This window comes from Peromyscus maniculatus, chromosome 5 (genome assembly GCF_049852395.1).
Source record: "Peromyscus maniculatus bairdii isolate BWxNUB_F1_BW_parent chromosome 5, HU_Pman_BW_mat_3.1, whole genome shotgun sequence".
Lineage (NCBI taxonomy): Eukaryota > Metazoa > Chordata > Mammalia > Rodentia > Cricetidae > Peromyscus > Peromyscus maniculatus.
The window spans coordinates 59,335,756-59,467,307 of record NC_134856.1 but is presented as its reverse complement, the minus strand read 5'-3'; the positions used below and the strand labels follow the sequence as shown (position 1 = coordinate 59,467,307).

Below are 131,552 nucleotides of genomic sequence, written 5' to 3'. Positions count from 1 at the left end.
CAGGCTTATAATCCAGCACTTAAGAGGCAGAGGCAGGATGAGGGGTTCAAGGCCAGCCTGAGCTACACAGCAAGATCCAGTCTGCAAAATTCAAAAGCCTAGGGATGCAGCTCAGCAATAGAACACTTGCCTAGCATGGGGGATCCACCCTCTGGTACCCCAAAAACAAAACAGAACAAAACTGTGAAACAGAAAAACCGTTATATACCCAGTCCTGGGACCGAGCAGGCATATCCAGGAGGTGGGGCCTGGGGTTCTTTGGCCTGCCACACCAGCTGGCTAACTCCTTCCTTAAACATTCTGTGTTGTATCCTCATATATTTAAATCGTTGCTCTTTTGGAAAGGATAGGGTTATTTAAATTTGGGAGCATCTTAAGGAACCTGAATCCCTTGTTGTCATAGGATCTGGTGGCTTTGTGCTATATGTTGGCACAGGATGAGGAGGCACCAGGCCAACACAGTTTGAAAGGCTACCTTGTGCCAGACACATGCTAGACATCTCACACATACGAGTATCAGAGGCAGCTGAGCCACAGGACGTGGGAGGAGCAGAGCCAGCAGGGGCAGGGACAATTTCCAATGCATAGAGCTGGTGTGTGTGTGTGTGTGTGTGTGTGTGTGTGTGTGTGTGTGTGTGTGTGTGTGTTTGTGTGTGTGTGTACAGGGCAGGGACAGTTTCCAATGCATAGAGCTGGTGTGTGTGTGTGTGTGTGTGTGTGTGTGTGTGTGTGTGTGTGTGTGTGTTTGTGTGTGTGTGTACAGGGCAGGGACAGTTTCCAATGCATAGAGCTGGTGTGTGTGTGTGTGTGTGTGTCTGTGTGTGTGTGTGTGTGTGTGTGTCTGTGTGTGTGTGTGTACAGGGCAGGGACAGTTTCCAATGCATAGAGTTGATGTGTGTGTGTGTGTGTGTGTGTGTGTGTGAGAGAGAGAGAGAGAGAGAGAGAGAGAGAGAGAGAGAGAGAGAGAGAGAGAGAGAGACCAGGTGACTCTGGATTTCTGCTCCCAACACAACATAGGGATGAGAACTAGAAAAGAGGGTGGAGGTGGTGACGCCGAGTGGTCCCTATTAAAGGGTGAACTTCAGCCTCCTCTGTCTTCACATGCTGTCACTTACCTCTGCCTTGTCGATGTGAGAAGGGGCACCAAGCACCCCCTTCCTGGCCAAGCCATGCCTACCTGGAGAGGTCTCTGGGGACAGGATTATCTGTCCAGTCCCCAGGGGTGATCAGTATATCTTTTAAAAAAATTATTACATTTATGTAGTGTGTGTGTGTGTGTGTGTGTATGTGTGTGCCCCCGCGCGCACACATGCCAATTGAAAATTATTTTTTATAAACTGGTATGTATTTATGACATGTGACACGATATTTTGATATGCATTATCCCTCATTTCAGGGGGTGTGTCCTAGTGGACGCCTAAAACAGCACAGAGGTGAGCCCTGTACATAGTGGGTTTTCCTAGACACAGCAACATTGCCCTGGAGCTGGGTCTGTCCTGAACACAGACAGACTCTTGTTCTAACTGCCGGGAGCCATGGGTCCTTTAGTCCTTGCTGATTCCACCTCATCTACCCCTCCCCTTCTGCATCACCTCTGGCATCACTAGCCTCCTTGCTACTCTAGGGACATTCCAAGCACTTTCTTGTACCTGCCCTGGTACTTGAGGTTCCTCTGCTCAACCGTCCCTGTGTCCATGCAGCCTCTACCACCACACTGCACACATGTCAGCTGGTGGGCAGCAGCCTGCCCTGAGCACGTGTCACTGTTTGCCTGTTTGATGCTGTGACGGTTACTCTGCTCTGTCGTCCTGACTGGATTTTGGGAATGCCTAGGAGACACACCTGGGAACGTCTGAGAGTGTCCAGAGAGCGTTAACTGAGGAGGTAAGACCAACGCCGAAGATGGGAGCACTATCCCAGAGGCTTCTGTTTCAGACTAAAGAAAAAGGAGAAAGCAAGCTGATCGCCAGCATCCATGGGTCTCTGCTGCCTGACTGCGGATGCCACGTGACCTGCTGCCACACCTTCCACACCATGGGACCTGACTCTGGAATCCCCCTCCCTTCCTCCCGATGCTCTCATCAGGTATTTTATCCCAGGACCTAGAAAAGCAGCAAATGCACATATTTTTCCTTGCGGTCTTTCACAGCCCACTGATAGGGCTTTCTGGTATTCGCTTGTCTGTGGTTTGCTTTCTGACAAGAAAGTGCCTGTTGGAGAGCAGAGACCATGTTGCGTGTTGGGGCACGGTTTCAGGCAGTCTGTGGGCAGGAGCAGGTCCTTGGCACTGAGGTTAAGAAAACATGGGATTCCCGTGGATAAGTCAGGAGGAAGGTGCTGGCCTGGGGCGTTGCTTGGGACTGGCACGCTGGCCCCTGCAGTTGTTCAACACAAGGGATGGGTCAGGTGAGCTTGGAAAGATGCCAAGGCTCGGGATGCCCAAGCTTTCCAGGAACGCAGAACATACCCGTGGGTCAGGAGCCAGGCAAAGGGAGATACTTCAAGCCAACACCCAGAGAGAGATGAGGAGGAGCCCACCACTCAGTTTACCCTGGAATCTGCCTGAATCTGAATGCCAGAACATTCTACTCACCCTTTTCTTTGGTCTTCAGTAGTGACAAACCAATAAGGGTCTGCATTCTGTGTTCCTGTTCAAGGTTGTTTAAGCAAAGTCAGAACCGGCCACGCTTCAGCACCGACATGAACCTATGCTTACAGCGTGGGTGAGGGCTTCCAGCCTTGTGGGTGGGGGACACGGAGCAAACCTCAGCCCCTGGAGCTCTGGGTGAGTGTCTAAGAAGTGTGGTTCACAGCTGCTGACTACAGCTCTTTCGGAGCTGTTCCCTCCGTGTCTCAGCAGAGGACCAAGCCAAGATTCTGCTCAAAGAAAATATCCACTTTCATGCAAAAACAAAAACAACAAAAAAAGACTCCACAAAAAACTCTTTTAAAATCAATGAACAAATTAAACAAAAAATTGCAAGGTACAAAACTAACACACAACAGGCAGTTACATTTCTTTTTTTTAAACCTGCTTTTGCGTTTATTTATCTATTGAGAGGAGCAGAGAGACAGAGACAGAGAGAGAACAGTGCCCTTGGAGGCCAGAAGAGGGTGCTGGATCTCCTGGAACTGGCGGTTCTAAGCTGCCCAATATTGGTACTGGGACCCAAACTCCAGTCATCTAAAGAGCAGCAAGTACTCTTAACCACCGAGTCATCTCTCCAGGCTCCCTCTACCCAGTAGTATTTTTACATAAATAGAAATAATCTAAAATTCATATGAAATCTCAAGAAATTCTGAACAGTCAAAACAACCTTGGAAAAGAACAGCGTGATGTCTCACGTTTCCTAATTTCAAACCTTACTACACGGCTACAGAAGTCAAAACAATGTGGTGCTGGCAAAGAGACAGACCAAAGAGATCGGCACTAGGAACTGGACTGGATGGGACCTCCTCAGTACCACGAGGTCACACAGACGAGAGGCTGGAGCAGTGTGTGTGTGTGTGTGTGTGTGTGTGTGTGTGTGTGTGTGTGTGTGTGTGAGAGAGAGAGAGAGAGAGAGAGAGAGAGAGAGAGAGAGAGAGAGAGAGAGAGCGGGCACGAAGCGGGGGTTGTCTCTGCTCGGCTGCTTTTCATGCGCTGTTTGATGCTGCTCCCTCCTCTTGTCACAGTCCTTCCTCCTGCCCCACATGCAGGGAGGAATGTAAGAAGCCCTAGGAAAGCCAGCTGTGAGCCAGGCTCCAGAGGAGGCGTCCAGTAACCCGAGGCATGGCCCCCCATCTGTGGTCTAATGTGACGGAAGCCTCCAGGGTGGCATCACCAGAAGTCTGAGAGCAAATCTACAAATGATGACAGAGAGATGAGGCAGACAGGAGAGGAAGTGGGGGTGGGGGGAGACAAAGAGACGGAAGCAGACAGAGACAGAGACCATGAGACAGAAACACAAAAAGAGGGAGAGTGTGAAAAGAAAAAAAAAACACAAAAAGAAAGGAATGGAAACAATGAGACAGACAGATGGAAATGCAGAGAGATAGAAATAGAGACATGCACTGAGAGAGCCAGAGACCAAGATACGCACAGAGAGAGAGAGAGAGAGAGAAAGGGATGGGGCGCAGCTCAACATTACAGTGCTGTCCAGCTTGCACAAGGTCCTGGGCTCCGTTCCCCAATGCCATAAAAACAGAAAGAAACACACAGAGAAAGAGACAAAGATAAAGGCAATGGAGACAAAGATACAGACAGAGATAGAGACAAAGAGAGAAATACACAGACGGGTGGAGATAGACAGAGACAGCAAGCCAAGCCAAGGAAGGTGATGCGGGCAGTTCTGGGAAGTCTGATGTGATTCCGTTCAGTCGCCCCATCATCATAAAAGGACCAAATCTGGATGGAGAACAGCAGAGCCTCCAAGAGTAGAAATGTTGCTGACTGGGGAATGACCTCATTAAGAAGCTGCTGTCTGAGGCTGGGTTCTATTTATAGCTGAGCCTGAACCTTCCTGACAGGGAGACAAATTGCAGCCTCTATGTCACCAGGGAGGCCAAATGTGCTTCCCAAGTCAGGGACTGGATACGCAGCCAGGCTCCATTTGATTGACAGGCCATTCCTTTTTTCTGCCTGAGATGATTCCCAGGGGATGTAGTCCTTACCCAGAGATGAGAAGCTAAAGGACCCTCTGCATGTCATCTTAGCTAAAAAGAATACACGTGAGCTCCATGATGCACCCGAGCCTTGGTGGCCCCGTGTCCTGCTGTGACTACTCCTTTGGGGATCACTTTCACAACCTCATATCATCACTGAAAACATTCTAAACCGTATCCACAGAAAAAGAGACATTCTGAAGGGTCACTTGCAAAGGTCAAAAGAAAAGGCTGAGCCAGGTGTGGTGGAGCACACCTCTAATCCCAGCACTTGGGAGACAGAGGCAAATGGAGCTCTGAGTTTGAGGCCAGCCTGATCTACAAATTGAGTTCTGGGATAGCCAAGGCTGTTATACAGAGAAACCCTATCTGGAAAAAAACAAAAGAAAAAAGAAAGAAAGAAAGAAAGAAAGAAAGAAAGAAAGAAAGAAAGAAAGAAAGGAAGGAAGGAAGGAAGGAAGGAAGGAAGGAAGGAAGGAAGGAAGGAAGGAAGGAAGGAAGGAAGGAAGACACAAGAAAGGAAGACTGGGTCTGGGAGATGGTTCAGCCCGTAAGGGCTCTTGCATGAAGCTTGATGACCTAAGTTTAATCCCTAGGACCAATAAGACTGAAGGAGAGAACTGACTCCTCTAAGTTGTCCTCCCACCTTAGCACCAGCATGTATAACATGGCACATATATGTTTACAGAGCTGTACACACACACACACACACACACACACACACACACACACACACACACACACGAGCACACACTCATACACACACACAAGCATACATGTACACCAATGTAGACACTCATACACCCACATAGCACACACACACACACACACACACACACACACATACACACACATGCAAGCACAACTTCTCATGCAAGAACATAGCTGCACATAAACACACACATGTGCATGCACATGAGCACTTGCACAAACACATGTGCACACACACATACAGATGCTCCTACATACCTACTAGCACATACACCTTCACATATGTTCACATACACACTCACACTCCTCTTTACTCATGTACATTCACAGTCTAGCACACTGAGCCCAGCACAGTGCGCAGCACACACACACCACCAGACTGTCTCTGCTGCCTTTCCAAAGAAATTTGAGTTTTTAAAGGTCATTTTCCCTCTGGGCATCCATCGACATGCTGACAAAGGCTAGACTGCTCTAGCCCAGCATAATGCCTGCCAGCCAGGTCCTGTCCTCCCTGTACCCATCTCCTGGGAATTTCAGTCACAATGGGACCTCAGGACCCAGGCCGCAGCAGGGTCAGCAGTGACATGTAAGGGGCTATTAGCGGGGACTGGCTGAGACTGTTCTGGAAGAGCCCCCGTGAGCAGGCAGCAGCAGGTTCTGGTCAGTGGTGAGGAGCATCCCCCTCCTTTTATTCTTTGTGTCCTTGGAAGATGGCTCTCCAGTATAAAATGCCCACCAGTGTTGCTGTCCTGGCCTGCCATTTCCCCTAGATCTGGGAGTCAGATGACCCAGTTAGGAGGTCTCAGGGGGACAGAAGTAGAGGAAATCGTTTGATGCTTTTAGCAACTTTATTTATGCAATAGCTCACTTCCAGGATGAGGGAGAGGGCCAGTGAGGAATGAGTCCCTTGTTTGGTGACAGCGAAGCAGTGTCCTTACAAAGTGTCTGGGGCTGGGTGGCTCAGTGGGTGAGTGCTTGTCCACATATTTGGGACCTTGGTTTTGGTCTCCAGAACCAAACAAAATAAACCTACAAGGGTGGGAGGTGGCTCCGCTGGCAGAGTGTTTGCTGTGAATGCGCAAGGACCTGGACTTGGTCCCTAGCCTGGTGTAAAAAGCGGGGCATTGTGGTATGCGTGTATAATCCCAGTGCTGTGGAGACGGGAGGATCCCTGGGATTCACCGGCCATCCAGCCCAATGGAATTGGCAAGTCCTAGGTCCCAGTGGAAGACCCTGTCTCAAAAACCAAGGTGAACAGCTTATAAGAGATGACATCTGAGCTTGATCTCTGGCTTCCACATGCATGTGCATGCAGGCCCACACATACACATGCATGCACACACCAAGTAAATAAGATAAATTAATAAGAACATATTTAAAAAATTACTGTCTTGGTTACTTTTCTACTGCTGTGAAGAAACGCCACGACCAAGGCACCTTAGAGAAGAAAATGTTTAATTGGAGCTCACTGTTTCAGAGGGCTAGAGTCCACGACCATCACGGCAGGAAGCATGGCAGCAGGCGGGTGAACATGTCACAGGAGCAGTAACTGAGAGTTCATATCTGATTCACAAGCAAGAGGCAGAGAAAGAGCTCCTTAGGAATGGTGTGGACTTTTGAAACCTCAGAGCCCACCCCCGTGATACACATCCTTCAGCAAAGCTACACCGCCTAACCCTTCCCAAACAGTTCTACTAACCAGGAACCAAATATGTAAACAGATTAGCTTATGGGGGCTATTTTCATTCAAACTACCACAGTGACACTGTCCGGGAGTTGTTCTATAAGAGGGCTCACTTCAGGACCTCTGTCTGGAAGGTCACAGATGTCTAGGCACTCCTTCCATCTCTTTGGAAACATCCACCTGTTAACCCACGCAATGTGACCTAAATTGCCCTCCCCCTGAGCAAGGAAGCCAGGAATTTTCTGCACACTAAGCAAGTTCTCTACCACCAAGCCTCACTGCAGCCTCTATCCTTTAAGAATCGCATTGTCCCAGCACTCGGGAGGCAGAGGCAGGCGGATCTCTGTGAGTTCGAGGCCAGCCTGGCTACCAAGTGAGTCCCAGGAAAGGTGCAAAGCTACACAGAGAAACCCTGTCTCGAAAAACCAAAAAACTAACAAACAAACAAAAAAAGAATCGCATTGAACGAAAATATGAATTCCCTTTGGGGTCTGGAGGGATGGCTCAGTGGTTGGGTGCTTGCTGCTCATGTAGAGGACCTGGGTTTGGCTCCCAGCACCCATGTTAGGCGGCTCCCAACTGCCTGTAACTTCAGTTCCAGGGGATTGATGGAGATATCCGTCTGTCCTGGTCATTCCTGAATGTCACAGGCGATACTTTTCAGAACTATAAATTAAGCATGCCTGGTACTGTTTTTCATATGGGGAAACAGGGCAACAATGATGAAAGCCAAGCAATAGTGAAATAACTCATGGCTTCACAGAGCTTCAGAGAAGCCAGGATTCAGCTGGTAGTTCTGGCCGGCCTCCACCCTCATGCTCTCTGCCTGCTGCCCTGCTACACCAGCCATGTTTGACTCTGCTCATTCTTGGATTTACGTCAACTCCCTTTGCCATTCTAGTGCAACTCTGTGTGTGTGTGGGGGGGGGGGCGGTTCTCAGTGTAGCCCTGGCCATCCTGGACCAGGCTGTCCTTGAACTCACAGAGCTCCACGCTACCTCTACCTCCCAAGTACTGAGATTAAAGATATGCACCATCACCACCTGTGTGAGCATTGCAGCTCAGATAGAAAAGGATCCCGGCAGTTGGAGCCAAGGAATACCCACACCGTAAGCTAAGCATCTTACAGTCCTGCTCTGGAAAGGTTTCCCAAATGTAGCAACTGTGCTCAGGCAGGAGAGGGTTTCCCCAGCGATGTTGTTACAGTTCTGCTCAGGTCCCCAGAGTGTAACAACTCTGCTCCACTAGGGCAAGGTCTCCCCGGTGAAAGTGTTACAGTTCTGCTCCGGCTCCTGAGAAAGTTCTTACTTATCTGCTCCACTCCATTCTGGCGGAGGGGGTCTCACCCAAATCTCATTCAAGAGATTCATTGGGAGGGAAGAATCCAGGAGGGTGGCAGCCTCTGCCGGGGTGGAAAACGGCAGCTCCCAACTGAACAGGCACAGGGCTTATATAGGGCTTCTTAGGGCGGAGTTTTTCCAGGGTCAAGATTTTCAGGGTGGCAATTGGTCAAGATCAGAGATTGGCTAGATTTCATGCTCAGGGATTGGTTGGTTTCATGCTGAGTTGATCAGGGGCAGAGTATGCTTCTTTGGCTCTGGTTTTAGGGCCAAAGTGGGTTTTTTTCACTGGCTCCGGTTTCAGGGCCAAGGTGTGTTTCTTTGGCTGGCCCTTTTACCCTACAACCCAGCTCCCTTTTTCCATCCTAAATAGCCTGGGGAGACACGGACATCTCAGCACCTCTCTTAAAATGCTAAGAGGAAGGCCTTGACTGAGCATCTCAGGGCCCTGCTGGGCTATGAATCTGTGCTGTGAGCACAGCATCCTCCTCAGACCCCAGCAGGGGGCGCCTACGAGCATTTGCTCGAACGCTCTAAGGCAACGAGCGAGCCAACCTCACTGACCCCAACCAACACAAAGATCAACCAACCTACAGAAGGAAAAGCAAGGGCTTCCTCCATCTGACTAACTGCCAGCCAGCCAGGGTTCCGTGCTGGTCGTTTGTGAAGGTGACTTGGAGCTTGACAAGGACAGTTGTTCAGAATGTGCACTGACCGGCAGGCCTTGCCTTGTCTGCTCCTGGCTGTGTGGGATTTTGCAGCTGCCTCTCCTCTGTAGCACCGATCTCCCAGAACCACCTAGCACTAAACAAAACACCGAGCTGTCTAGCAGGGTGCCTGGACATCAGGGCCAAGTGTTACTTTCAATCCTAGCGGGAAGAAGGAATGGGTAGAAAGCACCTCACTCTCCTGCATCTGTGGGCCATGCACAGCTGCTTGAAAGATGTTTATACCCAAGTCTCTCCCCTACCGATGAGGGCAGGTTTGCACTGTCCAGGGTCTTTTCTTGTCCGAGGCTCCTTTCCACCCAGGATGCTGAGGGTCCCTGGACTCCCCACAGGCCTATTCCTCCTCTATAAGGTTGCTCACTGCTGGGAGGCAGAGACAAAGGTTGGTGTATGCATGTATGTATGTATGTATGTATGTATGTATGTATGTATGTATGTATGTATGTATTTGGAATAGGGCATGCCTGCTACTGCAAGTATATGACGTCAGAGGAGGGCTTTCAGGAGTCAGTGTTTTTCCTTCCACCATGTGGAGTCTGGAGGCTGAACTTCCATCGTCTTGCTGGGTGGCCAGTGCCTTCACCCACTGAGCGATCTCCAGGGAGAGGCAGGCTTCCTTATGCCCAACAGCAGAGGAAACGGAGTTGTTGTGTGGGCACAGCTGGGAAGGTGTTTCCAGGGACAATTAATTGAAGTAGGAAGTTCCCAAGACCAGCCGGCTGGCCTTCTGCAGGAACGCAGATAACAGGTCCAGCTGTGGTCTTTGTTCTCAGCACAATAGCTGGCCCAATCCCTTCCCTCCTAGGTTCCTCCTGGAGTCCTGTGGGACTTCATCTTGCGCAGCCATTCCTCCAAGGTGGACCATTCCTGGGAGCTTTTTATCCACAACTGGCCCTTTGCCTGGTTCTAGGAGAGAGTGTCCGGGCCCCTGAGAGTGGTCCAGGAAATACTTGAAAATGAGCCTTTTCAGAAACAGAAGTCCTGCATCGGGAGAGAGCGATTGGGCTAGGGATAGAGCTCAGTTGATAGTGTACGAACTGAAGTTTCCAGAAGAAGAGGGAAGGGAGGGAGGGAGGGAGGGAGGGAGGGAAGGAGGAAGAGCTGCACTCATGTCAAAGATTCTATAAGACCAAATGCCTGGATTTAGAGATTTCTGGAATTAAATGTTTCCAACTAGAGCCAAAGAACTGGATTATTTTTAGTTCCTTTGAAAGCCATCAACTAGGTCTGACCCATCGACCCATCCCTATGTCTGATCTAGTTGAATGAAAAAAAGAAATAAAAAGGAAGAGAAACATGACTGGTCCTGGGTGTCAGCACCAGATGAATGAAAAAAAAAAAGAATAAATAAATAAAAAAGAATGGACATGACTGCTCCTAGGTATGTGTATTATGTGGGAGATATGTGGGCGAGCATAGCCAGAGGCAGGGATATCTGGGAGAGTCCAGAGTGGACATGACCAGGCTGAGCTGGGCCATGTGGGGAGAGAGAGAAGGAGAGGGGAGAGAAGGGAACCAGGTGCAGCCCACTGGAGGCCCAAAGGTACAAAGAGAGCAGGTAACCAAAATGGTTGGAGTATATAAAGATGAGCAGCCCAGTCCCCTGGGCTGGAGAGTTCAGGGTAGGTGTCGGGTATGCCAGCCAGGAGGATCCTGAAGCAGGTTTGAACTGGGGGATACAGGTAGAACCTGGTGGCCAGTGTCCGCTTTGATACGTTAGATAGGCACCTCAGCCATTTGTCCCAGGTTTGAAACCTAATGTTAATATTGTTGTGACTGTTGTGTTCATAGAAGAGCACTAGCTCTCCAATAATCCAAAACCGAGAAGGTCATCACATAGCATCTCAAACCTGTAGTAAGAGTGTCTGAGTGACTTTTCTGCTGCTGTGATAAAACACCACGACCAAGACAACTTACAGAAGAAAGGGTTTATTTGGGGCTCACAGTTCCAGAGGAATAAGAATCTATCACCATCACAGCAGGGAAGTGTGGTGATATATTGTGTACCCTAATAAACCTGCTGAGGATCAGAGGACAGAGCCAGCCACTAGATTAGACATAGAGGTCAGGCTTTGGTGGCACACACCCTTAATCCTATCACTGTGATCCACCTGGATCTCTGTGAGTTCAAGGCCACACTGGAAACAGAGCCAGGCAGTGGTGGCACACACCTTTAATCCCAGGAAGTGATGTCTGGGCTGAGAAAGGTATATAAGGCATGAGGAAACAGGAACTCACTCTCTTTAGACTGAGGATTTTGTAGAGGTAAGAACTACTGGCTGGCTCTGTCCTCTGATCCTCAGGCAAGTAAGTTTATTAGGGTACACAATGATCCCCACAGGGAAGCATGGGAGCAGGCAGGCATGCCCACGGAAGCTGAGAACTGAGGACTTACGTCTTGAATGGCAAGCAGGAAGCCAAGAGTGAAAACTGGGGGTGGTGGGGGGCTTTGAAACTCAAAGCCTGCCTTCAGTAACATACTTTCTCCAACGAGGACACACCCTCTAAGCCTCCTCAAAGAGCATCGCTGAGAATTAAGTAGTCCAATTCCTGAGAACATGAGGGACATCTCTTCAAAACCACCACACGGAGACTTTCCTGCTTTACTGTAACCCACATACCCGTGTCCCCCACCAACCAATGTATTTGGCAAACACTTTGATTTATGACTTTCTATGTTTAATAACTAATAAAATCTTATGTAATGCCTTTCACAGTGAAACATACAATTCTGGGGAAACTTGAATCTGTGTTCCTGGGGCCACGCTCACTCATGTTTGGCTCCAGAATAAACTCTCTGTTGTCTACTTTTGAAGCGAGGACTGTGTTTTTGCATCAAGTGCTTGGCATTCAGGAAGACCTGGGACCCATCCCTAGTATTGCACAAACCAGGTGTGGTGGTACATGTCTGCCATCCCAGCACTTGGGAGGTAGAGGCAGGAGGATGAGAAGTTCAGAGTCATTCTTGGCTACATAGTGAGTTTGAGGCCTGCCTGGGCTACATGAGACCCCTATCAAAGAAAGTGAGGAAGAGAGAGAAGAAAGTGTCCCAGTGTCGAGAACCACAGAAAGGAATACCTGACATGTGACCCTTGGTGGCCAACCCTTCCAGCTCCCTTAGCATCTCAGGGTGCTGTATCAATATTCTGGGATGTCAGATCAGACAAGAGGCAACATGCTGGGGTCCCTCCTGACCATGTCCAAGCTGCTTTAGGGACCCCTCCTCTAGGCAGATAGGAGTTAAAAGGCTGTGCAGCTACCCCTGCCTGATGCAGTTCCGCTCGGACAGGGTCTAGCCAGCCAGGGTCCTCAAGGGCCCCACTGACGGGAAGACAGTCAGGGGCCCACCCAGCACCACAAGGTGCCAGGTATGTGGGCCTTATTATGATAAGGAAATATGTGGTGGAGAAATGGGAGAGAGAGAAGCAGAATGGTTCGTGCACTGTAGAAAGACTCAGAAAGAAAGGAATAAAGACAGTGAGGAGTGGGCAGATGTTGGAGGCCTGCTTGCCTCCTGGGGCCATGGTGAAGGTGGTGAGCAGTAGACTGAGGGGGGAGGTCTGGTTGCCACCCAGGGCCATGGTGATGTTCAGGCCGGGCTGCTGCCAAGGGCCATGTCTGGGTCCCTGGTCCTACAGTAGCCAGAGTCTGTGTTGATGTCCATGGCTCCTGTTGCCCTCGAGTGCTGTGCTGATGCCAGTGATCTGGGCTGCCTCCTGGGGCCATGTTCGGGTCCAGGAGCCACGCTGCCACGGAGGCCTTACCAATCTGAGTGGCCTTTGCCTTCACCTGGGGCCATGGTGACAATCAGGCCTAGACTGCTGCTGAGGACCAAGTCTGGGTCTGTGGTCCTACCGCAGCCAAGTTCTATGTTGATGCCCATGTCCCCTGATGCCACCAAAGACCGTATGAAGCCCAGAGTCTGGGCTGCAACTTGTGGCCTTGTTGATGTCCAGGGACCATGCTGCTCCCAGAGCCATCCTGATCTGAGTGGCGGGGGCTACTACTTGGAGCTAAGATGTCGACCAGGCCAAGTTGTTGCCTGAGCCCATGTCTGGGTCCATGGCCCAGCTGCAGCTGGGGTCTGTGTTGAAGTCTGTGGCCCAGCTTGCCACTGGGGCCACAGAGAGGCCCAGGATCTGGGCTGGACCCTGTGGCTTGGTTGGAGTCCGGGGGGCCACACCACAGCAGGGGCCATACAAATAAGGATGGCCTGTGCTGCCACTCAGGGCCATGTCAGGGTCGGTGGCCCTACTGCAGCCAGGGTCTGTGCTGATGTCCAATGCTCCTGTTACCATGGAAGGCTGTGCTGACACCCAAGACTGAGGGCCTTGTTGGTGTCTCAGAGCCATACTGCTGCTGGGCCAGTGGTGACATCCAGACCCAGCTGCTCCTGAGGACCATGCCAGGGTCCGTGGTCCTACCACAGCTGGGGTCTGTGCTGGTCCTGCATTGCCACCAAAGGTCACATAAAGGCCCAGGGTTGGGGCCACAACCTGAGGCCTTGGGGGCGCCCGATGGCTATATGGCACCAGAACCATTCCCACCTGAGTGGTCATTCCTTCCACCCGGAGCCAGGATGTGGTCCAGGCCCAAGCTGCTGCCAAGGACCATGTCTGGGTCTGTGGTACAGCTGCAGCTGGAGTCTCTGTTGATGTCTGTGGCCTGTGTCACCTCAGGAGGCTATGCTGAGCCGGCCCTGCCCTTCACTGGCCCTGGGAAAGCTGGCCTTGCTTCTCGCTGGACACCACAGCAAGAGAACTGCACTCAGGAGAGTTGGCCCCACCCCTCACCCCAGGGAGGGTAAACTGACCTTGAGGATAAACACGTAGGGGAGTTAACTCCGCCCCTTTGCCTGAGGCTGGTGGCCCCAGTGGCCGGACTGACCAGCTTGGCTACCACCCATGCCTTGGGTTGACCCACCTTAGCATCTACCCCATCTAGGACCTGCTGGAGCTCATGAAGGGACTGGTCCTGTGGAATGATACCCTCAAGATCTCCAAGACTCGGGATGGCCACAGGATATTCAGAGTTCTGGTGAGGATCCAGTGATGATGGTGTACCAGAAACCAGAGGCCTGGAACCAGACCAGTGACTCATTACAATGAGCTTTTGCCAGTAAAGCTGATGGGACAAAGGGGTGTACTGTAGGGCACACGGAAGCCTCCAGTGCCACCAGGACGGATGAAGGGGTGTTGGAGAGGCGGCAAAGAAGGAGAAGCAGAGATTTTTCTGTTGTGGTTTTCATTTTGTTTTGTTTTGGTTCGAGAGGTTTGTTTTTGCTTTTGTTTGCTTGCTTACTTTGTTTTGTTTTCTTTTGTGGAGGGGCACCGCAGGGACGAGGGGGAGGGTATGGGGGGGACCAGGAGGTGAGCAGGATTGGGGTGCATGAGGTGAAACTCCCAAAGAGTCAATAAAGAATTTTAAAAAAAAAGGCAGTACATCAGGAAGTCAGGCAGGGTGATGTTTTGGTTCTCTAGATGGGAATGTTCAAGTTGCCCAGATAGAAATGGAAGGGGATGGGGATGGAAGGAGGAAGAAGATGGGTGGCGGGGAGGAGGAAGAGAAGTAAGTCCAAAATTATGAACTACACAGAGGAGAAAATATGTTACTTCCCAGACGACCACACCTGTGCAAATGTTTCAAAATCCACGTGCCCTGGTTTTCCTGCAGCAAGCACACTCAAAGGCAGCAGCAATCAGTCAGCGCTCCTTCCGGCTTCCCAATGAGCCTTAATCACACCAGCTGGAAGACGCACAGAGTTCCCTTTAGCAAAACTGACGGGAGAAGCTGGATGTTTTGCCCCAGGCCAGGCAGACAAGGAGAACATTTTGGCATTTGCCCCCCCCACCCCCCCACCCCCCGGCACCAGCCTCTGCTCCTCTGAGGACTCAGTCTGAGGTGCCAGGCCCCCAAGCTTCTGCCGAAGAAAATTTAAGAACGGGAGCAGGAGGCGAGGTGTACTGCAAACACAGCTGCCTCTATCCAGGGCCTTCACACGGAGGGCGGTGCCTGCCAGCCAGCCCACCCTTGGAGGCAGCTCTGTCCTTCTCCTGACCAAAGCAGCCACTTCCTGGATCCCACAAGGATGGAAGGCAGCCATCTCTAAGTTGGCTCCAAGTGAATAGATCGCACTGTGAAAACACAGCCGGCCCTACCCCCATTCCAGCCATCGCCTGGGATAGAGTAGTTATTTTTCCTGCTACTCGACCAAACACTCGCCAAGAAGCAACGTGTAAGGGGGAAAAGGCTTGTTTCAGCTCACAGATTCCGGCTCCGTAACCTATGATGGTGGCAGGAACGTGAGGCAGCTGGTCACATCGAGTCTTTAGTCAGGAAGCAGAGAGAGACGGATGCTGGTGCTCAGCCCACTTTCTCCTTGAATTCCCTTGGGGACTCCAGGCCACGGTGTTGCCTACATTCAGGGTGGGTCTTCCTCGGCAAGCTTTTCTGGAGACGCCCTCACAGACATAGCAAGAAGTATGGTGCTTTCCATGGAGATGCTGGCTGGTGGCATCCTCACTGTTTATACAGGGTCTTCTCTCAGCGGTGTCCAAGTTCCCTCTTCAGAGAAGGACACCAGTCTTTCTTCAACTTGATAATGTCTTCCAAGATCCTGTCTCCAAATGCTGCTTCATGCTGAAGAGATTGGTGGCGGCTTCAGTGGGAATTTGATGGGGAGATAGAATTCCAGCCCTGACGTCAGGGAAGTTTGGACTTTCTTTTGACTTTAGCCCTTTCTAACATGAAGAATGCCTTTGAGTGCTAAAACAAAAGCCCATTTGAGCAGCTGAGGGCCAAAAGCTGGGGAGCCTTCCATCTGCTCTGTGGGGGCCAGCAATCATCAGCATCAGGTGAGGTCTGAGGAGACCACTTAGTCGGTAAAGTGCTTACTGTACAAACACGAGAACGTGAGTTCGAACCCCAGACCCCATGTAAGAAGCTGGGCGTGGCAGTGCATGTTTGTACAACCTGCACTGGGGAGACGAGGCAGAAGCCCTGGAGCTTGCTGTCTAGCCATCCTAGATAAAATGGTAAGCTCCAGGTCCAGTGAGGGGACCAGGAAGGTCGACAACGACCATGGACGACACCTAACCATGATCTCTGGCCTATACACACACACACACACACACACACAGAGACACAGGCACACACACACATACACACATACACAGACACACACAGATACAGGCACACACACACACAGATACAGGTGCGTGCGTGCACAGACACACACAGGCACACACACACACACAGAGACACACACACAGACACAGGCACACACACACACACACACACACACACACACACACACACACACACACACAGAAAATGTTGGGAAACTCCATGGTAAGCCAGCAGATGTGTTTCTCATGTGACGCTCCTCTCAAGGCCTCATATGACACTCAAGAATGAACGTATAGAAACAATGAATAAAGAGTAATGGTTTCCCTAAGCGCTTAAGGCCTCTGCAGACAGAAAGCCTGGATGGGCTCCAGGCTCAGAAGTAACAGTTTGCAGGTCTGAGTGGATGTCTGTCTGTGGGTGGCAGGGTCTCCCATTCATAACTCTTCATTGTGTTTTTTGAGACAAGGTTTCTCTGTTAGTCCTGGCTATCTTGGAACTCACTCTGTAGACCAGGCTGGTCTCAAACTCAGAGATCCACCTGCCTCTGGCTCCCGAGTGCTGGGATTAAAGGTGTGCGCTGCCGCCACCCACTACATGGCTCATTTTTCCCCCTTCTTGATGACGCCTCTCTATTCAGGCTCATAAAAGCCCAGGAACAACCTGTGAAGATTACAGATCATAGCGTTAAGAGAATTCATTATGGTGTGAAATTTCCTCCCTTCCTCTCTCCCTTCTCCCTCCCTCTTTTTCATCATTTTCCCTCTTAGTCACTGTTCTATCGCTGTGGAGAGACATCACCACCAAGGCAGCTCTTATAAAAGAAAGAATTTAGTTAGGGGGTTTGCTTACAGCTTCAGAGACTTGGTCCATTATCATGCTGTCAGGAGCATGGCCGCAGGCACGGTGCTGGAGAAGTGCTACAGCCAGCAGGCAGCAGGCAATGAGATAGACACTATCACGGTATGGGCTTTTGGACTTGTTTTTTTTTTTTAAGATTTATTTATTTATTTTGTATACAGCATGTATGACTACAGGTCAGAAGAGGACACCAGATCTCATTACAGATAGTTGTGAGCCACCATGTGGTTGCTGGGAATTGAACTCAAGACCTCTGGAAGAGCAGTTGGTGCTCTTAACCTCTGAGCCATCTCTCCAGCCCCACGGTATGGGCTTTTGAAACCTCAAAGCCCACTCCCAGGGACTCACCTCCTCCAACAAGGCCACACCTCCTAATCCTTCCCAAACAGCTCCACTCTCTGGTGATTAAGCATTCAAATATATAAGCCTATGGCCACCTGGCAGTGGTGGTGCACACCTTTAATCCCAGCACTCAGGAAGCAGAAGCAGGTGGATCTCTGTGAGTTCGAGGCCAGCCTGGTCTACAAAGTAAGTTCCATGATAGCTAGGACTGTTACGCAGAGAAACCTTGTCTGGAAAAACCAAAAAAAAAAAAGTATATTTTTATTTTTATATACATATATAATTTATATATTAGCAATATATAAAAATATAATAAATAAACATATGAATAAAATTATATATGTATGAGTCTGTGGGGCCTATTCTCATTCAAGCCACCACATCTGTCTCTTCCTTCCTTTTCCTTCCCTTCCTCTTTCTTTCTTTTTAAACAGGCTTTCCTGTACACAAGGCTGACCTTGACCCCCTATGTAACAAAGGATGACCTTGAACTTCTGATCCTCCTGCCTGCACTTCCCCAGTGCTGAGATTATAAACCTGTACCGACATACCCAGTTTATGTGATACTAGAACTTGAACCCAGGGCTGTGTGCACGCCAGGAAAGCACCCCATCAGCTGAACTGTATCTGCAGCTTGACAACTAATTCATTCTCTCACCTTTCCTCCTCCTTATTATGCTGGAGATTGAACCTTGGGCTTCTCACACACTCTATGAGTCTTCTACTGAGCCGCATTCCCAGACTTCTTTTCACCACTAAATTTTGAGATGGGGACCCCCTAAGTTGGGTAGTCTGGCCCTGAACTTACAATTCTTCTCTTCTCTCAGCCTCCCAAGTAGCTGGGATGATGAGTCTTCACCACCAGGCCAGCTCTAATTTCTTTTTGTTGAGCTCCGTAAATACTGAATCTATTTTGTTCTCAGAGAATTAAAAACCTTTTTAGGGACTAGAAAGATGGCTCAGAAGTTAAGAGCACCCACTGCTCTTGCAGAGGATTTGGGTTCAGTTCCCAGCACCCACATGGTGGCTCACACCATTTGTATCTCCAGTTCCAGGGGATCCAACACTCTCTTCTGACCTCTGAGGGGACCAGATGTGAATGTGGTACCATATACTTATGTGGAGGCAAAGACTCATATACATAAAATACAAATATCTAAGTCTCAAACAACGACCAACTTTTCGTCATCAGATCAGATTTGCCAATCCTTCAGCTTTGCAGAATCTTCCTCACCACTGACAACTTCATGTTTTTGGCATAACAAAGCTAAGTGATGCTAAATGGCTGGACTATCAGCAGGGCACAGTAGCTTATGCCCATAACCCCAGAACTCAGAGGCTGCTGAATAGAAAGACTTAAGTTAAATGCCAGTCTGGGCTGCATGCTAAGACCCCATCTAAATTAAATACATGAATAAATAAATCTAAGTGAAAGAAGGCAAAAGGCCATATGTTGCCAGATTCTGCTTCTGTGAATGTGTAGGCAGAGGAAGGGGATTTGAAGGCCTGGGGTTCAGGGAGGGTGAAGGTAACCACAGATGGATGAGAGATGTCTTCCTGGAAGGGTGGGGTGCTTTAAAATTGAATCACAGAGGTGCTCACAAAACCAAAAGCATACTAAAAACCACTCAACTGTACACTGGAATAGTGTATAATTTATGCCTTGTGTTGTCAATTCCCAAAGACTGAGTGGCTTATGAACAACAGAAATTTGCTTCTTGTGCCTCTAGAAAAAGAACCCTGAATATAGGGTGCAGCTCCTAAGAGGGCCCATCCTGGGTACAAGCTGTTAACATCTTGCTGTATAGTCACAAGGCGGTGAGAGAATTCATTAGCATTCTGTCCTCTTTTCCTACAGGCTCTAGAGCAGTGGTTCTCACTCTTTCTGATGCTGTGACCCTTTAATACAGTTCCTCATGTACTGGTGACCTCAACCATAAAATTATTCTTGTTACTTCGTAACTGTAATTCTGCTACTGCTATGAATCATAATGTAAATATTTGTGTTTTCCGATGGTCTTAGGCAACCCCCGTGGAAGGGTCATTTCAACCCCCAAGGGGGTCACGACCCACATGTTGAGAACCACTGCTCTAACTCACCCCTTGGTGAATGCACCCTTATACCTAACCACCCTCAATAGTCCTATCCGCTAAGAACATCGCTTTAGGAATTTCAGCGTCTGGAGCTGGAGAGATGGCTCAGTAGTTAAGATTGCTTGCTGTTCTTCCAGAAGACCTGATGTGGCAGTTTGAATGAGAATGGCCCTCATAGGTTCGTATATTTGAATACTTGGTCCCTGGTTGGTGCCACTAATTTTGAAAGGATTAGGTGTGGCCTTGTTGGAGGAGGTGTGTCACTGGGGATGGGCTTTGAGGTTTCAAAAGCCCATGCCAGGCTCAGTCTCTCCTTTTCTGCCTTCCACTTCCAGATCAGATGTAAGCACTCAGCTACTTCTCCAGTACCATGCCTGCTGCCACACTCCCTGCCGGATGGCCATAGACTCACCCTCTGAAACTGCAAACGGGGCCCCAGTTATACGCTGTCTTCTGTACGTTGCTTTAGTTGGGGTGTCTCTTCACAACAACAGAACAGTAACTAAGACATTGGAGTTCAGTTCCCAGCACCCACATCGGACAGCTTCAGTAACTTCTGTAACTCAGAGAACCCGATGCCCTCTTCTGGCCTCTGTGGATACCTGCAACACATGGCATACTCACACAGATAAACACATGAATAAAAATTTAAATAAGACCTTCAAGAAAGATAGCAGTGTATGAATTGGGAATGGAGCAGAAACTTTCAATCTGTGATCCTTTTTTAAAGCTGTTCTCTAAAAAATCTTCATGAGATCTCCCCAATGTTACTATGTTTTTGCTTTGGTATATCTGAGAAGGGTCACATGTCTGAAGCTCCTATCTCCAGGAACTAGAGATATATTGAATTCATGGCTAGATTTTTACCTGTCTCAATAATAATAATAATAATAATAATAATAATAATAATAATAAGCCAGGTGGTGGTGGTGTATGCCTTTAATCTCAGCACTAGGGAGGCAGAGTCAGGTGGATTCCTGTGAGTTCCAGGCCAGCCTGGTCTACAAAGCAAGTTCCAGAACAACCAGTGCTGTTACACAGAGAAATCCTGTTTTGAAAAGCAAACAAACAAACAAAAAAGAAGAAGAAGAAAAGATAAAGTTAATTTTATTTTAAAAGTTATCTTCTGGGGGCTGGAGAGATGGCTTAGAGGTTAAGAGCACTGGCTGCTCTTCCAGAGGACCCGGGTTCAATTCCCAGCACCCACATGGGAGTTCACAGCTGTCTGTAACTCTGTTCTAGGGGATCTGGCTCCCTCACATGGATATACCTGCAGGCAAAGCACCAATGCACGTAAAATAATAAATTATTTTTAAAAAGTTTTCTTCCTTGAAGTCCCACGAGATGCCCTTTAAACATTTGAGCTTAGAATTCAAACATTCTCCACTTTTGCCTGATTCCCTAACCAAGCCCAAATTGAAGGTATCAAGAAAATACAAAGGAAACAAGTGACCCAGGCAGGAGTGAGGCCTGGAACAATTGAGGTCGGCTGCTGCCTCTAATCCAGTGGTTCTAAACCTGTGGGTTGTGCCCCCTCTGGAGTCATATATCTGATATTCACATTACGATTCCTAATAGTAGCAAAATTATAGTTACGAAGTAACAAGGAAATAATTTTTATGGTTGGGGGTCACCACAACATGAGGAACTATATTAAAGGGTCGCAGCATTAGGAGGGTTGAGAAACACTGTATATGTAACTCTCCTGTTAAATCAGAAGCTAAAGAAAGATTAAAACCAGCAGCTGAAAACCAGACAAAGAAAAAAAGTCCTCATCCACTGCTAGAACCAACTTGTAGCAAGAATTCCAAAGGGCCAGTCATGGTGGCTCACATCAGTAATCCCAGTGCTCCTGGGGAGGCAGGGGCAGATGTATTACTTACTGCAAATTCAAATCAGCCTGCTCTACAATAGTGAGCTCAAGGCAGAGGAATAAACCTACTTCCTGTATGTATGTATTGAGAGCATTGTGTACCAAAAAAACAGCTAGGAAACATAAGCTCTCTAGTTTTACTCTACCAACCCGGTTTGAGAATCTGCCTTACATTTGCTGGTCCCAAGTGCTGTGCATTTGTATTACTTGTTGGGAATGCAAGGCAAGCATCAGCCAACACTCTCACCTCCTGTGAAGGCTGTTGGTTCCTGTTCACACTTGCCCTCCACTCTGTGACATTATTTGTTGTTGTTGCTGGGGTTTTTGTTTGTTTGTTTGTCTGTTTGTTTTAAGACAAGGTCTTTCTGTGTATCCCTGGTTGTCCTGGAACTGGCTCTGTACACCAGGCTGGCTTCGAACTCAGAGATCTACCTGCTTCGGCCCCCTGAGTGCTGGGATTAAAGGTGTGTGCCACCACACCTGACATACTCTGTGATATCTTAAGCCCTGCCTGGTGTTTGAAGAAGGAGGGACTCGTACTAGCCAGCCCAAAACCACAGATTGTCTATGCAGTGAATAGATTTCTAGTTGTACACTCCCTCCTGTGGATGGCAGGCCATGTCTTAGGACCAGAACAGAAGTTACCCAATCAGAGATTTACTTTATCTTTAGAACCCAAGTCCAGACACAGCATAGTCTGCCCAGAGGATGAAAGTGGCTATGATTGGCAAACCTTATCTTCAGCTCAGAATGAAGGTTAACATGGTGGAAAGGGCAGAGGACAAGTTCGTTAGTATGTGGTTATGGAAGGTTTTGGAAATGAGGAGAGTTCTTGGCCTACCAGAAGCCCCAGTTAACTAACAATGGCTAGAGCATTTAGGAGAGGGTAGAGGAGTCTGGGAGAACTACAATCCCAGCAAAGGGCATGTGTTGACTCTCTGCCCTAGGCATCTCTGTAGGTGTGAATGTTGGCCCTTCTGTAAAACTCTTGGGCATAGGATTGCTTGTTTATTGTGCTTTGTTTATGTAGCACCCATCCAATGCCCTCTGCTGGCCTCCACGGGCACCTGACCAAACGACATACATACACATATACATACAATAATAAAAATAAATCTTCTGCTGGGCAGTGGTGGCGCACACCTTTAATCCCAGCACTTGGCAGGCAGAGGTAGGCAGATCTCTGAGTTCAAGGCCAGCCTGGTCTACAGAGCGAGTTCCAGGACAGCCGGGGCTACACAGAAAAACCCTGTCTTGAAAAACAACCAACCAACCAAACAAACAAAACCCCCCAAAAAATCCATGCTATTTTTTCTTTTTAAACCACAACCAAGGAAGGAGCTGAGGTGTCCAGAATTCCCCATATTGTACTTAAAGGTCATGAGATCGAAATCCTACTTAAATACTACTAAAAGAATAACTTGAAGAACTTTAAAATGCAGATTTGAAAGTAGAAGTGAGACTGTTTGGGGGACAGAGGGACTAATGGGAGGTGGGGGGAGAAGGGGGAGGGTAATGGAATATGGGGGAGTATGTCCAAATTACATTATGCATTATTAAAAAAAATTAAGACTTTTTTTCAAGCAAATTTGGCAGATTCTCTAGTTTCCAAAATGACCATTTAAGTATCAGGAGCCTTCTACTATCATTTAATTTGTTAGACCACCCAGATTATCTCAGTGTGATCTTGGGTGCTGGGGATCCAGCTCAGGGCCTCCTGAGTGTTTGGTAAGTACTCTTCAGCCGAGCCACACCCCAGGTCATCCTAGTGTACTTCTTAGGATGTGGTGTCCCCTGCTCTCTGCAGGTTGGAAACCACCTTTGTTGTGAGTGACTTTAAGCTTTGTTATCCTCTGGCCCTTCTGGACATCTCCCATATGGAATAGAGTGAAACTCGATCTCAGCTTGACTTGGAGGAAGATCACTGGGTCAGTTACTTTTGTGCCATGGTGACCACATGCCTGACTGAAATAACTTCATGACAGAAAGACTGGTTTGGGCTCACAACTTCAAGAGGGTTCCAGTCTGTTGTGGAGGGGGGCAGCATGGCACATCAGTTCAGTTCACAGTGCGGATTGTGTAGTATAAGTCAGTCACACATGGAACACCAGGAAGCAGAAAACAAAGCAGGAAGTTGGCAAGGATCATACACCCCCTGGAGCCCTCCCCCACTCACCTGCTTCTATCAGGAAAGCCCCAACTTCCCAAAGTTTCCAGAACCTTCCCAAATAGTGAGTAGCACCAGCTAGAGACCAAGAGCTAACACATGAGCCTGCAGGGGACATTGCAGACTCAAACCGCAGCAGTGACTCGGTGACAATGTTGTCTTCTTACTCTCCTCAGAGTTTTCTCTGCATCCTTTCAGGGTTCAACCACTATTTTCAATGCAAGGGTTTCTTAGCCTCTTTGCACCTTGTGGGCAAGGCTAAGTGAAGACAGTCTAGGCTAGTCCCTCTGGGGACTGTGCCTGCCAGAGCCTAGGCGCTTCTGTAGTCGGGGTGTCTGGCTCCGGATCTGGTTTCCCGGCCATTAAAGCCTTGTGTCCTCAGACAGCCACGTCACTTCACTTATGGGATGTGGATAATGGCGTGCACCCCACCTTCTCAGTCATTACTGTGATGACCCAAGGAGATAATGCGTGGGAAGTGCCCCTTAAAAAGGGCCTCAAGAATGAGTGCTTATCTGCACATAGACAGTACAGGCTGGCTTTGCTTTTTTCTTCATGCTGTCTGTGATTGGCACTTTAAAAAAATTATTTTTTTATTAAAATGGCACATATTTTAAACGGAATATATACAATAACAAACACATAGATGTCATTTACTGATCTTCTGAGGTGGGAGATCACTACCATAAAGCTGAGGTCAACATAGCAAGTTCTAGATCAACTAGGGAAACATAGAGAGGCCCTGTCTGTGAATAAATACTAAATAAATACATAAATATATAAATGTTTTATTTTGACGTTAAGTCTTAATCTTCTTAGTTTTTCTAATAAAATACAAAAAGTTGCTAACGTTCTGCCTCCATCTGATGGCAACAGAATGTCTCTCTGAGCACACAGAAAACAGTCAAGCTAGGGGCCGGGGATGCAGCTCATTTGGTGAAGCGCTTGTCTAGATTGCAGGAAGCCTGGGTCCTGCTAGGAAGTGAGTCTAGCTTCTCTCCAGGTACGTGGAGCATTTGCCCATCTCCTCCTCTTATGGTGAGATGGGAATTCTACTTGCTCCAGCCCTGAGAGCTTCAGCAGCCCCTTAGTGGTTCCTTGCCTGGCACCCTAGGTGGTGCAGGTGGGTGTCTGGACTTCCAGGCCCTGGCTGTCAGCCCTGCAGATGACTCTCCCAGCCGGTGCAGCAAAGACCCTTTAAGCTCTGCCGGAACTCTGGGAGGGTCTCAGGTGAAAGGTCAGTACGGATGGTGGGGTGGCCTATCCTGTCAGGTGTTCCTATCCCTTTGGGGATCCCAGCTACTTGTGGCTCTTTATCCATATAAGAGCTTCTGCTTCCTATGTTTTGTCCAGTTTGAGGCACCAGTGGTCCCAACATGAGCAAAGGCAAATGGTCCAAACGTCATTCTCAAGGCTAAAGTCTTCGTATTGGTAGCATCGTAGCACATGAATGTTGGTGAGTCCAGACAAAGACAACAATCTCTCTCCCTCCCTCCGTTCCTCCCTCTGTCCCTCCCTCCCTCTGTCCCTCCCTCTACTCTGGGCATGGAACACTGGGTCTTGTTCTCACACATCCTAGCTACGCACTGCACCACTGAGCTATACCCCCCAGCCCTCACTAAAGGACAGAAAGGAAGGATGCTCTTGCTGTTTGCCTGTTTGCCCTCACTCTCACTGGCCAGTTCTTCTATCCTGTTGCTGAAACAATCCTTTGCTAGTTTTAGAACCAACTTCCGTGGGATTCCAACATAGACTCAAGACCAGCAGCTCTCTGGGAATCCTCTGGGACTCCAGCACCAGATTGGGACTGCTGAGACATCCAGCCTCCTGGATGGAACGATCTCAGATTATTGGCCTTTCTGTCAGGAGGCAGCCATTGTTGGACTCCTCCAACGAGAACTCTGACTAATACACTTTTCTTACATTCTTTCCCTTTGGAGGATCAGCACAGCCGCTTGCTGCCTGAAACAGGCCTAGTCTCACCTTTGACCTCTTCCCACTTCGTATCTCACCAGTCAGTGGCTGTCAGTTCACAATCTTAACCCACGCTCTGAACCCCACTTAGCAGCAAGGTCACAACAGAGATCCCGGTCTGCCCAACACCCTGAGGTGTCTCCTAAGTCTAACAGCACCCCCACATCACACATATATAGGTAGGTGCTGGTCACTGAATGCATGCACGCACAGGTAGATTCTCATGCTGCAACCTTGCCTGGGCCTTATTATCACTCATGGACTGAGCAATAGTTCGGCTGGATTTGATGGCACCAACCCTACCATCCAGTGATGGCAGCCCTTTGTGATGACACCCAGAACTCATTACCTACAACAGTCACAAGGCAGGTTATAAAGACAGGAAAGATCACGAGGCCATGGACGAGAAAGAAGCCCTGGTCCTTGGAATGTGATTGCAGCCTCTCACCAGCTGAGAAGCAAGAATGCTAACCCAATTAACATTTGCTTTGAAGCTTGCTGTCTTAGTTACTGTGAAGTAACTATTGCTGTGAAGAGACACAAAACCAAGGCAACTCTCATACTTCTATTTTATGTCCATTGGTGTTTTACATTGTCTGTGTGAAGGTGCCAGACCCCTTGGAACTGGAGTTACAGACAGCCATGAGCCACCACGTGGGTGCTGGGAATTGAACCTGGGTCCTTTGGAAGAGCACCTAGTGCTCTTAACCACTGAGCTATCCCCCCAGTACCCAAGGCAACTCTTATAAAAAAGAAAGAAAGAAAGCATTTAATTGGGGGTTCCTTACAGCTTCCGAGGGTTAATCCATGGTCATCATGGCAGCATGAAGGCATGACACTGAGAGCTTACATGCTGATCTGCAGGAAGCAGACACAGAGAGAGACAGAAACAGAGACAGACAGACACTGGACCTGGTGTGAGCTTTTGAAAGCTAAATGTCCACCACCTCCTCCATAGTGCCACACCTCTCTATCCTCCCCAAACAGTTCCACTGAGAACCAAATACTCAAACATATGAGCCTATGCTGGTTCAAACCACCACAGTTGCTGACACATTGATGATATTCCTTTCCTATGTGGCTATTTTATAGTAAAGTAGCAATAAGCCAGGCATAAGACCTGAATGTGTAAGGTTTTGGGTAGAGCTTCCTTCCTCTCCTTGACATTTTCAGGAAATCTCAAACCAGACCATTAACTCTGCTTACAGTAAAGATAGATACCCCACTTTCTATCATCTCTCCATCTAGACCTCATCAGTTGGAGTCCTGTTAGGTTCTGATCAGGAACCACCCTGAGGTCTCATTTAGGTTCTTTGCCAACCATTGGAAAACAATAGCTTCAAAACTCACCAAGATTCTCTATAGAACTATTGTAGGGATGATGAAGGGTGACTGACTCTTTGGGAAGTCCACACCCAGTTTCTGGGTGGGTCTTACTTTCTTCTGGAGCACCGTCCTTTCTCTTAACCCTCGGACTGAAGATCTACATCACAATCTCTTTGAACAAATCCTAACCTCTGCTTTGTACTGGCTTGTTTTGTTCACAGTACTGAAGATGGGATCTGGTTTTATCAGAGCTGAGGTCCTGTAAAGACTAAAGGAATGCCTTGGGCTATTGCAGGTGACATTGTGGAGCTGTGTCCCTGACAGTCATGGTCCCTAAAGTTTCTGTGAACACTGAATTCATGAATAGAACCCCATTGCTCCTAGGGAGCAACCCTTAGGTCAGTCAGGCTCCCCCCTGTGAGACTCCAGTAACATCACTTTGTCTGCCCACCTGCCTCTGTGTCACCTGTTCTGTGTATGTGTGTGACACATCTTAGTTAATACTCACTGCTAACTAGTTTTTTTTTTTTTTAGGATTGTGGGTTTTTTTTAAAAGAAGATTTAAAATTTTTAATTTTTATTTTATGAGTTTTGTTTTGCACATGCTTGGGCACCATGTGCATGCTGTGCTCACAGAGGCCAGACGAGGGCAGCCTGGAACTGGAGTTACAGATGGTTGTCAGCTGCCACGTGGGTGCTAGAGGTTGATCTCAGGTCTTCTGGAAGAACAGTGAGTTCTCTTAACACACTGGACCACCTGTCCAGCCCCAGTGTTGTGTTTTGAGACCATTTCATGTAGCCCAAGCTAACTGAACTGTCTATGTAGCCGAGGAAGACCTCGCACTCACGATCTTCCCTCTCCCACCTCCTGAATGTGGAGTTTCAACCACGAACCACTGTGCAGTTTATGCTGTGATGGGAATTGAACTCGGGGCTTTGTGCAAGACAGGCAAGCTCACTATGGGCCTAGCCATATACCCAGCCCCAGAAGGAACATCTCCAACATGCGTTTTCTCTATAAGACTCATTTTAAGTGTTCTGGCCCTCAGGAGCATCAGACACTAAGATGAAGGATTCACTCGGGACCACAATAAACAACAAAATAACCAACAAAAAGGACAAAGGTAGGGAAATCGTGGCACTAGAAAGACTGGAAGGGGCACTTGTTTACAGTCTGTCAGCTCAGCTGGGAACAGAACAGCAGGAAACCCAAAAGGTCCACTCCTCTCTCCATGTCCACAGATGAGAACACTGCATGGGCTACCTTGAGCCTCAAATGTTGGTAAGCAGGTGAATTCACAAGTGCAGAACCTGTAAGTACACTGTAGATAATGTGGTTGTCTCTATCCTGAAGCTCCCCTGCCTGACATTCAGTGTCTTACCTCTGTCCCCACGGGACCAGGTCACATTTTTACCCCATTTCAACCACAAAGGACCAATTATATTCATTCGACTTGCGTGTTTAGATCGTGGTTAGTAGACAGTAAGAAACAAAAGAGGCAAAAAGATTAACTATAGAAAAAAAAAGCCCTCTTTTTTTTTTCAGCCTTGATCATGGCAACCAAAGAAAGAGCTTCTCTATGTGGTCCTCTGTTGGTAGGAATGGATGCCCAGGGATCCCCCGTCCGTGGTCAGCTTCCTGCCGAGGAATATGCTGTTTGTATTCTTTTAGAAGACCAGGCTGGGTTTTGTGAATAAAACTGAATGCATGTTTGTGTCATCAAAAACAAAAACAAACAAACAAACAAAATAAAGAGTGGGCCAGCAAAACAGCTAAGTGAGTAAAAGCGCTTGCCACTGAGCCTGATGACCTTAGTTTGGTCTCTGAGACACACATAGTGAAGGGAGAGAACCATAAGTTGTCCTCTGACTGACACACACGTCCATGGCACAACACACATTAAATACATAAAAATGTAATACATCTTAGAAGCTTAATTTTTAATGGTCTTAGGATCTCTAGGACAGAGACAGGCAAGCCAAAGATTATTTTGCTGTATTGTTTTTGTTTTTTGTTTTGTTTTGTTTTTGAGATAGGGTCTCGCTCTATAGCCCAGGCTAGCCTCAAATTTGTGGTCCTTCTGCCTCGGCCTCTTGTGTGTTGGGATTACAAGTGTGCACCATCACACCTGACTTTAGGTTGTTACTTTAAAATTCTCTTTTAGTTTATAGTAAGTTTCCCCAGAGTGAATTCACACATTACTAAGTTGTCTTAGTTAGGTTTTCTACTAGTGGGATGAAACACCATGACCAAAGTCACTTGGGGAGGAAAGGGTTTATTTTGTTCACAGTTCCATATAGCAGTTCATCATCAAAAACAGTGAGGGCAGGAACTTAGGAAGGGCAGGAACCTGGAGGCAGGAGCTGATGCAGAAGCTGTGGAGGAGTGCTGCTTACTGATTTGCTCCCCATGGCTTTACTCAGCCTGTTTTCTTATAGAACCCCGGTCCACTAGCCTAGAGTTGGCCCCACCCACAGTGGGCTGGGCCCTCCCACATCAACTAATTAAGAAAACTGCACTACAGGCTTGCCTACAGCCAGATCTCACAGAGGCATTTTCTATATTGAGGCTCCCTCCTCTCTGATGACTCTAGCTTGTACCAAGTTGACATAAAACTGCCCAGGATATAGTTAGTCAAACTTTTAAGGCGGAGAATGAAAAAGGTGGAGACCTATTTACTGAGTCACACAGGTCTTTGTGGTCACCAGGGATTGACAGCAGAGTCCAGTCTGGCTAATCCGTGGAACTGCACAGGGCACAGTTTCCTTTGCTTTGTCCTGTGGGATTCTGATGACTGCATCTGAATCAATTCTGTCTAGTCTTCCAGTTCTATTCACAACCCAATTCCCTCGGTGTGCGAATTCCCAGCGCATGGATGCTGGAAGCGTCCACATGCCTCCACTGTGGATGGGTGCTGGGAACTTCATCCTCGCTCTGCTTTCTGCTTGGGGAGGTTTGTCCCCAGAACCTGGTTGGTGTTCACCGAAACTGTGAGTGATGCCTGGTGGGGATCTCCAAGCTTTCAGTTTCTGCAAAGCTGTTATCTGAACAGGGCTTCCCAAGTATCGAAAGCACTTTTGGACACAGTGAGTGAACTGGTGACTAGACTTTTCAAAGGTTGGCCTTGTGTCCGCTGAATAACTTTGATTTTGTATGGGACTCTCCACTCTCATTCATTCAGGATTTTAAAAGGAGAATGTAAATAGGTGGAGTCTGTGGATAATTCTCACATCTCTGAATGCCACCTGCCATATGTGCACGCCAAGCTCTGTAAAGTATCCTTCCTACTCCCATGTACAGCTTTGGCTCCTACAAGGACGCTTCATGAGCCCCACCCCCATTCACAGCTTACTAGTCCTCCTTACCAGGGACTGAGCCCATTCGAAAAAAAAAAAAAAGCAGATGAGATGAAAATATATTTTGAGAATATCCAACGATTTTTTTTTTAACATGCCATCAGTATAAAAAGGTGTTAGCGAGACATCTTACACTCTGTATTTGGTGACCACTATGTATCTTGTACAGCACCTCCCAGCTAGGACCGGCCACATCTCAGGACTCAGCTGTGTCTCCTGGTTAGTCACTAACACTTTGGATGGTTCAAGTGGGGCACCACAGTTGAGTGACAACTAATATACTCAAAAAAAAAATAAGTCAACAGATCGCCGCCACCCTGGAGCACCGGTTCTGGCACATGGTTCTGTCCTTGACCCGGTCCTGTTTATCATTTCCATTGATGACTTTGGAGGTCCCTTGGCTGGGAATACCTGCTCTCTCAGCTTCATTTCATCAAGAACCCATGGAAATCACTGGACAGACCTCAAGGAGGAAAGAGGGAATGTGACACACAGAGGCCTCTGCAAAACACACCACAGAGCACAGCAAGCCTCGGAGCAGCCAATGTGGCCACTGTCACTGTTACCATAAATGATGACTTCATTAATTCAGAGGGCAAGAATTCAAGGGAGGATAGGTGTGAAAGTTGGTGAAGAGTCAAAGTTCAGGGTGTGATAGTGCCATGCCAGTACTATCAAAGGGCTGAGGCGAGAGGATGTGTATGAGTTCAAGACTATCCTGAGCCACAAAGTGAAGTCTAGATGGGCTCAATTACAATGTAAGATTCTGTCTCCGACAAAAACAAGTCAATAAGGGTTCAGATAGCTTTGCCCAGTTAGGACTCAACAAGGCAAATAAAAAATGGCGGTAATCACTATGGAGAATGCCAATGATGTGTATATTCAGCCTTGGTAGGTTTCAACACTGCGGGTGTGGGCTATTGCTCCTTTGTGTGACTTCCCTGCAAAGGGATTAAACTGTAGCTGGGTTAAAGCTCACTGTTGTTTGGAAGTGTGAAGCATCAAACCAGACTTCACGTGGGTTTAAGCTTTGAAAGGAGCCTGCTCACAGCGCGGTGCAGGGTGAAGCCTGGAACTGCTCAGCACTTGTCAAATACAGCTGGACTCTCTCTCACACCAACACCACCCCCCTCCCCGAGCAAGAAACTGTGTGAGCTGGTGGTGTTTAGAGGAGAGTGAGGAGGCAAAGAGGTGGCACACGGTGTCCTGCCAGACAGCTGTAGGGCTCAAGGTTCTGTGACCTGGTGTAAGGACCCTGGGAGGTGTGTGCTCGCTCGGGCTGCTCCAGGAGAGGAGAATGGCCACTCTGATGGCCTCAGGGGCAGAGGGCCCTGGTACTTGAGCAGAATAGACTGGCTGCTGAGAGTGACTAAGTTGTGAGGGTGGAACCTCATGAATGGGATTAGTGTCCTCATGAAAGGCTCCAGGGAGCGCCCCTCCACCCTGTGAGGACAGACAGAAGGCTGTTTGTGTGACAGACACTGTGTGACGCACGGGTTCTCTAGGTGCCTTGATCTTGGACTCCCCAGCCTCAGAACCAGGAGCGGCAAGCTTGGTTGTTAATAAATAACCAAGTCTGAGGTATTTGGTGAGAGAGGCTCCAGCAGACAGAGACAGCGTAGCATCAGAGGAAAGCCAAGACTGCATATTCCAGTATTGTCAGAAGTTGTTTAATATCCCCCTTCTTTCGTAAGCACGGACGTTAAAAAGCAGGTACTAGGAGAAGGCTGGGGAGAAAGCTCGGTCAGGAAAGTGCTTGTCACAGAAGCATGAGGACCTGATTCGGGGTTCCTCAACACCCGTGTAAAGATCGGTGTGGGAAGGCACCCATGAGCCCAGCACTGGGAAGAGAGATGGGAGGACCCCCGGAGCTTGCTGGCCAGTCAGTCTAGCTGATTGGGCAGGCTCCAGGTTCATCGAGAGGCCCTGTCTCAGAAAAGGTGGAGGTAAAAGTGTTTGATGGCCAGCCCGGTGACCTTAGTTTGACCCCTGGCATCCGCACAGTGGCTTTCCTGAAAGTTGTCCTCTGACCTCCACATGTGCACACACACAAAATAAATACAGTGGAAGACACTTGACAATGGATTCCCTGGCTTCTGTTACACACACACACACACACACACACACACACACACACCTGAGGCCTGATGGCACAGTTCAGCAGTGGAGCACCTTTCCAGCAGGCACAAGCAGTATTTAATCCCTGGCACGGCTAAATAAATAAATAAACAAAGCATGCAAGTGCTGGCACTTCCCATGGGTGTCAAAATATTTAGTTGACTGTTGCATAATTGTGTCTGGTTTATTCACGCAGTCCTTATCGGTATTGAATTAGTTCTGTAGTGATGTCTATGCATCTTGGGGTGTTATTTGCTGATGAGGATTTTAATATGTTCACTACTTTGAGTACATACCAGAAGGTAGGGCCTTTTAAACCCTGTGGTTGGCACTGGTCCCTAGGCTGTTTTCTAACCGGCTTCATCCTCTTTCCTTCAGCATCCTCCTTCCGTGGAAGGATGTACTTTAAGATGACTTCAGGGCCTCAGATGCTTTGCAATGCTTCCTCTTGCTCTATCGACTCACTTGACCATTCTGTTAGGTCTTCTAGAGAGGCAGTAAGGTGGCAGGTGAAAAAGAATCCAGGCCGGCCAGGTTGTGAAAGGCAGGTCTACTGTTTTCCACCCCTCCCTCTTCCCTCCCTCCCTCCCTCCCTACATCCCTCCCACACAGACAATCTCAGACTCTCCATTGCTCAACAGGTGGATGATGAAGGACCACCTAGGGTTTGGGAAGGTGAGACGCTGAACGCCTGGGAAATTGTGGGCAGCTGGGTAGGTGGTCTCCAGGGTGCCTGCCCTTAGATCTCATTGCCTAACCTAGGGCTTCTCACTGTCTGGCTGGGTCTAACATCAGCTTCCCAGGTTGATTTTGGGGTGGGCTCCATGTACAGTGGCAGAAAGCCCCCAGAGCTAGAAGGTGCTTTTACAGCAGGCATCTGAAGCGCCTAAAACATTATGCTCCTACTGAATTAACTAGAATCATTCAGTCCCTTTAAAACTAAACTCAGTAGCCACGCACATGAAAGTTCTCAATACTGGCTCCCTAGGTTTCTCTGCTATTGAACAGAGCTCTCACTTTTTCATCTTGAATCTGAGCCGGTGGGTATCTTTTGCTAACGCTAATATTTGAGACTTCTGGGAAGGGCAAAACCTGTTTCTGACTCATTTCTCTCTCTCTCTCTCTCTCTCTCTCTCTCTCTCTCTCTCTCTCTCTCTCTCTCTCTCTCTCTCTCTCTCTCTCTCTCTCTCTCTCCCTCTCTCCCCCACCCCCACTTCCCCGGAGACAGGGTTTCTCTGTGTAGCACAGGGTTTCTCTGTGTAGCTTTGGTGCCTGTACTGGATCTCGCTCTGTAGACCAGGCTGGCCTCAAACTCAGAGAGATCCGCCTGGCTGTACCTCCCAAGTGCTGGGAATAGACGTGTGCCACCACCACCCGGCCATTTCTCTTTTCTTTAAGGCGTACTTTTACTTACTTTTGCTGAAGCTGGCAAAGAGTTCCTGAGATTCAACATCTCTCTCTAACTCCCCGACACTTCACTTTTCATTTTTTCCACTTACTGATTTTAGGGTGTATGCTGTGTACACATGTCACGATGGTGTGTGTAAGTCAGATCACAATTTGGCAGGAGTCGGTTCTCTCTTTCCACCAGGTGGAGCAGGGTCATTATTCCTTGACATTTCTATTTAGAATTACTTTAGTGTTCTTGGCTGGGCTGAAAGACAAGTTGGTCCATTTCTTTAAAGGAGTGAACAAAGCAGTCTTCTTGACTGCCGAAGTTCAGAAAACCTTGACATGCACAGGGGTGGCAAACAAGCCCCTGTGAATGAGCACTGTGTGCTGTTGTGGCTGGGGCCAGCACTCTGGGTCGTCATGCTCACGTTGAGGGGCAGGCATTCCCGGGGTTCGGTGCTGGAACTGGGCCCCCTTGGTTGATAGAAGCTGTTTCAGTGGCTGGTCGTAGTTAAGCCAGCGAGGCTAGACTCATCCAGTCAGGAGCCTGTCTGGAGTGGAGAAGACCACGAGGGTTTGGGGTGCAGAATGGGTGGTGGGAGCAGCGCTGGTCGGGTGGGCCTGGGGCTGGAAGTGGGGTTCAGAGGGGAGGGGAGATGACCAGCTGGAGGTGGGGTGCACAGGGCTGGAGTAGCACTGGAAAGTGGAATATAGGGAGGTGGAAACCCGCTGGAGATGTGACGAAGAAGGGAGGGGAATGACTGCATGAGGGGGTTCACGGAGCTGAGACTTAAGGTGTCCGGGGGTGGTTGGTCCGGAGCGCAGATGGGTGGGGATGGAGCTGGAGGCCAGCGGGCCTACGGGGAGCCACCTCAGAGCAGCAGGGAGCCTAGGAGGAGGGCGGGCCCCGAGGAGGGGCGGAGACCAGGGGGCCAGGCAGCGGGCGGGCCTCGGGCGGGCGGGAAGTGGGTGGGGACCCGCGGGGCTCCGGGGACCTCGGCTGAGCTGCGCGCGCCTGTGTTGGCGCCGAGGCGAGATGAGCGGGGCAGGGTCCGCGGGCACGGCCCGGGGGCTGCGGGTAGAGGGGCTGCCGCCGCTACCCAAAAGCCTGAGCGGGCTGTTGCACTCGGCGGCGGGTGGCGCGGCGGGCGGCTGGCGGCACCTGGAGCGGCTGTACGCGCAGAAGTCGCGCATCCAGGACGAGCTGAGCCGAGGGGGCGCGGGCGGCGGCGGGGCGAGGACTTCGGGGACGCGGACCAAGCCCCCCAACCTGGACGCTGCGCTGGCGCTGTTGCGCAAGGAGATGGTAAGGACTAGGCGCCGTGGGTCCCGTCGAGGGACAGTCCCCTCTGGTCCCTGAAAGCCCGTGCTCCCCTCTCGGATTTCCCGTGGCTGGATATCCACGCTCAGGACTGCCTTAGATTCTGGGGTTCTCCAGGGCCAGGCCAGGGCGCGGCATGGTCTGCCTACCGGGTCCCAGGAGAAACAGGCTTCCTGTGAGCCTGCCGATCGGTGTGGACAGCAGATGGATGGCCGGGCCCCTCCCCGGCTGCCCGCCAGGAATCCGATTACCGGCACGGAAGCCGTGCTCCGGCCGGGTGAAGTCCTTACGTCTGGTCTCAAACAATGGGGTTTAGTTTTTCTCCGTCCTGCGAAGTGCAGTAGGTGTTCCTGGACCAGGACTCGCGATTCAGGGTGACGCCAGGGCAGGGATTTGGGCCACAGGGAGCCCTGTCCCAGCTTGCTTCCTGTGGCAGGCCAGGTAGGGAGGGACAGAGACATCCACCCAAGACTCTGCCCTCTTTCCTTTCCCCTAGTCCAAGATCCACTGGGCCAGGTAAATACTAAAGAAGTCTAATATAAGAAAACTTGTTTGTTTTCCTGAGAATAAATTTGCCAAAGTTAGAGGAGTTGACTCCTTTAATCATCCAGTGCGTTTTACATATGGTTTAGAAAAATGAGATTTCTGCTGCCTTTTTAAGTCTACCCTGCAAACTAAGACCTAATTGAATCCACTATGCAGTCTTTTTTTTCCCCTCCGAGATGGGGTTTCTCTGTGTAGCTTTGGAGCCTGTCCTGGATCTCTCTCTGTAGACCAGGACGGTCTCAAACTCACAGAGATCCTCCTGGTTCTGCCCTCACCCCCACCCTACTACTGGCATTAAAGGCGGGTGCCATGACTGCCAGGCCACTATGCAGTCGTAATGCTTTTTCATCATGGAAGTGATGTCTAATTCCCTCTGAAAGGATTTCCCGAGTTTCTTACAGTTCTTCTAAGTTCCAAACCACCCACCTTTCTTTATTAATAACCACTCCTCGGAGTCTAGCACATCCAGCAAATGGCATTTGATTAAATACATCCATACCTAGTGTGTTTACGGCTTGAACTTGGACATAGCATGAACCTCTGTGTGAAATAAGAAGACTGGCCCCTAGGTGTTGGAGGGTTTGTTTGTTTGTTTCTTGCATAAGATGCAGGATGACTTCTGGCTCTGAAGCTCTACTTTATAAACATGCCAGGGAGGCTGGGGAGCCCTGCTGCATTCCCGAAGGGATTTCCCAGGTCCCTCCTGATGTGACTAAAGTACAGAACCTTATAATTATGCCTTGGGCGGTAGCTCCGAAGCTCACCTGTAGGAAATGAGCGGCTGTCAGTCTGCCTGATAACAGTGTGAAAGGTAGGGTTTGGCGACAGGCCCCGACAGGCCCATTCAGAAAACCATCACAAGGATATTCAGTCTGTCTTGCAGCTCAAGAGACTTTCTGACCTGGGGGAACAGTGAGGTTTCTGCTACAACTCAGGTCTTGCTTAAACAAGAACCGGCTTTCATTTCCAGAGCCTCCTGCAGAATGTCTGTGTTGATCGATTTAATTTGAAGGCCGGAGGTCAAATCTGTGGTGGGGATATAATTCCATGTCGGGACAGGATGTGACAAGTGCCTGAGGGAAACACTGAGCATAGAAAGAGGGAGTGTCCCCCGGATGGAGTGAGGGGTTCTTCTCCATGGGGTTGCAGAGTCTGAGGTGGGAAGGCCTCAGGAGACAGCAGAGAGTGGAGCAGTGAGCCTCCAGCTTGGCTGCCCGGAATTTGAACAAGAGACGCTTAGGAGGGTGGCCGTGTGGCTATGGGAAGCGAGGGCCACAGGTCATCAGCAGGAGTAGAAACTTTGAGGTGTGCAACAGGAACAGCAGGCTCCTGGAAAACGCCCTGGGTGCACCTGGGAGTGATGGGCACAGTGGAAGCCAGCTTATTGGCAACAAACCCCCCAGAGTCACAAGAACTGCTAATGGGTCCTCAAAGCTGATAAGGAAAAAGTGAATCAAAAATGACTCAAGGTTTTTGTTTGTTTACTAAGGGGAAGTGTTTTGAAACAACAATTAAGAACCACAGTCCTAGAACTGGGACTATCGCTCAATGGCAGAGCTCTTGCCCCGCGCACGAGGCCTGCGTTAACTACTTTCGTCATTGCTCTGATAGAAGCGATATAAGGGAGGCTTTATCCCGGCTCCCTGTTGCAGGGTACAGTCTAGAGTGGCCAGGAAAGGATGCAGGCAGGGGCATGAGGCGGCTGGTGGCATTCTGTCTGCAGTCAGGATTCGAAGAGATGAATGCTGGTTCTCGGCTTGGTTTTCTCCTTTTCTTCAGCCTGGGATCCAAGGCCATGGCAAGATACCACCCATGGGTAGGATGGGTCTTCCCAGTTAATTAATTAACCTCAATTAACCCAATCTAGAAACTCCCTCAGAAATTTCCGGATGTTTCTCTCCTAGGTAGTTCAAGATCCTGTTGACAGTCAATATTAATCATTCCTGTGTTCAGGTTCAATATCAAGCAAATCTCCCCATATCACAGTTCAGCACACTGAGAGATGATTACTGCTAATAGTTTGAGATATGCAAATATTTTGGCTATATGTAAATATTCTGGTTGAACGTATACCCTGATGTGGCAGGGTGCACCTGTGACCTCACCAGTAGGGAAGTTGAGGAAGGAAGATTGTATGTTTGAGTGCAACCCTGGTTATACAACAAGCCCCTGTCTTAAAAAAACAAACAAAAGACAAGTGCTTTCTATACATTGTCTAACTCCTTGTGTTTTAGTTTTGTCTCTGTTCCTGGGATAATATACCCTCAAAAAACAACTTAAGGAAGAAATTATTCAGCCTACAATTCCAAGTTACAGTCTATCATTTTGGGATGTCAAAGCCATAAGAACCTGAAGCCATTAGTTAGTTCCAAGTAGAAAGAATGCATGCATGCATGCATGTTAGTGTTCAGGCCCCTACCCCCTCTACTTATATAGTTCAGGATCCTCTGCCTCGGGAATGGTATCCGCCCACAGTGGGCTGGGTTATCATATATTAATTACCACATCAATTAACATTCCAGACTATTCTCCAGATATTCCATCAGGCCAACCTAATCTAGACAATTTTTGAGACTTTCTTTTCAGGGGTTCTAAGTTGTGCTACACTGATAATTAGAATTAACCATCACACCTTGTAAATTCTTCAAGGAAGAGACACTCTACATGTATTTTATATTATTTTTCTTCCTCTTCCTCCTTCTTCCTTTTTGAGACAAGGTCTCACTATATAGCCCTTGGCTAGCCTGGAACTCACAGAAATCCACCTGCCTCTGCCTTCTGAGTGCTGGGATTAAAGATATTCACCACTACTCCCAGCTTATTTTCTTAAAAAATCTTTTAGATGTTACTGTTTTTAATTAAATGCATGAGTGTATGTATGCATGGGAGTATGTGTCCATGAGTGCAAGAACCCTTGGAGGCCAGAAGGAACTGGATTTACAGGTGGGTGTTGGGAACTGAACTTGGGCCCTCTGCCCGAGCAGTGTGAGTTGTTGGTCTCCAAGCCATCTCTCCAGATCCCAATTATATTTTCCAAAGTCAGCTGCTCCCAGCTTAACTCCCCCGAGTTCTCACCCTTCGTTGGGTCTGTGGGGCTCCACAGCCCTGCCTGATCATTGCACCGTCTGGTCTGTACAGGCAGTCACATGAAGCGCGAATACCTGGGTCACAGTGTATTTATGCCGCGGCTCAGTTTTGGAGGGCGCATTCTGCAAACATGTTTCTGTCACTGTGTATTGCTGGGTCTTCAGTGAGTGCAGAGGGTATATAGTGTGGCGGCGCTCTGTCGGTTCGGACCTTGTTAATGGGTCCAAAGGAAGTTTCTTACAGCATTGTGTTAGGGAGAGTGCTGTTGGGGGAGGGGACTCACGACATGCCATCCTTAGAGGAGTGTGCCCAACAGTTCAGATGCAGAGTCGGAGGGTGGAGGAGGAGAGCTGGTTGGAGCGGAGGGTGCAAGTGTCACCTCAAAGGCGGGACACTAATGATAAGAGTTAGGGGAGCTGCTACATGGACTGGAGAGGGCAGGAGCCCCTTGGGGCAGAGGCTCCGTCCGTGACTGGTTAACACTGTACTCTCCTCAGCGTTGTGCCTCCGATCCGTGTTACTTCCTGTTCTAGTAACCCCGTGTCTGTGAGATTCTGTCACTCTGAGTCCCTGTAGCCTCCAGGGAAGAGTCCATTTTGAGAGAGCCAAAGGTCACACCAGTGCTTATTGACTGTAAAAGCAATCACTTTTTAAAAATCCTTTTATTTATTGAGTTTTTATGGTGGTTTTGTTTTTGAGACCGTCTTACCATTAGCCCTGCCTGGCCTAGAACTCTCTTTTAGCGGTATTTATTTATATTATTATTTTTTGAGATGGGATCTCAAATAGCCCAGGTTCACTTTGAACTATGCGGCTAAGGTTGACCTTGACTCTTGTTTGCTTATTTTTTTTTTTAATCTTTAATTTTTTGAGATGGAGTCTTACTATGTAGGCCAGACTCACTGAGAACTTGAGGTCTCTGCCTCCCAAATGTGGGGGTTATAGGCATGCACCACGATGACACTCCGCCTGAAAAGGCCGTTTAAAAGCACTGTTCTAGGGCTGGGAAGATGGCCCACTGGGTATAAAGTGCTCGTGTGCAAGCATGAGGATCCGAGTTTGGATCACAGAAAAGCCAGACATGGCAGCGTGAACCTGTAATTCCAGCTCCAGGAGCAGAGACAAAAGAATCTCTGAAGCTCACTGGCCAGCCTGTCCAAAACAGTCAGCTCCAGGTTCAATGGGAGACTCTGTCTCAGAGATAAGCTAGACATGAAACTGAGGAGACATTGATGTTGCTTGCACAGCAGCGTGCGTGTGTGCGCGCACACACACACACACACACACACACACACACAGACACACACAGAGTTTGTTATGTTCTCAACAGAAAGGCAGAGTCACATTCTGGATGTTCACAGAGTGGGCATTTGTAAGATGCTGCAGAGGGCTAAGGGCAAACAGGAAATCTGGAGATGTGAGTGGATATGGGTGTCTCGACGCGGTCCAGACCGCTAGACTTTGACCTGTTTCCCTCCCTGTGGAGCAGCAGCACCTCAGGCTCCTGTTTACCGACTGAACTCCCGAGTGCTTCATCAGTTGCTCATGCTTCTTCTTCCCCGTCCAGTTAAAGCAGCCATCTGTTGCATGTAAATGTCAGAGGGCCCCAGCTCTTGGCACACTGGGCATCTTTCCATCTGCTGAGGCCTCCGAGGAGCAGGAGCCTAGGCAGTGGCTGCTGCATCTCAAGGATGCTGGTGCTTCCCATGCCTGCCCCTTTGTTCTGGGTCTCCGTCCCTGCCTTACTGAGGCTCTTAATGCTAGGTAGGGGGTGGGAGGCCTTGGAGGGACAACCATGACCCACTGCCGGTCACTCCAGCGAGCAGCAGCTGGGAGCTTTGAGGTTCCGCTCTTGGAGTGCCAGAGGAAGCTCCCTGTGGATTCCAGACTTCCATGATGCTGTGACAGAAACCACACGTGCAGACTGAGCCGGAAACCAGCCAGTCAGATCCATGCCCAATGCCAGTGCCAGCTGAGGCTTCAGACACGGTGCCTCCCTCCCACACTTGTTTCCATAAACGCCACTCATTGCTTCATTCCTTCCTCTGCTGGTCCCTGTCCCTGCAGACACGGGACACTGAGATGGTTGTTCTCAGGATGCAGGAGACAGAAATCCAGGCCTGCCTTCCAGAGCAACAGAAACTCACTAAGGCTTGTTCATTTTACTATTATTTGTTTACGTCTAAGTTTGTGTGTGTGTGTGTGTGCATATGTGTCATGTGCAAATATGTCTTGTTGTGCCTGTGGAGGGCAAAGGACTCTTTGCAGGAGTCAGTTCTCTCTTCCTACCATGTGGGTCCCAGGGATCTAAGTCAGGTCGTCAGCCTCGGCAAGAAGTATCCCTTACTCACTGAGCCATCTTGCCTGCCCAACCCTGTTCATTTTTATTGGCTCTGTTAGCGTCTTTGATTGGCTCTGAGAGCCACAGCTGCCTGGTCTTGCAGGCCTATATATTCTGAGTCTTGTATAAGGGATGAGAAGTGGCGTCCTTGATCAGAGGAGCAGACTTTTCCCTGTGACCATAGTACAGGTTAATCTATGGGAAACCAGGTCTGTTCCAGCCAGGAACAGGTCGACAAGACAGAAGAAGATGACTGAGGTACGTACTGAAGAGCAAGTGTGGAAAGAGGCTGTTGAAGCCAGGCCTGGTGGCTCATCCCTGTAAACTCATCACCCTGACATGGAGGCAGGAGGATCACTGCGAGTTTGAAGCTAGCCTGAGATACACCGTGAGGCCCTGTCTCCAAAAAGCAAATGAAAATCCAACTAGTGGTAGAAGGAAATAAACACCATCGAAGATAAATTACAGTGTTCAGCATCCTTTGTAACGGCTGATGTAAAAATGACTGTGCTGTGCCTAAAAGACCAGCAAAGACTTGACAGGAGGCTGGCGGTGGGGCCTCTCCTGCCTGGCTGGCAGAGGCTGGTGCACTTTGTTTTGGAGGTCAGTTTCACAATACCCATGGAGTTGAATCTGAAGCTGCCCTTCGGCCCCGTAACTTCATTTCCTTAAAAACTCTAAAACAGTGCTTTACAGAATGCAAGGGAAAACTGTGGCGCTGTTTTGTTCATGCGAGTGGGGGTACACTTCACGTGAGTCCACGTGGACGTTAGAGGACAGACCGCCTCGGGTGGTGGTCCTCAAGTGGCATCCACCGGCGTTTGTTCTTGACACAGGCTCTCTCACTGAAGAGGCGAGGGTGGCCGGCCATCCCAGGGGTCCTCCTTTCCAGGATTCTGTGTTTCTGACTCCTGGACCACAGCAGCTTTTTACACATAGGCTCTGGGCAGGTCTTTCTGCTTGCAAAGAGATGACTCTTGAGGAGTCATCCCTCAGCCCTTGCGTACTGGTTCTGAAGCCATGATAGGGACCTAGGACATGGGCAGTGTGACAGCTCTGACCCGTTTTTTACAGCTCCGTAGACCTGGGACTCAACGCTGGCTGGGCCCTCCTAGCTTGATTTGGGGATCCCTTTCCAGGCCCATCGCACCTCTGTTTTAACCTTGCTTCAGATTTGAGGCCTGAGGTTGGGGGTGGGATGGAAAGGACTCGTGAGTCTCCCGCCCCACCCCACCCCACCCCACCTCACCTCACCGACACTTGTGTCTTCTCCCACACTCGTCATTTTCAGAAACGCATCTTACAGATACCGTCACACGAGGGAATAGCAATTCTCCTGCATGGGTGTAATAGAGTTTGGCTGTTTGTCTTCCAGCCCAGTATTTTGTTCTGTTTTCTGGTTTTTCGAGACAGGGTTTCTCTGTGGAAACCTGGAGCAGCCCTGGCTGTCCTGGAACCTGCTTTGTAAACCAGTCTGGCCTCGAACTTACAGATGTGCCTGCCTCTGCCCCCCCCAGCCCCCACCCCCTTCAGGAGTGCTCTACCACTCCTGGCCTTTGGCCTTCAGTTGAGACTTAATATATTACCCAGGCTGACCTGTGAGTCACGATCATCTTGCCTCAGCCTCCTGAGTAGTTAGAATTGCAGGTACATACCACGGCACCCAACTGCAGAGCTGTTTTGTTTTAAACAAGTATTTATTTTAGGCTGGGTGGGGTAGTGCATGTCTTTAATCCCAGCACTTGGAGGCAGAGACAGGTGAGTTTGAGGCCAATCTGACCTACATAGCAAGTTCCAGGACATAGAAAGACCTTGTCCCAAAAAGTAAATAAAGAATGTCTATGTGTGTGTACCTGAGTGTGTGTGTGACATATGCACGCACCACCTGATTTGTGTGTGAGCATGTGTGTGAGCATGTGTGCATGCACTTGTGACTATGTCTATGGCGGCCAGAGGTTGACTTTACATGTCTTCCTGAGTCCCTTCCCACTTTATTTTGTGAGACAGGTTTCTCACTGAAGCTGGGGCTTGCTAATTTTGGCCAGACTAGCTGTTCTAGGCACCCTCCTGTCTCTGCCTACCCTGCTGGGATTACAGGTGTGCACCGCCACACCCAGCTTTTACTTGGGTTTTGGGGCTCGAACTCAGGTCAGCATGCTCTCGAGACAAGCTCTTTATCTACTGAGCCATCTCCTCATCCCTTGCACAATAACTTTTTAACCCTGACAAGGGACAGTGGGCGTCATCTCCTAGAGGTCTTTGTGTGACACTCACAGGCTAATACTCCCCCATCCCCTACCCTCACCTCCTACACCTGGCCAGGAATAAGAACATTTCTCTGTGTGTTTGTTTTGCTTTGAATCTTCACTGTAGTTGGGAAGAAGTTGCTTTCCTGATTAGTTTTGTAAATAGAGTAGTGTATCATTCCTGTTTTTTTTTTTTTTTTTGTTGTTGTTGTTGTCTGATTTTGACCCTTGAATGAGAAATAATTTACACTGTGGAGCTCAGGTAGACTGTGCTTGGCACACCATTGGGTGGAGGTTGGGGGTCCCACTGGTATAACTAGGTAACAAGCTAATTAAAACAAGGGACTTATTCCTAAAAGGTACTTTTTTTTTTTTTTTTTTTTTTTTTTTTGAGACAGGGTCTCATTATGTATCTATTTTGGGTTGGAACTCACTGTGTAGACCAGGCTGGCCTTGGACTCACAGAGATCCTCCTGCCTCTGCCTCTCCAGTGCTAGGATCAAAGGTATGTGTTGTTTTTAACTAAGTCTATCATTCGATTTTACCAATAAAGTCTCTGAAGCCAGATGCTGGGGTGAAAACCCGCTAGCTCAGAGAGGCAGAGAAAGCTGACCTTCCTCCTACACCGTTGTCATCACCGTCGCAGAAAAGGGGGCTTTCCCTACTCTGTCTCAAACAGAAAACTCCTCCAACCATATCTCCTCGCCTTCTGCTTCCTGTGCATCTCTCTCTTCCCAGCCTCCCAACTTCCCCTCACTCTCTATGGTCACTTCCAGTCAACTGGTTGCTTGCTCTGCCTCTTGATCTATGGTTGATTTGAACATAATCTCAGGGTTCACAATGTGATCAAATAAATATCCTGCAACAGGTGTGCACCACCACATATTAATAATGTCTTAATATTTTAATGTTTCGTTTTGAGTCAGCAAAAATTTCCTTTTTTCCTCCTAGTATTTTGTGTATGTGTGTGTGTACATCTTGTTTGTGAGTGTGCATGCTCCTGTGTGGAGGCCAGAGGCTAAAGGATACCATTAGGTGTCTTCCTTTGGTTCTCTCCACCCTGTGTTTTGAGATATGGTCTCTCACTGAACCTGAGATTCACTGATTTGGGTGGAATGACTCCAGTGAGCTCTAGGCATCCCACTCTGTCTTCTCGGCGCTGGGGTTATATTACAGGGGTGATGCTGCTCACAGATAGCCACCTGCCTCAGCCTCCCGAGTGCTGAGACTAAAGCTGTGCACCACCACACCTGGCTATGGCTGGCTTTTAAAAGTGTGGGTTTGGGGGATCATTTTTGCATGGCAAGCACTTTACAGACTGAGCCATCTCCCTAGACCCAAAAGATTCCTCTGGACAGAGGATGGTGGTGAGCACCTGTCACTCAAGCACTTGGGAGGCAGAAACAGGAGGATCAGGGGTTCAAGGTCATCTTTGCTGTAAGTTGAGTTGAGGCCAGCCAGGGCTCCATGAGAACCAGTCTAAAGAAAGAAAAGCTTCTAGGCCTCTTTTTTTTTTTTTGGTTTTTCGAGACAGGGTTTCTCTGCGTAGCTTTGCGCCTTTCCTGGCGCTCACTTGGTAGCCCAGGCTGGCCTTGAACTCACAGAGATCCGCCTGGCTCTGCCTCCCGAGTGCTGGGATTAAAGGCATGCGCCACCACCGCCCAGCAGCTTCTAGGCCTCTTAAGCCCCAGCCACCTAGTGATGACCCCCACCCCAGCCTCAGTGAGTTTCTGGGACTCTAGTGACCCTCAGCCCAGCAGGGAGCCACCATCCTGTCTGAGACGATTCCTGCAACTGAGCCTATTGTTAAATTCCCCTAGAGCAGTGGTTCTGAACCTTCCTAACGCTGCGACCCTTTAATACAGTTCCTCATGTTGTGGTGACTCCCAACCATGAAATTTTATATATATTTAGCCACTTCATAACTGTAATGATCTGATATGCAACCCTAAAGGGGTCAAGACCCACAGGCTGAGCACTGCTGCCCTAGTGAAAGGCTGCAGGTTCTGGCAGCAGGGGGGTGAGGAGAGAGAATGGCAGAGAGGAAGCAGGCAGCCCAGGCAGAGGAGGGGAGGATAAGCAGCTTGTGGGGACTGAGCTGGCCCTCATCATCATGTCCTACTGTGAGTCACAATAAAGGATGGGAAACCACAGGGGCTGAGGTGACTATGATTTGTGGAAATGAGCCTAAAGTTTTCAAAATGCCTCCAGAAGAAAGCTGTCCTTTCAAAATCCTACAGAGTTGTGCTTCAGGGACACGTGGGTGGGTGTTTTGGGCTTGCTAATGGGTAAGGATGGGGATAATTCCTTAGCACTTCTTTCCTGGAAGGGCCAGTTGCTCTTGCCCATGGGGTGACTTCATTATGTCCTGTAGTTCAGTCCTGGGGCATGCTCTCCTCCTTGTCCTCATCCAGACCCCTTAGTAAAGAGCCTTCTGGAGGAGCCCGGGCTGGCCCACTGTGCCCCTCGCTGTAAGCACACAGCATGCCTGTCCAGCCATGGCCTCTGGGTTCCCACTCTAACATGACCCTATACCCGGACAGATCTTTGTATTCATTCAGTCATTGAGAACCAGCTATGCTGAAGACTACCTGTGCTGGCTAGAATGTCACTGTCACTCATCTCTTATACTTAAGGAAAATTCTGCCTAGTGGGGGGAAGTTAGCCTGGTGCCTGCAGCAGTTGTTCTGAGGAGCTGAGGCAGGTGTGATCATGTACTACTGTATTTAGGTAAAATCCTTGCCTGTGCACTGGGCACGTGTTTGGCTGTGTAACAGGTGTGTCAGGACCATGCTGTGTCTCTAGGCGGGTCAGGTGTTTCTAGGCCAGTGTCACACCCAATGACAGGGCAGCTCTGTGAATCATCCCTGTGTGCCAGTGCAGGGAGGTCCTTTCAGATTCTCCACTTACCACCGAGTGCTGGGCACGTCCTCGGGTATCCAGGAAGACTTCACTTGGAAAAACCCGGCACCATGAGTCTTGGGTGACATGGGATCATGACCTTGTCATCCAGCAGTTTCAGAGGCACAGAGCTGAGGCTTTTGTCTCCCCCTGGACTGACCCCTCGGGCCCCCAGAGGGTGAACATTACTGTCTGCTCAGGGCTCCTTCGGCCTTCCTGGGGTCTGTTCTTGACATGAGAAGTAATCTTGGCGTCTTTCACTTGATGGTAAGGCAGTGACTGGGTAGGAGACACATGTCATAGGAGCCTCTTCTTAGATACTTGAAGCAAGCACAGGTATGAGTCTTGGAAGGTGTGGCTTTATCAAAGATAAATTTGAGAGCAGACAGGCGTATTTGACTGACTTAGTCAGAACCTTGAGCCGTGGAGGTTGTGTTCATATCTGCAATAGAATCTTGGAACATAGGAGCCATGCACAGGAAGGATTTGGCCAGAACATCCCAATGAAAACAGCCAACAGGCTGTTTTGTCCTCTGATGCTATCACTGTGTAGCTCAGGCTGGCCTCAAACTCACAATCCTCCTGCCTCAGCTTCCCATGGGATGTCAGCCATGCTCTACCATGCCTGACTTGGCTGTTTGCTCTTTTTAGGCCAGAGGGTGTGGTCTGCCTTCAGATATCTAAAGTGTGGTTAGGAAAGAGTGACATTAGGTCTGTTTGCATGTGGGGTGGTCACACCTAGGGTTGGGCTCTCCAGGCTGGACGCTGGAGAGGCTGTGACTTTGTGTAATAAGGTTACATCTGATTGACATCCTCCTTGAGCCTGACGTTAGCATCCTAGGTCTGGGCCTACTGGAGTCTTTCTCTTTCCTTGGGCCATTATTTTTGTTTGTTTGTTTGTTTGTTTGTTTTTTGAGACAGGGGTTCATAGCATGAATCTTAAAAGTTCTTATTAATAAAATCAAACCTGAGGCCAGTTATTGGGGTGAACGCTAGAAGATCAGAGAAGCAGAACAAGTCACAGCTTCCTCATCTTGCCAGTTCCTCAGCTGATCCTGTTTCCTTAGATTGGAAGCGTCTGAGTCCTCATCCAGAAATGAATCTCAGCTGAACTGCTGCTCCAAAGCCTGAAACCTTAACCAGCTAAAAGCTTCTAGTTTCTGGTCTTCACGCCTTGTATATCTTTCCTTTCTACCATCACTCCCTGAGATTAAAGGCTTGCTTTCTGGGATTAAAAGCATGAGTCACCACGCTTGGCTGTATCCTTGAACAGATGGATTTCTGCCTCTCAAATGCTAGGATTAAAGGTGTGTGTGCCACCATTCTCTAGCCTTTGTATCTAGTAGCTGTTCTGTCTCTGACCCTAGATAAGTTTATTAGGGTGCACAATATTTTGGGGAACACAATACCACCTCTGTGTAGCTTTGCTTCTTTCCTGGATCTCGCTCTGTAGACCAGGCTGGCCTCGAACTCACAGAGATCCGCCTGGCTCTGCCTCCCGAGTGCTGGGATTAAAGGCGTGCGCCACCATCGCCCGGCTTCCCTGGGCCATTCTGGTGGTAACTTTCATCTTGTCTGACCCGGGTGGCTGCTGTGCGGGAAGCAGGAGGTGCTTTTTCAAGCTGCTAACACGGTGCTTGGCCTGTTAAAGGCTGAGGTGTGCAGGCTCCCTGGCAGTTCTGAGCATCATCCCCTCCCTGGGTTTAGGTTTGACGGAACCCAGGCTTTTCCGGACCTGGCTGCTTCTCGCCATAGGGCAGGCGGGAGGGAGAGAGGAAGGTGAGGCTGAACAATTGCTGCCTGCCATTCCCACACATTCCTTGTCCCCTGCCACTTGTTTTTGTGAACTGTCCAGCAGGTTGGTATAAGGCTGCATCTTCAGTTCCTAGTTCATTGTCTTGGCGGACGGATCACATCAGGCCCTGTCTAGAAGAGAGTGTCTGAACTCTGCCCTGCCTGGAAAACCCTGAGGCAGATGGGGTTGCTTACAAGTGTGCCATGCCACACTGACCAGTGAGATCCTGTCCCTGGCTGGGGGAAATCTGCTGCCTGAGAACAACAGATGTGGGAGCTTGCCAGGGTTGCAAGGAAGTCATGTGTGGGTCTTCTCTGAGTGTGGTTGTGGGAAGCCGTAATGTCTCCGGGACCTGGCATCCACAATGAAACCGGCTGAGGTGCCCAGAACATGCCCCGCTGTTGCTTCATTGGGTGTGTCTGGAGCGCCAGGGCAAATTCAGGCTGGGCTCACTGCCCCCAGGTATGGACTCACCCACTCAGGTCTGAGGTATGGCATGACACAGTGGGAGCACGTGTCCACCTGGATTGGAATTCCACAGCGTCCCATTGATGCTGCCTGCCTTAAGCCTTCCTGAGGGAAGGAACGTGCTAGCCCAGGCAGATTTCTAGTGGGGTGTTCAACTAAAATTCGACGTTAGCACTGACTTAGCTTGTCCCCTCCCTCAAGGTCGGCCTCCGGCAGCTCGACATGTCCTTGCTCTGCCAGCTGTACAGCCTCTACGAGTCCATTCAGGAGTACAAGGGAGCTTGCCAGGCCGCCTCCAGCCTGGACTGCACCTATGCACTGGAGAATGGCTTCTTCGACGACGACGAGGAGGAGGACTTCCAGGAGCAGGGCTCTCTCCAAGAAGACCAGGGCCGAGGCCCTCCCCGGGACTTGTCGCTGCCCGTTACCCATCTCTCCAACAGTGACTGGATTCTGGAGTCCATCTAGCACCTCTGGAGTCTATCAGCACAGACAGACGGGCAGCATCTGTTTCTCTTCTTGCAGGACAGTACGTCAGCCTCTTCCTGGTGGACAGTCCACGGGCGTGTGGGAACATGTGCCGCTAGTTTAACTTGTGGGTGGGTGTGGAGTTTGTTGACAAGCGGGACAGCCTGCTTAGTTGGCCGCAGGGTCTTCCCAGATGACCTAGGGGTACGTTACAATATCCTTGACGCCTTTAGTAACACCTGTCGGAAGCTGTGACGAAAGGGTTCCACGTGGAAAGCCTTCGTGGGCACTTTGGGTGAGGTTGCTCTGAGCCCGCTTCTTTGTAGATGGCAGGTGTGTTATGTCCTCTCCAGTTTAAGAGGGCCACACTGGCATGTGAAATATGAAAGCCACCATTTCCCTGCCCAGAGGCCCCAAGGCAGTCTGCATCGTTTCTTGCTGCCACTGAGCTGTTAGCTTCTTTGCTCAGATTTATTTGGAAGTGGCATCGCTGATTCATGAGAGCTTTCCAGGAGGAGGAAATATTCTGCCACTCTGGTCAATTTGCTTTTCTGCAACTACCAAAATTGATATCAGGCATAGGTAGAGGGAAAAGACATGAATGAATATACATTGAATGGAGAGAGAAAACAAACCTGGGACAATATTTGTATCGCTCACCATAAGTGAGTGACTGTTTATGGCTACAGACCTGATTGTAAACTTCCAAGCAGTAGTTACCTGCAGCCTTAATAATATTTATTAAAACACTTCATAAGAGCATCACACTGTAGGCAAAACATGGATACAATGCTCAACTGTCTCTTGTGTATCATTTTGTTCGGGGGTCTGGGGATGTGGTTCAGTGGATCCAGTGAGTCCCTAGCATGTATGAGGACCTTAGTATCATGTCAACTGGGCATGATGGTGTATGCCTATAATCCCAGGACTGAGGTGGAGGTAGGAGGATCAGAGGTTCAAGGTCACCCTTGGCAACACAGAGAGTTTAGGGCCATTCTGGGCTGTCCTTTCTCAAAACAGAAATTGTATTGAGTTCAGACTTAAAACCTGCATGTGAGTCCAATATAACGCATAATAAAAGAAACTTAGGACTTCTTTGGCCACTAAATGAATTTCAGAAGATACATTTATTTTATTTCTCTGTTAAGTTTGGACAGTCATTTCATTGGTACCAGGCCACATTTACAGCAAGATTTTACCTTGTTTCTCACATCATGCCAAGCTCCTTGGTCCTCTTCTAGTGACAAGTCTGCTCATGAGTGCCCTCTTGAGGCCAACAAGGGGAAGTACAATGTAGCAATTGTGGGACCTTTTCCTGGGGAGTTAAAAGCATCTACTCACCCCAAACAGGACACCAGTGACAAACCAAAGCAAGGCTTACACAAAAGTCTGACCTGGCAAACTGATGAGCTTATTCATGTTACTTACTGGAGTGTGAGTGATCCCCAAACAGCTACATCATCCAAAGTCCCCCTCCAGGACGGTTGATGACCTCCCCATAGCTGTGTAGAGGAAGGTCCTCTATTCCCCCCCCCACCCCGCCCCCGGCAGCTAACCTCTTACACTCTACACACTCTCTCACCTCCAAGACCAGACCAGGAGCCCAGACGCTGCTGGGACAGAATTCCACATTGCTGGGAGAGCTTTATAGAATCTCAGGGGAGGGTCATTAGACGCCCCCTGTGAAGGATCCTGAGGCTCCCTTTTGGGTGTTACAGCTGCTCTGGTCCAGGTAAGAACGGCTGCTGTGTTCGGAGGACAGTGTGCTGGTTAGTTTGTCAACACGAGCTTGAGGCGTCTTGGAAGAGGGAATGTCAGTTGAGGAATTTTCTCCATCAGACTGACCTGCAGGCATATCTGGGGTGCTTCTTGATGGATGACTGATATGGGAGGGCCCAGCCTCCTGCGAGTGGTGCCACCCTGAGCAGGTGGTCCTGAACAGTATAAGAAACGTAGCTGATGGAGTCCGAGGGGTCAAGCCAGTAGGCGGCCTTCTCCCAGGCTCTGTGCGTCCTGACGGTGGATTATAATAAAGTGTAAGAAGTGTGAACCCTTTCCTCTCCCGAGTTGTTCTTGATCGGTGTTTTACCACAGCAACAGAGAGCCAACTAGGACAGGCTGCATCCAGTTACACAACAACCCAAGCATTCCCCCGTCTGCACTGTAAGAAACTAGGTTAAGACGGAGGAAGACAGGTGTCTCGGCTCAGCATCTCTGTTAGCAGCAAAGGGAAGGGGGTCGGTGAGTTGCCAGCAGCCTGTGACAGAATGGTTCAGACAGGACAAGAGATTGGAAGCAGAAAATCTGGTCACCTGCAGGTACCCCGCTTCCGGGCTAAGTCCTGCTTAGCTATGAGATAACCCTAGGTTGGCTGCTCTCAGCCCTGATTGCCTTAAGGTCACTTGGAGAGCTTTGGAAGACCTCCAGCAGCAGTGCCCCACCCCAAGTCTGGATCTTAGATGCTGGAGGGTCTGAGCCCGTTAGCAGATGGGAGGTATAGGTCAGTAAAGGCACTTTCCACTGTGTACCTCTCTATTAAAAACGATCTGGTTTATCTATAACCCCCCCCAATTACCTACAGCTGCCTTATAAAAATTCACACGACACAATAAAATTGCTTTTTGATGCATTTTGTTTGCTTTTTTTGGTTGTTTTTTTTTTTTTTTTTTTTTTTAAGTGAGTTGACAAGTTAGGACAAAGCAGGGCAGATAACATGAAGCCAGACTTTGGAAAATGGCCACACTGCAGGATGCAGGACAAGGCATCCTGTTTGTTTTAGGATGCATAGGGCAGCTCTGACCTTGATTCCAATCCAAGTCCAGAGTGAGTGAGCGAGTGAGTGAGAAAGCACTACAGAGCAGGTGCCTCTTCCTCCCAAGTGTGTCCACCCAAGTGTGTCCGCCCAAGAGTGTCCACACAAGGCGACTTCTGGGAAGAGCAGGAATGGTTGTTTTCTTGGTTGGGATTTTGATCAAGGTCTCACTCTGTTGCTCAGGCTGGCCTTGGACTCATGGCATTCCTCCTGCCTCAGCTGCCCTGGTGGATGGGCACAGCTAGTCACATGGGATTTTGCAGCAGGTGGAAACAGCCTCCCAAAGCTGTCTGAAGGCAGAGCCTCAGGAGTTTGTATCTGAAGCACGTGTGGAGAGGGCCTTGATGGAACTGCTCAATAACTTTGAAATGGGATTACTTGGTATTACCTAGGTGGGGAATGCCACCAGTGGTACTTTATAAGGAGGGTAGAGGGCCACTTGACTGAGACTAGTGATGCTGGCCAGGTACAAGCCAGGGAGTGTGCACAGCAGCTGTCTCTACAGCAGGGTTCCCCTTAGCACCTCCAGGGGACGCACAGCTTGTGTGTGTGTGTGTGTGTGTGTGTGTGTGTGTGTGTGTGTGTGTGTGTAGTGACACACAAGAAACTGCTTAGGCTCCCTGTCTGCCTTCCTTATGCAGGAATGAGCATGTTCTAAAGCCTCCTAGCTGCAGGCACCTGGTATTGACTCCTGGGCACCTCCATGTTCTCTGATAGCTCATCACCAGAGAGCCAACATTATCAGCCCATCACTGGCCCCAACACTCCTCATCTTCCACACCGAAGACACTTCCTGACCTACTGAGAGCCAGCGAAGTCGACGGGTTTCTTCTGGTCATTATGGGGAATTAATAAGCCATTGCTGTACAGCCCTTAAAACTGCCTGCCACAAGCCGGGCAGTGGTGGCGCACGCCTTTAATTCCAGCACTTGGGAGGCAGAGGCAGGCGGATCTCTGTGAGTTTGAGTCCAGCCTGGTCTACAGAGCGAGATCCAGGACAGGTGCAAAGCTCCACAGAGAAACCCTGTCTCGAAAAACAAAAAACAAAACTGCCTGCCACAGCTCAATAGGACATGCAGGCATTTATTACATGGGGGTAGGCAGGTCGGGTCCTATTTCATGTCCCAGATTCTGGCTTTCGTGTTCCTTCTTTGTTGATACTTCAGAAGCCAGTATTTAGCTTGAAACTAGAAACACTTCCCCTTACTGGTTTTTCTCACTGAATGAAGGCTGTCGGTAGGCACAAGCCGGACTGTTAGAACTGTCAGGGTCCCAGCAACACATTCACTTCCTTTCAGTCACTGTTTCCCTCGGAGTCAGACTCACACTGAAACCTGGTTCTGGTCACCTGAGTCCTTTCCATATCAAAACTCCTTCTGGTCTCCCTTCTCTGCACCGCACTGTATTTGAAGAACGGTAAGTTGTTCTTTTCTTTTTTCTTTTTTGGTTTTTCGAGACAGGGTCTCTCTGTAGCCTTGGGCCTTTCCTGGATCTCGCTCTGTAGACCAGGCTGGCCTCAAACTCACAGAGATCCGCCTGCCTCGGTTCTTTTTAAAAAAGAAATACAGACCCCCTGCTGAGACAAGGGGGACTTGATCTTGTCACTTCTCTGGTGTGACTCTATGCACTCCCAGTAGCCATTCTGCGGTTTCAACATTGTCTTTAAGCTTTCTGATTAATGCGGCCTTGCGAGTATCTAAAAACATCCTTTTGTGGGCCCCATGTGTCTCCCCAGTTTGGTTCACAGGGCTCCAGACACTGTAACCAAGAGCGCTTGTCCCACGGGCTGCACTGTCTGCAGCACTCTTGTACGCAGCATGGTCTCTCTTGGCATTGAAAACAAGAGCCAGCAGTGGACTCTGCCAGAGCTTCAGGTTTCTTCCTCTGAGACAAGTCATTCTATGTGGCCCAGGCTGACTTCAAACTCTCCATCCTCCTGCCACAGCCTCCTGAGTGCTGGGATTACAGGGAGTGTAACGCCTGGCTTCAGCCTGTTTATTACTGTGGTCATGCATGAGTTGTGGAGGCCCAGATTACTCAGGGCCAGAGAATCTGAGCTTGCTTTACCCAGCAGGGCTGCATAAGGAGATAATTTGATCACGGGCGTGTTTACCAGGTGTTTGTTAGGGTCTACACTTGACTGTGAGTTGTGCTTTTATCTTGCAAGGGGGAAGTCTTTTGCCTCTCCCCTTGGCATTGTTATAAAAAGGCTTTGAACAAGGCCACTGGGTATTGATCCAGGTCCTCCTGAAACTATCTTGTGTTTCTTTCTTCTGGTCAATGGGTCTTTCTTTCTAATATTTTCTTATCCTCTTTCGTAAGAACCCTTCAAAGGTGGGAGCTGGCCTCCCAAAATGGGGCAGGTTTTCCTGGAGTGCACATGCTCCCCCCTCCCCCCCAGGGCTTCTCTGTGAAACAGTCTTGCCTGTCCTGGAACTAACTCTGTAGACCAGGCTGGCCTTGAACTCACAGAGATCCACCCGCCTCTGCCTCCCGAGTGCTGGGATTAAAGGCCTGCGCCACCACCACCTGGCTACCCCCCCCCAATTTTTTTTTTTCTCAATATTTAGTGTGTTAACAACTTGCAGAAGCTGGTTCTTTCCTTCCAACATGTGGGTCTTGAGGATCAAACTCTGGATGGTCAGGCTCTGCGGCAGGTCCTTTATCCTCTGAGCTATCTCACCAGATGTTTAATAAACCACATGCAAGCCCGTGTGCGCAACCCAGGACGGACTGTATAAACACAAAAATCAGCCAGACGGTGGTGGCGCACGCCTTTAATCCCAGCACTCGAGAGGCAGAGCCAGGCGGACCTCTGTGAGTTCGAGGCCAGCCTGGGCTACCAAGTGAGTAAAGGCGCAAAGCTACACAGAGAAACCCTGTCTCGAAAAACAAAAACCAACAACAACAACAACAAAAAAAACCAACACAAAAATCAGAACCAACGAACAAACCAAAACCAACCACACAAACAAGACCGGAGCAAAACGAAGCAAACAACTGTAGTCTAGGGACAGGCATACATTTTTACTAAGACTTTCCAACATATTTGTCTTTCAAGGCTTTCATTAAAAATGCTGGAAAATGCTGGGGACCGTTAGCTGCCAGCGTGGAGATGACCCCTCTTCCTCACACGCCACCGCATCGGCCGCTAACCGGTCTCACCGTCGTTTTGTTCTCAAGTGATGAGACGGTCCTGAGCAGACTGCTCTGGCCTCCTCTTTGGTGCGCCCACCCACAGGCCCTCACACGTGCTGGGCAGGTGTCGAGCACCAAGCTCTAGCCCGGCCCCTTCTATTTAGAGGCGGGGTCTGGCTGAGCTGCTCCAACAGCTCTTGACCTCACCGTGCTGCCCGGGCTGGCCCGAGTCTCCTGCCTCAGCCTGCAGTAGCTGGGATCCCAGGACCACCACACCTGACTCTGACTTCTTGTCTGAAGTTCTTTGGGTACCACTTTCAGCTACTCAGAACACGGAGGCAGGGGAGGATGCTGAGCCCAGGTATTTGAAGACTGGTATGGATGAGAAATGAAACCTTGTCTAAAACAGGAAGGGAGTTAAAGAGATGGGGTGGGGCTGCTGCTGCATCCATTGTTTTTTGTTTTTTTTTCCCTTTTCATTTTTTCGAGATGGGGTTTCTCGGTGCAGTTTTGGTGCCTATCCTGGATCTCACTCTGTAGACCAGGCTGGCCTCAAACTCACAGAGTTTATGTATGCATGCAGGCCAGAAGAGGGCACCAGATCTCATTACAGATGGTTGTGAGCCACCATGTGGTTGCTGGAAATTGAACTCAGGGCTTCTGGAAGAACAGCCAGTGCTCTTAACTGTTGAGCCATCTCTCCAGCCCCTGCTGGATCCATTTTTAACAACAGCTTTTTTGGGGGTATAATTCACCTCTGGGTTGTGCAATTCAGGGGCTTTTCTGATTTTGGTGGTTGGAATGAGAATGGTCCCCATAATCCCATATATATATTTTGATTTTTTGAGACAGGGTTTCTCTGTGTAGCTTTGGAGCCTGTCCTGGAACTCACTCTGCAGCCCAGGCTGGCTTCGAACTCACAGAGATCCGCCTGGCTCTGTCTCCTGAGTGCTGGGGTTAAAGGCATGCGCCACCTCTTGACTGAAACACTTTCTTTTATAAAGTACCCTAGTCGTGGTGTTTTAAGACACAGCATTAGAGAAATAACTAAGATACTTGGTTATTTCTGGCGCAGGCAATTGAAAAGACGAATCAGAAATGTATAAAAAACTTGATTTATTCTGAAAGACGACTTAAGAGAAAAGTGCTTCTGTCAGAAAAACACGAAGTATGATTTAGATTTAAAGGACATAAACATGCCAAAGGAATGGCGCCGAGCCCTTTCATTCCTGGGGACCATGGTGCCTGCCCGTGTGTCGCTCAGTGCTCTCAGCCTTGTGTCGAGGTGGTCCAGCTCTTCCTGGGGGTGTCTGGGTGTGTTCAGGAATCCCCAGTCCTTCACTCCACTCACAGAAAGTGAGGGCCTTGGTTTCTCTTGCGCCTTCTCTTTTGAGGTAGCTGGTCCTGCCACAGAGTGAAGAATAAAGCTGTGGAAAACAGAAGACGACTCTGAAAGGCTGTTCTGATCACCACAGACTTACTTCCAAGGCTGGCTGGGAGCCACGGAGGACCCAGCGGAGCCTGAGGCAGGGTCTCTCCGGGTGCAATTTCAAGGAGACAGACAGAACAAACTAATGGATAACAAAGCAGGCCTCTGGCTCTGTAGTGGGCTCTAAAGACTCATGAGCCGAGCTTCCTGCCTTACATAAATGACAGCAGACTACCAGATGCACAGCAACACTGAGGAAAACCAGCCCAGGGTGGCCTAGGGTAGAATCTGGAAGGCAGCTGCTGTGAGGTGGCAATGGGGTGGAAGCCCAGGATGGAGTGTGGAGAGGTGTCCTCCCTCAGGAGTGAATGTGACATTCTGTAAAAGAATGTAGAAAACAGTAGCACTTGGAGTGTGGGCATACTGGATGGAAGACCACACTCTTAGATTCACCAAGTGTCAGGCAGGGGACAGGACCCAGCACTGGGCAGAGGAGAGGGATCTGGGAGGAGTAGGCCACCCCTTCACATGAAGGAAGGCAGGAGGTGGAGCTAGAATTCCAGCACCAGCAGGTGTTGTGTATTTTGTTTGTGTTCTGACAAATAAAGCTTTCCTGGAGATCAGAGTGCGGACCTAAGCCACTAGTTAACCATAGAGGCCAGGCAGTGGTGGCACACACCTTTAATCCCAGCACTAGGAAGGAGGAAGCAGGAAGATCAAGAGTTTGAGGCCACCCTGGGCTACATGAGATTGAACCGGTCTAAAAGAAACAGAGCCAGGCGGTGGTGGCACACGCCTTCAGTCCCAGCACAATCGGAAGGTGGAAGAACATAAGGCAGGTGGAGCCAGGCTCTCAGCCCATTTAGTCTGAGGATTCGTGGAGAAAGGATGCCCTTTCCATCCGAGATTTCGTGGAGGTAAGAAGTTTCAGGTGGCTGCTGCTCTGCATCTCTAATCGTTCAGCTTTCACCCTCAGTCTCTGACTCTGGGTTTTTGTTGTTAAGACTAATTAGGATCACTTTTCAAGCAGGGAAGCGGGTCTGAGAAACAGACCATGAGGTACATAGATACAGTAGCTCCTGTGAAGTTCAGGCCTGTGGACCCAGGGCGTGGAGAGAGCTGTTCGCAAAGGGGACAGCAGGAAGAGCAGCAGCACAGACAGATGTTCAGAATACAGGGCTGCACACACATGCACACGGAGGAGACAGGACAGGCCCAGCAGTTAGAGCAGCAGCGCAGACAGATGTTCAGAATACAGAGCTGCACACACATGCACACGGAGGAGACAGGACAGGCCCAGCAGGAAGAGCAGCAGCGCAGACAGATGTTCAGAATACAGGGCTGCACACACATGCACACGGAGGAGAGAGGACAGGTCCAGCAGGAAGAGCAGTGCAGACAGATGTTCAGAATACAGAGCTGGACACACATGCACACGGAGGAGAGAGGACAGGTCCAGCAGCGACACCTCTGAAGACCCAGGAGGAGGAAGAGGAGCTGACCAGAGCACAGCAGGAGGCAGGGCTGCACTGCAGGGCAGGTGAGGGGCTGGGAGCTCCACATGCAAGGTGACACAGACTGGAGGAGGGAGCAGGGGCGTGGCCTCCCTTCCTGCTATGGAGCCTCCTGCATTTCTTCAACCTAGGATTCTGCTTCCTCACGTGGAGGAATGGGGCCCACAGGTCAGAATCCGTCCCAAGGGGGCTGCACACAGCAGAACACAAGACAAGAGAGGGAAGGAATACCACTGATGACAGAGAGGGCTTTCCAACGAAGACCAAACCGAAGGAATCTATAGCCACTACACTGTCAACACAGGGAGGCAGGGTGGCTGAGGAGAAGTGGGGGGCGATTCAGGTCTTAGACAGGAGAGTTCTCAGGGGCCACTGAGTCCTGCTGAGATCACATGACCAGCAGAGGCCACTCACTCAAGAATCGTGAACCTTGTGTAGACATAGGGCTCGGTAGGCAGGGTGGAAGGCAGGAAGTGTAAATATTTTGAGGGCCTGGGAGAACCACTCAGCAGCTTCCTTCAGGGTCCATGTGTGGTTGAAAGATGCAGGACAAGTCAGAAGCAGAGGGATTTGAATGTGGAGGGGAAGAGACCGGGAGAGAGCAGTTAAGGGGGAGGAGGAGAGGAGCGCTAGGGAAGGCAGCAGGCAGCTGTCGATGGATGGACGGGGTCGGAGCCTGGATGGACGGGGTCGGAGCCTGTAGCCCCAGCAAGGGCCAGAGCGGGTGAGACTATGAGAGCGGTGGGGAGGAGCGATGGGGGTCAGAGCAGGACACAGGGAGCCCAGCACCCCAGTCCTCCTGGAGGACAGACAGCCTGAAGCAGAGGATGCCAGGGGAGAGGCCATGTGCACCACCAACTCAGCCACACCACCCTGCCATCTAGCAGAAGAGGACCCATGTCTGACTGAACTTTCGTGGAACTGGAATGCTGACCTCCAGGCACGACACAGCCACTGTCCTCAACTCTCAGCAGCTATTATGAGTCATGTTGAGCTAAGCCTATTAACATTCAGTCATGGGGAGGTTTGCAAGCCCCTATCCCTCCCCAGGGTCCACCAGCAGTTCATAGATTCCGAGGAGACTTCCCTTGGTGGCATGGCTGCCTAGGAAATTGCCATGTTCCCGTCAGTAATCCCAACTCATGGAACTAGACTTGGGTGGAACCATTTCTTTGGATTGTTGTTGGCGCCCCATGTGGAATAAGTAGATGAGATTCTTCATGTCTCCCAGGCAGAGTTAATTCCAGAGAAACTAGCTGTTTCCAGTACCTTCAGAAGTCCTGAGTCTTGTAGACTGCACAGTCACTGCCCACGTCCCACTCCATCCTCTGGAAGAAGTAGACCATGATGCTCTCCAGCAACAAGCCGCTCAGTACGGCCAGGAGGGAGAGCCTACGGCTGGTGTTCAGAGTAACTAGGAAGCAAAGACAGCAAGTTGTCCTAGGGATTCCCAAGACACCACAGCAGGGCCTGTGCGCTGCATGGTGCTGAGAACTGGAAACTGGGGCATGAAGCTGATCCGAGGAAACCCACCCTGCTCTACATGTCCTCAATCTCTCCTTCTAACACAAGCATCAAGCTCTTCTCAAGCAAAGAGGCAGAAGCCCATGAAATAAGAGAATAAACCGGGTGTGGTGGTTCCTGCCTACAATCCCAGCACTTGGAAGGTTCATACAGATAGACTGCAATGAGTTTAAGGACGTCCTGGTCTGTAGGGGGAGACTGTTTCAAAACAATCACCACTATCCAACTGGAAGGTTTAGAGAGACTAACAGAAGGAAGCGGCACTTGTAGCACCATGGTTCAGGAAGAGCAGCACTGTGACAAGAAGTCCAGGTAGCAGCTTCATTCACAAAGTGCTTTCTTTTCACAGTGCCTAAAAAGTGAAGACTCATCTGGCAGGTGGGAACTGTCTTCATATGGGAGGCAGGCACCTGGCATTTTCTTTTGGCCAGACAACTGCTCAGTCTTGTAACTTTGGACAAGCCATTCATAAAGTGGAGGTTAACAAAAGGCTGCTACCTAGCCCACAGGAGAGATGGTGTGGATGAATATGCTCTGAAGAAATGCAGCACCATGTGGCTGAACTGAGTGACCCTAAGTGTCTGCTGTGTGGAGGACTCTAACGACACACTCAGGCCCAACAAGGGGCTGTGGAGAGTTCAGGTTCAGCAAATCTGATGCCCCAGGGCCAAGACTTCAGCCTTCCATAAAGGCTGGAAGCTGACATGTCAAATAAAAAGAGACACACACACTCACCTCTGATTGCCTGGAAATTCGATGTCAGGACAAACACTTTAATGAGCCTGAGGCACAAAGGTGTGTAGTCATGTTCCCAGATGACGGCTGGGATCAGCAGGAGCTTCCCATAGCTGGACAACAGCAGCGCTTTCAGTAGTAAAATGAAGTTGGGCTTTTTTTTTGCTGTCATGGGTTGCTCTACCCACAGAAAAGCAAAAATGCCAGCAAAAAAGGCAGCTTGTTCTATGAAGCAAATGAGAGAAATACAGATATCTCACCCAAATCTAACCCCTGAAAAACAAAGAAATCCTAATTCCAACATAGATGTCATAAGAAACACCTTAATAATACAGTTTTCTTACACATACACACACATGCACACATGCACAGGCTTTGTGTTAAATCCTGCTGGCATGATTTAAGAAATACATTTCAATAGGTTTTAGAGTTTTCTTTTTTCTTTTTGGACTGGGAGTGAGGGCAGGTGCCCTGCTACAATGCCCAGGTTGGTCTCAAACTTCTGGCCTTACTGCATCTCAAAGTTCTGGGATCAGCTGGTTGTTGGTGGTGGTGCACACTAATCCCAGCACTTGGGAAGCAGATGCAGGCATATCTCTGTGAGTTTGAGGCCAGCCTGGTCTACAGATAGAGTTCCAGGACATCAAGTACTATACAGAGAAACCCTCTCGAAAACAACAACAACAACAACAAAAAACAAACAAAACAAAAGTTCTGAGATCCTATCTGGGAGTATAGATGTGAGCCACCAATCCTGAGAAAACGTTACTTTAAAGCCTGAAATTGTTATGTTTAGCTCTTGAGTTGGGTGAAATTCTTCATTATTTTTTTTTTAAGGTTTATTTTACTTTTAATTATCTGTGCCTGTCTGTGTGGGTATATACATATGAGTGCCAGTGTCTGTGGAGGCCAGAAGAGGGCATCTGATCCCCTGAAGCTGGAATTACAAGAAGCTGTGAGACACCCAGTGTGGGTGCTGTGAACCAAACTGTGGTCCTCTGCCAGATCTTTCCATGCTCTTAACCACTAAGCTATCTCTCTAGTTCCCTTGAGTATTTTTCCATTACTGTCTATAAGATGTAAATGGTAATAAATCCTGTGCATTTCAAGTTTTAGTTAGACAGAGAATAAAGAAACATTCTACATTAAGCTTTTTAAAGTATTTATTTTTTCACTGATGCCTCTCCAGTGTCTACCACATGAATACAGAGTAGTTCTTAAGTCAGCCAGAAATGCTGGACAGTGAATGAGTAATCCCAGTTTAACTGATGGGACATGCTCAGGTTGGACTGTATGTCCATCTGTATGCAACCCTTTATTCACTACTCAGACAAATGTCTACTGAGCAGTCGTGATGGGCCAAACACTCACTGGGTTTAATCTAAGTGGGTGAAGGCAAATCAGTAAGAAGTTGATAATAATCACAGCACTTGTATTAGGTGAGATGCTGTGTACCTTGAGAGAGGCATAGCAGAGCAGGGCAGGAATCGGGTGTCAGGGAGAAGGTAAAAGTGTTATAAGGACAAGTGTCACCAAGATGAGATTGAAACCAAGACCCCAGCGGCATGAGGAAGTCAGACATGGGGACATCATAGACAAGCACTGGAGAAAAGGGAAAAGCCAGGTCAAAGGCCATCAGCTGGAGGCTCACTGAATGTGTCTAAAGCAGCTGGGTTAGAGTGGGCTTGAGTGGCAGCAGAAGGTGCAATGAGATCCATGGGGAGCAAGGGGCTTGTCCCACTGCAAAGACGGTCAGTGTACAGAAAACTACAGAAAGCTGAAAAGAGCTACACGCAGATCCATACATGGGCACTGGGCTCATCAGAAAGGGAACATTTTGTATGAAGAAGAGACCTCGGGTACAGCATCAGGTCTGAGCCATGGTATTCTAGCCAGACATGGAGGCAATGGGAAGCAGGGTATAGAACTGTTCTGAAGGTAGAATGAACGAGGCCTCCAGTGACTGAACTGAAGGCTCCAAAGAAAGGTTTCAGGCAGGACCCCAAGGCTTTGATCTTGGCAATCTGCAGTGGGAGGCTGTGGGCAGAGGCAGAGTAAGACCAGGCTTAGAGACGAGAACTCACTAGCTGTCCAGTAGGGCTGGTAAGCAGCAGGTAGACTAGGATCCAGAGGTCAGGACATGGGCACCTGGGAGTTCTGAGCAGATCCATGAGATGCAAGGGAGGGTAGGGATGATGGTAGACAGGACAAAAAAGGGCAAATGGTCCAGAATAAGATGTGGAAGGCATCAAACTCAGAGAATTTCTGAAACAGTGCCTCGTGATTAGCTGAAGGGCTATTTTTAATTTATTTTTGAGATGGAGTCTCATTGTTTTGCCAAGACTGGCCTCAAAGCTTCTGTTCCAGCAACCCTTCTGCCTTAGGCTCCAGAGTAGCTGGGAGTACAAATGTATACCACAGCCTGGCTTAAGTCAAAGGCCTCTGAGGCCAGAGAAGAATGGAAACTAAAAATAAAGTTGTCACAGAAATTAACTCAATGCAATTTGGACCCTAGAGAGAAAGCCGTGGATTTCAATTTCAATGAAAGGCACTTTCCACACAGAGGTAAGTTTGGGGAGTAGTCCAATTCCTTGGATGCAATCCCCCAAACAGTATACTCACTGTTGGACATTTGCACGAAGCAGTTAGCCCAACGGACTGGGAAATATCAGGTCATTATTAATGCGTTTTCAGTGAGAGGACAGATGCACTCTTCAAAGTGGACAATAAGAACTTAAAAACGGTTGAAAGTATTCTACAAAACGTCCTAGTCTGAGAAGTATACTATTATTATTTCTCTACTAAATATTTAAGACAATGCAAGCAGGTGGTTCAGACAAACTCCCCAGGCAGGTTAGTGTCAGGGCTGAAGGTGCAGTCTCCAGCCCTGTGTTGACTGTCTTTGCTTTAACGAGAGCAGTGAGTCCGAATCTGCTTACCGAAAGATGCGATCACAAACATCCTGTAGAAGTCCCACTCCTTGGCATACCGGATCAGGTCATCAGGGGCTGTGCTCTGGCTCGAGTCCTGCAGCTGCCACCACCTCAGGTATGCTTCACAAAGCAAACAAAACATGCAGAGTTTCCCATGGATCTGACAGTCAAAGACAGTGTCCTCGGGTCAGGTCAAACATGCGGCTGACTGCACACCAACAGGCACACCGCGGCTAAGCAGCTGTAGGCTTTATTCTGGTTTTTTGAGATAAGGTCTTGCTATGTAGCCAAAGCTGGTCTAAAACTTCAGATAGCCCTCCTGCCTCAGCCTTCCGAGTATGAAGACTATAAACGTGCAGCACATTCTACTCAATAATTGTACGGAGAATGCCCTAGGTGGATCTGCCAATGTTATTAACTGGTTAATTGAATTAGTTATGTAAGTCAGAAGTTCTTAACTAACAGTGTCTATTGGAACCTCATGGGGAATTCCAAACTTGGACCATCAGAGGGCCCAGTCTGGAGTCAGGTTTTTAGGAGTAAAACCTGGATAGGTGTATTTTGCAGAATTCCTGGAGAGGCCCTAACGTGCATCCCTATAGGAATTGTTGCTTTTAACAGTTCAGCTCTAATTCATACATAGTCAAATACAACATTTATGTGACTGACGTGGGTGGGTGAGTCAGAAGAGAATGAATGTAAAGATTTTTTTGTTTGTTTTCTAAGATAGGTTTCTCTGCATAGTCCTGGCTGTCTTGAAACTCACTCTGTAGACCAGGCTGGCCTCAAATCCACCTGCCTCTGACTTGAGTGTTGGATTTAAAGGTGTACACCACCACCACCATGCCCCGCTAATCTAAAGATTTCAGGACACCACATAAACTATTAGTCTGAACAGAAATAAAAAAAAAAAAAAAAAGCCTCTGGGCTGAATGAGTATTAGGTCAATGAAAGAGAAAAAAAAAATATAGTAGATTACCAAAATAGAAAACACTAAGTGGTAAGAATTGGCCTTTCCCAGATCTATCTTTCCTGCAAACTGAGGTTTCTCCAGTAATTTACAGTGGGCATGAGAAAGCATGTGTGAACCTGACCTGACCCAACCCAGTCTCCAGTTCTGAGACTCCTCAGCTGGCATATAGGTCCTCTGGTTGCACTCTGGAAACATCTGGAGAGGTGTATGCCATCCACAAAGATGCTAACTGAGCTGGCCTGGGGGAGGTCTCCTGCACTCCATCCAGGAAATTTTCAGTGTGTAAGCAAGCTTGAAAATTGACACTCTGGTCACTTAAAAGCCCTTGATTGGGCTAGAGAGATAGCTCCATGGTTAAGAGCACTGGCTGCTCTTCCAGAGGTCCTGTGTTCAATTCCCAGCAACTACATGGTGGTTTACAACTATCTCTAGTGGGGTCTGATGCCCTCTTCTGGCATAAAGGCATACATGCAGATAGAGCACTCATATACATAAACATAAATAAATAAACAAATAAAATTTTTTCTAAAGTCCTTGATTATTTGAGGGTCAGACTACTGTACTGTCTACTTCTGCCCAAACTAAGTTGTGCCAGATTAAGCAATTAAGAACATATACCCAGTTAAATTTGAATTTTGATTCACAAAAAATAATCTGTCTTAAGTATATGCCATGCAATAACTGGGACAGACTGAATGCTATAAAGTTTTCACCATTTATCCAAGTTTCAAATTTAACTGGATGTCTTGCATTTTACCTGTCAGCTCAACCCACACTCAAGCCATTTACAGTTCAATAAGCTAAGTATACATCTTGAAAAATCCAACATTAAATGTCAGCACCTTTCTGACTTGTTATTCATTCCCTGCATTTTTTTGTTTGTTTTTTTGAGATAAGAGTTTCTCTGCGTAGCCCTGGTTATTCTGGAACTTGCTCTGTAAACCAGGCTGGCCTGGAACTCAGAGATCTGCCTGCCTCTACCTCCCTGCTGTGATTAAAGTTATGGGCCACCACCACCTGGCTCCTGCATTCTCTTAACAGCAGAGTGTAAAACACATTAAATGTGCTCCCCCCCACCCCCCGACAGGGTTTCTCTGTGTAGTTTTGGTGCCTGTCCTGGATCTTGCTCTGTAGACCAGGCTGGCCTCGAACTCAGAGAGCTCCGCCTGGCTCTGCCTCCCGAGTGCTGGGATTAAAGATGTGCACCACCACCTGGCTTTGAATTGTGCTTTTTTTTTTTTCAGGGCTGAGGACGGAACCCAGGGCCTTGTGCTTGCTAGGCAAGCGCTCTACCACTGAGCTAAATCCCCAACCCCTAAATTGTGCTTTTAAAAACAGTTTTCTTTTAATGTTTGCTTCCTAAATTTAGGTGTAATTGTCTCCTACTGTGCCCTGGATTTTGGCTGTTAAATTGATTAGATTAAAAAAACACCTAGCATATTAATAAGGTATACTTCCCAGTTTGTCGTAGGGGTGCTTGCAAACAGGACTAACCTAGGAGGAAAGCCTGAGTGTGGGCAACACTGTCACACTGGCTGGGCCCCTGGCCTGGAAAAGGGGAAGACAGCCAGCCAGCTAAGCCCTGGCACGCCCTTTCCATTTCCTGTCTCCTAAGTCCCACCCTTTATGTCACTGACATGCCTTCTCCATCACAGCGGACTCAACCTGTCAGGCCACCTGAAGCTGCTGCTTCTCAACTATCAGGTCACAGTAGTGAGGTGAGGAACTACACACCTACCCAGATATGGTTAGTTTTCTTCTGCTCAAAGCCAACAATTTAAGAGGTAATCCACAAGAGACAACCCAGACTAGTTGCCTGCGTCTTGCTGTGACACATCCTCGAACATAGTAAGTACTGCACAGTCTTTTGAATTTGCATCTATTCCTTCTAGAAAACCTCCAGACATGAGTGGGAAAAAAACCCATTAGAATTATCACATATCCTTTAATTCTGCTTGAGCTGTTATTATTTCTTTTAAGTGCAAAATCATCAAATAACATTAAAAAATTTTAAACCCAAGGTTGGAGAGAGGGCTTGGCAGTTAAGAGGGTGTATTGCTTTTGCACAGGATGGAGTTGTGTTCCCAGCCCCCAAGAAGGAGGCACACAACTACCTGTAACTCCAGCTTCCACAGGAACCTGCAATCAAGTGCATATATCCTTCCTCCTTCAACAGACACACAAAAATTAAAAAAAAAATTTAAACTTCCACAACTTACATTTATTTTAGTGTTGAAAAGAATATGCCTATAGGCCTGAGCTTTGCATAAAATGGCATTAATCAAGATGATAACAGGATCATACTCAATGTATTTGTCTACCGGTTTCTGGCAAGATTTCTGAAAAAAAAAAAAGCAACAAAGTAATATTAGAGCAAACAAATTAATACATTCTGAAATGTTAAAGGACTTAAAAATTGGAGTCTGTTTTAAAGACTTTCCCAGCAACAAGATGTATAAGCAACTATTTAAAATCCTCAAATTAAAAATGTTTACCCATGTAAGAATTGGCTTCATGATGACTAAATATTAGCTTTTAGCTAATATTTAAATTTATATCAAGAACCCAAAAAGAAAGCCAGGTGTGGTAACATGTAACTGTAACCCCAGCATTTAAGACACAGAGGCTGGAGGATCCTGAGTTTGAGGTTAGCCAGCATGCACTGAATGGGGAGATCCTGCCTCAAAAAACAAAACAAAACAGAAAAAAATATCAGAAAATAATTTGATTTAAAGACCCACAACAGGCACAAAATTATTTCAGAAGATCTTACTTTCAATTCCACTTTTGGTTTATACAATTTTTTGGGGGTGGTGGGGTGGGGTTTTGAGACAGAGTTTCTCTGTGTAGTTCTGGTGCCTGTCCTGGATGAGGCTGGCCTCCAACTCACAGAGATCCACCTGCCTCCACCCTCTGAGTGCTGGGTAGGATTAAAGGTGTGAGCCACCACTGCCAGCCTGGTTTGTACGATTTTTTAAAAGCAAATCTCTACTACACTTTGGCTGTGGTAGAGACGGTGGCTCAGGATTTGGAGGAAGGTGTTCAACAAAGTTCCTATCTTCTAGCTTCTGAGAGCTACAGCTAGATAAAGATAGGGGACAATGTCAGCCATCCTAAGCCTGGGCTTGTCTCCAATGAGATCAAGAACCACAGAGACAGTGGAGAGCGCTGAGCTGTGTGCATGAACCTGGGCTGTGCAGCCTGGGTCTATGCCACTCAAATCAAGACTCCCTCAGCTTCCAAGGTGGACCTTCTGAAAGGCTGACAGGATAAAATGGAAACTGAAATAACGGGCACACAAACCCACCAGGACCACCTTTCAGTTACATCAAAACCTACAAGAAAAGCCAAGTGCATTGGAGAATTGTAACCCTGTACTTCCTCATAATAAAACAGATTCACTTTCACCTAGAAGAGACTCTCCGCTTTGTTCACGCCACTGTAAGAAATAACAGGCTTTTCCAGCTACCAGGTCAAACATTAGTTGTACTGTTCCCTCAAATATCAATCTATCTGTCAAAATGGAGGCACAGAGGTTCACAGTTTTACAGGTTACCTGAGCAAAGACTGAGTTAGAGATTAACCACAAGGGGCTGGAGAGATGGCTCAGAGGACTGCTCTTCAAGAGGTCCTGAGTTCAATTCCCAGCACCCACATGGTGGCTCGCAACCATCTGTAATGAGATCTGGCAACCTCTTCTGTGTACATAATAAATAAATAAATCTTAAAAAAAAAAAAAAAAGATTAACCACAAGACCAAGACACAGGCTCTTTCCCAGACTTCCCTTCCTTTGCCACTGATGAAGAGCCTGCCTCCTCCCCTCAGCCACGAGGTTCAAGCCCAGAGATGCAACATTATTGTTAAAAAAAAAACCAAAAAACTGTTAAGTTGGTAAGTCCATTTCTCTGTCTTTCAAAAGTTATCTAAATCTTACTTTCAGAAAGTACCCCAAATTTAAGATTAGGAGTAGACAATTTTTGGAAACAGGAGGGGAAAACCAGCATCAGGAAACAGAGTCCCTATTCCTTCAGTATCATTTGTTAAGTCAGATGCCTGTGCAGTGGATGTTACTAGATCACAAGAGCTCTCCTTCCTCAGGGCTTCATGGGCTCCAAGAAGCTAATTACCTGGAGCCACTATTCTCTAACCTCGGGGTTAGAGAGGTAAGAAAGCATGCCACCATGCCATCTGAAGACTATTACAATGAGATGATGCCAGTGACCTGAACCTGAGGGGCGACTTCTAGTACCAGGCGGCATGCTGTGTGCCAATCCTCCTTCCATAGCACCCAACAGACAGGAGGCTCACTTAAGTCAGCTGACTTTCTCCATCAGTGGGACCTGCCTGTCATTCTATCAGCACCCCACTCTACTCTTTCCTCTTACCTTCACTTTGAACATAAGAAGGAAACAACACACGCACACGCGCAGCAGAACAACTAACTGAAAGTTTACTACTTTTAGTAAAAAAAAAAAAAAATTAAGGCAGGGTCTCTGAGCCAGGCTAGCCTCGAAATCATCGTGTAGGGGACTAGAGAAATGGCCCAGTGGTTAAGAACCACTCTTGCTCTTCTTGCAGGGACCGTGGGTTCAGCTCCCAGCACACACACACATCTGCTCATGGCTTTGAACTTCTGGTCCTCCTGCCTCCACCTCCCAACTGCAGGGATTACAGGTGTGTACCACCATGCCTCTTGGATTTATGTAGTGCTGGAGATGGAATCTAAGGTTTCATGCATGTCAAGCAAGCACTCTACCAACTGAGCAACATCCCTGCCCGTAGTGAATGTTTTCTATTTTGGCTAAATTATTCCATTTCGTGCACTGACTATTTAATTGACAAGTACCCTGAAAAGACACAATTTTCTTCTAAGAGATGTCTACTGCACCTGACCTGAAACATTGCTTCCATCTCCTCAGGCTCAAGATGAGAATGGCACACTTTCTGCTACAATGCCTACTTCCCTAGTGAATCACATCTCTCTCCGTCACTCATTCACTCGTTTGAGACAGGGTCTCTCTAGGTAACCAAGGCTGGCGTCGAATTGGTAATCTACCTCCTGCCTGGAATGCTAGTAGACTGCTGGAGTCACAGTAGTGCGCCAGCGCTCCTGAGTGTCATAAGTCTTAGAAAATCAGTAGCCTAGGGGTTGGGGATTTAGCTCAGTGGTAGAGTGCTTGCCTAGCAAGCGCAAGGCCCTGGGTTCGGTCCTCAGCTCCAGAAAGAAAAAAAAAAAAAAAAAAAAAAAAAAACAAAAAACAGAGGAACTTTGCCGGGCGTTGGTGGCGCACGCCTTTAATCCCAGCACTCGGGAGGCAGAGGCAGGCGGATCTCTGTGAGTTCGAGGCCAGCCTGGGCTACCAAGTGAGCTCCAGGAAAGGCACAAAGCTACACAGAGAAACCCTGTCTCGAAAAACCAAAAAAAAAAAAAAAAAAAAAAAAAAAAAAGAAAATCAGTAGCCTAGCTAAAGTCCTCATGAGCTCCTTGCTTTCTCTTTCCCACCATCCTAAGAACCACTTCTCCCCGACGACCTCAAGGACCCTCGCCTCTCCCCGAACCCCGGGGCGTTCCGTTCGGGTCCGCCTTCCAAACCGCGCCCCGCCCCTGGCACGCTCACGCAGATGGTAATCTTGAGTACGCCGTGGCTGTAGTCCCGGTACAGCTCCCGGGCCTCCCGGTTGCACTCGATACAACGGTACAGGCAAGGGGAGGCAGCCGTCGCCGCGCCATCGGTGCCCTTCCCGGACAGCGACCCCCTGCGCCCGCCCGTCCCCATGGCCACTCTAGGGCCCCTACTTCCGACCTCTAGCGGAAGTCGCCTGCACTAGACCTGGAAAGGTGAGCCAAGGGGCTTACTGGGACTTGTAGTCCGGATGCTGGATGCGAGCTGGAGGCTGAGAGGACGCGGACTACGACTCCCGGTGGGTACTGCGGCCGCGCGCCGCGCCCACCTGCCCGCGGCGGGCAGAGCACAGCCGCGCCTGCGCCGTGCAGGAAGATGGCACCTGCCGGCCGCGGCTGCGGCTGCTGGGGCAGCTCGGGCGCCGGGGTGGTGCTGTCGCTGCTGCTGCTGCTGGGGGCGCTGGCTTGCGCGCGGGCCACCGAGTACTACTCTCCGCTGTCCTTGCTGAAGCAGGAGCTTCAGCACCGGCAGCATCAAGAGGCCCCGGCGGGCGGCGGCTGCCCGCAGTCGGGGGACTGGGCGGACCAGTACCCGGAGTGCGGTGAGTGGGCCGGGCTGCCCTCTCCATGCGGCCGCCCCTGCCCAGCGTGGAGGCACCTGGGTGGTGGAAAGAGCGGGGATGGGCTCAGGCGGGCGGTAGGGACGCGGACTCGCCTGGAGTGTGCCTGCTGGCGTGGGCCAGGAAGTCCGACTTCCTTTCTGCCTTCCCCGGGTGGGTGTCTTGGGCTCATCCTCACGCAGGAATCCAACCCTGAGAGATGCAAGGCAGCTGGATCTGCGGGGTGACATCAGCACTGACCCGTGCCCCTCAGATGTTCTCCCAAGGGTAGAGCCTCGGGCCTGGATCCTGCGTGCTTTCCAGTCGCTCAGGCTCATTCATTGAAAGCAGATGCTGTAGACCTGTAGAATAAGTGATGGAAGACAAGTCTGGGCAAAATACACATACTCTTTTTCCGTCCTCAGTTGTACAGTGGGCATTTTTTACCCATCAGTACCCTCTCCACCATCCCTTCCCCTCTGTGGGTTATGCTACGACTTGCCTTGGCCTGGGTCTTCCAGACTTACTAGCAGCTGGCTTTTAAGACACCCCACTGATCAAAAACACCTTATGCCTGCCTGGACACTACCTAATATCCTAGCTGAGATAAAATCCCAAGATGAGCCCAATCTGATTTTCTCTGAGCACCATCTGGCGTCTTGGATAAAGTCTCAGTTACTGAGGGTGACTTTGTAACTTATTTTGTGGTCAGCTTGGCTGCCGACAGCATGGCTAATGTGGACTTAGTGAGTCGAATGGCCATTGTAAATGTTACCTCCTGAATCCCTGAATCTCAGCAAGGGAGTTACCTCGCTGCGAATTTAAATTGTCTGTAAATAGGAGACTGTTTATTTGAATGTGGGGTTTTATTTTCCTCATTTCGCTTTGTTAGTTTGGCCGATTAATTTACCATGAAAGCAGTAGCCACCCTGTTGCATGGCAGCTCTTTATCTGAGGAAACAGGCACAATCAAAATGCTAGCTCCCGAGGTCTCTGCCGTGGAAGGGCAAAGGATAATGCTGCAGGCAGTAGTTGCTTTGCATTTTTTTGTTTTTGAGAAAGGGTCTCTCTAGCCCAGGCTGGCTTTGAACTTACATTTACCATGATTCTCTGCTTTATCTGCACAAGTGCTGGGATTACAAGTATGAGCTACCATGCTCGATTTTGCAGACAGGTTTTGTCTTAACTGCCAAGTGGTTGTAGGAAATGCCTCTTAATCTGTTTTTCCAAGTCCTGTACAATTATACGGAAATTGGACCCTGTGAAGCCTTCCTCAGGCACCTGTCCTGGACAAATTCAGAACAGGCAACTAAGCATGTCATAGCCTGCTCCAATAATACCACCAGTGCAATGGTCTACTCTTGATGATGCCCAAAACTGATCAGGTCTCCCAAATCATACAGGTCTGACCTCACCACCAGGGCACCTTTGATCTTACCGTAGTCACTTACTTGCCTGCCACATCAAACCAGACTCTAGACTCAGGGCAAAGAGCAACGGGACTCTCAGAGTCGTTCTCAGGTGCAGGTTGCTGAAGAGATGCCTGCTTGGTTTTCAATCTGCAGCCTGTCTCATACTTGTTCCCCTACTGCAGAGCCCCCAGTGGTGGGAGGTGCACATGGCTCCAGAGAGAGCCCATTAGCCTGGAGGTGTCTATCAGCAATGGCTGGCCTGCCTGATTCCAGGGAATCCCTGAAGCCTTAAACCCACATGCACACTATATGTCTCTGCCCTGGGTTTACATGTTTCCCAACCTGTAGTGATATTTTGGCCTCAGGTACATGTTTTATGTTTCTTACTGAAAACAATTCATAATGCTTATGATCCTATTTTCCCATGAAAAAATATTAAAAAAAGATTTACTTCTATTTATGTCTTTGTTGGGGGGTGGTAGGTATGGGTGGGTGTTCACAGAGGCCAGAAGAGGGCAGCAGATCACCTGAAGCTGGAGTTACAGGTGGTTGTGAGTGCTGGGAACCAAACATGGATCTTAACCACTGAGCCATCTTCAGCCCTGAGAAAATAATCTTACTTTTTCAAAAGAGAAGAAACGATCTGGTATATTATTTGTTTTTGCTTTTTTCCCCCCTGCTTTATTTTGTTTGATATTGGCATACACTAATTTAAGCTAGCCTGGCCTGGAACTCAGCTTGTAGCTCAGACTGTCCTTGAGTTTGTGACAGTCCTCCTGCCTCAGCCTCCTGAGTGCTGAGAATAAAAGCATGAGCCATCAAACCTGAAAATTTTATTCTTAAAATAAAAGTTAAAAAAAAATCTTATTCCTGTGGCCCTATTTTTAATTTAAAATTGTGGGAGAAAATACTGAACAAAGCCTTTTCCCAATTCTCTTCCCTATTCTTGACTAGAACCTGGATACATCTCCATCTGACTCCTTTGTTTTATGGATTTAGTAAATTAGAGTCTGTATCAATTAAAACTTGTCCACTGAATAAAGAATACAGCTTTCCTGCTTTTCTACAAACCTACATTGTGTGTCATTCAAATGGAACATTGGTTAGTGCTAATGACCTCTGAGTTCTTTACAGACATTTGAAGCTACATTTTAGTAATCAAACACAAGCATTTCTAGTAATTTCCAAACTGTCTTTTGGTTTCTCTTTCTTTGCAGTTATAGGAGCGATGAGCTAAGAGAGGCTTTTGGCTTTTTCTTTTTCTTTGGAGATAGCATGTCATATGCTATTTCAGTTCTCTGTATAGCAGAGTATGACTTTGAACTCCTCATCCTTCTGCCTTTGCTTCCCAAAATGCTAGGATTACAGGTATGTGCCACCACACCTGGTGTTTTGTTTTGTTTAATGGTGGGGCTTTGTCCTGGCAAGCACTTTACCAACTGAGCCACATCTTAGCCCGTATGTCACGTTTTTAAGTGACAGCCCTATACTTGATGTCTTCACGGTAGATTTCAAAGGGGTGTCTCCATCTGGTTGGTGACTTTGTTGAATACTGTACTCTGAATGATAGCTTATAGCCTTAAGCATGTTAAGTTTGTTGGGATAAATAATTCCAGAATGAGCCAATGAGATAGCCCACTGGGTAAAGGTGCTTGCCACCAAGCAGGACTCGGGTTCAGTCTCAGGAGCCACACAATGGAAGGAGAGAACTAACACCTGTAGTTGACCTCTGACCTCCACATGTACACATAGTGCACACTTACCCACGTATATTGGCATGTATAATGAATGAGTGTTTTGAAAAATTCCAGCCTTAGCTGGGTGGTGGTGGTGCATGCCTTTAATCATAGCACTTGAGAGGCAGAGGCAAGTGGGTCTTTGTGAGTTTGAAGCTAGCTTGGCCTACAGAGTGAGTTCCAGGACAGCCAAGACTACACAGAGAGACCCTGTCTCAAAAAACCAGAAAAAAAAAATAATTTTTTTCCCCATAATTTTTTTGTCCCTCTATCTAAGTTGAGGGGCTGCTTGCCAGGAGAGTAAGAAGTAGCCACGAGCCCAGCTCTGTAGTTCTGACAGACTCAGCAAGGCCTAGCTTGCCAATGTTGTGTGTCTTTCTTGGGTGGGACACTTTACAGGAACTTAATCTTGCTCACTATGCCGAGGTGTGGCGAGAATCAATGGAAGGAAGCATGGGAAGAGAACAGCTTCCTTTTTTTGTTCTTAGAGGAAGTTGAGAACCAAGTTTTGTGCTGTGTGAACAGCTGTGCAAGCCCTTACTGCTGGCGTGCTGGGTGGGGCTGGGGGTGCTTCCTCAGAACTGAATGTTAGTGTATGGTTGCACCTGGTTTTGGGACATGTCATTGTAATAGACCTGTGTGGTGGCCCACAGAGGCTCCCTAGTATGCCTTACTCAAAGTCAGAAAGTCTGAGCTTGCTTTGTCCAGCAGGGCTGCATAATGGAATGATTTGGTGAAGGGCATGGTTGCCAGGTGTTTTGAAGAGTCTACACTTGTTGATACTTTATACCTCAACCTTCAAAGGGGGAGATCTTTTGCTCCTCCCCTTGCTGATATATAAAAAGCCCATCATGATTAAAGTCGAGGTGGCTGGGTATTGACCCAGGGCTCTTCCGAAGCTATCTTGTGTCTTTTTCTCATTGCGTCCGCCTATATTTCTCTCTAAGTCTTCCTTATTCCTCTCTCCCCTCCAAGAACCCTTTGACAGGCCAGAGCTAGTCTCCTACAGACCTGTATCTGTTGGCCAGGTTAAGGTGTTTTCTTACTATGTGTATAGGGACTGGCCATTGTGGTATTGCCCTGGGAACAGCATCCTTCAGAAAGTCCTTTGATTTAACTAGAAATGACATTGATTACTTTGAGATGATTGGACCCTGTGAGAGTACGTATGGTCTTTGCAGACACATTTGTCTTTCAGATGTGTCTTATAATTTTTTTTTTTTTTTGAGAAAGGGTCTCACTATGTAAACCAGGCTGGCCTGGAATACAGAGATCCACCTGCCTCTTCCTCCCAAGTGCTGAGATTATAGGCATGCATCCATGTCCTGCTATAAATTATATTTCCTTTTAGGAAGTCCAGGAACCACCAGACACATGGATGAGGGCTGATTTCACATCTCTGTGGGCAAAGGACACAGTCTGCTAAACCTGCAGGTTTTAAGACAAGTACAGGTACTTTAGAGCTTTCAGGGAAACCCTATGTCAGGTGTTTATGCCAACCTGGGTGAATCTCCCTTGTAATATTCTACTGTGCCAGGCTCACCTTTGAGAGAAGGAAATTTTTACTAAAACTTGACATATGCAAAAAATGCACCTGACACTATGGAAACCTCGTGGTTTTTACCAGTGGACCTCTTTGTGATCAAAAAGGACCCCAGTCAGTAAGCTGTAATAGTTGATGAAGCTTTGATATGTGGCGAGGCATCACATTTCGATGACTGTCTTACGTGGCATCTGAATGAGGACCAGCATGGAGCAGTGGACTTGGATTGGCTGACACATGCTCATGTTCTTTCCTGGACCCTGCACCCTCTGTAGGCCTTTCTGTCTGGGCCCATCTTCTGCTCAGGACTTCCTGCACACATAAAGGCTGCTTGGCCCCTTGCCACTCTTGGTAGGCTCTCCAAGGGGCTCTACTCCCTGGATGAATCCATCTGTCACTGCCTGGAGCTGGTCCACAATTCTAGTCCAATTGATGTCTGACAGTGACTGGAATTATGGGAAAGTTGTTGACTTTTTAAAATGCATGTGGTTGGGCTGGAGAGATGGCTCAGCAGTTAAGAGAACTTGCTGTTAGAAGACTCAACTTCCTTTCCCAGCACCCATGTTGGGTGGCTCACAACTGCCCGAGACTCCAACTCTAGGTGATTTGACACTTTGCTGCCCTTCATAGGCACCTGTACATACGGGCATACTCACATATTTATTTACTTGAGACATAGAGTCTCACTGTGTAGCCTTGGCTGGCCTGGAACTCACTTTGTAGAGCAGGCTGGCCTGGAACATAGATCATTCTGCTTCTGCCTCCTGAGTACCAGGGTTAAAGAAGTACACCCCCATACCTGGCAAAATTAAATCTTTTTTAAAGAAAGTTCACATGGCCAGGTGTGGCAGAACAAGTCTTAATTCTAATACTTGGGAGCCAGAGGCAGGGAAATTCTGAGTTCTAGGCCAGCCAGGGCCACGTAGACACTGTCTCAAAAGAAAAGAAAACAAAAATGCACACTGCTTTGAGCACCTGGTGCGTCCTGGGTCTCCTTTACAGCCAGGCCTGTGTCTGTCTGTCCTCTGCCACCTGTCCTGCTCTTGAATTGTACCCCCTGCCCCCATTTGCTTCTTTGTTCTGAGCAGCTGACTCTTCCCTTCAGGCTTCTACTCCTTTTGCATGTGATGCCCTTTATATGCCATGCAGTTGGTATTGACTTGGTCAGGTGACATTCAAGCTTTCTTAAAAATTCTGTCCCTTCAGAGAGGCTGAGTGGTCCGCATTCTAATATACCCTTATCTAATCATGTCATTGCTTTGTCACTGGCAGTGGAAAGTCTCTACAATGGCTTTGATGTGACTTTGTTTTGTGATCTTAAATACACTCATCTGGGAATAGAGGGTCTTAGAGTTATAATCTCACTTGGGAGGCTGAGGCAGGAAGATTTGCAATTCAAAAACAGCCTTTGCTTTATAGTAAGGTGCAAGCCAGCCTGGGCTATATCAGACTGTCTCAAAGAAAGCAACCCCTCCCCCCCAAAAAAAACCTAAACCAAACCAAACAAATAACAACAACAAAACCAAAAAACCCCAAGCACCACCCCCCCCTACACACACACACACACAGTCGTGAACATTGAAGTCACTTCCCATGCAGGCCCTCATTATGCTGCATGTTTCATGTACCTGAGAGGAATGAGGATGAGAAGAAATTAGATTTGTGAAGCATATGGAAGCCAAAACATACTATTTTGGTCTCAAAGGAAATGAGGAAAATAGATGTTAATGAGGGGTGGGTTTCTATTGATTCCCCAGGGTCCAAGGGGCCTTTCCTATGTCCGGCGTGGGATATTAGGGAAAAAAAAAATCTACGTACACTGTGTTCTTAATGTCTGTTAACTTTATTCCTCTAAGACAAAATTACTCAATTCAGCTATAGCTCCACCAGGCATTCAAGGCAGGAATAACTCTAGACATAACAAGCTCTATATCCGTCTACCTTATTTCTCTGGGATGAAATCCTGTCTCCATAACTGCAGTTCCATCCAGCTCCCCAGCTCATAGTCCAGCTAACGACTAACTCCTGTGCTTTCAGCCTCATCTTCATCCTCTGCATCCTCTTTCTCCATCTCTGCTGCTCTCTACTCTTGGCACTCAGAAAACTCTACTCGAGATCTGCTTACCCTCTATGGAACCTCTGTGGTCCTCATTTCTCTCACCGTGCTGTTCTGTCCCTGTCCACAGAAAATACCTACCTTTTCTTTCCCTGGGCACGAGGTTCCCTGCCTCCTCAGGAACTTTGTTTTATCTCTCACCTTGATATGTAAAAACCTCTTTTGTTTTCAAAGTGCTCCGGAGAACCACTAGGCCTCCCCAAGGCGAGGGGATGGCCTGAGCTTCATTTAGCACAGGAAACAAAGCTGTGTGTCTCCTGCCAGCTGGTCTCCTAAACTCAGCAGGGGAGTTAGTAACTTTGTAGGTTCAGCAGGTCAGGGGAACTGAACTGTTACCAATTGGTCTGGGCACGCACAGATTTCATAGCAGAAGACAGCTGAAATTTATTTTATTTTATTTTACAATACCATTCAGTTCTACATATCAGCCACGGGTTCCCCTATTCTCCCCCCTCCCACCCCCTCCCCTTACCCCCAGCCTACCCCCCATTCCCACCTCCTCCAGGGCAAATCCTCCCCCGAGGACTGCAATCAACCTGGTAGACTCAGTCCAGGCAGGTCCAGTCCCTTCCTCCCAGACTGAGCCAAGTGTCCCTGCATAAGCTCCAGGTTTCAAACAGCCAACTCATGCAATGAGCACAGGACTTGATCCCACTGCCTAGTTGCCTCCCAAACCGATCAAGCCAATCACCTCTTTCACCTATTCAGAGAACCTGATCCAGCTGGGGGCCCCTCAGCCTTTGGTTCATAGTTCATGTGTTTCCATTCATTGGCTATTTTTTTTTCAATAATTGAGTAAAACCGAAATTTATTATAAGCCACAGTCGTCCTAGGGACCTCCATGATTATATATATATATATATCTCCTCTATGGTTCTATGGGTTGTGGTCTGATTGTTCTTTATTTTATATCTAGAATCCACTTATGAGTGAGTACATACCATGACTGTCTTTCTGGGTTTGGGTTACCTCACTCAGGATGATTTTTTCTAGTTCTATCCGTTTGACAGCTGAAATATTAAAGGCTGGGTAACACCAAATAATCATAATAAATGGCTTTGCGTTTTCACAGACCCTTGGCCAGTCAAAGTTCAGCTTTAATACACAGCTGAATCTCTATGATATATTCTTGTGGCCTGCAAGAGGTTTCAACCCATGTGCATAGATCCAGATGCAGAACTTTGAGCCCTTATATGGTGCCATAAGTAGAAAATTCTATATTATAAAGCTTTGTTTCATATTCAGAGTCATTGAAAACACTGCACAAAGTGACCTTTGGGTTACATGTGTATGGTGTGTGTGAAACATGGATTTTTTTTTTTTAAATGTGGGCCCTATCCCCTAGATAGCTCATACTTATTCAAATACAGAATTTTTAAATCCCCAGTCACTGGACAGTGATGGTGCATACCTTTAATCACAGCACTTGAGAGGCAGAGGCCAGGTGGATCTCTGAGTTAAGGCCAGCCTGGTCTACAGAGCAAGTTCCAGGACAGCCAGGGCTGCACAGAGAAACCCTGTCTCAAAAAACAACAAAATCCCCAGTCTGCGGCTGGAACGATGGCTCAGCAGTTAAGAGCACCTATTGCTCTTGATGAGGACCCAGGTTCAATTCTTAGCATCCATATGGCTCACGACCACTTTAGTTCCAAGGGAGTCAATGTCCTCATCTGATTTTTGAGGATAGACACACATGTGGTGCACATACACAAATCCAGGCAAAACATTCATACACATAATTCTTTTTAAATTAAAAAAAAAATCCTCAACCCAAAACACTTCCAGTGCAGTCATTTCAGATAAGAGATGTACCGCTCAGTGAGTAAAGGCAGTTTCCACTAAGTCTGATAACCTGAGTCAGAATCTTGGAACCCACATGTTGGAAAGCATGGATCTTTTTGATGTCCACACGTGGCGTGTTCACCCATATATATGCACACCAATAAATGTAATAATTTTAAAATAGCACTCAACCTGTATTGAGTAAGGACTGCTTTCTGTAAGCTGGACTGCGATCTTAGCAGCTGTTGGTTGTGGCCCTTCCCATCCTAAAGAATGGGGCACAGAAGTAAGGTAACTGAGGGTCATGCCCAGCATCAGACACTGTCAAGGTGCCTGAGCTCTGAGCCAGCATGACATTGCCTCCAAAGCAGTCAGATTAAAGTCAAGAAAAACGTACAATGAAATTTAAGACCTGGTTCTCTGAAAACACTAAGTACAGTAAGATATCCAGCAGCCCACCAAAGGGAAATGTGGAGAAACACTAGTTGTCTTTAGAGGAGTTTGATGCAATCTGCAAATCACTGTAAGAGCTTTGTGTGGCCTTAGGAGTAAGATGTAGACTGTGTTATCTATCGAGGGGGTAGTTGTCTAAGGAGGCAAATTCAGTCTCCCTGTCTTAGAATCTTGTTCTCTGCCTGTGTTGGCTCTTTGTCTTAGTAAGTGAAGCTTCCCATTCCATCATGGTGGTCCTGCCTAATGATCCATCATAAGATCATATCCATACAGCATTCCCTGAGTGTGTACCACACGCAACTGCTTCCACTTGGCCCTTGCCTGTGCATCTGACATAAAGGCAGACTTAACCATTTCCCTCTGTCTGGACTTCTCTTTTCCCTGGTGCCGCTGGTGACTTCTTCCCTATGTCTCAGCCAGATGCTTGTCTTTCATGTCTGTAACAGAAAGGCTTTCCCCTTTTCCCTCTCCAGATTGGGCTCTTCATATCTGGCCACTGCCTGGGCTACAAGATCACCTCAAACAAAACCGCAACCTAGAACCAAATCTTCTTTCTGGGAGCCACATGATAGCAATAGCATTTGCCAGTCTCTCCCTGTGCCAGACACCCCACCTGCTGTACACGGTGGCTTGCTTAATTCACTCAGTCACTCCTAAAAAGCTAGTGAGTAACAGCAGCAAACACAAAATTCACAGTAGTTCTTAGGCTATTCCAAATGCCTTAATGTTTTATACTCCTTTATACTTCCTTCAATTAACAAGAATTAGTATTGTATTTTTAAAAAAGTATCCATTTGGAGCTTAGACTTCATTTGTCTGTGTTATTACAGAAGTTGTCGAGTTTTTTTGTTTTTGTTTTGCTCGTTGAGATACAGTCTTGCCACATAGCCCAGGCTGACTTTGAACTTGTGGTAGTCCTCTTGCCTCAGCTTTCTTTACAGGCATTCGCCACCTCACCTGGCTTTTGTTGAATTGGAGTAATCTTTAAGATTTCCCTGGGGCCAGGATGGGTGCTTAGAAGCAGACTGTAACGGCTAAAGTGCATTATGAAGATGACGGGCCAGTTGGTGATTTAGTCATCGGTGCAGGCCAGCAATTAGGAAAATAGGGGCTAGGAGTTTTTCTGTGTGCTGTATTGGAGTAGATTCAGGTGGCGTGAAGCCGTGTGTGGTGACGAACGCCTGTAACTGGAGCACTCTGCGGGTAAAGCAGGAGGATTGAACGTTCCAGGCCAGCGTGAGCTAGTAACGGCAGTGCTAGGACTCTCCGAACTTCTCTCGGCACAGCTGGACTCTATCCTAGTTGGGTAGGTTTGTAAAGATGAGGGTCGAGGTAGCTTATTAAAACAACATTTGTGCTTAGTGAAGAGGCAGGGATGGGACACGTGAAGTGCTCATGGTGGGAGGCTGCTGCAACTGGAGAATGCGCGTTACTGCAACTGGAGTCTGCAAGGCATCAGGATAGGAGCAGTGAGGTGGCATGGGGTACTTTCCCTAGGCTCAGTCCTTCTTTCCAAGACTCCCTTTCCCTCCCTCCCTCCCTTTCTTCCTTTATTTCTGGCTTTTAAAGACAGGGTCTCATTATGCAGCTCTAGCTGGCCTGGAACTCACAGAGTTCCTGCCTCTGACTCCCAATTGGGGTTGAAGGTGTACTTCGCGCCTGGCCTTCCAATCTCCTATGTTTTAAAAAAGATTTTTCTTACGTTTGTTTGTTTGGTTAGAGCATGGGGTGGGAGGTGCCTATGCCACAACACATTTGTGGAACTTAAAGGAAAATTTTGGGAATCGGTTCTCCTTCTGCCATGTGGCTTCCAGGGATTGAACTCAGGTCACCAGGCCTGGTGGCAAGTGCCCTTGGTCCTAGAGCCCTGGCACCCTGCCTCCTATTGGTCAGCTCCAGCACAGACTGCGGTCCAGTAGGGTCATCTGCTGCTCTCGTTGGCAGTGTCTGGCCTTTGTTCCTTTGGTTGTAGCTCTCGTGGCCCCAAGATACTGCTCAGCAGTCTGTTCTTTGCCTCAGATGGTTCCTGGGGCGAAATTGGATGCTTCTTAATTACCATGGCGTCACAACACACTTTTTAAACAGCTGGCTGGGGTGAGGTTCTCATGACTCGAAACAAACTGTCTTGGAGTAACTGGCAGTTGTACATTTCTCATGCTCTGCAACTACTTCAAACATTTCTGTCCCCACTGGGAGGTTCCTTACCTCATAGGCCAATGATTCTCAACCTTCCTAATGCTACAACCCTTTCATACAGTTCCTCATGTTGTGGTGACCCCCAACCATAAAATTATTTCTGTTGCTACTTCACAACTGTAATTTTGCTACTATTATGAATCATAATGTAATTATCTGTGTTTTCCAATGGTCTTAGGCAACCCCTGTGAAAGGGTCATTCAACTCCCAAAGGGGTTGCAACTCACAGATTGAGAACCACCGTCATAGGCATTTCTGATCTACTTGCTTCTGATCTACTCAGCTCTGAGACACCATCACTTCCCATTCTGTCTCCATAGTTACCCATCTGGACATTTGTGAGTTGTGCACTCTGTGACCTTTTGTGTCTTGCTTCTGTCACTGAGACTCATGTATGAGACATTTTTCCATGTTGTTCTGTGTATCAGTACTTCATTTTCGTGGTGGGATAATCCATCATGTGTATCTGTCACGGTTTATCTGTTCATCTGCTGTGAATACTTGAGCTGTTACCACCGTTTGTGAATCCTGCTTCCACAAATGAGTGTACAGTATTTGTTTGAGTTCCTGTGTTCAGTTCTTGATATAATCAGAGATGGAGTTGCTGGGCCATGTGGAGGTTCTGTGTGCGACTTGAGGAATTACCAACACATTTTCTGCAGTGCTGAATTGCATGGTGCCTCCGTCAGTGCCCAAAGTTTCCACTTTCTCCTAGCCATCTTGTGGGTTGGGAGGAGATCCTTATTGGGGTCCAAATTGCATTTCTCTAATTAATGATGATGGCCCTTTCTTGTGCTCAGTAGCTTTTGTATATCTTTAGAAAGTTGCCCAGTCAAGGCCCTTTGCTTATTTCTGATCTGACTGTCTTTTTCTCATTGAGTTGTAGGACATGTTATTATATTTGGGGCTCTGGACCCTTAGTGCATAACTTCTAGTGTTAGGTCTCCTAGCTAGGCTTTTTTCTTGTGTGCGGGTATGTGCATACACGTGAGCAGGTGTGTCTTAGGCCTGAGGCAGCTGCTGCCACACAGGGAGGTGTTTAATTCAGCTGCTCCCCAGCCACTGGCTGCATCTGGGTTGTAGACAGGTTTTGGCTCTGCCCATTGCTTCGCATAAGTCCTGACTTCCTCCTGACCCTCATCTCGCTTCAGGAAGCTCTGCTGTTGTTTGTGCCGGTGGCAGGGCACTTGTAACCTGCAGGACACCATGCAGCTGGAGTGCAGGGAGCCTCTGAGCTTTCTTAGCTTGCCTCTAGTTTGGTCTGGGGGCATCTTAAGATTTCAGCGTATGCCAGAGCACCCAAGGCCTTTGAGATGAGTGAGTGACACAGAATGTTTGCTTTGCAGAGTCGTCGTTTTTGAACTTCCATGAGTCAGACTGCGAACTGAGAGGCTCAGCACCCTGTGACTCCCTGCTTTCTCTCAACACTGAAAAGATTCTGGTATGTGTCCTGCCACTCTGCATTTGCTGAACACTGGCCAGGTTCCCACCTGTGGACTTTGTACTGCAAGTTCCTTTGTAACCGAGGTTTGACCAAGAGCCAGAATGTGAAGCAGTCCTGTGATTCTGAGATTGCCTCCTAAGGTGGCACCCTCTGTCCTGTGTGTGTTTGGATCTGAGCTAGCTTGCTCTTGACTTTATAGGTAAGCAGAGCACTGCGGTTTATGACAAGAAAGTCTTGTAACCACACTGAGCACACTGGTCAGTTCACTGTGGCTGGCAGTATGGCTCATTGGTCACACTGCATTACGTCAGCTGTTTGGGTGTTTGTGCCAGTGGGCTCCACTGTGTATCAAGGAAAGACAAGCTTAGGTTTGGAGCTGTCACCTGATTCCCGTCCTCTAGATTTGCCCAGGTGTCGGATCTTTAGTCCTTTCTGATTTAGGGTTTCCTGCATATATGCCTAGGAGTTTGAATTGTGCCTGTGGCAACTTTCTGGCCACACATGATCTCTGTGTCTGCCTAGGGCCAGCCTGGTGCCTTACACTAGATGGCTGTGTGCATTACTTAATGGGAAAATATTTAGTCATATGTCTTGTTTCTCGGTCAGATTCTTTTAGGCCTTTATGTCCAACATGTAGCTGTGGATTCTGGAATAGTTGTATGCTTTACCTGGTATTCTGTGTTCAGGCCACCCTGGAGAACTGGTGACTAAAATGTGATCTTCTCAACATAATTAAAAGCACCAAAGAGCATGTGCAGACTTGAAGGGGCCTCAGAGTAGCCAACAGGGCTAACCCCATGAAATAGAGAACATCTTCTTCCTCTTGAAAACGGAAGTGGCTGATGATTAGGGGACCAAAGCATTCACCTACAAACCGTGTTCTCCAAACTCAGCAGACAGTGGCACATATGTTCCTGCTTCCATAGAGCTCAGACAGCTCCAGCATCTTCAAATACAGGCTTTCATGCAGGGCTTCCATCATTTGTCAGAAGCTAAAACCTATCTCTGTTTGTTTTCAGAGCCAGGCCAAGTCTATCGCAGAACAGAAGAGATTCCCGTTTGCTACTGACAGCGACAGCACCAATGAAGAGTTAGGTGAGGATCCCGTCTGGGAGCACTGGCAACATCTGCCCAGAGCTGGGAGCACTGGCAGCATCTGCCCAGAGCTGGGAGCACTGGCAGCATCTGCCCAGAGCTGGGAGCACTGGCAGCATCTGCCCAGAGCTGGGAGCACTGGCAGCATCTGCCCAGAGCTGGGAGCACTGGCAACATCTGCCCAGAGCTGTGGTTGGATGGAGAGCAGGAAGCCATGTGGGAGGAGAGCTGGAAGACTGGCCCTGCCACCCAAGCCAGATAGGGTTGCCCTGGCCTTCCTGAGATTCTGTGTGGTATGCATGACCAAAGGTTTGGGTGGGGCCTGGGGATGTGTTTCAACTGATGGAGTGCTTGCCTAGTGTTCAGGAGGCCCTGGGTTCAGTCCCCGGCACGGCACAAGCTAGGTGTGGTATAATTGCAGCACTTGGGAGGTAGAAGGATGAGGATCGGAAGTTTACAGTATCCTTGACTAATTAGTGAGTTTGGGGTCAACCTGGGATACAGGAGACCCTGGCTCAAACAAAGGAAAGAGAGGTAGACAGGAAGGAAGAGAGGGAGGGAGGGAGGGAGGGAGGGAGGGAGGGAGGGAGGGAGGGAGGGAGGGAGAAAAGGCTTTTGCACAGTGCTTGGTAAGGACCATTCCAGCCCTGGGTTTCTATGGAAGTTAATAGTTAATAAGGTCAGCTGCTCTGATACTGTGCTAGAAGAGTCATGTGCCATCATCATCATGAACAACAAGGGAACAGAAGAGACTCTCAGAGTAGCATCCTAGGTGTGGTGACATAACCAGGCCTGCATTTACCTCCCACAGGAGGCAGGTCACAGTTAGTGGGGCCAATATGGGCGTGGAACAACCACATTCACTCAGGTCTACAAAGGAGCTTCATGGTTTGGCCATTCCTGGCATGCTTTATTTAAAACAGATGGGGTTCACCAGCATCTAATGTGTGTTGGGGTGCTCCCCGTTACCTAGTGGGCACACATGTGAAGAGTGGACCCATAATGAGCATAGAGACAGGCAGAGCAGATGGTCTCCAGTTTCTACAGATGACTAGCTGCAGGAAGTACCCAAGGAATTTTTCTTTTGACCGACAAGTGACCATTTCATCCTAATTTTGGCCATCCATTCTTCATGGTGAAGTCCATTATTCTGCTTTGTCACTGCAGAACACTGCCACCATTTGGAAAGTGCCCCCTCTTGTGCTGTCCTTTGGCGGTGACTCTAAGAACTAATTGTCCTTTAAGGCTTCAGACTGATCTTTGTGAAATGATTGGCACGTGTTTAGTTGAATGTTCATTTAGTAAATGGTACTAAAGCCCTAGTATGGAGGCTGGAGAGATGGCTCAGCTAAGAGCACAGTCTGCTTTTCCGGAAGACCTGGGTTCGATTCCCAGCATCCACACGGCATCCCATAACTGTAACTCCAGCTCCAGGGTACCCGACACCCTCTTCTGGCCTCTGTGAGCACCAGGCATGTGTGTGGTGCACTGACATACATTCAGTCAAGAGAGTCACACACATAAAATAAAAATAAATAGGGGGGAAAAGCCCTGGCCTGAGCCTGCCTTACTTCTTCTTAGGAACCATCCAGGAAGCCCTGGAGCAGCGTGGGGCCTGAGCTGAGTCAGGCTCTTCTGTGTGACGGAGATTTTTCTTAGAAAAGAGCCTGTCAACAAAGGTTGTGTCCAGAGATGCGTTGCTGGCTGTAGAGATCTCTGCTGGAATTGTAGCCATCCCAGTTTTTCTTTTATATCTCTGGTATATCTCCACAGTAAAATTTAGACCCCGACAGCTATCTACATTTAAGTGAGATGTGGATCAGTTGTTTTTTTTTTTTAAGTTGTGGGTAGATATGGCAAGATTAGGGCCCCATTTGTTTTCTTTTGAGGGAAATTTGATAGCCAGGGCCCAGACAGATCTATATTCTTAAACCAAGGGTTTCCCTGAAGTTATATTTCATTTTACTTTTTAAATAATTAAAAAAATATATTTCTTTTGTGAATGAGTGTTTTGCTCACATGTGTGTGTGTATGTACACTGTCTACATGCTCTTGGAGTTCAGAAGAGGGTGTTGAATCTTCTGGAATTAGAGTTACAGACAGTTGTGAGCCACCATGGGAGTGCTGGGAACTGAACGCAGGTCCTCAGGAAGAACAGCCAGTGCTCCTAACCACTGAGGCACCTCTCCAGCCCCTGTTCCTTTTATAGCTCATTTCTTCATTCTGCAGACAGTACCAGCTGTGGGGAAATAGGGAATTCTAAAAATTTACCACTGGCTTATTAGGCAAGAACCAGGGAGTCCGGCGAGGTTTCGGAGGTCCCCATCCCCATGCAGCTGGGCAGGACTGAGCTGCTCTTCAGAGGTCTTCATCCTCTTACTTCAGAAAGCTGGTCTTGGGTCTGGGTGCAGCAGGCTGGGAAGGGCGGCTCTGCAGCCTGGGGCCTGCTTTCATGGGCTCACTCAGTGCCGCTGTTTCCGGGCAGCCCCCAGCCACTTATGCTTCAACACCTTGTGGGCAAGTGCAGAGATAGTCGTGCCAGCCTCTTCGCAGCCAGTCAGAGAGCAAGAGCCTTCCATTCCCAGAGGCCTGGGCCTGCCAGGGCCCGAGAAGAGCTATGAGATAGGCCCTTGTGCTGGCATCCCAGGCTCCATGCTGCCTGCAGGCTGCCCAGCCAGTGCTGGAGGGCGCGGGTGGGAGGGAGGACCCAGGGCATCCTGTCTGCTTGCTTTTAGGTTCTTTAACTGCATCCCCTCCTCAGAGCTGCCTTCTGAGACAAGGCAGAGTGACTGACTGACTATAGCCTGCCTGCCTTTCTTGTTTTCGCTGACACTCTTCTCTTTTGTCTCACAGCTATTGCCTATGTGTTGGTCGGCAGCGGTCTCTATGATGAAGCAATAAGGCATTTTTCAACAATGCTCCAGGTAATGCTCTCCTTGGGTGTGTGACGATGAGTGTTCAATGTGATGCAAGGTGAACCCACACATCTGCAGGGTTGCAGTGAAACGTGATGCACAGTTGCAGGGAGTGGAAGAAGGCAGCGTTGACCATGACTTCTTGGCGCCAGGCCTTGAAGGATCACTTTATTCTACATGAGATAAAGGAGATCAGTGTTGGTTGAGTAGCGCATGCCACTCCTGTAGTAGATACATCTTCCTGCATCTTCCTGTAGTAGAGGTAGCCTTTTGCTGCCAGATTGACCAGAAGTAGCTCCAGGCTGCTTTTCTCTGCCATGGAACCTCTACGAGACATGGACTCCCCGTGAGACAGACCTTCTCTGAGATCTGGACCCACTGTGAGCGGTGGACATTAAAGCTGTGTTTTTCCAGGACAGGAGTTGAGGTTAACTTGTTCCTGCTTATGGCTCTGCCTCTCACTTAAGCAGGGAACGGTGAGGCTGCTTGAGGCGGGCTCGGCCATTGCTTGTTAGCAAATAGTCTGGTGATATGGTGGTGCACACCTGGAATGCTAGCACTTGGGAGGCTGAGAGTGAGTTCCGGGTCAGCCCTGGTTACAGAGCTAAAGCCCCGTGTACACGTGAGCAGAGAGAAGGAGGAAGGGGGAGAATCGTGTGTAAGTGTGCCCGTGCGTGCTGTGGAGGAGACCCCGCAGAAGTGCTAGCCTTCCCTCACATTGCTCCCTGGTGCTGTTTTAGGAGTTTGTCCGCTGTTGATGGGTCTGGCCAGTGCTCTACGGGAGAAGGGCCTACTCCCACGTCCACACCTTCTGCTCTGAGCTTGCATGTATGAATCATAGAAATGCTCTTTTTTGGTTTAGATGAAATATCCTATACCTTGTACTTTATGCCCTAGTATCTGATACCTCAGCAGGCACTCTGAGTTCTCACTACTCAAATGTCATTGTTGCTCAGAGGGGACAACAGATAGCTCAAAGCCCAGCAGAGAGACTTCATTTTAAAGTACTAACTTTGAAACTTTAGCTTTGCCTGAGTTCCTTACAAAAAAAAAAAAAAAAAAAAAAAACAATTGGATTATGTTGATAATTCTGTATTCCCAGAAAATTCATGAGGGTTTTGGTTATTACTTTGAGGTCCTTAAGTCCAAGCTCTGTGTGTGGGTGGTCACATAGGCTTTTGTTTTTCAGTGGAATTTGTTTAAATAGGTTTTCAAATTGCAGTTCTATTTAGTGTTACATTATTACAAAGGGTAAGTAAGACTTCCACAGTGAACACAGGACCCTGTTTAGAGAGGAGATCTGAGGCATTTTCCTCCTATCTGAGTACTAACCAGGCCCAATTCTGATCAGCTTCTGAGATCAGGTGAGGTTGGACTCCCTCAGGGTAGTCTGGTCATAGACTTAAGTGCTACCCCTCCCCTCAGGGTTTCTCTGTGTAACCCTGGCCATCCTGGAACTCACTGTGTAGACCAGGCTACCCTAGAACTCAGAGATCTGCCTGCCTCTGCCTCCTGAGTGCTGAAATTAAAGGCATGCACCACCACACCCAGCAACTTGAGGCATTTTTATGAACAGAAACCATTTCTTTTATGGTACCAGCACCTGAAAATATATAATCATTTAGTTCAGCTTTTTAAAAAAAGAATTATTTTTGTGATTGATGATAGTACTAAAACATTAAAATAAAAAATGTCCTCATTCTACCATTCTGAGGTCATTTAAATTCTAAGTCTATTACTATTTGTGTTTTATGATCTGAATACATGTACTACAGATTTTGTATTAGTGTTTAAATTTGTGCTGTAACCAGTCTGTGGGTGCCACCTGGAGCTGTAGAACATGCTGGTATTCCATTGGTCAGACGTTCTCTCTGTGCAGAGATACTATAGTAGCGATACAGTGTTTCCATCAGGCTGAGACATAGCCAGTGTGTGCTGTAGGTCAGGTCAAGTGTGGAAGGGAGGACCAAGGGTCCTTTGTAGTGCATTTGTCTCAGGGCAGGAGAGCCCAGCTGCCCCTTGCAGTCTCCTGCTGGCTTTCCTGGTGCTTTCAGCCTTCTCTGCACAGTGAGAAGTGTGGAATCCGTGTTTGTGCACACATGGGCGAGGACAGTGGAGTGTCCAGGTTAGGCTTGTGACTCTTTGTCACGTTTCTTTGTAACATGTTATTATGCTAAGTAGAAAACTCCAAGATTCAATAACAAATGCTACCATTTCACCAGAGGTTTTCATGGAAATTCTCAGTCCTCTTTTCTGCCCGAGCTTTCCTATATTAGGTCCGTGTTTAAGAGTTCCTTCCCTGTTGATTCCTTCGAATGCCCTGTCACCGGTGGGTGCATTGTGACTCCGGACAAGTAGGCAGCAGCAGATGTAGAGTAGCTGCCGCCAACTCCACTTAACCAGAACTTTCTTACATGGGTGGATTTTGCATAAACCAGTCTCTTTAGGTTGAATGTTGACAGCATATTTGCCCTTTAAATTAAACTGCTCTTGCCTTCTTTATATTGGTAAATGGAACGGTCAGATTTCTTGGTGTAGTTAGTAGAACTGATTTTTATCCCAGGATCCCTTTTCCTATCCAGAACTTCAGAACCTTAACTTCTCAAACACACCCGCTGGCGCTCAGGTTCTTTGTCCTCTCTAAACTGTAACTGACTAAGCATCTCTGTTTATGCTGTGCTGGTGCTGACCAGTTCTACCTGTTGCTTGTAGGACCCACCAGATGAGCAGCAGTTGTTTTAAAGCCAGTGACCATCCTAAATAAACCACACTGTGATAGCTATCCTCACACAGACTTGGGGTTTTCTTGAGTTCATTAATACTCAGCAGACTTTTTAGACAGCTGTGGACTACATCGCAAAGCAGCAACTTCTGACCCCACTTCCAACAAGTGACAAGGGTGACCGCAGGGCCTTGGAGGTTGTAAAGCTGCTGTATGTATGAGATCACTTTCCTGTCTTCCCATCATCTGCTCTGTGCCATCAGGGTACGAATCTGAGGTATTCCCAAGATCCTCATCGGTGCGTTTATTCCAGTGCTTGTCATGGAAAAGTGTCCTCTTTGTGTCTTGTGGCTCAAATGGAGCAATTGCCTGTCCTTCCTTCCTTCCTTCCTTCCTTCCTTCCTTCCTTCCTTCCTTCCTTCCTTCCTTCCTTCCTTCCTTCCTTCCTTCCTTCCTTCCTTCCATCTTCTTCCTCTTCCTAAAGGTCTCACTGTGTGGCCCAGAGGAGCCTCAGACTCTCAATCCTGCCACAGTTTCCTGAGTCAGGGATTACAGGTGTGGGCCACCAGATCCAACCAAGCTCAGTAAGCGCTTTGTAAATGTCCATCTGCACTGTCAGTTGCTGATTTATCTATCCATTCATTCATCTTGAGACAGTGTCTCACTTTGTAACCTGCACTGGCCTTGAACTTAGAGCAGTTTTTCTGCCTCTGCTTCCACAGTACTGGAATTAATGTGTGGACTACCCCCAAAGACTGAAATGCTGATTTTCATTTGAGTTAGGTTGATTTCACATCAGAGTCCTGCATTACTTCCACGTGCATCTGTGCACGGCAGTGGTGACATTGAATGCCGAGCCTTAGCCCAGTTACCTGCCTCTCTGGCCCTGGTAGGGCAGGTACCTGGCTCGTTTAATGTAGCAGTTGGACCTCTGTGTGGATCTGATCTGATTGTGGTGGTCTTGAATTCCTAACACAACTCTGCTTCTCACCTTCCATCTACAGAAGAACTGCAGACACCCTGTGGTTTTTGCAACATTTTATAAACACCCTCTAAGTAAATGAGCACCACTGAGGCAGAATTTAGCCCCTATTGCACCCCTAATGTACTGATTTTTCTGACTTGACTTTGAACATAATGATTTTCTAGTTTGGATTCAGAAGCCAGCCTTATGGTAGAAGAAGAATCACCTCTACTTTCAAGATTATCTTATTTTATTTTATGGTATATGTGAGTACTTGCTTGTATGTACCCTCACTAGTGTGTGCCTGGTGCCCCAGGAGACCAGAAGAGGGTATTAGATAGTTGTGAGTCACCTCATGAAGGTGTCAGGAACCAAAACTAGGTCCTCTCAGGAACAGCCAGAGCCAGGGCCCCTGACCTCAGAGCTTAACGAGGACTATGGGGGTCCAGCCCCTCGATAGTCCCCTCCCAGGGTCCGCGGAAGGCTCTATCAACCAGCAGAGAATCTTTAGGGTCGGTAAATCAGTCTACGCACTCAGAGTTCTTTGATCCATTCGCTTTAATTCTTCTGGCATAACATCCTTTATACACAGCTTCAGTTCTGTTCTCATGTCTAGCTCCTTTCTTGCCTGATTCCTCTCTATATTTATCTACTGTCCCCTCTATGTTCTATCTTAATTCCTTCATCTAGTTCTGCCCCTTCTAAGTTCTCATCTATCTAGTTCTTTCCCCTATCAGCTCCTCTCCTGTCTCCTTCTCTCTCATCTGGCTCTTCCTCATCTTGTTCTTCCCCATCTGGCTCTTCCTCATCTTCCATCTTGTTCCTCTAGTCCTCTCTTTTAGCTCTTCAATCTAGTTCTTCCCCATCTCAGCTTGTTCCTCTCAAGTTCTTACCCATCTCGTTCTTCCATTCTCTTCTCTCTTCCTCCCTAGTGCCCTGGAAGTCCCGGTATATAAAAGGGAGGGTCCGAGCTAAATTGTGTAAGGCTATTACTTAACGTCCACCTCTCCTAGGCGGTGTCTCCTTGTGGAATTTACCGTAAGTCAGGAGACTTGCATGTGGGCTGTTTTCCTTGTTAGTCCACCTGGGACTAACAATGGGCGCCCACCTGGGTGGTGTTTCCTGTAGTCCTTGAAAGTGGCTAAGGGAGATAATCTGATTCCAGAGAAAGCCTTTCCCTGAGGCTGTTCTCCAAATTACCTGGAATGTGTATGTCCAGAGAGTGCTCAGTCTACACTGTTAGTCCTTCTTGGGGAAAAGTCAATTGGGAAAACTATGAAGGCACACATGATTTTCATAACAGAATACAGCTGGTATATAACAAGCCAAGTAACACCAAAAACTCCTTGGGATTTGGCTTCCTCTGGAGGAATTCCATGATCCCTCCAGGTAGTGACTTTGCCATAACCAGCTGAGTTCTTATGATATATTCCTGCGGCCCTCAACAGCTCCCCTTTTTTCATTTAGTTAAAAAAAATTTTGTAGGACATTGAATATGTAGATAAACTTAAGTTTGGAGATTTCTGAAAAATGATAAATAATGATTAATTAACATTGATATTTAATCAATATTGTACCTATAATATATATTTATAATCAATACTCTATATAGATGGCAGGCTGAGGATTAGTTTAACCATCTAATGGGTATATCTGTATATAGTTAGAATATCTCTGTCTCCAAAAGGGAGCAGATGATTAATCATAAAAATCTATCCTTAGCTAGTATGGCATAATATGGTCAAAAGTGTCTGAATACTATGATTGTGACTTATCAAAAAGAAATGGTTAGTTTGGAACATTAACTCTATCTATTAATCTTTGGTTAGTGGTATTAATTTGGTTAACCTGTAATTTAATGAGGCATAGTTAAAGAGTTACCTGAGCTAGTCCTGAACACCTGTGGGACCAAGGCTGCAGCTGAGGCTTACCTAATTTAAATTTGTAATCAATGCAATATTAAACTATTAGCTATGAGAGAACAGTAATAACCTGTGTCAGGGTATACATAGCAAGACTTACATACATACAATTCAGGATCATGGGCAAAACTTATACAATTAACAATAGAGCATTTTTAAGGGCAGTCCAGCCCCTGGGCTGGAAAGTTCAGTTCACAAAGAGGGGTACGTGACAAAGGGGGCTGTAGAAATCTCTCATGGTTACTTCCTGCGGATATGGGGGCGAAGCTGGGGGTCTTGAGGCCTGGGATGCAGTGGAGACCCAGGAAGCGCAGGCTGTTTCAGGCTCTGTGAGACAGGCAGTGTAGCAGAATTTTCTGTCTCGTGGGCTGGAGGGCGTGATGCAGGGCTGGCCTGGACAGCACATCGGTGTGGGCTGGAGGGTGGGGTGCAGACCTGCAGCTAGACAGCATGTCCATGGTCCAGAGAATGACAACCTGTAACTCTTTAAATGGTTAGAATTTCTGCTGGGAACAAATATGTGTATTAATGGTAGGACATGCAGCCGAGGAGTTTTAAAGATGAGGAGTTTTAAAGAGGAAACTCTTTCTCTTAGGCGTACCTATGGGATATTGAATGCATGGTTAGTAGATAAGAGAAGGGGATACCAGGCCAGGGAGAGGGAAGGCTCCTCCCCCACCCAGAGGAGAAAAAGAAATTTTGTAATTGGGAGATAAGAACTGTAGATAGGTTGTATTCCTCCCAGTCCTTCTTAGTTTGTGAGCGTTGGCAAATTTTGATCTCCTGAAGCTTGTAAGAACCTTCTTAATGGACAAAAGCTTAGATATGTTAGCAATGTAACAGAGGTAAATTTTGTCAGACAAAAATATGAATCCTTGGAGTCTCAACAGAATCAGGATAGCCAGAGAATGAAATCTGAAATGTGTCATTTATATATCTCTCAAGTCTCATTATCTTTTGACAAAAGTTAATAAAATACATTTAGAAGAGAATTATTATTTCTAATCATATTTCTATGAGTTTTATATCATTGATGAACAGTTCATCAAAAGGATCTGGAATTGTATCAATTTATTTATATTTAACACTCAATATTTAAGAATCTAGAGGTAAATAACAGTCTGTATTCAGTCTGGCAGTTTTAGAGCGCCTCTGTCCTGCAGTGGCCTAGTATATGGCGTGACCAGGCGATCCAGGATTCATAAAGGCAGGTCAATGTCCTGTGAAGACATGTAGGCATATCCTCTTCCTGACAGTATGAAAACATCAGGACTTTTTCAAATACCCGTGAGAAGATCACAGAGGCTTAGGTGTAACTTTGTGGCTTGGCCTGGGAGTAATAAGGAATGCCTGTAGTGGGACATATGAAAAATCTAAGCGCCAATTCTTAAGAGTTCTTGAAGTATAAGTAAGGCTATTGTCTATATATGAGTTCTAGGCATTCCTAAAATTGAAAAGCAGTAAAAATAAATGGTGTATTACTTCTTATTTCATAACCAAAAATCATAAGTAAGCCTCATGGTGAGCTTCCATAGGGAAAGAATTTGTAATTGTTGGACAGAAATAAGAAAAGGTGCCAGTATATCCTGTAGAGTTATTTGCCATTCTATAGACTCATAAGTTTTATAGTTTGATATCATCTGTGCAATAAAATTATTGTAAGATACACACACACATACACATACACACACACATACACACATATAATTATTAGGTTGGGGGACTGTGAGGAAGCTATAACTGACAGTTCTGAAAGTTAATCTGTATTGATAAAATGAGGAATTCTGTCCAAAGAATGAGTCCTGGATAAACAGAACTCGCATTTCCTGTTCTATATGTCGGCTTTGGCTTCCATCATGGCAGGGTGAGTAGGCAAACAAAGTATTTGAAATGCTGACAATCTTTAGGGTGAGGAGGCATGGTAAAGAAGCAATCTTGTACATTTCTTGTAACAGTCTATAATCCTGATATTCCTAAATAAAAAGATATTGGGGTGATTTAAAGGCTGGTGGGGGGCTTTATATGCCCAATATTTAAGTTTTTCCTCCACCAGACAGGTAGCAATTACAATTCTCTCAGCATTTAAAGGTCACTGCTTAACCCAGATAGGAGCATCAGATTTACAAGTAACAGAGTCAACAGTGGACAGTGGCCCCTAGGATAAATTTTGATACCTTAGGCCATGTCTGTCATGTATGATTTCTGGAATAAAGGGCCCAATTATGCCTTGAGCTTGTTTACTCACGTTTCTTTAAGTTTAAAACCCATATAAGAGACAAAGGAGTAATAGTCATCTTAAGTACTTGGTAAATCTTTTCCTGAAATATAAGAAACAACCGTGCTTATGTCTAGCAAGCCGATATTTTTCCCCTGTATTTTAAGTATTTAGTTGGTTTGGAATCCTGAATCCAGAAGGCCATATCATTGGAATTCACACCAGTAGCTCCCTTAGGCTCTGCCCTGCATGAATCTGAATTGTTTTTGTAGAGGGTTGTACAATAATCTTAATTTCTTTAGTAAAGTCAGGATCAACCTTTACTGGGACAATTTTTATACCTTGTACAGCAGAGGAGTTACAGCCTATATTTAGCCCCAGTGTCCCTTTTGGGGAGGTCCAGACTCTTATATTAAGACATAAAAGTCCATTCATAAAGCTTATATATCTCAGACCTCAATAAAAACTTCATCCACAGATCTAACTTAAGTATACCTCTTCAGTATCTCTAGGTTATTACTGAGATTCATATATCATTAATAGCATATCTAGATGTTTATGTGTTACAATGATCTATCCTAATAACTGGCAATTCATATATCATGTTATTTTTTTTAACTTTCCTAAACATTCTCTATATCTAAACCTTTATATCCCTATAAAAACTTTATATCCAAAAGCATCTATGTATTAAACTTGTCAGGAGAAATAAGTGATTGATTATTAGAAATAGCCAATGTAAAGTGAATTTCTTTTAATAAAGGAATGGTAAAGGGTCATTTTGAAATCTGTTAGGTGAGCTATCTTTTACTTGAAATTGGATAGTAAGGCAAATTGTCTTTAAATCTGGTAAATGGAAATATAATCTAAATTATCTCAAAGCATAGTTTGGACAAAACCCTGGCAATGAGGGGTATGGCAGTTTTGTCCAAAGCGTAAACATTTTAAATGCTAGGGGGCTAAGTAATGAATTGATTATATGAAATTTAGCATACATAGTATGTATATAAGTATAATTTTGTATACATTAGAGGATTTGATCATTTATGATGATCAAGTTTTAATTTGTATCCTGAAAATTATCTCTAATAGCTTATAGCATCACCACTGAGCTACAACCATAGACCTGCCAAACTCTTCTTCCTGGTTTCTTCCCCTTTCCCTTTTATTCTTTATCTTTAGGGTTTTTTTTGTTGTTGTTTTGTTTTGTTGGTTTTTTGTTTGTTTGTTGGTTGGTGTTTTTTTTTTTTTTTTTATCCCCCTATGAAGAAGTCTCCAGCTCACAGAAATCCTCCTGTTTCAGCCTCCCAGGTGCTGGGGACAGATCGAAGCTGCTATGCTGGGTTCTGGCTCTACCTGGATTTACTTATTTACTTACTTATCTACGTGGTTAGTTAGTTTGGTGTTTTGTAACAGGGTCTCAGGTATTCCAGGCTGTCCTTGAACTTGTTATGTAGCTGAGATTAGCTTTGAACTCTTGATCTACCTCCCAAGTGCCTGGCTGTGCTTTACCTACATTTGGGCTTCCAAAAGGCTATCTTATTCGGAATTCCACATCTTTTTTCTGCCCCTTCACTTGAGTCCCATTCGATCACCCAGCTCTGCATGCCCTTCCAGTTTAACTCAGGAGTTCACACTCCACACGCCTGCTCTGCACTCACACTGTCACCCCGCTCTGCTGCAGCTGAGGTCCAGACCCCTCTGCTTGTATGTTCTCACCAGGGACCCATGGGCTGTTTTCTGCCAGCCTGGCCACTATTCCAGTTACACCCCGAGCAATACGATCCCTTATCCATCCCTCCCTACATCTGCAGCCAAGCCTTGGACTGAAGCTATGGTCTTGCCTCCCAGGCTACCTTCTGTCTGGGTGGTAATCTGGACTCTTCCCCAAACCCTACCCCAGAGGCTTCCTGGGGACAGGGCTAAGGTGTGTCCCAGCTGGACTGGGGACAGATGCTGTCATCCTCAGCCAGGCTAGTTGATGAGAAATGACGGGGAAGTAGTTCTGGTTTTCCAAGCGTGAAGTGGGCGTATGGAAGGGAACAGAGCAGGATGACCAGTGAGGTCCGAGACCAGCATCAGTTCCTGCAGGACCCTGCAGTGTGCCTCACTGCTCCCGCTCTCAGTGAGTGATCGTTTGTAGACAGCAAGGATGCGTCTGATGCAATGATTCTTCGCTGATCCCCATGTGCAGTGTGCACATACATGTCTGTGTGTGCATGTGTGTGTTACATACAGTGGTGGGCCCATGTGCACCCTGGGTGGCAGTATGAAATACAATGTTGTTGGGGTTGGGTGATGGCACAGGAGAGTGGCACACCCCAGACATCTGAATCCAGAAGATGGTGTGTGTGTGTGTGTGTGTGTGTGTGTGTGTGTGTGTGTGTGTGTTTGTGTGGTTTTAGGGGGATGAGGTGGCACTCTGAGAGCCAGCCCCAGCTCCAGGTGAGGCCAGTCGCATCCATAGGGTAACTTTATTTGTACCTCTTTCTGATTCACATTGTGGTTCCTAGAGTAAACTATTCATTGCAGAACCGCCTGTTTGGTACATTTGAGTCACACCAAATCTGAGCCTGGGCCTGTTGTCCACAGAAATGTTGTCTCGGGTTTGAGTCCAAGATACAAGGAGTCCAGGGCTCCTGTGAGAGCCCTGTGGACTGTGTCCAGACCCTCTCTAGGCCCGAGTCCTGTTTTGTCTGCTCATTTCTGCCTGAGTGGAAACCTCCGCCAAAGCAGGCAGGCTAGCTTTGGTAGCTTTCTTCTATCTTTTATCATGCCTTTCCACACCTGTGTGTTCCTACTCAGCAGCCACCTGCCTCTGCCTCCTGTGTGCTGGGATTAAAGGTGTGCACCACCACCGCCCGGCTCTTTACAGTCTTTCTTAAGCCCCAAAAGGCTTAGTTCTTCTTGGTTTTCTATAGTATGTTTTACTTCAAATGTGTTTTCTGTCTGTGGATGAATAGACGCAGGTTTGTTTTCACTAACTGGCAGGAAGACATGCTCTCAGGATGGGGTCATGGGTAGCGTCGTCTCCACCAGAAGAGGGGCTGCCGTTTTGTTGTCTTTCCTGTGCACACAGTGCCGGAGTCACCTACGAGGGCCAGCGATTGCTCTAAGGTGTCATTACAACCTGCACTCCTCTGTGACCATGTGACCCTCTGGGACTTCTGGGACACTCCTCCTTGGCAGATGCACAGACAACCTTCATGTGGTTGCATAGGCTGTACAGATGACAGACTAAGAATCGCATGGGAACCGGGAAGGAACCCAAGAGAGTTTCTACCGCGGGAGATGATTGAAGCGTGCTTGTTCTTGTTGGCTCTTTATAGTTTTCATTTGCTGTTGTTTTGAGATAGGATCTTACTATAAAGCCAAGGTTTGCCTCAAACTCCGATTCTCCTGCCTTGTCGTCCCCAGTGCTGGTATTACAGCCTGACTTTTTTGTTGTCTCCCCAGAGGTTCTGGGAGAAGCTAGCAGGACAGTTGTTGGGTTGAATTTCTGTGACCTTTTGCCTATGGTGTGCCAGATTGCTGTCTGGGCCCCTGGACCACAGGGTCCTTAATCTGTGTAAGCAGCCTAAGAATTGAATGCAGGGTCCTCCCCTTCATTTGTCTGCATTCACCAGCATGGATGCGGAGGAGGTGCTCTTTGTCGTAGTATGGGCAGACTTCCGAGTCTTAGCTTGGAAGCTGAGCAGTATATTCCCCTCTGATGGGTTCAGCCGGGGCAGTTCTGAACAGCTCTTCAAGTTGCACCAGGACCTTGTAGCAAAGAATTAAAAAATGAGGTGAAAGAGGCCCAGCATAGACAGGTATTCCTGCCACCCAGATAGAAGAGAGGTCACACCTCTACCCTGGGCAGGGCCTCTGGAGGGACTGCAGAAGGGTTGTTCTTACCTCTGGAGGTGGGAAAAGGATCCCTTTGGCTTGTGAGGAGTGGAAGAATGGGAGAGTAAGCTAGAGTCAGATACTTCATTCCCGTGGCTCCTTGGCACATTCTGGAATGCATTGCTGCCCTTCCTTTGTTTGAGAGGACTCCTGCCTCCTCCGGTTAAGTCATGGGTGCATGCAAGGCAACATGGTAGGGCATTAGAAAACTACCTGCTCACATCCCCCCTTTTCTGAACTCCCAGGCTCTCTCTCTGTGAGATGCGGTTGCTGGCGTGCCAATCATGGAGCAGCTGAGAAGGTGGCATTTGCACTAAGACAGCTCCATGAGGGAAACTGTAGTGCTGGGCAGTGCTGGGCCCCTTCCATCCAGTGCAGTTTAGTCATGTTTCAATGCATAGCAGTCCTCAGCATGTCTCCTTCAGCAAGCTTTCTGGTTGCAGGTTGCAGATCTGGACTGCAGAGTCACACCAGTGTAAACTATAGAGCTGTCTTTTGAGGTATTACTTAGCTTTAAGCAGAAACTGACTCTTGTTTTGTTTTGTTTGTTTCTAGTTTTTGACGTGTTTCTGTTTTGGTCTGACTAGGAGGAGCCTGATCTGGTTAGTGCAATTTATGGCCGAGGGATAGCCTATGGAAAGAAGGGATTACATGTGAGTATGTATAGTTACGCTTGCCGCCATGCCCACGTGGCTTGATGCACCCAAGCCTTTGTCCAAACTGCTTCTTGTTCACTCAGCTCTGCCAGGACACAGACGAGAAAGAAGGGTGGATGATCACCCCAGGTGCCATGGCTAGAAGGTGGGCAGCCAGGCTCCCGTGGGTCTCCCAAGTCAGTGATGAGCTGGCCACAGGAAAAGCCAGAGATCTAACCGTATTCCCAGACCATTCCCCGAGAATGCAGAGACAAGGCTAGATTGTCACAGTGGGACGTACAGCCTGAGATCCAGTCACAGTCGTGACAAGTTGGGTGAAAGAACACAGGTTTTTTGTTGTTGTTTGTTTGTTTTTTAGCATGTGGCATTTATTTTTATTTGCTACATTTTTATGCTTTTTGCAGATAGGAAAAGGTCTTTGCAGCAATAATCAAGTCATCCCCTTTATTTCCCTGAGGAAGGCGGTGGAGGTGACAGTGAACCCTGTTCATTAAAAAGCCACCATGCTGTAAAAGTGCTTTCCCAAGATTATGTAGTAAATCACAGAGTGCCCTTATGGTCAGCATGCTTGGAGTGTTGTACACAAACCCTTTGTATGATTCTCAACTAAAGACATTCATGTGAAATAGTGCTTGGTGGGAAAATTATCATTTTTATAACTTTTACATTAAAAAGTCACAGTCTTTAACATTTTATTAAATATTTTAATTAGAATTTATTGAAGTTTAAAACATTCTACCTGCTGATACTGGCTTGGAGAAAATTGATGCGACAGTTATAATTGTACCCTTCTGAAACAGAGGACTGGGACAAACTCAGCCCTGGGAACCATGGAACTGAGGGTACAAAACCATTTCAGTCATATGTCAGCAGGGACTAGGTTCAAGCTGTCACATAGCCTTCAGATAAGTGCTGCTTCCTGTCCCCATCTGTCTAAATTTTGCAGCTCAACATGTAACTTGTTTTTGTCTTTAGTGGAAACTTAAATGTGCATTTTTAAGCATAAACTCAGCCTGTACATGCTCAAGAGAATTTAGCTAGACTAGTCATGAAGTAGGTTCTGAGTTCATGGTTTTGATCGACACTTGGCATTTTCCTGTTCCTCACTCACTGGTGGGTGTCATTCCCCAGGCTGGCATCCATGTGTTCATCCTGGGGGATTAGATAGGTTACGTTTAGATGATATCTGCCATCTGTGAACTTGTGGTAAGCATTCAGGATTAGTGTGCCACTTCCTCAAGGGCGGGAGACTTGGGTGAGTTGAGCAGCTGACCTGACACCTCTCCCTGACCGAACCTGGCAGAGCCTTGGTGGAGAACTGAAGTTGGTGTTCATCTCTAAGGAGCGGTTTCTCTGGGGACTGCATTGTTAGTGTCTCAGAAGATCTTGCCACTGTCCCAAGCAGCAGTGTGTCTCATACTAAGCTAATACCTTTTCAAGGACATTAAGAACGCTGAGCTTGCTCTGTTTGAACTGAGCCGAGTAATTGCCTTGGAACCTGACCGTCCAGAGGTATTTGAGCAGCGGGCTGAAGTGAGTGCGGTTTTCTTTTTCCCTCTGTTCCTGAATTAGCTGAAATTCAGAGCCTTTTCCCATGATTATCATTATAACTGTTAATGCTCCTTTATGCCGAATTGTGTTCCTACCTAGTTCCTAAGGCCTGAAAGTACGGTGGCAATTACTGGACAACCATGGAATGAGTGATGCATTTAAAGTACCATGCGAGTGCTATTTAGAGTGAAAACATGTGGTTATATTGTCTGCTTCTGCAGCAGACACTCATTAAAGAGATATCATTCACCATATTGCAGATGTAAATGACACAATTTAACAAAACTGACTCTAACAGCATTTGGACAACCTGAAATATGTAGCCCTTGGAAGCAGTTATTCCACTGGTATGGAAGGAGGAGGGAGAACGAGTGAATGAATGAACAATGAATGAATGAATTGCTTGAGTGTATGTACCCATGTGCTCATGTACAGTTCTTGTGAGATGGACCTGCCTCCATAGATGCCCAGAGCAGGTAGGTTTGCTGTAGAGCTCCAGGCAGAGACAGAGGCACGGGAGGGGGTGTCTGTAGCATCTGTGGAGTGGACATCCGTAGGTGGCCTGCACAGAAGCTGGCGGGGGGTGCTAGGCGCTTGGCAGGTGAGGCCTGAGAAGGGCAGGAGGAGGGTGCTTTGCAGAGAGAGGAGAGTGCCAAGACTCCGTTTGTGGCTTTAAATCCCCGCGCTCTTGCAGTAGTGCTGGCTGTTGGGGTCATGTATGCTACTGTGTGCATACAGTTAGCTCTTGGATAGGAACACCAAGTGCTCAGTCACTCCAGGACTGCATCTGGAGGTCCTGTCCTCAAGTTGTAGTGTCGTATAGTTCACTTTCTTTTAGTGTTTTTGTGTTGTATTGGGGACTTGGTTTTCATCTAATTTTTCTCAGTGATGTAGTTCCTTACCTGTTCATTTTGGGTCTCACTGTTGGGCTTGGTGGCTGGAGTCCCTGTCCCCAGAGCAGAGGCTCTTGTGTAGTGGTTGGGCTGCCTACTCTGTGTCCCACCAACTCTGGGTGGGCTGGTATTTCCCTCAGGACTCTGGGGCTGCATGAAATGATTCTAATAAACTAGGAATTCAGTTAAAACTTGCAGGTTTTTAAATTTTGCACATCTGAGAAAAAACTAATTGCTTATCTAAAATGATATTGGTGATTAGAACAATAATTTTTCCATTATCTAAAATATACCTAGCAATATTTATGACACTGCCAGCAGTCACTACATCATGATTTTCACAGCCAAATTGCAGCCTGCCTTTGTCTGCCTTAGAACTAATTTGTGAAATGCTTTGCTTTTATGTTTACTGAAATAATCTGTATTTGATGAAAATATTTTAACCCATTATTGTGGATATTAGCAGTTGTACCAAGATGTGATAGTTTTTACCTAGGTGTTAATAAAGCAGAGAAGGGCATTTTTCCTTCCAAATGGTAGCCCCACCCCACCCTGTGATGAGTTCCAGGCCATGTCCATCTTTTTCCATTTTGGAAGCCATTGCTAATGTTTGGGATGGGCCCACACAAGTGCTCTCCCAGGCTATGCTGACCTCCTGCAGAGCAAGTGACCAGTTGTAACACAGGGTGAACATGACCTTTCTTAGAACACCCTGGTTAGAAATTGCTGGAATGGTGATTGCTTGTGACCAAGTGCATGGGGTGGATTGCATGAACACAGGGACCCATGGGGCTTTCTTATGTCGTGTTGACTTCCTTTTGGGTGCTGGGCTGTCATCTGTGCTGTCATGCTGCCTGGACCGCAGTGACTGCTGGCTCTTTCACTGGGGCTTTTCAAGTAGACAGACAGTTTCCCCTGTGATGCTGACTGTGGTTGATGAGCTAGGGCCTGACAGGGTACCTGGGATCCTAGAAATCCTCCTTCATCTTTTGCTCCCACAGGGAGTAGAGCTAGAGACCAGGAAGGACTTAACTGCCAGGACTTGTCTGTCTCTCCCAGTGGTTGAATGTGCATGTGCCAATTTTTTACTTAAAAAGTGAACATAGCATAAGAAAAAAGGGGTCTTATTTCAAGAAGAGCCACATCTGGTATGCCCAGAGTGGAATCAGTAGCAAGGCAGCTGCTTGAGTCGTATCCGGTTCCTCTCACTAAACTGAGACTAGTGGCCCTTCTGTGCATCCACCTGCACGTGCATGAGGCCGTGGGTCGCAGCCTGCCACAGGGAGCTTTGTGAGTGGTGTGTGGTTCAGTGGAATTGAACAATTAAAACACTGACAGTATAGGAGGGCTGGTTGTAGGAACTTTTCCTGATTGCATGTTTTGGATTTCTAGATTCTGTCCCCTCTGGGACGAATTACTGAAGCCGTAAATGATCTCACTAAAGCTATTCAGCTTCAGCCCTCTGCACGGCTGTACCGACACCGGGGGACCTTGTACTTCATATCTGAGGTGATTGCCCCGTAAAGATTGGTCCACACCTCACTTCTCCCACCATTTCAGAAGCCACTCTTTGCTAGATTGGGTTCAGTTTAATGTCAGTGCTACAGGGCAGCTGTGAGAGCATTGTCTTTGGCAGAAATTAAATGCAATAAAGAATAATAAGGGCCAGTCGTGTCTCCATGTTTGGGCCTGCTTCAGCAGTATCAAATTCTAGGCTGGTATGAAAAGGTTGCAATTTGGTTCATAGCTTCTGCTTCGAGGTACAACTTGAATTTGTCTGCTTCTCAGTCTGAGAGCTGTACTCTGAACCTGTAAGACTTCCAGACCATTCTGTTTAGGGGGACTAAATCTAGCAAGAGTCTGTTTCTGTCACAGTGGCCCCTGGACCACAGGTGTCTGTGGGCTTGCAGTACTTTAAACAGTGCATGTACAGACCAGAGCTTCAGCTAACACACAGTGAGGACGCACCGCAGCCTGGGCATTTCACAAGCGTCCAGTGTGAGGAAAGATGGTCTCGCTGGCATTGGAAATGATGCTTTTCCTGTGGTCGAGACAAAGGGCCTGCAATCAAGCCCCTGTGGACACCAGTTAGCCGTTAGCGGGCGAGGACTGCTAGTTCGTCGGCACTGCTTCGCCGTGGCCTTTCCTCCAAGGCCAAGAAGGGCCCGGGACCCGATGGGGTTTTCCCTCTGCCCTGTCTAATTTCTAACAAACCCAATCTTATCTTTCCTCCTCCTTTCCATAGGACTACGCGACAGCCCACGAGGACTTTCAGCAGTCCTTGGAGCTGAACAGAAACCAGCCCACAGCCATGCTGTACAAAGGCCTAACTTTCTTTCACAGAGGACTTCTGAAGGTGAAGCTGCGCTGCCCGCGCCTGCGCTGCTGTGCCTGCTTCGCTGGAGGGGTGGGGGGGTGGGGGGGGACTTAGTGGGACTGACCTGATGCACCTCGGAACGTCACAGGTGTCTTAGCTCTGTGTGCGCGCACGTGTATGCGTGCGTGCGTGAGTGCATGCACACTTCACTTGCTGGCTGCTAGAAGCAGGTCTTCCTCTGGAGCAGTGCTGAGCACTTTGGCTTCAGCTCATGGGCCTAGGGGAGCTGTGTGTTGTGGCTTTGGGGAAAATCATAGTGGGTCCCAAGTCTGTGATGTAGAGGTTGGTTCTGACGGTCTGACCCAGGTGAGAAGGACCGGAGACTGATAGACATTTGTAGGTCCCGTTGGGGCTGAGGAGACTTGGCCCAGCTGCTGGGTCCACAGGAGGGGGAGGAGGGGGAGGCTAGGGATCTGGCCAGTGTGACTAGTATGACCATGGACACGGATCCCGAGGCAGTAGGAGGAGTAAGCCACTGTCAACAATCAGACCACTTGACCTGAGGGGAAGTATTTGTGTGGGTTGCTTCCTGCCGAGCGCTCCATTGCATGTCCTTGCATCTCTGTGGGGATCCTGCTGTGCAGCAGGCTGTACCAGTAACCAGGGATCACAAATTTGCCGCCTCCCGTACCTGGGTTATAATGCCACACAAGGCCTCAAAGTATTGGTGGTCCCCTATGACAGGATAATCCAAGCCACTAGATGAGAGATGGGCTGGCCTGAGAGCTACGCACAGCCAGTCGCCTTGTTGGAGAGTGCACTGTGGGATGCAACAGTCCTGTGTAGAGATGGCGGTCTTGAGTCCAGTGTTGAAGCCTGTGAAAAGCTTTGGCAGCACAGGATGGGGAGTGTCTTCAGCAAGCGAACATGCATCTCACCTCACCACATAGTTCTGCCGTGGGGCAGGCAGCCCTGTGCGTCCATTAGCTGCTTGTCCTTAGATCTGCCATCCACGGCCCTGAAATACTCAGGGGGAAAGAGTACAGATTTTGTCCTTGTCGCTCTTGTCTGAATAGCATGACGTAGTGACAATACCTATAGCAGCCACCTTATATTAGCTGTCACAGGCCATTCAGGGGACCCCGAAAGAGCTCAGAGGATGGATGTAAACCCCATGCAGACACTGCACTGTCTTGTCTGAGAACCAGAAACCGTGTGCATTTTAGTGTCTGCAGAGATCCCAGAGCCATCCCTGTCATTCCCAGGAGGGCTGCAGATGTGGTTGGGGATGGCAGATTTGTCTGGGCAGAGGCCTCAAATAACGTTCTCAGTGTTGCGGATGGCACCTGTGTTCAGAAGTAACAGGGACAGCGGATGTCAAGGGCAGAGCACATGGCCTTGGAGGTCAGACTGTGCTCTTGCTTTGAGCCCTGCTAACCACCTGCTGGACATGCAGCTGAGCTCTTTCAGCTCCTTGTACATCCATAAAGTAGGCACAACCTTCTGTCTCCTTTCAAAGCACCCAACAGAGATCGGTGGCATCCCATATGAGAAAAGTCTAACTACAGTTTATTTATCAGGAAAAGTTTAATCTGTTGTATAGATGCTTTTTAAAAACTCCCACCCCACTAAAAACCAAAAGACGAAACAGATTTGCTAGTTCTTTGTATGTTCCTCACATCCCATGTGTAAGTGCCCAGAGTGTTCAAAAGAAAGACTTCTCCTTAGGTGTGGAACTGCCCACAAGGATATAGGCCATAGTGGGCTGTGTCCACCCACTCTCCGAGTCCCTTTCCTTCTTCATCTTTTCTCACAGCCTCTGTATGTGAAAAGGTTCAGGCCACCATGCTGCACTCAGAGGCAATCTCGGGGAGGAGAAAGAGACACATGGAAAATACCATCTAGTACATATTATGAATATTTTGTAAAGGAACGCGTGTAGCCGCCAATGCACGCTGTTTGTTAGACAGAGCTGGCCATCGGTGCAGGGACAGTCTCCTGAGACAGGCTGGAAGAGGAGACTTGATTGGTTCTCTAGATCCCCAAGAACCTGGACAGTGCTCTCATTCTCTGAGCATTCGAAGTCCCTCAGTGTGCGGGTCTTCCCAAGTCACTGGGTCCTCCCTCTCCCCCTGTGCCGAGTCGAGTGCATGGACATTAGGAGGAGACGTGGAGGGCCTCTTTGTGGTGGTTTATCTGTGCTGTCTAAGCAGGTCAGAGGGTTGCACTTAGTCCCTCAAGTCCCACCAGCATCCTCGTGAGGAGCAGACAGCTGTCTGTGTGATTATGGAGCTAAAGAATGACCCCGACCCTCCACAGACACGAAGCAGTGGCCTTGAACTGACAGACCTCAGAGTGGGTCTGTTCAGGCCGGTGGCATTTAGAAAGTAAGGAGGCGACTTGACTTTGTAAGGACCTTTCATGGAAGGACACCAAACATTCTGAAATGTTTTCCTTGTGTCATTTCTTACCGAAAGGGCTTGACTGTGTAGCTCAAGCCCGTCTTTACCTCGTAACCCCGCTGTCTCAGCTTCCGGTAGGCTGATTTCATGTGACCCCCACCATACCTGGCCAGGCACATACACAGCTGTCCAGCGTGGTGGAGAGGGCCCTTGCAACCCGACAGCAAGAGCTTGCCCTCCACTTAGTCCACGTCACAAGGACATGTTAAGCTCTTCACCCTGAGCTGCCTGATGGGAGCAGCCAAGTGGTGACCGCCCAGTGACCAGGGCGGATGGTGGTGATGGAGTGAAGATGGCCGCATCTGCCGAGCCCACGGCTCTGAAGCCGTCCACACGTAGAGGTTGCCTCGTGCGAGCTAGTCTCTTGTTCCCGATGCTGTAAAATCTTGATTCTGCTGTGTCCCTCTTTGGCAGCTGAGGTAGAGAGCTGAGCAGTGTGCTTAGACAGGAACCCTGAAACCAAAGACTCTTAAAAGCTGAAGAGAATCAGACTTTGAAGAACTGTGGCGTCCACGCATGCTGTAAGTGGAGCGGGCAGCAGCTGCCCGCTGGGCATCTCCCCTGGATGTCCACCGACGCTGCAGACTTAACTCGCCCCAGCCCCTCCCTCTCCCTGCCGTCCTCCTGCCTCCTTGTGGTGGCCACTGTACTTGCCCTCCCCCAGACTCTCCAGCCTAGAACGCCCTGCCTCATCTCCCTCACCTCAGCCACCGGATTCCGTCTCTGTTTGCCTTCAGAAATGTCCCTGGATCCGACCCTTCTTTCTTTCCTTGGGGACACTCACCTTGAGCTTTCATTATCTCTTGCCCAGAGGCCCACTGACCCAGCCCGGGGCCTGCTCCTCTGCTCTCCCCCGCACTGCTGCTCTGCACGGTCAGTCCTTCCCCGAGGCCTGGGTGCCCGGGCAGGTACTGGCCAGGTCAGGTACCGGCCAGGTCCCGTCCCTGTCTCTGCACTCACACCTGCGGGTGGGCGCTGTTGTGGTTTCCTCCCTCTCCTGGCTCAGTTATAGCACTGCTCTCTCCTCCCACCACTGTTCAGTCCCGAGAGCGCTGGGCTGTCACTGCCTTCTCTGCGTTCCCAGAGCCTCACTCCTGTCTCTGTTGTAGCTTGTAACGTTTGTGCTAATAACTCCCGTTACACAACTGGCTTTCTATTCTAACTAGACTGAGTGTTCTTAGAGGACGGAGATAATGACTTGCTCGTCTTGTACCCACCCCTCAATTCCTCACACTGGCTCTGGTACATAATAGGCACTCAATATGTGTTTGTTAAATCAAAGTATCGTAAAAGCCCTAAAAGGTTAAGACTGGGCCACTTCGGGAGCCACATTCAGAGTTGAAGGAGCCCTTCACCAGCAGTTCCTCTTCCCTGCCGCGGCTCCTCGACCCAGGCTGCCCCGCCCCCGTCGACACAGAATCTGGATGCAGAGGCCGATGGCTTTCTGAAGTCTTGCAGTTGTACGGTTTGCAAAGCGGCCTTACGCCTGCAAGTTGCTGACTATTGAGTGCCTACCATGTGCAAGGCATGTGACACCAGTAGCTCTCGCCTACCAACATCTAACTGAACAGGTGTGATGGTGTCTAAAGTCGAGTCTTCTTCTTCAAGTTGCAGTGGTTACTTTAGTGCCATTCTGTCCTGTCCTTGGGAACGTGAGAAGTGACTGTATTCTTTTTTTCAATTACAGCAACCGTAATAGCATGTCAAAGTGCAAGGGTAGTGGGTACACATGTGTAGGTTGTCTAGCCTTGACCAGAATGGTGCCCTCTAGTGGCAGTTCTCACATTAGGATTTGGGTGTGAGCAAGTGTGCTCTGGATTCCTCCTGGTGGCCACAGCACTCCGACCTCAGCCCCATGCCAGCTGCTGGGCTGCACAGCCGTGCCCACTGCCCCAGTCCTCAGCCAGCTGCTGGGCTGCACAGCTGTGCCCAGTGCCCAGTCCTCAGCCAGCTGCTGGGCTGCACAGCCGTGCCCACTGCCCAGTCCTCAGCCAGCTGCTGGGCTGCACAGCTGTGCCCAGTGCCCCAGTCTTCAGCCAGCTGCTGGGCTGCACAGCCTTGCCCAGTGCCCCAGTCTTCAGCCAGCTGCTGGGCTGCACAGCCATGCCCAGTTCCCCAGTCCTCAGCCAGCTGCTGGGCTGCACAGCCATGCCCAGTGCCCTAGCCTTGTTCTGTTTTCTTTCACTGTTTCCCTGTAGAATCAAGGAATCCCAACTGCCAACACAAGAGTCTTTTTGGCTTTTTTTATGTGCAATTTATACCTATCTATCTTGTTGATTGAGTTGAAATGCAGCAAGCTGTCATTTTGAATATTCTCACACAGCTGTTGAGTTTCCTTGGTCCATTGGGCTGTTATGGATTGAAGAAATGATGTTCTTATGAAGGTGAAATCATTAGCACTCCAGCGCTACTGAGTTAGACAAGACAACAGCTCTGTCACAGTGGGAAGCCTGAGGCTGTTTTTATAGAAATGCATTTTTTTAAATTTTATTTATTTATTTATTTATTTTTATTTATTTAGTTTTTACTGTTAGAATCACAGCCTCCCAACAGTTTATTGCAAAAACCAGCTTGCCTCATTTTTTGGTCCTATTTAAGATAATTCTGCCAGAGACAGGTGTGGCCTATGTGTAAACCTTTAGTGATGCACGTGGAATTAATGCAAGCGGGCTCATTTTCTGCATACCTTCCACAGGAAGCCATCGAGGCCTTCAAAGAAGCTCTGAAACAGAAAGTTGACTTTATCGATGCATATAAAAGTCTAGGACAGGCCTACAGGTGAGTGACAATGGGCTGAAAGGAGACTAAACCAGGAAAGACACATGCATCTCTCAGAAAAGATGTCCGCTTTGAAGGCATTGCTTTACCTGCTGGCATCTCCTCTGGGATGTGAGGGAGCCCTGTGTCGGGACTTCTGTATGTTACCATATAGAAGTCATGTCAGCTTACACAGCTCTCTGAGGGTCATAGTGGTGTGAGGGCATAAGTCCCTGTAGATGAATGTTGTGCCTGGCATTGGATGGTGCTGGGTGATAAGACACCATCGCCACTTGCCAGGCTATGTGGTGGTGAATTCCTGATCGTGGGAAAGTCAGTCCAGTATAGGAAGCTGTGACCAGGCCCTCACCTCTTGGCTCTGTGCATTGCTTCACTATTAGAGTATTCAACTTTAAAAAGCAACTTCACTTCAATCAGAAAGGCAGGTGACATGGTTGATGTGGGAATGCATGGGCTAGGAGCCCCTGAAACTTGAACTGTGTAGGTGTGCCACTGATGGCTGTCTGGGCTTCCAGTGTCTAGCCTGTAAAGGAGCCATTGTGTCTACAGGGGAAAGGCTGTTAGAGAAATCTCACCCTCATACGGAGGGTGCATTTGGTTTTGGAAATCAGTAACTTAATTTTTCCTAGAGAAGTCCGAAACTGTGAGCATCCTTTAAAACTGTATGTTAGATTCCGGCAATGTTAGATTCCTAGGTGGTGTGAAGACTGTGCAACTGTGTGTGAGGTGTTCAGGGAGCAGGAGACACACCCCTCCCTCGAGACCTCCCAGAACTGAACTCCAGGGCTGGCGTCACTGACCTGCTGCCCATTGCTCATCACAGTTGTTCAATCCTTAGAGAACTTGGCAATTTTGAAGCAGCCACTGAGAGCTTCCAGAAAGCCCTGCTGCTCAACCAGAACCATGTGCAGACCCTGCAGCTCCGAGGGACGATGCTCTACCACCATGGCAGCCTACAGGAGGCCCTGAAGAACTTCAAGGTAAGCCTCTCCAGCAGGCCGAGCTACAGCTGGAGTTCTTGCTGCTGCTTCAGAGAGCTCAGTGGAACTCTGTGAAGGAACCACAAATACCTGCACAAGCCACACACACTAAAAAGAGGAATCTGGACATGGTGTACTCCTTTAATCCCCGCACTTGGGAGGCAGAGGCAGGCAGCTCTTAGTGAGTTCAAGGCCAGCCTGGTGGCCTGGGTAGTGAGACCCTGTCCGGGGGGTTGGGGGTGGAGGTGGGAAGGGGACGGGGAGAGAGGGAGGGACCTTTGCTTTGGCCTCTAGACTAACTTAGAAACCTGTATGTAGTTTGACTCAACCTGGAAGGAGAGCTTTGGGGCTGAAGGAAAAGCTGTCCTAACCCCGGGGACACTAATGCAGCCTTTTGTCCTAAACTGTAGCGTTGCCTGCAACTAGAGCCGTACAATGAAGTATGCCAGTACATGAAAGGACTCAGCCACGTGGCAATGGGCCAGTTTTATGAAGGAATTAAAGCACAGACAAAAGTTATGCTGAACGATCCTCTCCCCGGCCAGAAGGCCAGCCCAGAGTACTTGAGGGTGAAGTATCTCCGAGGTAAGCAGAAGATGGTGGGGGTTTCCACTTCCATGCCCAGCTGTGGGCACCCTGCTGCCTCTGTGAGATGGTGGAGCTGAAGCTGGGCATTCTGTCCCTAGCGTCTCTTGATGCTGGAGGTTGCAGGGCTAGGGGCCTCAATATCTTCCGAGACAGGCCCGATGTTCTTTCTACCTTACCTACAGGTCTTCCAAAACTCCACGGAAGCTTGACCTGAGTAAAAGCACGTTTGTAGTTGGATGTGAGGTTCTTTGTGGGTAGTTTGTCGGGTGCCTCCTCATCTCACTGAAGGACAGGAAAGTACCCTGCGTGGGGTTTTCATTGATGAGAGTTACCTGGCATCTCTGATCCTGCATTCCATTCTATCACAGCTTCTGATATCAGCAAGACACAGTTTGGTGAGAAAAGGAGCAGTTCTTGAACTAGTCACAGACTTGCTTTTTCTCCATATACATCTTTCAGTATACACATACATGTATGTACCTTCCAAAGCAACCCCACATCTTCCCATGTAACACACACTCCTTCATATGTACATAAACATAAATCTTCCTATGTACACACACATCTTCCTTTGCATACACATACACACACATCTTTTATCTATACATGCATCTTTCTGTGTATACACACATCTGTATACACACACACACACACACACACATATTCCTATGTATACACATTAACATACCTTAGTAGACACACACACCTTCCTATGTACACACACCTTTTATGTACTGTTGATGTATCCAACAGTCTTATTAAATAAGAAACACAAAAACAATGAAAAAGAGAAAGCCGAGAGGTCAGAGCTCAGAGCTAAAATCTCACCCTTCCTCCTGTGGTGTCCCAGCTTCCCAAAAGAGAGCTATATCCTGTCTGTTCGTCTTTTTATAGTATTTTGTTCTGCCTTCTCATTGGTTGTAAACCCAAACACGTGACTGCCTCGTCACTGTCTGAATGTACAGCCCCCTAGGTCTTAAAGGCATATGTCTCCAATGCTGGCTGTATCCCTGAACACATAGAGATCTATGGGATTAAAGGCATGTGCCACCACCGCCACACTCTTGCTATGGCTCTAATAGCTCTGACCCCCGGGCAACTTTATTTATTAACATACAATCAAAATCACATTTCAGTACAATTAGATTACCATCACAATGTACAAATATACCTTCCCATGTATATACACACACAAACACTTTTCTGAGTACACACACATCTTCCTATGCACTTAATACACACATCTTCCTACACACACACAACACACACACACACCTTCCTATATACTCATAAACATCTTCCTGTATATACACACATCTTTTTATTCATACACATACCAACACACACACACATCTTCCAGTGTACACAGACACACCTTCTAATGTACATAGACATACACATCTTCCTATGCCTGCTTACACACACACACACACACACACACACACACACACACACACACACGCACGCACGCACATGCCTTCTAGTGTATACATACCTCTTCAAGCACACATGCCCATTGTCTTAGGGTTTCTATTGCTGTGATAAAACACCATGACCAAAAGCAACTTGTGGGAAAGGGTTTATTTGGCTCACATTTAGATGTTAGAGTCCATCACTGAAGGAAGTAAGGGCAGGAACCTGGAGGTAAGAATTGGAGCAGAAGCCATGGAGGGGTACTGCTTACTGGCTTGCTCCTCACAGCTTGCTCAGCCTGCATTCTGATACACCTCAGGACTACCTGCCCAGGGATGGCACCACCTACAGTGGGTTGGACTCTTCCACACCAATCATTAATCAAGAAAATGCCATACAGACTTGCCTGCAGGCTGATGTTCTGGAGGCACTTTCTCAATTAAGATTCCCTCTTCCCAGATAGATCTAGGTTTGTGTCAAGTTAACAAAACCCAGCCAGCACAAACATACATCCTCCAGCGTACACACAGTTTTATCTTCCAGTATATACGCACATTATTTTCCCCCTTTATTCAGGAAGATGTTTTTGTTGTCTGCATAGCCACATATTTTGCCTTTGCTTTCATTAGCCCTTGAGAGCATTATTGTGAAACAGAAAAAAGATGCAGTCCAGGTATATCCTTTTAAGTTAGTACTGGTCATATTAAAATGTAAAAGCATAGGAGAGAAACATCTGCAGGATGGCTCAGTGGGTGAAAACAGTTGCCACCAAGCCTGTCTACCTGGGTTCAACCCCAAGACTCTCATGGTGGAAAGAGAACCGAGTTCCACAGATCGTCCTCAGACCTCCACACACATACTATGGCACACACATGCTTCCCCCAAATAAGTAAAAATGAAAAAATATTTAAAAGAAATGCAAAAACAAGCAGTTAGAGTTAATTTTAATAATATATTTTATTTTATTCAGTGCATCTAAAATTTTTTTTTTTTTTTTTTGGTTTTTCAAGACAGGGTTTCTCTGTGTAGCTTTGCGCCTCTCTCCTGGGACTCACTTGGTAGTCCAGGCTGGCCTCGAACTCACAGAGATCCACCTGGCTCTGCCTCCCGAGTGCTGGGATTAAAGGCGTGCGCCACCACCGCCCGGCCTGCATCTAAAATTTTAATTCAACATATCATTAACAGAAAACTATTCATTAGACTTTTTTCTAATCAATTTTTTTGATCTTTTGAGATAACATCTCACCTTTATCCATGCTGGCCTATAACTAATTGTGTAGCCCAAGATGGCTTAGAACTCATGATGATCCTCCTGTCTCAGCCTTCTAAGTACTCAGATTACATACATAAGCCATCATGACTGACCTCCTTAGAAATGTTATGGTTTAGGACTGGGAAGATGGCTCAGTGGTTAAGAGCACATACTGCTCCTCTAGAGGACTTGAGTTTGGATCCGAGCAACCACATGTGGCAACTCAGAGCCACTTGTACCCAGCTCCAGGGGGATCCAACATCTTTGTTCTCCAGGGGCACCTGCATTCATATGAATAGATCCACATTCAGACATACACACACACACACACACACACACCTTTAAAAATAACCAAATTTTTTTTTTTTTAAATTTACATTCCATGGTTTTTACTCTAAGTCTTGGGCCTCTGCGGTGTATTTTGCAATCATAGGACATCTAGTTTGAATGCTCATCTTTTATTAGCTATACTTGATCAGAATTTGAGCTTCATAGACTGTATAGTTGGAAAAAAATAGATTGATATGTGCACGTTGTCCCAAACATACTGAAGTCTCTGAAGATTGCATCAAGTATCAACAGCCCAGGGCCATCTCTTGGACAGGTTACCCTTCACACCCCTCCTGGCACAGCAGGGCTGGCACAGAGAATGACCCCTGACTGGGCTAGCATACCTGCCATGCTCCTTCCTGCAGGTCTCTAGAGAGAGATGCAGCGGTCAGGCAGGTGGTGGTGAGACTGCACACCCATTTGGTCCCTCAGAGCTGACAGAGCCCCAGGCTCAGTCTGGTACTTCCCTGGGGTTTCAGGCTCTGAAACAGAAAGATGAGCTCTTTGGCTCTCTTCATGGAAAGGTGGTTAAAATGTAGTCAGAGAAGCCCCCAGCAGACTGATGTATACTTGATCCTTGTGCTTCCAGTCAGTGGCAGGCTTCTATAGTCCTGCTACTATGGCAGCCATCTTCCAGAATTCCTACAGTGATGACAATGTGGGTCGAAGCATCTATGTGGTGCCTTGCTCTAACAAGGGCGTCCTCAGCAGTTCCTAGGTTTGGCAGCTCCTTTCCCATCTACAGAATATTCTCGATATCTGCACGCACACCTCGATACCCCCCTGACGGAATATAACATTGACACGGATCTACCAGGCAGCTTCAAGGACCACTGGGCGAAGAACCTGCCTTTTCTCATAGATGGCTACGAAGAGCAGCCAGGCCTGCAGCCTCACATCAAGTAAGTGTTGGGCGGTGTGGCTTCTCAAAGCCCAAACTGGGAGCTCACCCCCCCCCCCATTTATTTAAAGGGATTGAGTCTCAGTGTGTGTTCATTCCAGGCTGGCTTCAAACTCATGATCCCACTGCTTCAGCTGCCTGAGTGCTGCTATTTCTTGATCAGTAAATGACTTCTTGCAGTTTATATGCCACCAGCTATTTCTCTTAGTTTATAAGGTACCTTGAAACTTGCTTACAGATGTTGCTTCTCCTGCTAGCCTGACCTTTCTATACTCATTTTGTGCAGCCTTTGCATGTCAGATACATGGAGGCTCACAGGCAATCTTTAGTAAGCAATGCTTGCTTGTTGCCTAGAAAACAAATTGTTTAGCAGTTTGAAAGTTTCGCCAGGCGTGGTGGTGCACAGTTATAATCCCAGCACTAGGAAGGTGGAGGCGGGGAGCTTAGGAGTCAGGGCCAGCCAAGGAACATAGGTTAAAAATCACACTCCTGGGCAGCTGCCGCTGTAATGGGAAAGTGCAGATGTACTTAAGGGCGGGCAGGCCACAAAGCAGATCAGAGTAGAGAATAATTCCCAAACGTCCAGCAGTGCCTTAAAATTGAAAGATCGCTACATTTTGACGTTTCTGTTTTCTTTAAAAGAAGGAGGGAGGTGAGCATTCATGAGAGAGAAACATCTGGATTGTAGCCCACCAGCCCTGCAGTGGATTAAGGAAACCTTTTAGAAGTTAATGTGACCCCATGTTGGAGGCATTCTAGGACCTCCGCAGACACAGTTGCAAACTCCTATTAGGAAAGCTATACCCATTTGGGTCCCCATAGTCTCCTAAACTAAGACCATGGGAACGACATCCAAACCTCAGGACTCTCCACACCGCATGCGTGAGTCAGTGAAGGAGCAACTGGCAAGCTTGGACCTTGAGGACTTCACCTCCTGAAGTTGCTGAATACAGACAGAAAATAACTAAATAAAATGCTAACAGAAACAATGACTAAGTTGCCAACATGAACAAGAAACAAGAGACTGTCTGATGTGGCCAGGTTGGTTTTAAAATAAATGGCAGTTTTAGGGATAGAAGACATTGTCACTGAGCAATGACTTTAATAATGGGCTAAGCAGCAAGACAGGTGGCTGCGGGGAACAGCACAGCTGGAAGGAAGGGGGCAGAAGACAGGAGGAGGGGCACTGAGGGCCTGGCGGAGTAGGCACACCTGGAATCCAAGGGAAATGGATAAGCAGCGGTTTTAAAAGAATTGCAGCCAAGAGTTTTCCAAAGCTAATGAATCACATAAGTCCACAGTTGCATTTTAAAATATTGTTTTGTTTTGTTTTTGTTTTTTGAGACAGGGTTTCTCTGTGTGGTCCTGGCTGTCCTGGAACTCACTCTGTACCAGGCTGGCCTCGAACTCATAGAGATCTGCCTGCTTCTGCCTCCTGAGTGCTGGGAGTAAAGGTGTACATCACTACCACCCAGGACATTTTTTAAAATTGAATTTTATTATTTTATGTGTATGGGTGTTTGGGCTGTGTCTTAGTTAGGCTATTATTGCTGTTGTGAAACACCATGACCAAAAACAACTTGGAGAGGAAAGGTTTATTTGACTAATACTTCCACATCACTATTCATCATCGAAAGAAGTCAGGGCAGGAACTCAAGCAGGACAGGAACCTGGAGGCAGGAGCTGATGCAGAGGCCATGAGGAGTGTTACTTACTCACTTGCTCCCCTAGCTTGCTCAGCCTGCTTTCTTATAGAACCCAGGACCACCAGCCCAGGGGTGGCCTCACCCAAAATTGTCTGGGCCCTCCCTACAGTCCAGTCTTAAGTAGGTGTTTTCTCAATTGGGGCTTCCTCCTCTCAGATGACTTTAGCATGTGTCAAGTTGACATAAAAATATCCAGCACAAAGGGGAAAATAGGAAAATGGGCTGAAATCAGTTCAGATATCTGATAACTGCAATAAATGTCAATGGACTGAGAATCAGTTAAAAGTCATAGTTGAACAAGATTTGACCACTTGTTGGAAGGGGCACTATACACTGTGTATCTGGAAAAGTTTCCAGGACAAATGCTAGCAAGAGGGCCTTGGATCCCACCTGTGATACTTCACCTGCATGAGGTAGTAGCAAATGGTATACATGACTTGCATACGAGATTGCTTCTTTTTTTTTTTTTTTGTTTTGTTTTGTTTTGTTTTGTTTTTCGAGACAGGGTTTCTCTGTAGCTTTGGAGCCTGTTCTGGACTAGCTCTGTAGACCAGGCTGGCCTCAAACTCACAGAGATCCACCTGCCTCTGCCTCCTGAGTGCTGGGATTACAGGCGTGCGCCACCACCACCCGGCTGAGATTGCTGCTTTTAATTGTGTGTGATGAGATGTGAAACTCTGGAGAACTGCTTGGTTCTATGTGTGTCTTGGTTGAGTTCCAGTGGGGGAACTGTGCAGGTGTCTGCTGTAGAGTCCTCATGTCAGTCATGGTGTTTTCTTGCAGGGATGTGCTACATCAGAATTTCGAGGGCTACAAGCCTGAAGTACAGGAGCTGATATGTGTAGCTGACCGCCTGGGCTCACTTATGCAGTATGAAACGCCCGGTTTCCTGCCCAACAAGAGGATACACAGAGGTATTCTCGGGAAATGGAGCAGGGTCTTTAGGCTGTGTTGTCTCTCTCTAGAAGTTGGTATTTATTGTACTTACCCAGCTTTCCGTGTGGCCAGCACAGAAGTGTGTAGACTAGTTCACAGTGCGCTCTGGAGAAAGCTGCCTCCTCCAGCTGGGCTCTGCTCTCCTGCTGCCGTGTAGATGTGGAGCATGGCACTCAAGCTCTCACTGGAAGTTGGGCACCCGATCCAGGGCAGCTGTCTTCTTCCTGCTGGAGTGAGGAGGAACTCGAGGCCCTCCTTGTTTCTGGAGGAAGCAGGGCTGGGTCTGAGTAGGACGTCAGATGCTCCGTCTCGCTGTTTCATTGGTGCTTCTGGTTCTTTATGTGGTCGCCAGGACTTGAGAGAAAAGATGAGAACTGGCCCCTCGGAAAGGGTTCTGGTGAGCTCTGTCTTGGTCTTCCTCTCTCTTAGCCATGGGCTTGGCGGCACTGGAAGTCATGCAGGCTGTCCATCGGACCTGGACGAACTCAAAGGTCCGCATGAACGGGAAGACGAGGTTGATGCAGTGGAGGGACATGTTCGACATTGCCGTCAAGTGGAGAAGGTAACTGGGCCAGGGAGACAGTGGAGAGTGCTCCTAGCAGGCGTGTCTTTCCTCACCAAGAGGTTTGAATCCACACTTTGCTCACAAAATTGGACCCTGTAAGTTAGGGTACTGAGTTCTTTTCTCCTAAAGTGTGCCAGACATCACTGTTACCTTTAATCTCCAGAACACACTCAGCTCTTGCTCATGAAATGGGAGTGAGGGTTGCCAAGTTTCCAAGCCCCTGCGTGAGCACAGTGTTTCAGATGAGGTCTTTGGAGTATCCTTCCTTACCTGTGGCCTGTCCCCTAAGGTGCAGGCTGCCTCTGGATTTCTAGAACTCATATAGCTGCCCAATGTATTAGTTCCTTTTCTCATTGCTAGGACAGAACACCCGAGGGAAAGCAATGTAAGAGGGAAGGGTTAGTTTAAGCTCGGGGCTTCCATCATGGCGGGAAGGTGTGCAGCAGGAATGTGAGGCAGGTGCTCACCATCATCCCGTCAGGAAGCAGAGAAGTGCTCAGTCACTTTCTCCTTACAGAGTATGGGCCCCTAGCCCATGGAACGGTACCAATTACATGTGGGTGGGTCTTCCCCAACAGTTACCCTTCTGTGGAATCACCATTGTGGGTGTGTTTCCTAGGATGATTCTAACGCCCATCAAGTTGACAGTTTAGACCAACCATTACAGCTCATCAGCCTTTGCTGGCTTCGACCTGGTGTGGCCAGACTGTGCATTGGGATGTGCTGGTCTGTGTGCTCTTTTCAGAAGTTGGAGCCAGTAAGAGCTCCTTCCTCACTTTTGCAGAGACCCATCCTTGGTTTATCCTGGAAGCGGTGGGTAAGGTCTCAGCCCTCACGAGCTCTGTTTCACAGGATCGCTGATCCAGACCAGCCTGTACTGTGGCTGGATCAGATGCCAGCTCGAAGTCTCAGCAGAGGTTTCAACAACCATATCAACTTAATCAGGTGGGAACCTTTTGTGCCTTGTCCTTGTTGCATAGGAGGGCAGCAGCATGAGATGCACCTTGGTGGCCTTGATAGGGACCATGCTCATAGTAGTTCTGTACCCCAAGTTCCATAAGTCCCTTCCCACTGACTGCTCCGGCTGCATACAAGCAGTGTATGCCATGCACCTCCACATGTAGAGCATTACTGAAGGGTGGGCTCACGAATTATGGACTAGGAATTATGGACATAAGAAGTCATGAAAGAACATAGGAAGTGATCAGATGGAGAAAGCAGTATTTGCCATAGTATCCTCCTGGGTCTGCTCTGTCTGGGGAACCCCAGCTCCACCCTGAGCGCTAAGGGCCAGTCACCGAGGTTGCTCCCCGGTGAGAGTCGGGCAGACTGAGAGCCTCTGTGTTGTCCTGAGCCCTGCAGTTAGGAACCTGGGTGATGCTTGCCTTTCCTTCCTTTGTGGGCTACCTACCCTGAAAACAGGCATGAACACATACTGAAGAGACCCACCTCGGGGATGCTCATGGTGTTTGCCTGCCATTTAGTAAGCATGACTTCAGATAAATTGGCAGATGTGGCACTATGTCATATCTAAAATACTTCCAGCTCCAGAAACCTGGATCCAGAAAGTGTTACTCTGTCTAGCATTTGACATTTAAATTTAGGTTTTAGTGTAAATGTCCTTTTTATACTTATCTTTTTAATTTCTAGAAGTCATGTTTCTTTTCCCTGTATAATTGGTTCCTTTCTGTTTCTCACGGAATGATCTGTGGTGCTTTTAGCTAGATTTGGTCATGGGTTGTAACTGAGGCCACTGTGTATCACCTTGTGTTCTCGCTCATGGTGCTTGAGTCAGAGGCCCGTGTCAGGATTTGATGATGGAGTGCAGGAAAGGGCCACCTGGTGTAGCCAGTGGCCAGGCCTGAACTGTCCCAAGAGAGAGAATGGGCTTGTGTACCCACCCCCTGGTGAACTCAGCCTGGCCAGGAAGCTGTGATCCATCCATTGTTGCTGCCAACCACTGTGCATTCCAGAGAGTCCCAGGGATTGAGACTGGAAAGATAGATAGCCAAAATGGTGAGCCATTCACGGGTGGTGAGCCATTTGGGGATAGTGAGCAGAGAAACAGCAAGAACAGATGTGTACATGTGGAGGGTCATGGTGGCAACAGATGAATGAACAGACTGAGGGGCAGCAGACTGGGAACAAAGGAAAGGGTTTGGGATCTGAGAACACAGATGCAGACCCCTGAGATCCCTGCAGCGTGGGAAGGGAGCTGCAGAGGCTTTGAGACATGGCCGGGACCCCTGCAGTCGCTCAGAGGTGCCTGGTGGAGTAGCTTCAGAGGAATTCATTCAGCCTCCAGCGTAGGCTATGGTTGGCCCCTGTCAGCCCGAGAGTAGCAGGAGAGAAAGTGGGACCTGGAGACTGAAGTACCCTATTGGGGAGAGGAATCCTACTTGAGTCATGACCTTGACGGGAGGATGCAGTGGGAATCGGGGTGGTGTTTCTGGAGCAGTAAGACTCAGACTCAGCTGTTCCTAGACATGAACACCTTTGAGAGAGTTTAAAGGAAGAAAAAACAGAGAGTAGGAATGTGAGGAATGTAATGGTATATAGAGGGAAAGAAGACTGCTAAACAGCAAGGAGAGGCATCATCAGATACGCAGGGTGCCGTACAGAGAGCGGAGAAGGGCATCTTCACCTAAGGTAGTTGCCATCGGGTCTGAACTCCGTTTAAGCTGATCCTGGACCCTTTTGTCCAGGTCAGGCTCCAAGAGCCCAGGCTTCCTGCTGGGGTGGCACTTGCTTCTCCCACAGTGACAGAGCAAGCAGCTTTCTTATACTCTGCCACACTAGTCTCAGCTCTTTGTTTTCAGAATTAACTGATACTTACGTTCCTTTGTAAAATGATGGTTAATTTTTACCATTTCTTACCTTACAGGGGTCAGGTGATTAATATGAGATATCTGGAATATTTTGAGAAAATACTCCATTTTATTAAAGATAGAATTCTTGTTTATCATGGGTAAGCCTTCAATCTTCCCCTTTGCTGTGAAGGATTGATTCCATGCATTTCATGTGTGGTATAAAACTGAGCCACTGGCAGACAGAACAATCTAGATCAGAGGTTTCACGCCTTTTAGTCACTTGCCTGTATCATGACTTCACAGAGTCTCAGGCCTTGGTGGTGCTTTTAGCCTGACACTCAGCACTGTGATATTCCCAATTGCCTACCAAGCTCTCATCTGTTGGGGAGTTGAGTTTTGAATGGTGGAATCCCCAGCTGAGTGGAACGACGCGGAACCACCGCAGGGCGCTTTGGTCTGAGCCACACACACTCCCACTGCAGACTCGGAACAGGACAGTCAAGGTTTTACTAAGAAACTGGGCCTGTACCTGGGGCCAATGTGAAGGCTGCCGGCCATGCCGCATTTCCTCTGCTCACCTCCGTTCTCATCTGCATTTCCGCACCCGCACCTGTATGTGAGGGTGTATGTGAAGGACTGCCGGCCATGCCACGTTTCCTCTGCTCACCTCCGTTCTCATCTCCAACTCCACACCTGTTAGCTAGGATTGACTTTGCTTGTTGCCCAGTTTGGATACTGTTTATCGTCAGTGTCTGGCAGTGGATGTCAAGATCTCTGGGTGCTCAGGTCCCTTCTATTAAATGGTATGACATTTATACAAAACCCACACACGTGCTCCCATATGCTTCAGATCATCTAGACTCCTTATAATACCAACACTTGGCCAGTGCTGTGTTGCTTAGGGGGTTGCCGAGCAGGAGGAAGGTCGGAACAGTTACTCCGGACACAGTTTTCTCACATGTATTGCTGGCCTGGGTAGATGATGCTGTTCTGTCAGTAAGGAGCCCTCGGCTGTGCAGGCCTACAGCATTGAGCTGCTTGTCGTTAGGAACAGTTGTTTAAAATGTAAATGAGACCCACGTGTCATGTTTTTGCATTAATCTCCATTGCCTCCTCCCTTCTGCTTTCCCCCTCTCTTCAAGAGCAAATAATCCAAAGGGCTTGTTGGAAGTCAGAGAAGCCCTGGAAAAGGTACATAAAGTGGAGGACCTTCTTCCAATCATGAAGGTAAGTTTGTCATCAGAATCGCAGTTGGGGATGGAGCAGTGACTTAGTGTTAAGAGCACTGGTTTCTTTTCCCGAGGGACCTGGGTTCAGTTTCCAGCACTCATATGGTGACTCAGAACTGTCTCTAAGTCCAGTTCCAGGGGATCTGACTCCCTCTTCTGACCTCTGCAGCTACCAGGCGTTCAGGGTACACAGACATACGTGCAGACAAAACACACTTACACATAAAATAAGCAAACTAAAAGAAAATATCTCAGGAGGAATTGTATGAGAGAAAACCAGCAACTTAGAAAAAAGAGCATATGTTTTACTATTGTGCTGTTTTAAAATTTATAAAGGATGCCATCTGAAATCCCTACATAAACACATTGTAAGCGATAACCAAAACCAAGCACAATGCTGAACCAGACTCAGCCGGAACTGATTTTCAAGGGAGCAGTTGACTCAGGAAACAAAAGGGACTTGAAAATAGATGCACTCAAACTGAACTTGTGGTCATAATCAAGTGCTCCTCGGTTGCCCTTCCACATGTGGGAACCCAGGACAGCTGTAGTTAGACTGATTCCTGAAAGAAGAGAGAAGTTGAGGAACCCATTTCCCCAGCCTCCTTGGAGAACGTTCACTGGATCGTAGGGCAGGTGGCCAGCAGCTGTAGAAGAGGAGGAGGTGCCTAAGGCAGGGGTGGAGGGTCCATGGTGCATGGCCATGCACCCGCAGTGAGAGCCTGCGCACAGCGGGGGCTGCCCAGAGGGCCCTGAGTAGAGTTGTCTGGATTGCAGAGCTGAGACTGAGCTGTGGCCTTGAAAGTGGGCCATTCCTGTGTGCACCTCCAGCTTCATTTGGTCCCAGAGGTGACTCATTGTGAGTTACGGTAGAAGGCCCATCCCTGTTCCCTAGCACTGTGCAAACCGCAACAGCATGAGTTTTGATGTCTGCCCTAGTTTGAAATGCACTCTGAAAGAACAGAAATGAGACGCACTCTTGACATAGGAAGTCAGAACCAAGAAAAGATGCCAGTCCAACTGAAAGTTCTCACACACAGAGAGAGACAGAGAGAGAGAAAGGGGGGGGGGAGAGGGAGGAGAGAGAGAGAGAGGGCGCTAAGGAGGAAATCCTTAGCTGTGACAAGTCTCAGTGTGACATAGGTGATGACAGATTGGTTGAAGGAAGGATCTCAGATGGCCTTTGAAGTCCACCTGTGCTGCACTAACCTTCAGTATCATGGCAGTTCCTCCCATGACTGAGGCTGGCAGGACACTCCATAGAGAAGAACCTGGAACCGCAGTGGGTCAGCTCCTTGGTTGCTTTCCGGTGGAGGTTAGGCACTAAAATCTAGTAAGATAGCAGGTGGAAGACAAAATCTGCTTATACAAATATGGAAAGGAAAGCCATGGGTACTGAGACAAGTCCCACAACACCTAGCCAGAGGGTGGCAGCATCTCCCATGTTGTGCTGTCTGCAGGAGCCTGTCCTTTGGATGGGAGCATCTTCAGCTTCAGACTGGCTTCAGCCAGATTATGGATGTGTTGGTCTACATGTGTGTTTAAAGTGTACAGGAAATGTAGCTTGCCACTTCCTCTGAACAGCCTGGAGTGCCGCTGGAAGACTTAGAGATCGTGCTCCGGCAAATGGCTTATAGCTGGGGGCTGGCCTTACCCCTCTACTCTGCCACTTCCTAGCCCACTGGCTTGGCCAGGCTTGTTTCCTTTCTTGTGAGTGTGCATTCTTACCTGGTCTTGTCTGTGGTGAGGCTCCAGCTGGCGTATAGTAAGTTTCTGGACTTGTCTTCTGAGATCCAGTCCCTGAAAGAAAGGCGCCTCTTGCCTCTCAGTTCAGCTGGCAGCCTTGGTAGCCTGCTCTGTCCAGCTGCACCCTGCTCTGGGCTCCAGCCAGCCCTCCTGTGGCCAGCTGTTGGAGAAGTCCTCCCGCCAGAGCCCAGAGAAGGCCTTTGTCATTGCCTGTCTTACTCCAGGTCCACCCATCCTAGAAAAACATGGACAGCATCAAGTAGCCAAAGTAAGAAGGCACTCTTCTAAAGTCAAGGCAGAACCTGCTTACTGCCATTTTGGAATGTCACAAATTTTAACTTAACGCCGGCATCTGAAGCTGTGTTCCTAGGAGACACCCTAGGCAGCTCTGAGGAACTCCTAACAACCCGTGGTCCACAAGGTTGGAGTGTATACAGATAAAACTCCCCAGCTGGAGAAGGAATGCTGCGCACCTCTTGGGCCTGCAGCTCTAGGGGAGCTCTTGCAGGAACACAAAGTGCTTTTTCAGGGTCCAGGATTCTGGCATTGCTGCTCTGTTTGCTCAGACTGCGGCCTGCTGAGTTGGGAGGAGAAACAACCCCAGAGCAGCTGCCACAGTGAGCCAGATCTTGGCTGGTAGGGGTACCCTGCAGCTCCCTGCTGGGGTCTTTGCTACTCGGTAGGCTTGTGGGACGTGAGACTGGGGCTCCTGGGGTTTGTGCTGCACCTGAAGAGAGGAGAGGTGTCCTTAGTCACTGTCTGCCAAGAGAGGGAGCATGGTCTTTGAATTTGAATGCCTTAGGACCAAGTCAGGGTCCAAGTCAGGGTCCAGGGCAGATTAGAACTAGATATATCTAGCCTGCAGCCTGTGGGCCGCATGCAGCCCAGGGTTGCTGTCAGTGCGGCCCAACATGTTTGTAGATGACAGTGCCGGGTTGCAGTGTCAGAACTGCAACTAATATAGATTTTTGTTTTCCCTCGAAAGCAGTTTAATACCAAAACGAAGGACGGGTTCACTGTGAACACCAAAGTTCCCAGCCTCAAAGATCAAGGGAAGGAATATGACGGCTTCACCATCACTATCACGGGAGACAAGTATGTGTGCTCAAGTGTGATGTGGGGCTGGTGGTGGCCAGTGGCGTGTTGTGAAATGAACTGTGTCCGAGCCCTGTGCATACTCACAGTGTACCTCTGGAGCTGCATCTCTCCCGGCCAAGTGCACAGCCCACTGTGTTCCTGCACCAGCCCTGCCTGGGTGCTCAAAGGCTGTGGAGATCTTGTCTAGCAGCAGGAAATCATGATATGTGCAGGTCCAGGGCCACCATGCCAGGATTGCTGATGTGTGTATTGCAAGGGTGGTGTTGTCCTGGTGGAAAGTTTGGAGGCACAGATAACCAAATGAAGGAAGTAGAAGTGAAGCTTTGAAGAGCTGAGGTTGGACTTGTCACTTGTGCCCTCCTCCTCTGCCTTTATTCTCACATCCTCATGTTTTTTCACAGCCACTGACTTAGAAGCATTTTAAAAAGTATTTTTTCTTTGACAGTTTCATACGTGTATATAATGACTTTTAGTCCTTTTCACTCCGTATTACCTGCTCATCCCCCGACTATTCCCACTGAAAGCCTCCTTCCCAACCAGACCCCTTCCTACTTCGTGTTGTGTGTGTGCATGCATGTGTCCCACTGCATTTAATTAGGATAGACAGACATTCAGGCCTCTTCTCCCATGAAATTTTCCGCTTTTCCCCAAGTCTCCCAAATTATAAATCCTCTTTATTTTGAACTGTTACTCAGCTATGATATGTCTCCAAGCCAGGTCACACCTCCTCCTCCCTCCTGCTCAAGGATCGAAGAACTAAAAGGTTCTGCTGATGACGTCATGATAAATACATGCTGCATGAGTTTATCCTCACAGAGCCACAGTGGTGCTACATGCAAAAGCTTAAACACGATACATGATATGTGTGTGAGCCTCCCACAGGCCCTGCTCCTGATTACTGACAGGGTGGCTGGAAAAGTGGTGGCAGAGCCTGGAGCACACCTGTTTCAGTTGCTCAGCACTCTGGGCAGACACTGCGAGCACACACACACATCACACACACACATCACACACACACATCACACACACATATCACACACTACTTCTCCAGTGTTCTGTTTGGACTGCTGAATCCATGCCTTTGACAGTGCTGCTTATGTTTCAGGGTTGGCAATATCCTGTTTTCTGTGGAAACTCAAACCACAGAAGAGAGGACGCAGCTGTATCACGCCGAAATAGATGCCCTTTATAAAGACTTGACAGCAAAGGGAAAAGTACTGATCCTCTCCTCAGAATTCGGGGTAGGTTTGCCTTGTCTCAGTTTCTATTCCAGGGTGGGGGGCTAGAGAGGGAGAGAAAGAGAGTGTGTGTGTGTGTGTGTGTGTGTGTGTGTGTGTGTGTGTGTGTGTGTGTGTGTGTGTGTGTGTTGCTGAGGCTGGAACCCAGAACTACACACGCACTAGGCAAGTGCTCCACTGCTGAGCTACACCCCAGACCTGCAGTTTCTTTGGTAAATGTTCCACATAGACCCTTCCCCGGTCTTACTGAGGCTGTATATCCTATGCCTGAAATTAAATGTAATTGTCTCAAACTCTTTTCTATATCCCTATGACACAAAAAAAGTCTCTAGGGTTTAAGAAGCACAGTAATGGGGAATGACACACAGTTCGTATTGTTAGCTCTGTGCTGTGTTAGTACAAGTGTAGGGTCAGGAGAGGTTTGCCCAGATCGGCCACAGTGAAAGTGGTCTGTGTCTCACCCTTCTCCCATAGTCTTCCCTGCATTATGGTTGCTGCTTATTGTGAGACCGTTGTCTTGACTGCCACATTGAAGGGATTTAGGAGGCACCTAGGAGGCACCTCTGGCTCTGTCTGTACAGTGTTTCTAGAGAGGTTAATCGAGGAAGGAAGACCCAGCTTGATGTGGGCTTCACCATCCCATGGACTGGGGTCCTGGACTGAATAGAAGGGAGGAAAAAGAAAGTGACCTTGGCACCAGCATGTGCTCTGTCTGCTTCCTGACAGCAGCTATGGTGTGGCCAGCCCCATAATCACGTTTCCAGCAGGTTCTCATTTAAACTAGCTGGTGCATGCTGACTGGCTCCTGGTTGTGGAGAACACAGAGGCTGGGCACTCTTTGGTCTGTGACTTCTCTCCCCGTGTCCGCTGAGACAAGAAGTGGCTCCTTGCAGGAGGAAGACATTCCCCTCACACAGTGGAGGCTAGCGGCTCCCAGAAGCCACTGCACTTCCTTGACATGTAGTCAGCTATTCCATGAGTTTGGGCACCTCGCCTGCACAGTACTAAGCACTGCAGCCTCTAAGTCTCAGTCCTGGAGGGAGGGGACAGCTTGTGAGACTCTTCTGGGGAAGGGACGCACATTCTAGAAAACATATTAAGTATTGTCTCGCAACGTGCATTTTGAAATTGCAAGTCACCATAAAGGAGACTGGTCTTGTGTATTCAAAGGTGGTAGCCTAAGAAACAGCTGGGGAAATGCTGCTGGAGTGACTAGTATAGACACTAGAACGTAACACATGAACAAGTGGCCTTCGGGAGAGGAGGGGAGCCATCCTTTCTCACACAGTGATGGATGTCCCTCACTTAATACAGCACTAGTTTGTGATATGGGCTTTGAGTTCATGAACCTCTCTCTGTCCTTTTTCCTAGGAGGCCGATGCTGTCTGCAACTTAATCTTATCCTTAGTTTATTACTTTTATAATTTAATGCCATTGTCTCGAGGATCTAGGTAAGTGATATCCTATACTATGATGGTTTCAAGTTGAAAACTGTTGCTCCAGCTCTAAAGCACACCATAAATCATAGGAAGCTCCTGTTGTTTCCTCTAAAATCCACCCTCGGGGCTAGAGAGATGGTTCAGAGGTTAAGAGCACTGCTTCTTCTTCCAAAGGTCCTGAGTTCAATTCCCAGCACCCACATGGTGGCTCACAACCATCTGTAATGAGATCTGGTGCCCTCTTCTGACCTGCAGGGATATGTGCAGACAGAACACTGTATACATAACAAATAAATAAATCTTTAAAAAAAAAAATCCACCCTCACCCTCAAATCACATCCTTGTTGGCTAGCCCTGCAGAGACAGAGGTGGGTGGATCTCTGTGAGTTTGAGGCCAGCCTGGTCTACATAACGAGGCCCTGTCTCAAGAAAAAAGAAAGAAAGAAAAATCATATCCTTGACCAGCCATCAAGAGAATTTAATGTAAGTCCAAGAGGAGAGTTGGCTGTGTGTGCTTGTCTCACCAAAGTAGGGAAGGAAGCTGGAAGAAAACTAATGGAAATACGTTTTCCCTCAGATGTTCCTTCTGACAGCATCCCTCAAGGTCCATGTGCTTTTTAAGTAGAAAAGTAGAAAATAAAAACAACAAAGTTCCTCTGTTAACTAAACACTTAAGGTTTTAGTCCAAAGAATTCCTGTGTGTAGGATTTTGTTTCCTGGCGGAAGCCCGTGGGGAGGTCAGTGCGGTGCCCGTAGACCAGGGCTGACTTACTTGTTCTCTCTGGACAGTGTCATTGCCTACTCAGTCATTGTGGGAGCGCTGATGGCCAGTGGTAAAGAAGTGGCTGGGAAGATCCCCAAAGGGAAGGTATGTCGGGCTGGCAGGGGGTGCATGCGTGGCTGCACCGTGTCCTGGGCTTCCGGTTATGGGACCTGTGTGGGTTAGACCTCACACAGCGCCTGCCTTCACTTCATCCCATCTTGGTTCTCTTCTCTCGCAGTTAGTTGACTTTGAAGCCATGACAGCCCCTGGCTCAGAGGCCTTCAGCAAAATAGCAAAAAGCTGGATGAACTTGAAAAGGTAACCGTGGTTGTGCTTGGTGCGGCCTTGCTGGGGAAGGGAGGAGGGGCAGAAGCCTGTGTGTGCTCGGTTTTTTATAGGTCAGAGCTTATTGTCATTCAGGACGCTGTTCTAAAGTGAGGGATTCTGCTGCAGGGAAGAGTGAGCGATGATGGGCTGGGGACATAGCTCAGTGGATAAAGCACGCCTTGAGGATCCAAGCTCAGGTCCCCAGGACCCAAATAAAATGCTGGGTAGTTGTGGTAGCTCACTTGGAAATTCAGAACTCCAGAGTGCAGAGATGGGATCCCCAGAACAAGGAAGTTAGCTAGGCTAACCTGTATCTGTGAGCTCTGGGTTCAGTAAGGGTATGTGGAACAAAGTTTACTGTTTTTTTTTTTTTATTTTAAGATTTATTTATTTATTTATTATGTATACAGTGTTCTGCCTTCATGTGTCCCTACATGCCAGAAAAGAGCACCAGACTTCATTACAAGTGATTATAAGCCACCATGTGGTTGCTGGGAATTGAACTCAGGTCCTCTGGAAGAGCAGTCAGTGCTCTTAACTGCTGAGCCATCTCTCTAGCCCTGGCATCTTTTTTGTAGTCAGGTTCTCCTTTTTCTCCATCCATTATCCCAAACTCAGGCCCAGGTCCTGGAGTGGGTTAAAACCATTCATTTCCCATGACCCACATGTAGCACAGGCCTGGTGGCTTGTACTGTCATGGCATTCCAGTTACCAGAAGGTGGCACTTTGTTGCAGCCCAGGCAGGGGCTGTGGGTAACCAGCTCCAGCAGGGGTCCTCTCTGTCCGTCTTGTCACTGTGTGCCAGAGTCCAGCAAGTTGCCTTACAGCTCTCATCTCCAGACATGCTGGGGAGTGTGTACAGGCTTGAGCTCACAATGCTCTAAGGATGAGTAAGACACTGACTTATTTCATGTCTCTTCATGGCTACGTGACAACAGCCATCCTGTCACCTACTGGGCCATTTGAGCTGTCTAAAGCTGAGAAACAGTGTCTGTCACCCACAGAGCTCAGCATGGCCCCTCTGTAGTCTTGTTTTGAGCTTACTCGTTTACACATGGTTTGGTGACGTGCTCACAAGGTGGAAGGTCCTGCTTCCTTTTCTTAGGTAACTTTGGCAAATCTTTCCACAGACCACACAGCCACGTATTGTACAGCCATGGTTCATGGCAAACCTGGTGTGTAATGTTTCTCAGGGCACATGGGAGTTCTGAGCTAAGGATTTTATCTACTGCTGCAGATGGAGGAGGCAGGGCTTAGAGAAGGGACAGCGTCAGGAAGAGGTAACACCAGGTTTGAGATTAGCATCCTCAGAGTCCAGCTCCAGCATGCATGGCGGCCACAGGCAGGGTGTGTGATGTCTGGTCCTGGACACATTTAAGAGGCATTTCTTTTCCCAAAGTCCCAGCTGAGCTTCCAAGCAGCTCCGGATGTGAGGTCACTGCTATGCAAGTGTCTGCCAGACCTTCTGCCTTTCTGGTATTGTCCTTCATGAGAGACTCAGGGGTCTAGAAAGTTCCTTATGTGAATGCATGTACCCAGGCTCTGGCCCTTCCTTTAAGGCAAAGGTAATGGTCACAGTTTCCCTCTGCTTCTCTTCCAGTATCTCCCCTTCCTACAAGACCCTGCCATCAGTGTCAGAGACATTCCCGACTCTGAGGTCCATGATCGAGGTGCTCAACACGGACTCCACTCCGCGGTGTCTCAAGAAACTCTAGCTCCACCAGAGGATTTGTACACACGAAGGGCCAGGCCTCTTGCTTCTTAAGTTATTTTTTAAAACATGGAATTATTATGAAATTAGGTCCTTTATTACTTTTGATACCAATTTTTGATAGGAATTGAATACTTGAAATCATTTTCTTTACTTTTTCTGAACCATAACAGAAATCATGAAAACGGGTTTTGGAGGAGAAAGCTACTTGACCAGGAAGGGAAGTGTGTGTATTAATGGCACCTGTTGGTTTCCATGTGTTAAGGCATACTGCTCCTTCCTTACAACAAAAAATGTTTACTTCAAAAACCAAAAATTAATAATTATTAAGATGAACAAAGCCAGCAACAAGCAGGCCTTGTCTTCACTCGACAGAGGTGTAGATGTTCCTCAGACTTCCTTCCTGTGCACCTTTGTGGGGTGCCTTGCTACTGCCATGCTCCGCCATGTGGGCCCTCCGTCCTCCCAAACCATGGGAGGGCCCCGCACCTGTGGTTCCATGGCTTGTGCAGACGACACAGACAGTATTTGCCAATGTCCCGACACTGAATCACTGAACCATGTTCCTCTTTCTTTTGTTGGAAAAAATAAGCCGAGGTGATTTCTGTAAGTCACCGAGTTTGGGCACTGGATTATGTTGTTTTTATGTGTGAGCTAGTTTTGCTTTTAGGTATAAGAACATTTAGAAAGTGTCTTGTTTTCTCAGACAAGATGAATGCTGCAGTGAGAAGGTCCATTAAACGGTTGCAGTTTGAAACCATGGTCAGTTTTTGTAGTCTTGCTGTTGCCATTGTGGTGTTTTTAACCTTCTATCTTATTGATGTATGGGTTTAGGTGCTAGGGCTGGAACCCAGAGCTTTCACATTCTAGAACACTCAGCTACTCAGCTGCAGCCCTAGTTTCTGCCTTGAGCTTCTTGTAAGAGCAGGACAGTATCAACATTTGTAGCCTGAACTGTGGTGACTCGGTGATCCCTGAGTGAGTGGATCACTGTGGGCCTCTGGAGGAGGCGGCCTGTTTGTCCACCCCCATCATCTACAGTACCAGTACAGGAAATGAATGGTGCTTCAAACCAGTCCCAGAGATGCGGCTTTCCCGAGGTGATCTAAGGGAGTTACAGTGATGAGTCACCAGACCCCTTCTGTAGCCAGAGTCTACACACAGGGTCTGTCTTGGAAGAAGCCTGAGGCTGCACTGATGGGACAAGTGGCCCACACTTGTTTCCTAGGTAACACCCACACCCTGAGGTCTCTGCCTCCCCATAGCTGGC

At 48.0% G+C, this 131,552-nt stretch overlaps 3 protein-coding genes across 16 annotated transcripts; 2 read left to right on the top strand and 1 right to left on the bottom strand.

Annotated features, from left to right (window-relative positions):
- The first annotated feature begins 34,723 nt into the window (after positions 1-34,723).
- Fam89a (family with sequence similarity 89 member A) lies at positions 34,724-50,017 on the top strand. Its single transcript, XM_006992818.4, has 2 exons — positions 34,724-35,042; positions 48,643-50,017. The coding sequence occupies exons 1-2, from the start codon at positions 34,773-34,775 to the stop codon at positions 48,907-48,909; spliced, it is 537 nt and encodes a 178-aa protein (XP_006992880.1). The 5' UTR covers positions 34,724-34,772; the 3' UTR covers positions 48,910-50,017.
- Positions 50,018-55,958: 5,941 nt separating this feature from the next.
- Arv1 (ARV1 fatty acid homeostasis modulator) lies at positions 55,959-69,778 on the bottom strand. Of its 3 annotated transcripts, none has more exons than XM_006992816.4 (6): positions 69,587-69,778; positions 66,187-66,306; positions 63,001-63,154; positions 60,062-60,286; positions 59,072-59,216; positions 55,959-56,286 (listed from the first exon to the last, which is right to left on the bottom strand). In XM_006992816.4, exons 1-5 carry the CDS (start codon positions 69,743-69,745, stop codon positions 59,074-59,076), a joined length of 801 nt encoding a protein of 266 aa, XP_006992878.1. In that variant the 5' UTR covers positions 69,746-69,778; the 3' UTR covers positions 55,959-56,286; positions 59,072-59,073. The 3 variants fall into 3 exon arrangements, with proteins under 3 accessions (XP_006992878.1, XP_006992879.1, XP_076428440.1); XM_006992817.4 differs by having other exon boundaries at positions 56,125-56,263; XM_076572325.1 differs by lacking the exon at positions 55,959-56,286 and adding an exon at positions 56,530-56,666.
- A 136-nt stretch (positions 69,779-69,914) lies between these two features.
- Ttc13 (tetratricopeptide repeat domain 13) lies at positions 69,915-131,039 on the top strand. Of its 12 annotated transcripts, none has more exons than XM_006992815.4 (23): positions 69,941-70,193; positions 82,775-82,869; positions 83,892-83,967; positions 86,821-86,891; positions 99,181-99,246; positions 100,690-100,782; positions 103,086-103,202; positions 103,939-104,049; positions 109,168-109,250; positions 110,089-110,230; positions 110,641-110,815; positions 114,559-114,715; positions 117,204-117,334; positions 117,786-117,918; positions 118,774-118,866; positions 120,806-120,889; positions 121,874-121,958; positions 124,692-124,801; positions 125,910-126,045; positions 127,414-127,493; positions 128,271-128,349; positions 128,483-128,562; positions 130,172-131,039. In XM_006992815.4, exons 1-23 carry the CDS (start codon positions 69,968-69,970, stop codon positions 130,284-130,286), a joined length of 2,538 nt encoding a protein of 845 aa, XP_006992877.1. In that variant the 5' UTR covers positions 69,941-69,967; the 3' UTR covers positions 130,287-131,039. The 12 variants fall into 12 exon arrangements, with proteins under 12 accessions (XP_076428437.1, XP_006992877.1, XP_015841892.1 ...); XM_015986403.3 differs by having other exon boundaries at positions 69,945-70,193; positions 124,695-124,801; XM_042277857.2 differs by lacking the exon at positions 100,690-100,782 and having other exon boundaries at positions 69,945-70,193; positions 124,695-124,801.
- The last annotated feature ends 513 nt before the right edge of the window (positions 131,040-131,552 follow it).

Excerpts from the sequence above, each read along its gene's own strand:
- Ttc13 (XM_006992815.4), top strand. The coding sequence starts at position 69,968 with ATGGCACCTGCCGGCCGCGGCTGCGGCTGCTGGGGCAGCTCGGGCGCC. Across the intron at positions 117,919-118,773 it reads ATTGCCGTCAAGTGGAGAAG|GATCGCTGATCCAGACCAGC; the intron begins GTAACTGGGCCA and ends TCTGTTTCACAG. Across the intron at positions 118,867-120,805 it reads AACCATATCAACTTAATCAG|GGGTCAGGTGATTAATATGA; the intron begins GTGGGAACCTTT and ends CTTACCTTACAG.
- Fam89a (XM_006992818.4), top strand. The coding sequence starts at position 34,773 with ATGAGCGGGGCAGGGTCCGCGGGCACGGCCCGGGGGCTGCGGGTAGAG. Across the intron at positions 35,043-48,642 it reads CGCTGTTGCGCAAGGAGATG|GTCGGCCTCCGGCAGCTCGA; the intron begins GTAAGGACTAGG and ends CCCTCCCTCAAG.
- Arv1 (XM_006992816.4), bottom strand. The coding sequence starts at position 69,745 with ATGGGGACGGGCGGGCGCAGGGGGTCGCTGTCCGGGAAGGGCACCGAT. Across the intron at positions 66,307-69,586 it reads TACTCAAGATTACCATCTGC|AAATCTTGCCAGAAACCGGT; the intron begins GTGAGCGTGCCA and ends TTTTTTTTTCAG. Across the intron at positions 63,155-66,186 it reads TTTTCAACACTAAAATAAAT|ATCCATGGGAAACTCTGCAT; the intron begins GTAAGTTGTGGA and ends TTTGACTGTCAG.